At 39.7% G+C, this 144,179-nt stretch overlaps 1 protein-coding gene and 1 pseudogene across 5 annotated transcripts; both read left to right on the plus strand.

Moving 5' to 3' along the window:
* Positions 1 to 9,681: 9,681 nt before the first annotated feature.
* On the plus strand, positions 9,682 to 11,430 carry LOC127445676 (zinc finger BED domain-containing protein 4-like; annotated as a pseudogene).
* A 19,435-nt stretch (positions 11,431 to 30,865) lies between these two features.
* LOC127446054 (mRNA export factor-like) lies at positions 30,866 to 108,178 on the plus strand. 5 transcript variants are annotated; one of them, XM_051706680.1, is made up of 14 exons: positions 30,866 to 30,971; positions 31,237 to 31,338; positions 31,418 to 31,522; positions 46,830 to 46,964; positions 66,696 to 66,788; positions 74,858 to 74,944; positions 75,090 to 75,176; positions 77,592 to 77,663; positions 79,431 to 79,538; positions 104,820 to 104,926; positions 105,057 to 105,132; positions 105,337 to 105,531; positions 107,085 to 107,170; positions 107,798 to 108,178. In XM_051706680.1, coding segments are annotated over exons 2-14 (1,242 nt in total). In that variant the 5' UTR covers positions 30,866 to 30,971; positions 31,237 to 31,248; the 3' UTR covers positions 107,799 to 108,178. The 5 variants fall into 5 exon arrangements, with proteins under 5 accessions (XP_051562640.1, XP_051562642.1, XP_051562646.1 ...); XM_051706686.1 differs by having other exon boundaries at positions 30,957 to 30,971; positions 31,402 to 31,522; XM_051706682.1 differs by lacking the exons at positions 46,830 to 46,964; positions 107,798 to 108,178 and having other exon boundaries at positions 30,908 to 30,971; positions 107,085 to 107,174.
* The last annotated feature ends 36,001 nt before the right edge of the window (positions 108,179 to 144,179 follow it).

Raw genomic sequence — 144,179 nt, forward strand, 5'->3', positions numbered from 1 at the left:
CCCTGATCCAGTTAGATGTAAAAATTTTGGCTAATCGATTAAGTAAAGTTATGACATCACTTATACATATAGATCAGGTGGGGTTTATTCGGGGCCGTAGCTCTTCTGATAACATTAGGCGTCTCATCAATATCATGTGGTCAGTAGTGAATGATCAGTCTCCGGTCGCTGCCATCTCACTTGATGCCGAAAAGGCGTTTGATATGGTAGAATGGGATTATCTTTTTAAGGTTTTGGAAATATACAGGTTCGGGAGTACGTTTATTGGATGGATTAAGTTACTTTATAGACACCCAGTAGCGGTGGTACAAACAAATGGACAAATTTCAGATTATTTTTCTTTGGATAGGGGCACCCGGCAGGGTTGCCCTCTTTCCCCATTATTGTTCTGTCTTGCCCTGGAACCATTAGCAACCGCGATAAGAAAGGAGGATGATTTTCCAGGGGTGGTGGCGGGAGGTATGGTGTATAAACTCTTGCTTTATGCAGATGATATTCTATTATTTGTCTCTGACCCCAGTAGATCTATGCCTTGCCTCCACAGAATTATTAATTCCTTTTCTAAGTTTTCAGGATATAGAGTCAATTGGTCTAAATCCAAAGCTTTGGCTCTGACAGCGTACTGCCCAGAAACGGCTTTCCAGCCGGGTGCTTTCCAGTGGCCCAAACAGGACATTAAGTATTTGGGTATTTTATTTCCAGCAAATTTGTGTGATTTAGTTAGAGTTAATTTTGACCCCTTAATAAAACGGTTTTCGAGCAATGTGGGCAGGTGGGCTTCATTACATTTATCTATGATTGCGAAGGTTAATGTTATTAAAATGAATTGTATTCCAAAATTCAATTACTTACTGCAGTCTCTGCCTGTAGATGTCCCCCTCTCTTATTTCAAGCAATTTGATAGCATAGCAAAGTCTTTCATTTGGAATGGTAAGCGTCCCAAATTACGTTTCAATAAGTTACATAGGCCGATTGACAAAGGTGGGCTAGGCCTACCCAAGATTTTATTTTATTATTATGCATTCGGTCTCAGACGTCTGGCTCATTGGTCACTTCCACCTGAGAGAGCCCCTCCCTGGTTCTGTATAGAACAGGAAGTTCTTGCCCCTATTTCGCCACTGCAGAGCCTTTCTATCAAATTAATCGGAGAAGCTGAAGTACATCCCGTTATCTCGCACTTGAACTCGGTATGGACTAAAGTGTCCAGACTGTTTCATTCTGATATTTTTTAAAATGTTGCCTCGAGCATATGGCTGAACCCCAAACTATGCATCAACAAGTCCCCTTTTTGCTGGTCAGAGTGGATTGGGAGTAGGTTACTACACTCGGTGACCTGTATGAGAATGGAATGTTGAGATCCTTTCAAAAATTGGTTCAAAATTGGGATTCCTAGATCTCAGTTCTATAAGTATTTACAGCTGCGCCACCTGCTCTGTACTGTTTTTGGGAGTGGTTTACACCCTCCTAAAACGGCAGACACTCTGAGAGAGGTGATTACTGCTTTTGGAAAAGGTCATGAGGCATCGGTGTATTACGTGGGGGTTGTATATTGATTCTGTATATGTGTGTTTTGCTATGTATATATTTAATGGTACATTTCAAACATATGTTTGATGTTTGTGTGATAAGAATTCGCTGAGTTTCAGTTCATTTTTCTGACGTGTTTCAGAAAGATGCTCACGGAGACAGAGACGGCTGAAAGCGCACCCTGTTTATTTTCTTTATTTTACAAAAGCACAAGGTTTTGTTGTTATTGTGAGTGTACACAAATAAAAGTAGACCCTTTATAGTTTCTAATGATGTCTTACACTTATCTGTATGCCCAAAAATGACAGAGTATTTTAAGTTGTTTCCGCTGTTATGAGGAAAAAATCCAGCAGGACACGCGTCCTTCGACCCCAGAGGGTTAAAAAGATTACACTAAAAAAATTATCAATCAGTTAGAGCTTAAATCTAATTAGAGGTTCAACTTAAATTGGAGTCAGATTAAATTAATAACAGAGTCAATTGATAAAGTGCAAATTAATAAGTGTTTTTGGTTAAGAGCTCAGAAAAGACAGAACAACGCAGAAACCTTCAGGGGCCATTCTATTGGAATCCAACATCGGACCAATAGTTTTGTTTTTATACCCCTTTTTACAAAGTGGTGACCAACCTCCATGATCTCCAGCAAGCGAGTTACGTCTTTTCAGCATGACATTCAGTTCTGTTCCACACAGGAAATGAAGTTTGAGCTTCTATTTCTTTGTCTCCAGCTGCTGTAGTAAGTTCATACTTTTTGCCTATTAGAAGTGTTAAGGGAAAGCACAGACACACCCCATTTATACACATATATAGAAAGGGTCGGAATATCCACTGTTAGGCCAGAGACCGTAAAAATCCAGTGGGCTAAAGAAATTAGACATCAACATGGATCATCAGGGATATGCTAGCAGCAGTGTAGATAAGGAGGTAATGGAGGCTCTTGCCGTTCAATTCAAAGATCTCCTTTTTTGTTTACGCGACAAAGGATTAAACTCAAACTGGTGATAAGATCATCCAAAATGTTATTCTGGTATTCAAGGAAGGACTGCAATTGGAACTTTAATCCTAAAATAAATGAACACCGAGGAAAAATCGCTATTGTTTATTTACTTTGCTGCAATGAACTCACAACATTTCAAAAGAATGAGCGGGTAGCAACTGTAAACTAAAAACTAAAAAGTAGCGACCGAGATATAAACATTGCAAGTTGATGTGTTTGCATATGAAAAGCAAGGCTAGGATAAACAGGGTGATGTGATGAAAAAAAATAGTAACAAAAGAAATGTCACTAGTTTATAAATAAGTAAAGAGTACTATGTAAATTTGCAACTGTGCTAAACACTGTTGTTATCATAGAACACATGCGATGATAGTTGTTTGTGATACTGCATGTACACATAGGCTAATGCAGTTTATTTCTGAAAACACTTGACTGTTTCTACTGTAAGTGTTACAAGAAACACTTAGGTTAGAGGTTGTAAATGCTTCGGGCATTCCAGACTTTTCGTCTTGTGTAAATAACTGTAATCATATTTCTCTTGAAATTGTTCATCAGTTTCAGGCTGAATGTGTTGCTATGTTGGATATGTTTGTCTCTGATATGGCACACTGTAACGCACCAAATCATCTCTCGCTGAGAAGCACAGATTCAAATTAAATCTGATCAGGGGAACCATTCTGTGCTGTAGACAATGAAAGATGTGTGTGTAAAATGCTAAACATCAGGCAGAAATTTCACAACCCTGACAGACCACAGAGATCATAGATGATCAAACGTGTGAATAGTACCATTAAAAAATTCTAAGCAGATCGCACATCACCAAAAGTGGTGCACTGATTCTTTGATCACAGAGCTGTGTTGAGAACAATAAAAATAAAGCTATGGGCATCAGCTCATTTGAGCTAATGAGTGGAAGAGTGATTAAGATACCCATGAATTCAGAAAGTTCCCCAGCAGAACTCGGGCCTATAGTGCTCACAAAAGCAGACTGTGCAGGCTCAACTGCAAGAACAGCTTAAGGTGCTACACACTTCAAACTGCACTAAAATATCAGCAGTAATTAAGATCTCACCAAAGATGCTCAGTCTAATTTGATCTCTGAAACTAAATTTGCATTAGACATTGTAATAGTACATGTTTTTGTAAAGCAAAATGCATCTTCCCCCTGATGGCACAAACCATACAGTACGAGACTAAAGCTGTCTGTAACAGTTTGGCTTTGACCATCAGAGGAAAATAAAGAAAGTATCACATGTCTGAATGCAAATTATTTAAAAGGTTCAACATTAACTGTTTTCTCTCTGTGGTTGTTCCCATTTCAGGTTGCAATCTCGTGAGGGACAGATGCCAAAAGGTTTCTGATCCCCCTGCATCAAGCCAGGACAACGGATTGGCCATGTGGGAGATCGATGCGAAGGCAATCTAAAGGGGCCATTTAAACCTCATGGCACTACACAAACAAAAATGCTATATGGCTTCCCGGTTTAGCACCGGAACCAAATTGTGCAACAGGGCTCTACGCTAACTTTTTTCCCAAGGAGTACATACGCTCCTAAATGAAAAAATGTAGGAGCACACAAAGAAATTTAGGAGCACAGTGAAAAATTTAACACAGAGTTTATTAACAAACAATTTATTACATACATATTTATACTGTGTGTGTGAGTGTGTGCGTGTACTAAGGGACACACATCTGTTGAACAGCACATACCACCAAAATCACACATTGACCCATGCCTACTAGACGCAAAGGATATCAGTTGTCCAGATGCTTTTGTATGTTGGCCGTCTGGCACGCTTAGAGGTCAGCCAGTGGTCCACGGAGTGGGATCGAACTCCTCGACAGAAGGCCCCTCCAGTCTGATCCTCATCAGGTCTTCGGTGGTGGAGACCCCAAGGCAGCTCCTTGTCCAATTCTTAATCCGGTTCTGCGCAGAGATGCCTCACTCACACTGGGCGGCTGAAATTGGCAGCACCAGCATAAGCAACACCAACTCCAGTATGTTCTAGGGAAAAGATATATTTCAATTTCATTTAAAATCTTACCATTAACTTATCAAAACCAACCATAGAAGGATAACCTACATAACCACTCAGGACTGTTAGTCTACCTTGTAATCGTGCCTGTAGGGGTCCTTTGTCAACATGGTCTCCCACAGGCCACTGTAGGACTTGTCCTTGAAATTGTGGCTGACCAGGATTTTCAGCCCCTGCCACTCATCCTGGATTGCAGCCAAATATGCAAACATAACATTGTCTCATATGGCAATGCAGTGTCAAATAAATTCTTACCTCTCTAGAGGCTCCTTGAAATCAATCACTCCCCCATGGTGGCCCATGTTCACGGAGGCACCATCTGCCCCGAAGGAGATGCACTTCTTCATCCATGACCCCCCATCCTCCTCTGGGCAAACAGCATGAAATGTGGCCTTGGTGGCATCCAAAATACCTCAAATGACAACACAAAAAAACAATTATACAAAAGTATTTCTGACAAACTAAATTATCTCCATTATGAATAATGATTAAACTTTGCATGGGAATGCTCAAGGGTCTGTTGTCCAACCAGAAGATTGACTGGCTTCCCATCCTCCAACAAGCGTACATAGACAATCTTGCATTCGGTGTTGGATATATCAGTGTCTCCGTCTGTTAGAACGGCAAGTTATTTCGCGGCTTTCAGCTTCGCTGACAGGCTCTCTCTCATTATGTCAGCAATTTGACCGATCATCTCCACACATCTTACATCATTGTCGTATGTGGGACTAATGTCAACTCCGTTTTTGTGGTGGAGTCTGATAAGCGGCCCAAATTTGACGAAAGGTTCTTCTTCTTTCGCAATGAAGTATGCAATGTTTATCTTTATTTTCAGCTGCCTCCTCTTCTCCTCCTCAGACAGCAGCACTTGCCTCCTCAAGGCTGCTGACACCGTGCCTGATGGTTTCTCCTGTCTCAACAGGTACAGATCTCTGCACTGGATATGCCACCATGAGATGTTACATTTCGCTACGCTATCTCTTTTCAGATGTGGGTTTCCTGACACGAAGGACGAGCTGCCCGCCTGTTTCTGCCCTCTACAATATTTGCAGAACATGATGTTTTCGAACTCTAGCCATGGGAACATTTTGAGCCAATTCGCATTGAATCTATATGTTCTCCCTCCACCGGCTACAGTGGACGTTGAAGTGACAGCGGGGGTCACGGTAGCTTTGCTAACATTGCTCTCAGCATCCCTAACATTAGCTGCCTCCAGTAAACCTTGTGAAGAGGCTTCATTAGTCGAACCTTGCGAATTCCCCTCACCGGATTCCTCTTTCTCCTCGTCTCTTTTTCGCTTAAAATAAAATTTAATGGGCTTCATTTTTAGCGATGTCTGCACGTTAACTTATAGCCTATACCAATACTTTTTTCCAGTGATGTTCACCTTTCTCTCTCTGACTGGACTGCGTCATCACAGAAAACTCTGTTGTGGTTGGCGCATGCCGCTTGTGGAATGTGGGTCTTGTAATTTGTATACAATTAGCAGTGGGGGGGAAATAGATTACGGTAGGTTGTAATCTTTATCACTGTGCTCGTAAATAATTTTTCTGGTTTGCACATATCTATTTTTAGGGGCAAATGCGAGAGAAATACTCGCACTGTAGAGCCCTGTGCAACACCAATTGTTCTAGAACAGGTTCCACCCATCTACCAGACATGAACATACAGAGCACACACTTTCATCACTATACTCTCATGACATCTTGACCTGGTACAGACAGTAAAACTAGCCAGGCTCAACCACTACACATCATGGAACGAAATAATGGCCTAGATTCCGAAGGTACTAATCCACTGAAGATCTGGCCTACCTCTCACATACACATAGCCTCTCACATATACAACATTACAAAGCTGTTTCCATAATAATAAATGAAAAATCATAATTATGGCACACATGACATGCACTATTTACAACTTTCCAACAACTTATTTGAAACACTGTAATGTACATGGGACATGTGCATGGCTACAGTCACACATCGATTATTTAATTACTAATTGCAAGCAAACTTGCCACCCAAATTTCAACATTTCCACCTACATATAAAAAGAACCAAGTGATTGCTGTTGGCATGGTTGCAAACCAGAGGGACCCTGGTTTGCAACACATCGCTAATAACAATGCAAACGTAATAAGAAATGGATGATATGAAGTGCAGACACTTCTATCGATCCACAACACACATAAAATAGACATGTATCAACGATTGTGACTTAGCCAGCAAATCACATGCATTGGATAATTTTGAATTAGCACTGTGATTATTATATATGTCTATAACTGTGATTCTACAATCATAGAATTATTATTATTACTATATGCTTAATGATGGATACCACTGGTGAATATACTAGTTATACTGACTTTGTGGTACATTTCCTTTAATTTATTCAGACCAAGTATCCACTGTAATGAGGTATACTGGTGATGAATGATCTGATTGCCTTGGATTCTTTGTCACCTTTCCTTTAATCCATCCAGATCAAGCTTTTCCAAATTCCACTACTATACGCCCGATTGGCGTGGTAGTGAAAATTCAGATCATTCAAATGGGATCACCTTACTGGATACATGACCTTGAAGGGTACTGAGAACTTGTTTACCAGTCGTGCATGTTGTCATGAAACACATAACTATATGATTTGCACCTGTAACACACTACAACCTTTTTCTCCCAATGACACTAAGCTCATAAATGTTCAGTCATTGCATGGCCATTCTGATGCAGTCCAGGTGTCACATACTCAGTGGTGTGTCGTCAGTGAGATGAATTCCTTCACTTATGGAGGACTGACCTGTCCTGCCAATCACTCCTTTTGCTTGGAGGTAAAAGAGGACTTTTCTATGGGTCAGATCAACATCCAAGGGAGGATACCACTGGCTACGAGCACAGCACACAATCTGTGGCAGACACAATGGACTTGGCACAAAGAATCATCTTGTAGTTGGAATATCAACTCACCAGGCACAGATAGAGACAAACCTGGCCAACAAGACTGCACAAATCCTTTCCAGTTCATCTACACGCTCAGCACTGTATGCCTACACATGATGGGACTGGATATTTTGGGATGTGCAATTGGCAGTGCCCTCATCTTCACCTTCACACTGTTCCAGTGTTGCTACTTCAGATGCCTCATCAGATCCGTAAGGACATCAACCGATGTGGCACTGGCTCTTAGCCCGTTGCAACTGCACACACTTCAGCGACTGAGATAAAAAAGTAAGACACAATGACCCCACAGGGACTCTTCCGGAATTGTCCCCAGGGCCAAGTGGAGGAAACTGTAAGGCTGGCACCAGAATGTCTACACCCAAAAGGCTCTGTGAGAGCCAACGTCATAAAACTCTCACACAGAAGAGCATCTCCACCTGAGACAACACACCCTACTGATTAAGGACCATAAAACATAAATCTCACTCACATCTGCCCCCTCTCTCATCTCAGGTCACTTTCGGGTCACCAAAAACTAAGTTATGACTTATCCTGTTCTGTAATGTAAAAGGTTTTCTGATCATACATGTTTGGTATCATTCAAGAGGCCTCAGTGCAACTGGTAAAACGGTCTCATTCCCTTTCAGCAAAGTCAAATCACAAGTAAGATTTAAGAACTTAGTAAAATACTGTATTCTATCAGGGGCATGATGAAACAACCTACAGAGAGGAGGTGCACACTCTGACACGCTGGTGTCAGGAGCACAACCTCTCCCTCAATGTCAGCAAGACCAAAGAGCTTGTGGTGGACTTCAGGAGAAAAGACAGAGAACGCAGCCCCATCACCAACAATGGAGCACCGTTGGAGAGAGTCTGCATCTTCAAGTTCCTCTGTGTCCACATCACTGAGGAACTCACATGGTCCATCCACACTGAGGCCGTTGTGAAGAAGGCTCACAAGTGCCTCTTCTTCCTGAGACGCCTGAGTAAGTTTGGAATGAACCACCACATCCTCACACGGTTCTACACCAGCACTGTAGAGAGCATCCTGACTGGCTGCATCACTGCCTGGTAAGGCAACAGCACTGCCCTCAACTGCAAAGCCCTGCAAAGGGTGGTGCAAACTGCCAGACTCATCATCAGAGGTGAGCTTCCTTCCCTCCAGGACATATATACCAGGCGGTGTGTGAAAAAAGCTCGGAGGATCATCAAAGACTCCAGCCACCCGAGCCATTGGCTGCTCTCACTGCTACCATCAGGCAGGCAGTATCGCAGCATCTGGACCCGCACCAGCCGACTCCATGACAGCTTCTCCCCCAAGCAATCAGACTTTTGAACTCTTGATCTCTCACAATCAAAATACATCAGCACTGCACTTTATTAGTCTTACACTGGACTGTCATAAATTATATTTTTTCTTAACAACACACTGGCAACTGACTATCAGCCGACAGCCTGAATGTCAATACAGCACAATACAACCTACTGTATATTTTACAGTATATATACTATTTTTATTGTATATATACATTATTCTATTTTTAGTTTGTATGTGTGTTCTATATTGTGTGTATTGTATACTGTACATTGTATATTATTATTTGTATATTGTGTTGTGTGTAATTATGTGTATATTAGATATGTAAATTGTGTTGTGTAAATCTGATGTTTATTGTAAATTGGTATATGTCTCATCACTGTCATGACTGCTATGTTGCTCGGAACTGCACCCAAGACTTGCACCCACTGTTGCATTTGTGTATATGGTTGAGTGACAATAAAGGGATTTGATTTGATTTGATATACTTTGACTTAAGTTAATAAAGCAAAACAACCTGATACTTGCTAAAGTAACTATATGAGATCTATGAGTAACTATGTATTGTAGATAAAATACATGATATTACACATAAATATTTTTGTATTTAATTAATTAATGACTATGGATCATTATGATTTATTCATTAAATTAATTATAAATGTAATCTATAACCTGCTATTGGATTAAAGATGCACAGATTATTTATTTGATTGGAAAATCTAATTATACATGACAGTTATTATTTATTTATTTATTTATTTTTATTCTGTTAGACAGCTGGACAGAAAACAAATCCCCTATGGGAGAACTTTACAGAGCCAAAATTAGGGAATGCAAAGTGCAATATTTGCAGTGACATGGTGAGTGGGGGCTGCAACAGGGAAGAAAAAAAAAACCCCACCACAAACATGTGGAGGCACCTGAAGACTCGCTACCCAGCAGTGTATGAAGAGGCACAGAAGAAAAGAGATGCTGCTGCTAGCTCTGCCTCAGTGGGCAGAGTCCAGACAACACTCACACACATTTTTGACATTCAAAGAAAATGGCAAAACTCTGATCCCAAGTCAAAAGTTATTGACACTTTAATAACAGAAATGATTGCCACAGACAACCAGCCTTTTACAGTGGTTTCAGATGTTGGCTTCCAAAGGTTGATGGTTGTGGCTGAACCAAGGTATACCCTGAAGAACGAAAAGTACTACCGCACAGACATGCTTGACAGTGTGAACAATAAAGTAACAGATAAGATCAGAACATTGATTGCACATGAGAATGCTGGCCCACATTTGGCTTTCACCACAGACTGTTGGCCCGGGGATTCTGAGTCGCTCATGTGTCTCACGTGTCATTTTGTTGACAATAACTGGGAAAGGAAACAAGTTGTCTTAAATGTCAAGGCCATGTTTGGCTCCCATACCGGGGATTATATTAGTGAGATCATTCTTGACCTGATTGACAAGTGGCATATTACACAAGAAAGGGTAGTGCTTGTTCTCAGAGATGGTGGTGCAAATGTTGTTAAAGGCATGAGACTTGCAGAAATGCCAGACTTCAGCTGCAGTGCTCATACACTACAGCTTGTGGTGAATGATGGCATCAGCAGCCAGAGAGCAGTTGGGATATCATTGCTAAGTTGAGGACAGTTGCAACACACTTTAATCACTCTGTACAAGTAAAACAACTCTGAGGGCCATACAAGAACAGCTTGGCATTCAAAAGCATGGCATCATTCAAGCTGTGCCTACCCGCTGGAACTCCACTCTGCACATGTTGCAAAGGATGTTGGAGCAGAAGCATGCCCTGAATGTTTATGCAGGGAAACATGGGAAAATTTCAAGCCCAAGTGCAGATCAATGGGATATAATTTCAAATCTGGTAGAGACAATGGGCCCCTTTGAAGAAGTCACCCTTGAAATGAGCAAAGCAGAGGCATCTTCCTCTTGCATTATTCTCAGTATTGCTGTGCTAAAGATGTTTCTTCAATTAGATGGTTCACAACCAGAGGCAGACAATGTTGCAGAGTTTGGAAAAAAGATTTGCCAAAAATTGAAGACAAATGTTTGGTGTTGGCAATACTGCTGGATCCATGATATAAAAGCCATCTGTTTACAGCAGCAGACACACTGGATAAAGCCAAACAATGGTTAATGGAGGAAAGTGCCACATCCTCAGCACAAACAGAAGCCACTCCCATACACGAAGGAGCCCAAGGACCAGCAAGTCCTCCTAAACAAGTAAGGAGAGAGGCAGAGGAACACACTGGTCTTGTTGATCAAATTTATGCCAACATTCTTGGACCTCAAACTCCTGCTGAAGAGAAAGTGAACCTCTCAGAGGAGCTGAACCTTTACCTCAGGGAGCCACTAATTGACAGAAAGAGTGGTCTGTCGCTGGAATGGTGGAAACAGAATCAAACCCGGCTGAGCCTCCTTGCACCATTTGCAAGAAAATATCTTTGTCCTCCACCCTCTACTGTTCCAAGTGAGAGACTATTTAGTGAGGTTGGGGCAATTTATGATAAGAAGAGGAACAGGCTCACTGGAGAAAATGCAGAGAAACTTTGTTTGCTGCATTACAACTTGCCAGTGTTAAACTGGGACTACTAACTAATGAGACTGGTAATATGTGTGCACTATTTACAATGTTTGTTTTGTACAATAGTTGTTTTTGTAAACCCAAAAAAAAAAAAAAAAGTGTGTAACAAACACAAAGCTGCTTTAAAGTGCACTAAAACTAATTTATTGAATCATTACCTCATTACATTTGTTTACATTTTGTTTAATTATAGGTTTTTGTGTGTAAACCCAAAATATTGTAGACTGTGTAACAAACACAAAGCTGCTTTAAAGTGCACTACATCATTACATTTGTTTACATTTTGTTTGTTTAGGTATGTCAATATTTCATTTTTGTAGATGTTTAACAGACACATGGAGAAGCTGCACTAAAAACATATTTATTTTTTTTAATTTATTTTTGTTTGTACAAATTTCTTAAGTGAATATTTTTGAAGTTCTTCAAAGAATAATAATAATATCATGCATAATAAATGTTCATTTAGTTTCACCAATTTTCTGTGCGTCTCATTAAATTAAATTTGTGTTATATCGGCCTCATATTGGCCAAACGGCCACACTGCTCTCTAGATATCGGCATCGCCATTAAAAAAACCCATATCGGTTGACCACTAATATATATATATATATATATATATATATATATATATATATATAAAAGAGTCGCTTACTGTTAGCGTCTTTTTAAAGATGTTGTTCCGTAAGTGTTCCTTGTGCGAGAGGCACATCCCGCCGTCATATCAGCATGAGAGCTGCATTCTCTGTCTGGGCCACGTCCACGCAGAGTCAGCTCTCATGCAGACAGACTGCCCTCACTACGCTGCGCTCGTGAATCGCCCTTGTTCTGAGAGATGATTCAGCCTCCCGCGTCCTCCCACCCGCCTCTTCTGTGATACCCAAGGGATCACACAAGGAGGCACGGCGGGGCCGCAAGGTCAAGCAGGATGAATTTGAGGTGGACCTCGTGCTGGCACACGCCCCACGAGCCCCTCAATCTCCATGCAACGTGTCTATGCCAAAACATTATGTGTGTGACGAGCTCAGGCCCTCCACAGGAGTGCAGTCTCGTTCAGCAGTTCTGATGCTGGGGATGATGACGATGTCATATCTCTTGCTGCATCAGGCGAGTGGCCAGTGGATGATGCTACCGCCCCTTCCCCCAGCGAGGGCGAGGAGCGTGTACATGCCACTGACAAGGAGATGCTTCCCGTCCTTTCAAGGGTGGTCGAAGAGCTCGATATCGAGTGCTCTCCTCCAGAGGAACCTACACAATCTCACCTTGATGAATGGTTCCTGCAGTCTGGATGCCGTCAAGCGACCGTGTCTCGTAGATCTGCCCGTTCTTCCCTGAAATTCATAACAAACTGTCAAAATCCAGGTGCACACTCTACTCAGCTCGCCCACACAGCGATTACATCCTCTCTAATGTGGATCATGAGGAAGAAAACGGTTATTCCCAACTATCCCCTGTGGTGGAGGCTGTAGCGGCGCACCTCTGCCCAGCAAGTAGCAGGCCGTGGAAATCACATCCCATTCATCCTTCCAAGCCCTGTCAACTGACGTTCACACTCGCTGGAAGAGCATACTCAGCAGCAGGCCAAGCTGGTTCAGCACTCCAGGTGATGGCAAGGTTACAGTCCAGAGACATTCAAATAGCTCCGCAACGCTACAGACTTAGCGATGCATGCCACGAAAGTCACTGCACAGGCCATTGACAAGTCAATGGGCAACACAGTGCAAAGCGCACGCCGCCCCCCCCCCCACCCCTTTCAAGCAAAAGTGCTTCAGACGGGCACAGCCCATTGAAGCGTAATGCAGAGCTCACTGTTCCCTCCAGGTCTGCTCCGAAGAAGGCTCGATTGGAGACACACAACACTGTTCCCCATCTCCCCACTGTTGTTTGTCGGGAAAGGAAGGAAAGTCCTCTCTGTTTGAAGCGCTTGCTATCTTGTTTGCCAAAAATATACTTATGCTCCTCCCCTTTAAGTACGGGCTCCCCATCATTTTACACAACCGCCTGCATTCAGGTCATTGTAGTTTACCATAAAGTCACAAGCACTTTCATTTAAATAAACTCCCTTCCCCACTGGGTTTGCGAAGGGGTTAATTCATACCGTATGACTATAGTTCATATATTCATTCTGAGTGCTCCCCTCCTGGCCCAACATGAGGGACACTCAATTGCGGCATACTCATGTCAGTCGCCATCCTGCGGGACTGCGGCGTCATGTTTCTCTCTGGAAGGTTATGACGTGTAGTGCAGCGTGATAGGATTCTGGTCCCCATATGCATTAGCATGCAATGTCAAGTGTACTGAGTCATAAGGGAATGTCTCGGTTATGTACGTAACCTTGGTTCCCTAAGACGAAGGGAACGAGACTTTGCGAACGCTGGCCACACTACAAGACTCAGAGTTCTTTTGAGGTGCGAGTGATGCGCTCCTTGTCCCTCAGTCAGAAAATTCTGAGGAATGGTGTTTGCGCGCCTGCTTTTATAGTGGACAGTTTTGCGCCTAAAAGGGCGGGTTTCAAACACCATAGCCAATATTAGAATATTGGCGTTATTGTAGAGAGGTTTCAACTAGGTCATGTGGAAAGACATGCAATGTCTTGTTCCCTTCGTCTCAGGGAACCGATGTTACATACATAACCGAGACGTTTCTTTGCATTTCTTTACGTATCTGTATGCAGTGCATAATGCTGAAAACCTTGTAAGGTTATTATCCTCACACTTTAAAGAAGTGTGTGTTTTTTGTCAACTTAGGCAAATACATTTGAGACAGCAAGATGCTTTTTGAGTAACAAATTAAGATAATACTTATTCAAAATAACCACTTCAGAAAATGGTTAACCATTTTCTGTTCATTTCAATCACATTTTCCATTTCACAACATCTCAAGTATTCAATAAACAAATTCATCTCCATTGGGATTGGATCAGTCAATGTGAGCAAATTTTGAAAATGATTCATAACAAATCTATTCACCCCACGTAAGAAAAACAATGTTTTTTATGGGGGCATTCAGCCCCTGCAACAGGGGGGCTTTTACCCCAAATACTATCCTTTCAATATTGGACAGTTATTGAAAAACTTTTGACCAAAACCGCGAGTCAACTTGAACAAAATTGAAAATGATAAATAAGGATTTTGTCAAAAAAATTTATAATTTCAGGGATTCTCATAAACTACATAAATTTGCAACATTTTTACAAATTATTAAATTTGAGATCAAATTACCTTAAAATCAAACTTGACATTGATCACAATGATCTCATGGATCAGAAATATTTTGCAGTGTATAAACAGGCTTTAAATAAAATAGGCTACTGTGGTAGTTTTTGTTGCTGTTTAGTGTTTTGGAAGAAAATAAAATAAAAATGGCAACAATAAGTGCAACAAAACTTGAAAACAATACTGAACTTGAAAAACAAGAAAGCTGTGAGATGTGTCAATGTACATAGCAATTTTAATGTCTTTATTTAATGTATCAACTGTCTGTACCATGTTTTAGTGTGTCTTTTTTGTGTGTGTATGTTGTATTGTCTATATAGCAATAAAGAATCCTATCTTTGAAGAATGAGGTTGTGTCATTAGCAAATTGACACAACTTAAGCTCTTTTCCCAAAGCTGTAATGCCTTGAAAATGTAATTTCTTGATGTAAAGGGCCATTATTTGGGTTGTTAAAAAAAAAAAAAAGAGTCTATTTGACATAGGGTTGCCACCCATCCTGTAAAATATGGGATCGTCCCGTATTTAAAGATAAAATAATGCGTCCCATATCGAATCAATACGGGATGCGATTTGTCCCGTATTTAAGCTGGTCAGATGGCGTCACGGAGAAATCATTCCAGATCTCTAACTTAACATTGATATAAGTTGGAAAATGTGCCTATGGTTGGTAAAGGACGGTCCGAAAAGTCCACAAATGGTGCTAAAACTGTGGATTTTTTTCTATATAAATATTCAATAAGATCAAACAATGTATGAATACAAGTACAGGTGAAGGAATAAAAAAATGCGTATTTAAACAACCAAAATGTATACATAAATAAGATAAAGGAGACAAATAATCGAAAAGATTTTATATATATATATATATATATATATATATTATTTTTTTTTTTTTTTTTTTTTTTTTTCGATAACAATTTTTATTGATTCACATATATGTAACTCATAAGACAAAACATATATACATAGAATCAAACTTAACCCCAACTATTACCCCCTCCCAATCCCACCCTAACCCCAACAATATAACAGTGGTCCCAAATGACATAGACACACACATGCACAAAAAAATACAATAAATAAATAACAGATAAAACACAACAACAATAATCCCACATCCACAAATGACAAATACCCGCCCCATTTCTCCAAGAACACTTTATACCTCCCCGTTCCTCTGAATGTCACTTCCTCAAAGGCTGCCACCCTTCCCATCTCCGAGCGCCACTCCTGAAAAGAGTGCGCTCCAGCCAACCTCCAACCCCTCAAAATGATCTGCCTGGCGATCATGACACTGGTTAAGACCCAACTCTTTATGTGTCTTCCTTCAATGCCAATGACCCATCACCCAAGATACATAGTATGGGGCAGAATAATACCTGAATGCCTAACACATCGCACACCAGACTCTGCACCTTTAACCAAAACGTTTGTATTTCAACACCCCCCCCCCCAAAAGACATGGGTTATATCGCCGTCCTCTGATTGGCATCGCCAGCAGGTGGGTGTGTCTTTAAGACCAAGCCTATACAATTTAGAGGGGGTCCAATAGAACTGATGTAAAATCCTGAATTGTATAAGGCGCACCACCCTTGCATCTCTAGATGTAGTTTTTATGTTTTTTTTAAATCCTAGCCCATTCTCCCTCCTCCAATTGCAAGTTTAAATCTTTCTCCCATAATCTCTTGAGAGTGGTTGAGACTCCATCCCCCAGACTTTGAATTAGCAGGGAGTAATACACTGATGCCTCATGACCTTTTCCAAAAGCAGAAATCACCTCTCCTAGAGTATCTGCTGCTTTAGGGGGGTGTATGCTATTCCCAAAAACAGTACAGAGCAAGTGGCGTAGCTGAAGATACCTAAAAAACTGAGATCTGGGGATCCCAAAATATTGAACCAAATTTTCAAAGGATCTCATCACACCACTCTCATAAAGATCACAGAGTGTATTAACCCCCCTCGCAATCCACTGTGACCAACAAAAAGGGGACTTATTAATGCATAGTTTGGGGTTTAGCCATATGCTTGAGGCAACATTTAGATAAATATCTGAATTAAACACTCTGGACACTTTTGTCCATACTGAGTGCAAATGTGAAATAACAGGGTGTGATTTAACTTCTCTAATTAGATTGACAGAAAGGCTTTTCAATGGCAAAATTGGGGCAAGAATTTCTTGTTCAATGCAGAACCAGGGAGGGGCTCTCTCAGGTGGAAGAGACCAATAAGCCAAATGTCTGAGACCGAATACATAATATTAAAACAAAATCTTGGGTAGGCCTAGCCCACCTTTGTCAATCGGCCTATGCAGCTTACTAAAATGTAATCTGGGGCGCTTACCACTCCAAATAAAAGACTTCGCTATGCTCTCAAATTGCTTGAAATAAGAGAGGGGGACATCTACCGGGAGAGACTGTAGCAGGTAGTTTAAATTTGGAATACCGTTCATTTTAATAACATTAACCTTCCCAATCATCGATAAATGTAAAGAAGCCCACCTGCCCACATCGCTCAAAATCCTTTTTATTAAAGGGTCAAAATTAACTCTAACTAAATCAGACAAATTTGTTGGGAATAAAATACCCAAATACTTAATGCCCTGTTTGGGCCACTGGAAGGTGCCTGGCTGGAAGGCCGTTACTGGACAGTACGCTGTTAGAGCCAAAGCTTCGGATTTAGACCAGTTGACTTTGTATCCTTAGAATTTGAAAAAGTTATTAATAATTCTGTGGAGGCAAGGCATAGATTTAGTAGGGTCAGAGACGAATAATAAAATATAATCTGCATAAAGCAGAAGCTTATGCGCTACGCCACCCGCCACCACCCCTGGAAAATTATCCTCCTTTCTTATCGCAGCTGCTAATGTTTCCAGGGCAAGACAGAACAATAATGTGGAAAGAGGGCAACCTTGCCGGGTACCCCTATTCAGAGTAAAATAATCTGAAATTAATCCATTTGTTTGTACCACTGCTACAGGGTGTCTACAAAGTAACTTGATCCAACCAATAAACGTACTCCCAAACTCCCATTCTACCATATCAAATGCCTTTTCGGCATCAAGTGAGATGGCTGCGACCGGAGTCTGATCATTCGCAACTGACCCCGAATAAACCCCACCTGATCTATTTGTATAAGAGATGTCATAACTTTACATAATCGGTTAGCCAAAATTTTTACATCTAGATGGATTAGGGAAATTGGACGGTAACTCTTACACTCACTTGGATCTTTGTCTTTTTTAAGAATCAGACTGTTCCGGGCTTGTGTCATGGTTGGCGGAAGCTTTCCATTCTTTAATGATTACGAATAAACTTCTAACAAAGGTGGAGCCAGTTCTGTAGCATAAGACCTAAAAAATTCAGCAGAAAAGCCATCTGGCCCCGGAGCTTTGCCTGTAGGTAAGGCCTTAATTACCTCGTCAAGTTCCTCCAAAGTTATCTCAGAATCAAGAGTTTTTTGCTCAGTCGTCAATTTAGGGAGTTCTAATAGTTCCACAAAATTTCTAATATCATCATCAGTAGACGAAGATGTGGAACTATAGAGATCAAGATTCTTTAAAGGCATTATTAATATCAATGGCCGAGGTAAAAAATTCACCACCAGCAGATTTCACTGAAGGAATGGTAGAAAAAGACTCTCTCTGTTTTATATATCTAAACAAAAGCTTCCCTGCTTTGTCGCCTGACTCAAAATATGACTGTCTTGCCCTGAATAACCAAAACTCCATTTTCCGCGAGTGTGACACTGCTTCACAGGCAGAAGGGAAGGACAACACAGGGTTTCCAGGTTCAGGTGAGAGTTTTAATTGGCCACTTCAGTGCTTTACAATTTCACAAACTCATCAGCTTCACAGGCACATAGTTACTTAAGCACATCAGCTTCACAAACACAATAGATTAAGCACAACAGCTTCTGTAGCACCATGGTCTTCCTTGCGCCAGACTCTCTCACCCTGCTGCTGGTGGTGTGGCTGGTTATATGCTGTCCACCCCATGCTCACTGGAATTAGAGACAGGTGTACCGCCCACTTGATGGCGAGACACTCCTTTTCCACGGTGTTATACTTAGTCTCCCTCAGCGAGAGCTTGCGGCTAATGTACAGCACCGGGTGCTCCTCCCCCTCCACCACCTGCGAGAGTACAGCCCCCAGCCCTCTGTCTGAAGTGTCCATCTATAGCACAAAAGGGAGAGAGAAATCGGGTGAATGTAAAAGTGGTCCCCCGCAAAGTGCAGCTTTAACCTGCATAAATGCCTGTTGACACTGCTCCGTCCACTGGACCGGGTCTGGAGCTCCCTTTTTAGTGAGATCAGTCAGCGGGCTGGTGACATCTGAATAATTAGGCACGAACCTCCTATAATAGCCAGTCTGCCCCAAGAACTGTCTCACCCCCTTTTTGGTCTTGGGCCTCGGGCAGGTCGCAATCGCCGCAGTCTTGTCAATTTGGGGATGCACCTGCCCATGGCCAAAGTGGAACCCCAGATACCGTACCTCCACCCGCCCAATTGCGCACTTCTTCGGGTTTGCTGTGAGTCCCGCTCGTCGCAGCGATCTCAGAACCACCTTCAGATGCTGCATGTGCCGCTGCCAATCATTACTGTAAATGATGATGTCATCTAAATAGGCAGTGGCGTAAGCCGAATGCGGTCTGAGGATTCGGTCCATGAGACGCTGAAACGTGGCCGGGGCTCCAAACAAACCGAACGGAAGCATCACAAATTGGTGTAATCCAAACGGCGTGGAGAAGGCTGTTTTTTCACGGGAAATTGGTGTCAAGGGGATCTGCCAATAACCCTTTGTCAAATCCAGTGTTAAATAAAATCGAGCTGTGCCCAACCGATCGAGTAACTCATCATACGCGTCAAATTTAGACACTGCGTTGACTTTTCTGTAATCCACACAGAACCGTACAGACCCGTCGCTCTTAGGAACTAGAACAACCGGGCTGGACCAATCGCTGTGGGATTCCTCTATTACCCCCATATCGAGCATTGCATCCAATTCTTCCCGGACAATTTTCTTTTTGTGCTCAGGCAAACGGTAGGGACGGCTCCGTACCACCACCCACGGCTGTGACTCGATGTGGTGCTGGATGAGGTTCATATGACCCGGCAGAGGGGAAAACACGTCTGCAAACTCCTGTTGCAACTTGGCAACCTCTGCGAGCTGACACAGTGAGAGGTGGTCTCCGCAAATGACCGGGGTAGAATTATTTTGTTTTGTATTCACCTCCGGCCCGAGCTCCGCCCTCTCCGGAACTATCGTAGCCAACATCACAGCCTCCCTCCACAATTTCAGGAGGTTGAGGTGATATATTTGACGTGTGCCCCCTCTATCGGTTTGCTTTATCTCATAATCGAGATCCCGTCGTGTGACCTCAAAGGGTCCTTGCCACTTGGCGAGTAATTTAGAGCTCGATGTGGGGAGTAATACGAGTACCTTATCTCCCGGTGCAAATTCCCGCAGCCGGGTTCCCCTGTCGTAGAGTCAGCTCTGTCGTTCTTGAGCTTGGAGCAAATTCTCCTGTGGTAGTTGCCCCAAAGTGTGGAGTTTTGCTCTAAGATCAAGAACGTATTGAATTTCATTTTTACTTGTTTGAAGGTCCCTCCTCCCAAACTTCGCATTTGACATCAAGCACGCCGCGCGGGCGCTGCCCATACAGCAGCTCGAATGGTGAAAACCCCGTGGAGGCTTGCGGGACCTTTCGTACTGCAAATAACAGGGGATTGAGCCATTTGTCCCAATTTCTAGCATCCTCATGCACGAATTTACGAATCATATTTTTAAGGGTTTTATTAAATCGCTCCACAAGGCCATCTGTTTGTGGGTGGTAAACGCTGGTGCGGATTGATTTAATGCCCAATAATTCGTAAAGCTCACGTAGTGTCCGTGACATAAAGGTTGTGCCCTGATCAGTGAGGATTTCTTTCGGAATCCCCACCCGGGAGATTATTTTCAAGAGTGCCTCCGCAACACTGCATGCTGAGATGTTGCGTAGAGGCACCACTTCCGGATAACGCATTGCATAGTCCACTAGGACCAGTACAAAGCAGTGTCCGCGTGCTGACCGCTCTAATGGCCCAATGAGGTCCATTCCAATTCTCCAGTGCACGTAAGTGTCTTTTAATGTCTCCAGAGTCTGAGGATTTTTACTTCTTTGCCATGTTTACCTCAAAGAGCAAATATGTAACTGGGTGTATCGAAACTCACCAGGTTAAACATGTAAATAATTAAAAACTAGCAAAGTGCACAGAGCTAGTCGCTCACACGTCTGCTTCTCGCATGGTCACGTGACCCCCCCCAAAATAAATATATTTTTAACATATAACAGATGATTTTTTTCAGGGGTCAGGAAAGTTCTAATTTCAGCATATAAGAAAGGGAATACAATTTTTATTAATAACACATATTAACTGTGGAGGATGTCTATATTGTCCCTTATTTTAAAACTTCAAAAGTGGCAACCCTAATTTGACATATAATGGCTGCGTCCGAAACCAAAGGTAGCTGTTTTGTTGCCTAGCTGCAACAAATGGCTGTGTCTCGTTTGGAAGGCTGCATCATCCGTAGGTCGCATTTGTCGGCATTGACATCATCGAGGCTGTCTCGTTTCAGAAAAGCTTTTTTAAAAATATTTTATTATTGAACAATATCATGTACAAACAACATGGCAACTGTTATATATCATTACAATATAACAATGAGATCACGTACAAAAGAGCATTACAAAAAAATAAATAAAAAATAAATAAAAAAGGCTAGGGTTTGTTTTTCAAGTCATATTCTTCTATTATATCAAAAAGTTTTTTTGCATTTGTACTTTTCATCAACATAAGGGCATTTGTATAAGAAAGAAACATATTGTGAAATACAGAAAACCTGGGATTCACTTTCAAATATTTAGATGTATGTATATAAAATTTCCCAAGAATAAGGATATTATTAACCAGAAAATCGTCTTTGCTGCTGTTCATAACAAGTCCATAGACAATGTCCTTATGAGAGAAGACATCAAGAAGAGGAACCTTTGGGTAAAGCCACTCATGAATATCAAGCCATAAAGCATCTACATACAGTTGTTCTCAAAAATGTGCATACCTTGGCAGAAATTGTGAAATTTTGGCATTGATTTTGAAAATATGACTGATCATCTTTTATTTAAGGATAGTGATCATATGAAGCCATTTATTATCACATAGTTGTTTGGCTCCTTTTTAAATCATAATGGTAACAGAAATCACCCAAATGGCCCTGATCAAAAGTTTACATACCCTTGAATGTTTGGCCTTGTTACAGACACACAAGGTGACACACACAGGTTTAAATGGCAATTAAAGGTTCATTTCCCACACCTGTGGCTTTTTAAATTGCAATTAGTGTCTGTGTATAAATAGTCAATGAGTTTGTTAGCTCTCACGTGGATGCACTGAGCAGGCTAGATACTGAGCCATGGGGAGCAGAAAAGAACTGTCAAAAGACCTGCGTAACAAGGCAATGGAACTTTATAAAGATGGAAAAGGATACAAAAAGATATCCAAAGCCTTGAAAATGCCAGTCAGTACTGTTCAATCACTTATTAAGAAGTGGAAAATTCGGGGATCTCTTGATACCAAGCCAAGGTCAGGTAGACCAAGAAAGATTTCAGCCACAACTGCCAGAAGAATTGTTCGGGATACAAAGAAAAACCCACAGGTAACCTCAGGAGAAATACAGGCTACTCTGGAAAAAGACGGTGTGGTTGTTTCAAGGAGCACAAAAATGAGCTGCATGGTTGAGTTGCCAGAAAGAAGCCTTTACTGCGCCAGTGCCACAAAAAAGCCCTGTTACAATATGCCCGACAACACCTAGACACACCTCAGCTTCTGGCACACTGTAATTTGGAGTGATAAGACCAAAATAGAGCTTTATGGTCACAACCATAAGCGCTATGTTTGGAGAGGGGTCAACAAGGCCTATAGTGAAAAGAATACCATCCCCACTGTGAAGCATGGTGGTGGCTCACTGATGTTTTGGGGGGTGTGTGAGCTCAAAAGGCATGGGGAATCTTGTGAAAATTGATGGCAAGATGAATGCAGCATGTTATCAGAAAATACTGGCAGACAATTTGCATTCTTCTGCATGAAAGCTGCGCATGGGACACTCTTGGACTTTCCAGCATGACAATGACCCTAAGTACAAGGCCAAGTTGACCCTCCAGTGGTTACTGCAGAAAAAGGCGAAGGTTCTGGATTGGCCATCACAGTCTCCTGACCTTAATATCATCTCAAAAGACTTTGCATGACCTGGAAGCATTTTGCCAAGACGAATGGGCAGCTATACCACCTGCAAGAATTTGGGGCCTCATAGACAACTATTACAAAAGACTGCACACTGTCATTGATGCTAAAGGGGGCAATACACAGTATTAAGAACTAAGGGTATGCAGACTTTTGAACAGGGGTCATTTCATTTTTTTCTTTGTTTTATGATTGTGCCATTCTGTTATAACCTACAGTTGAATATGTATCCCATAAGAAATAAAAGAAATGTGTTTTGCCTGCTCACTCATGCTTTCTTTAAAAATGGTACATATATTACCAATTCTCCAAGGGTATGCAAACTTTTGAACACAACTGTACATACACTGGAAAAATAAATGATCAGTAGTTTCAATATTATAACAAAATACACAATTACTAGTTGCAATTCCAAATCTTAGTCGTACAAATTCACTGGAGGGATAAACATCGTTTGAAATTTTGAAATGAATTTCCTAAGCTTTGGGAGTTAATGGGAATTTTAAATAATTTGTTCATATCCTGTAAATTGTTTCTTTTGAGAAAAACTGTGAAATAAAGTTTCTATAAACTACAGTAGGGAATAAAATGTTATCAAACATATTTTTGATAGTTTTGTTGGGAAATTTAGTTTCTTTGAAATCACAACCTCCAATTAAAAGTGATGGGAGACTCAGGATGGTGGGATTAGAATTTGGAAGAAATCCTTTGATTAGACATATAATAGAGTTGAAATCCTAAAAGTTGGTATAGAATTAAATGTGTTCCAATTACAGGTTATATCATATTTAAGACAGAAATTCTCATATGATATAAAACATCCTCTGCTATTGACTAATTGAAGCACTGACCAGATACCTTTCTCCATCCAGTCCATTTGTTTCATATTGTGATATATCTATTATTCCATACTGGGGTCTTATGTGGCGTGAAATTAGGACTGTATAAAAGCTTCCAGTACAACAAGACTTGCTGGTGAAACTTGGATAGTTTGATAGGAAGATGTTGGGGAGTGAAATCACATCTAAGTTAAAATTCTATCCCTCCCAATTTTTAAAAAAACTTCTCTGGGAATATGAAACCAAAGGTTTTTGTTAATTAGAAAAGATTTTAACCAGTTAATTTTCAGGGTACCATTTATGAAATCAAAATCAATGGCTTGTAGACCTCCATCTTTAAAATATTTTGGTCAACTTTGCTCTTTTAATGCAATGAACTTTCTTTCAGAAGAAGAATCAGAATCAGCTTTATTGCCAAGTATGCTTACACATACAAGGAATTTGTCTTGGTGACAGGAGCTTCCAGTGCACAACAATACAAAAACAATACAAAAACAGCAGCAATAAAAAATAATTATACACATACGTACATACACACACACACACACACATACACATACGTAGTGCAAATCTAATAGAAATCTGTTATCTGTTATGTAAAGTGCAAATACAATCTGTTATGTACATTGCAAATGTGCATACATTTTTTTTTAAGAGGAATGAAATGGCAGAAGAAGTTGGATGTGTTGGATAAATATAAAAAAGACTAAACTGTGTATTGCACATAGTTATTGCTCAATGGGGGAGTTTAACTGTTCATGAGATGGATAGCCTGAGGGAAAAAACTGTTCCTGTGCCTGACGGTTCTGGTGCTCTGAGCTCTGAAGCATCGACTAGAAAGCAACAGTTCAAAAAGGTAATGGGCAGGGTGAGTGGGGTCCAGAGTGATTTTTCCAGCCTTTTCCTCACTCTGGAAGTGTATAGTTCTTGAAGGGGGGGGCAGGGGGCAACTAATAATTCTCTCAGCAGTCCGAACTGTCCTTTGTAGTCTTCTGATGTCTGATTTCATAGCTGAACCAAACCAAACCAGACAGTTATTGAAGTGCAGAGGACAGACTCAATGACAGCTGAGTAGAACTGTATCAGCAGCGCCTGTGGCAGGTTGAACTTCCTCAGCTGGCGAAGGAAGTACAACCTCTGCTGGGCCTTTATCACAGTGGAGTCAATGTGTGTCTCCCACTTCAGGTCCTGTGAGATAGTAGTGCCCAGGAACCTGAATGACTCCACTCCTGCCACAGTGCTGTTTAGAATGTTGAGGGGGGTCATTGTTGGGGTGTTCCTCCTAAAGTCCACAATCATCTCCACCGTTTTGAGCGTGTTCAGCTCAAGGTTGTTTTGACTGCACCAGACAGCCAGCTGTTCAACCTCCCTTCTGTATGCAGACTCATCGTCATCTCGGATGAGGCCGATGACAGTGGTGTCATCTGCAAACTTCAGGAGCTTGACAGAGGGGTCCTTGGTGATGCAGTAATTGGTGTAGAGGGAGAAGAGTAGTGGGGGAGTAATGATCCTTGCATATGTCCCTGGTCTGTCCAGATGTTGCAGGATATGATGCAATCCCATGTTGACTGCATCATCCACAGACCTGTTTGCTCGATAAGCAAATTGAAGGGGATCTAGAAAGGGTCCAGTGATGTTCTTCAGGTGGGCCAACACCAGTCTCTCAAATGATTTCATGACCACAGATGTCAGGGCGACAGGTCTGTAGTCATTAAGTCCTGTGATTTTTGGTTTCTTTGGGACAGGAATAATGATTGAGCGTTTGAAGCAGCATGGGACTTCACACTGCTCCAATGATCTATTGAAGATCTGTGTGAAGATGGGGGCCAGCTGGTTAGCACAGGATCGAAGACACGCTGGTGAGACGCCATCTGGTCTTTTGTTTTCGAAAGCGCGTCATTGTTTACAAGAGAAACTTGTGCCGTTCACAAACCAAAACAGTCCAAAACTATTTTAAAACAATATAAACATTTTTTTTAAAATAATTTCCAAATAATAATAATAATAAAAAAAAAAAAACGATGTAAACAATGACGCGCTTCCTGACTCCTCCTCCAAGTGACGCGTGACCTTACCAACGAGCTTACGTCATCCCTCTTATGAGCACACGTCACAGAGATGTACGGAAGCGAACGTTTGTAGTTAAAAAGTATATAAGTATTGTTTTGTTTCTAAAAATAATCAATCGTTAGCGATCAGAAGAACTTTATTTGTCGACTGGAGTCGTGTGGATTATTTTGGTGCACCCTAAATATGCATTTTGGACCGTCAAAAAATGGAGGACATTCACTTCAGAGTCATTCAGAGGAGGAAGCCTGAAATGAAATCCTAAAAGTCTTAAATTCTGTTTTGATGAAGAAAGAAACTCAGATACATCTTGGATGGCCTGAGGGTGAGTAAATTATTAGCAAATTTTCATTTTTGGGTGAACTATTCCTTTAAAGAAATTGAGAAATAAAATAAAACCATCATCGTCTATAACATGACTATAATCTAAAATATCAAGCACAAAACGAATATTATTGTGGATGGATCTTCCTTTCATAAAACCAGATTGAGAGTTGCTTATAGTATTATGTAGGAATTTTTTCAATCTGCTAGCATATATAATAGTTACAATTTTGTAATCGGTGTTTAATAAAGTAATGGGTCTAAAGTTATCTAAAATTTTTGGGTCCTTATCCGGTTTAAGGATTAAATTTATTTATTAAATTTATATTTCATAGTACGGAGGAATGTCATATTATCTGTTGTTTCTTTTAACATAAGAGAGAAAGGATCTGTTAATAAACCCCAGAAGTGCTTATAGAAATTGGCTGTAAGGCCATCGCTACCTGGAGATTTGTTTAAAATTAAGCTGTCTACAGCTTTATCCAGCTCATCAGAGGTAATATCAGCATCACATAACAACACACACTCCTCATCAATACGGGGAATTAAATCTTTAATTTGGCTGAAGAAGAATTCAGCATCATCCGAGGAAAAGGCTGAGGAATATAATTTTTTATAGAAAGAGACAGCTTCCAGACATCAAAGTTCCATCTGTAACTACATTGCCATAAATCAATAATGCTTTAATTGAAAGTCTCTCCTGCCTTCTTTTTTCTAGATGACAAAAATATGCGGTGCTTCTTTCCCCTTCCTCAATCCACTTTGCCCTGGATCTTATGAAGGCTCCTTCAGCTTTTTGAAGATATATATCATCCAGTTTAGATAGCAGAGTTTGTAGCTTCTGTTTATCATTATCAGTGAGTGATGTCCTGTTATAATAGTAGTTTATTTCTTTAATGATGTTAATTTCTGTTAATTTGTTGTTTCTGTTGATAGATTTTCCAAAATGAATAGAGAATTCTCTCATTTTAAATTTAAGGAATTCCCATTTAGCAATATAGGATGTTAGAGAATCATTATTCATAACATTAGAGATTATATTTTTAATACCCTCATGAAATGCTTGGCATTTTAATAAATTAGAATTTAATTTCCAATACCCTATATTATTGAAGCTAACACCAGAAGGTTTAAGAACCAACTTAATAACAGAGTGATCTGTGAGAGGAGCTGCTGACATACAACAGTCAGAAAAAAAGTTCATCACAAAGAAAAAGATTAACCAGAAATCTATTCTAGACTTTGCTGCATTTTTTGGTTTAAACCAAGAATATTGCTTGGAGTCTGGATATTTGGTGTGCCAGGGATCCAATAAGTTTTGCGTGCGGCAGAAATCAGACACGGTAGGGTTTAAAGAGCTATGATGACATTTGGGAGGGTATATATCAAGCCATTCATCATTTACCATGTTAAAATTGCCACCCATAATTACGTTAGCAGTAGGATAGAAGAGATTAAGGTCATCAATAACATCAGAAACATCTGAAATCAACTGTCTGTGTTGAACTAAATTATTAAATCCATAAACATTTATCAAGAAAATATATTGTTCATCAAATATCAAAAACAGAATGGCCAACCCTGCAAATTTAGATGAACCGTGATCAAAAAGAATTTTATCTCCCCATTGGTTTACCCAAAATTTTTCATCCTCAGGTTTTGAGTGCATTTCTTGTAACAAAATAAAATGGGCTTTTTCGCCCTTACAAAACAAAAATATTGACTTTCTCTTAATGTTGTCTCTTAAGCCCCTAGCGTTAAGTGAAATACAAGAAAAAAAATGATTCATAACGAAACACAAACTAGTAACCGCAAGAAGATTCTAATGAGTCCAACAGACTATATCAAATTAAGAAAGAAGCCTAAAAAGGCAACAAATATAGAAAGGAAGCCTGAAAAAAGGCAAAGTCCCGTCATTATACAATAATTGCATATATGCCATCCATTTTGATTTCTAACAAACAAAACAAACCAAAGACCTTTTCAATACTTAACCCAACAGGCCCTCTTCAGTATACCTTACTCCTAAGTGATTTTCTGTCCATTGATGTACCCAGCACCGCAGTACCTGTAGTACGCACTTTTTCCGGCTGCTCACGCTTGTTGTATCTTTGGCCACAATGCTGTCCGCATCTCTCTATCAGCCTTACAGAGATCTTCGAGGAAACCGATTCCAAGTTCTTTGCAGATGGTGAGATCTTTGGTCAACCGCCACAATGCTTCTCGGTGTATTCTCTGAGTGAACTGAATGATGACGTGCCTTGTTTTGCTTACTTCGTGTCTGCCCACACGGTGAACCGAATCCACGATGTTGTTGATGTTTGGGGACCATGATGGGGAGATTTTCATCAGCAAATCAGCTACCACCTCGCGTATATCTTCACCTTCCTTTTCTTTTAATCCAGGAATCCTAAGATTCCAGCGGCACTTGTACCATTCGAGTTCAAAGACACATTCCATTAGCTCTGCGTTGTCTTTCTTTAAAACCAACACTTCTCGATCCATAGTTTCTAACTGGGATTTGCAGTCTTTAATTTTTGCCGCATTGAACTTGACAGTCTTAGCTATGCTAGCTAGCATGACGGTGTTTTGCTGTAGCTGAGTGCCAAAATAATCCACTTTGTCAGTTAAAAGCTTTATAGCATCCAAGATGGCATTCATACCTTCTTTACTCTCTGACCCAGTGTCTTTTCTTTTAGTTGCTGGAGGGTTCTTCATTGGCGAGAAGGGATCTTTTCTTTTAGCCTTTTCGGTGGAATCTTCCATGCTTACAGCATAGTCGTGGCAATCAATTACCTCGTTACAGCGGGTTAGAGCAGAACTCTTCTTCGACGACATGGTGCGCTTGTTTTCTGGTTGTTTACTGTTTAAATACTAGAGGGCATATAGTCACATCAAATGGACCAAATAATGGCGAATGGATAACAAAACACAAATAAAAACTGGGACAAGCCAACCGAGCTCAGAACACGAGGTGCACCCGATCCGCCATCTGGCCGGTGCACCTCATATAAAGTATTATAGACTATAAGTACACCTGTTAAATCTATTTTATTTTTCTCTTTACATCATTATAACTCTCCTAAAATTTACCTCATACATTCCTTTCCAAAGGGACTTTGTTCCCTTGTCACTCAGAGCGCTCGCACTTGTTAAAGAGTGGCGTGCTGTCATAGCAACCATGATAGGTTCTGTTTCCGTTTGTCATACAAAGGCCATCTCATTTAAACGAGGCTTGTTTAAAGAAGGACGCTCAGTATACTGCAGCCTTCAAAGGACGCGTCCTAGCTAGCATGCAGCCTTCGAAACAAGACACAGCTATCGACTCAACAGACAGCGTTTGCGTACGAAGGCACCTCCAGAAACTGGTTTTGGGCAGGCTACTGCGGCAGTGTAACATCTCCTCGTTGCTAGGATACCAGTAACTGATTAACGCCATCTGCTGCCCACTAAAGAGCTGTGTCTCGTTTGGAAGGCTGCATGCTAGTCCTTCAAAGTCCTTTGAAGGCTGCAGTATACCGAGTGTCCTCGTTTAAATGAGTCGGCCTTCGTAGGACAAACGGAAACGGAACGTAACATGGTTGCTATGACAGCACGCCACTCTTTAACAAAGTCCCTCTGGAAGGGAATGTATGAGGTACATTTTAGGAGAGTTAAAATGATGTAAAGAGAAAAGAAAATAGATTTTAGTCGTACTTTTTGTCTAATACTTTATTTTAATTATATATTAATATAATTATACATATTGTATACTCTGCACTCATCTACTGAGGTACTTCAACTTGGGAATTAACATTCCTTGCGTTTGAACATCATATTTATGGGCAAATTGGCGTCATTTATTTTTTTATTTTTTTTATATTTCCGTTGAAGCAAATAATTGTGGGTTGTGAGTGCCCACGAAGGATACACCTCATGCATCCTCCGAATTCCCATGAAAGGAGGTTGCATTCGAAGTGTCCTACTCGCTTTTCTGAAACGACACATGCTCGATGACGTATGCGGCCGACAAATGCGACCTCCGGAGGACACAGCCTTCCAAACGAGACACAGCCAAGGTAACGCATCTGCTTCACTCATCCAACCGATCCAAAAAGGTCAAATAATCTAGAACAAAATCAAGAGAGTTTTGGCGATAACTAAGTGTACATTTCATAACTACAATACTCATTTATCGCTAGAAATTAAATAAAAAGTTGAAAAAACTTACATTATACACAAATTGGCTATCAACTGCCTCTTCCGCCGCCGTTTATTTCTTCAAAAATCGATCAGATGAAGGTATCTCATTAACTGGATGTGACACGATGTGATTCGGACGTGCCTTGATCCCTTCCTACCTCCGTATACAGCCTCCAGAGACAGCATTTTCCTGGTTTTGGACATTTATTTATTTTTTTATTGAAAAGAATAACAAATTTACAGACAAAATAGGCATTAACAAACAATGTTAACCATTTACAGTTCTCAAAGGGCAGACATGGTTACAAATTATAATACGTAACAGCAATACGTTTAAATTAAATATAAAGTAATGAGAAAAAAAAACATATTGAGAGATAAGTTTTTGCAAAGGGGTAGCAAAAAAAAAATAAAAATAAATTATGGGGTACTTAATTCGTTGAAAAAAATTGGCTACTGTAATAGCTTTTTCATTTGAAAGGGTACCAAGAGATGTGGGGTTTTGGGCATAGCCAACGGAACGGAAACCAGACGATGTCGTCATCAAAGCGCGTCGTCAAGAACTGAGCGACGGAAGTGCATTTACCTTAATGTGAGCAGCGTTGCTGGAGCGGGAACCAGTTTAATGGGAAAATCGAATACTTGCACAAGTAGTGAGTTTAGTTGGATATAATATTCGGTTGTCCAGGCTTCAGCTTTGAAGTACGGCTGTTGAAAACGGATTGCGGTGTCTCTTTGGCACGACTTAACCTTTCGCTCTTTATAATTTCATTAACTGATTAATGTTGGACGATTTTAAACTAGAGTATTTTTTATATGGCCATTAAATAAGTTTGCATAAATCGAAATGGGTAGAATGGTCGTTTGTAAAGCCATTTGTTGGTGTTGTGGTGATATGATTTATTCTTGTTTGTGTAGCACTTGACTGACATGAGTTTATTTGGGACGAACACGGGATTTGGGTCCGGGGGAGCAGGTGTATTTGGCAGCAACACCGCAGATAGTCATAACCCAATGAAGGTATTATGAACACTAATATAATATCAGCCCATATAAGCTTCTATGCGTTATAATCAATTTTAGATATCCTGCATAACAGGATGTTGAAGTAACATCACCACCCGACGACAGCATAAGTTGCTTGGCTTTCAGTCCTCCTACCATGCCAGGAAACTTTCTCATCGGAGGCTCATGGGCCAATGACGTAAGTCTCTCTCTTTCTCTATTCAAATTAGCTTTATTGGCATGACCATATACAATGTACAATGTTGCCAAGGCATTCATTAATAATAATAAAAAAAAAAAAATCAATTATTTTTAATAATAATAACAATAATAAGTATACAGGTAAGTGCACAAAATATAAAGAAAAGTAACTACAGAGAATGGTGAGTAACAGTAAATTAAACTGACACTTTCAGTATTTAGAGAGGGGTAACCCTCTCTCCCTCAGATCATGACTGGGAACACATACTCTGCTGCTAAATCTATACATTCTGCCTTCTCTCCTAGGACATACGAGCGTTTCTCCACATTACCCACTACAGTTCAGGCAGTATCTGTCCTATGACTTTAAAATATGTGAATCTGATGGCCTCATATTTACTGCACTCAGTGAGGAAGTATAGTTCATCCTCTATGACTCCTTGAGTGCAGTGTGAACACAGTCTGTTCACTCTGGGTCTCCAGTTCTGTCTGTGTCGACCCGTCTCTACGGCCAGACTGTGCTTACTCACACGATACTTCGTCAGAAGCTTCCTGTGATGGTAGTCTTTCATTTTGGTCAGATATGATGCCAGTTTATATTGTCTTAAATTTTTTATTGACTCCAAGACAGACAAAAATAGATTTAACCACAAAATTATGCATTTGGAATGCACAAATATAAAATAACATCATACCCACATATAAACAAACACACAAATAGAAATACAGAAGTACATAAAAAAAGACAAAGTTCAACATAGGAAAAAAAAAATGAAAAAAATAAAAAATTGTCTCCCTCCACTGCCCCACACTAGGACCTCTCCAAATGAGACAAATAACTGCCCCATTTTGTGCCATAAATCGATAGGTTCCCCAGCCGTCTGTAAGTCACCACCTCGAAAGCTGCCACTTTACCCAACTTGGTGCACCACTCATGAAATGAGGGTGCATCAGTTGACTTCCATCCTCTAAGGATTAGCTGTCTGCCAATCATCATGCTGGTTAGGACCCAGCTTTTCATATATTTATCTCCTATATTCAGGACCCCTCCATCACCCAAAATACCAAGTCTTGGGCAAAATGAAAACTGAGTGTCCAGTACGTCACACACAGAATGCTGGATCCTCAATCTTAATACAACCCCAAAAAACATCTCTTGAGAGAAGACTAAGCTCCATCCCCCAGACTCTGAATTAACAGGGAGTAATACACAGAAGCTTCATGACCTTTCCCATAAGTAGTAATCACCATTTCCAGAGTATCTGCTGTTTTAGGGAGGTGTACATCACTCCCAAAAACAATACAGAGCAGGTGGTGCAGCTGTAAATACCTAAAGAATTGAGATCTGGGAATTCTAAAATGTTGAACCAAATTTTCAAAGTATCTCAACACTCCACTCTCATATAGGTCACCGAGTGCAGTAACCCCCCTCCCAATCCACTCTGACCAACAGAAAGTGGACGTAGTAATATGTAATTTAGGGTTCAGCCATATGCTTGAGGTAACATTTAAATAAATGTCCGAATTAAACACTCTGGACACTTTAGTCCAAACCATGTGCAAATGCTAAATAACGGGGTGTGACTTCTCCGTTTAGTTTGATCGAAAGGCTTTGCAATGGCGAAATAGGGGCAAGAACTTCTTGTTCAATAAGAAACCAGGGAGGGGCCCTCTCAGGTGGAAGCGACCAATGAGCCAAATGTCTAAGACCGAACGCATAATAATAAAACAAAATCTTGGGTAGGCCTAGCCCACCCTTGTCAGTCGGCCTATGTAACTTACTGGAATGTAACCTGCGACGCTTTCCATTCCAAATAAAGGACTTCGCTCTGCTATCAAATTGTTTGAAATAAGAGAGGGGGACATCTACAGGGAGAGACTGTAGCAGGTAGTTGAATTTTGGAATACAATCCATTTTAATAACATTAACCTTCCCAATTATAGATAAATGTAATGAAGCCCACCTGCCCACATCGCTCGAAAACCTTTTAATTAAAGGGTCAAAATTAACTCTAACTAAATCACATAAATTTGCTGGGAATAAAATGCCCAAATACTTATTGCCCTGTTTGGGCCAATGAAAGGTGCCCGGTTGAAAAGCCGTTACTGGGCAGTACGCTGTCAGCACCAAAGCTTCGGATTTAGACCAATTAACTCTATATCCCAAAAATTTAGAAAAGGAATGGATAATTCTGTGGAGGCAAGGCATAGATCTAGTAGGGTCGGAGACGAATAATAAAATATAATCTTCGTTAAGCAGAAGCTTATGTGCCACACCTCCCACCATCACCCCTGGAAAATCATCCTCCTTTCTTATCGCGGCTGCAGGGCAAGACAGAACAATAATGGGAAAAGAGGGCAACCCTGCCGAGTACCCCTATCCAGAGTAAAATAATCTGAAATTAATCCATTAGTTTGTACCGCCGCTTACGGGTGTCTATAAAGTAACTTAATCCATCTAATAAAAGTATTCCCGAACCCATATATTTCCAAAATCTTAAAAAGATAATCCCATTCTACCATATCACATTCCTTTTTCGGGGTCAAGTGAGATGGCAGCGACCGGAGTCTGATCATTCGCCACTGACCACATGATATTGATGAAACGCTTAATGTTATCAGAAGAGCTGTGGCCCTGAATAAACCCCACCTGATCTATATGTATAAGAGATGTCATAACTTAATCGGTTAGCCAGAATTTTTGACAACATTTTTACTTCTAGCTGGATCAGGGAAATTAGATGGTAACTTTTACACTCGCTTGGCAATTTATATTGCCTTAATTTTTTGGAAGATTTGGGTGATATGATTTTCTTTCCGATTCTCAGGAAAGTGTCCTGATTTTAAGAGCAAATTGAATAATTTGAGATTGGCCTCATTCAGTTTGGGGCTGCCATGTTTCAACATCTCTTTGCAAATTCCATCTGAGCTGCAAGATCTTTTATTTTTGGGAGATTTGATTTTTTCCTTTAGTGATATTGAGGTGTTAAATGATTTAATTAACCCTTTATTGTGTATTCTAGTTGATGTAGTTAGGAGGTCATATTTTTTTGAGTGGAGTTTAGTTCACTTTGTGTATAACGGTTTCCAAAATGTTCTGTCCAGGTGTTTGGGTGACAGATGGGAATTTGTTGTTCTTTTTTGGACTTATTTAAATTGTTCCATAATTCCCAGAATACATTTTGATCAACTGCTTCCTCAATCTTGTTGAGCTTTGTTGTCATGTTCATCTCTTTTGCTTTTTAGCAGTGACTTGTGCTTTTTAAGAGTTTGTTTATAGGTGGCACGTGTATGTTGGTTTGAGGGGTCTCTGTGTTTTTTATTTGATAACAATCGTTGTTCTTTTATTGACATTTAACATTCTTTGTCAAACCAGTCAGTTTTAGCAGTTCTTTTTACTCCTGTTCATTTTTTTTTTTTTTCAATGATTTTCTGGCAATTGTGAAAAAGGTTTTATTTAATTGTTTTATGTTAAGTTATACTTTATTGTCCTTTTGCAAGGAAATTTGTCTTGGACTCGAAAGCCGCAGTGATACACAACAAATAACAACACAATACTAAACAGTGACAATTAATACAATCATAAAAGTAATAATAAAAATGTACAAAAAAATAAAATAAAAAAATCTTCAGATGTGGTGAAGAGAAACACATCTGTCATGTTCTCAACCTGAGTGCTATGGAGTTCTGCTTCATAGTGGGCTGGAGTATCTTTTCTCCAGAAGAATCTGGTTGGGAGGGGATACTGTTTAGACTTCTGATCTGAAGATGGTAGAAGACTGGCTGACTTGTTCAGACTAATGACAGTGGTCTGAGAAAGGTAGCTGTGGCATCACTGTGAAGTAATTTGTCTTGTTTTGGTCTAGATCTGTGATGGCGTAGTCCACTGTGCTGCTGCCTAGAGAGGAGCAGTAGGTAAATCGGCCAGAGTATCACCCTTTGTTCTCCCGTTCACTATATAGAGACCCATACTTTTACAGAGCTGCAGAATTTGCTTTCCTTTTTTGTTTATTTTGTTGTCATAGCTGAGACGTGGTTTAGTAGGACATTTGTTTTGATGTATATTTGTATTATTGATAATAAACTCATCACCAAATGAACTAATATAATCCAGTTCTTGCATTCAGATCCCCTATTATCAGGACTGAGCCTAGAGACTGAAAATGTAGAGAAGATCTCCTCACTATAATTGGGTGACTCATTGTGTGTGTGTGGGGGGGGTGTTTGGCGAAGTCCATTCTCCTGGTGCTGAGGTCGTTTGTCCCAGTATGCAGTATGATATGTGAGGGTGCGCCCAATTCACCTTCTCTCAGCAGCTTGAGAGAGAGGTGGGACATCAGAATTTCCTCTCATTTCTCCCTGGAAACAGTCATCTCTGGTTGAGGTGGTTGCCGTTAGAATCACAGAGGATGATGATGTTGTTTCTAGTGCCTGATATATCGGTCGGCCGATATTAGCCTTTCACGATATATCGGTATCGGCGTATATTTTACCGATATGTGCCGGTATGAAAACCTTTTTCAGAACATAATGCAGAAAACAATGCTTTAGAATTGGTGTCATAGCGTAGTTTGTCCAGCAGAGCGCGCTCCGACTCCATTGTTTACAGAGCTGACTCTTAGCTGATGGTGGCTCTGCAGACAGGGCAGAGTTCAGCTCTGTGTCGGTAAGTTGCTAACTAGTTTGTGAAATACATACTGGAAACTTAATAAATAATGACCCCATCATTTACCCTTTTCAATATAACTAATATAACATTAACCATGTCTCTGACAACCATGTCACTCATGTCTGTTTGCTGTTAGCCAGCTATAGTTTGCATTAAGTAATGTAGCAGATTGAAAGGTAAACATCAGAGCATCTTTTTGCAGCTCAGCAGACAACGGTGCGGTGGTGGATTGTGTCTGAGTGTTGATTTCATGCTATGTTGATACCAAGTTGGTGAGATGCAGTGCTGGAAAGTAAAATAAACAATGTCCGTCTTTTACTCTCCGTGACAACAAGCTTATAGCTAACTAGCTAATCACATAGCTACTTTCATTGTTGTCAGCTGAGTGGAAGCTAATGTGTAAACATGTATTCACCAAACTGTTTTGTTCAGGATTCACATTTTGGTACCCACTTCAACCGAACAATTCCAGTCATTGCATTTATAAATTGTAATATTTAAAAGTCTGGTTTTCCACCGTTGAAAGTTTCCCCTGAACTTGTATAGCAGAATACGGTGTAACACTGCTGCTTATCTGTTTATCTTGACTCGGCAGTATTAATATAGTAAGCATTTGGCTGATACTAAACAGTACTGATGTTTATTTAACTATTTGTTTTATTTATTTATTTTAATGGTCAGCATTTGAATGATGCTAAACAGTTCTGATGTTTATTTAGCTATTTATTTTATTTTTATTTTAATGGTCAGCATTTGACTGATACTAAACAGTTCTGATGTTTATTTAGCTTTTATTTGTATTCTTTATTTAAATGGTCAGCAACTGGCTTATACTAAACATACAGTACTGATGTTTATTAAGCTATTTATTGTATTTTTATTTATTCTTTTCTCAGTGTTCATTTCTAGAATTTGTTGACAATGTATAATAATAATGTAAAATATTCTTTGATAAAAATATTTAAGAAAGCAGCCTTCTGAGTACTTTTGCATAGTCATATCGGTGCAAATTCGGTGAAAAATCCACATAGAAAAGGTCTGTTTTCATTCCAGCTCAAAAATTAAATATATTGGCCACCCAATCGGTGAATTTCCCTCTTTAAAATCGGTATCGGTCTCAAATCCCATATCGGTCGGGCACTAGTTGTCTCTTCTCTTCTCTGTTGCAGCTGATATGTTGTTGTGGTCTGTGGATATCTCTGTCTGGTGCTGATGTCTTTTCTCTTGAAGTTCTGAGAAGCTTGAGAGACCTGAGAAACCTGTAGGGTTGCAGGGGATGGGATGGTGTGTGTTTGTGTCCTGGCTCACTGTTGCTGTTGTTCATGATGTGTTCATTGCATGTGAATAGCTGTTATCTCATCTCTTCCAGTTGTTTCTCCAGCATATTGCTGTGTTGATCTCTCTCTTGATCATCTCCTCTCTCACCCTCCTCAGCTCATCTTGCAGCTCCTGGTTGTTCAAACTGAGGTCAGTGTTTGTGGCTGTTATGTTGTAGGACTCTACATTACTCTTCAACTCAGGATCTTTCTTAAACTTCTGAACCTCCATTTTAAAGTCTCTGAAATTCTTCTGGAGTTCAAGGCTACAAGTTCATGGTCAGCTTTATCTCTTTTTCACCTCCTAGAGTGAGTTGTCTGCCTTTACTGATGCCACCTTTTCTGCTGCAGTTCATGGCAGCTATGAGAGTGCTGTGCCAGACTGATGACTGATCAGTGAAGAATAGCTGTTTACATCTCTGTTGGGTTCTGGGCCACTGTAATCAGACAGTAGTATGTCTGGGTTCTATCTCAGGATCATCTCTTAGATTTAACTTGTGCTGGATATATTATTTACAGCTCCTCTTCATTTTTGAAAAATGCTACTGCCTTAGGCAGGCATCAGTGATGATCTGGGGGTGCTTCAGCAAGGCTGGAATCGGGCAGATTCGTCTTTGTGAAGGACGCATGAATCAAGCCACGTGCAAGGTTATCCTGGAAGAAAACTTGCTTGCTTCTGCTCCGGCAGTGTTCCCCAACTCTGAGGAAGCCATCAAACAAAGCCGAGCTGCTTGAATTTTTGCGCCAGGAGTGGCATTAATCACCCAACAGCAATATGAAAGACTGGTAGAGAGCATGCGAAGACACATGAAATCTGTGATTGGAAATCAGAGTTATTCCATCAAATATTGATTTTTGAACTCTTCCCAAGTTAAAACATTAGTATTGTGTTGTTTTTAAATGAATATGAACTTGTTTTCTTTGCATTATTCGAGGTCTGAAAACACTGCATCTTTATGTTGACCAGTTGTCATTTTCTACAAATAAATGCTCTAAAATGACGATATTTTTTTTGGAATTTGGGAGAAATATTGTCAGTACTTTATAGAAATATTTTTTCATTTTACTCAAACACATACCTATAAATAAATCCAGAGAAACTGATAATTTTGTAGTGGTCTCTTCGTGCTTCAGCACAGCCATTAACCAGGAGAACAAAAAATAGCACTCCATGTCAAAAAGGTTGCAGACAGCTGCAGCAGTCCTAGATATTAATGATAATGGTGAAGTTTTTGATTCATCAGTGTCTTGTCATCTAGGAGACATTCAAAGCAGTGGTAAGAGGTAACATTATAGCCTAGGGCTTGAAGTTGTAATTTAGAGATTTATTTTATCAGGTCAAGTTTATATGATGCTGTGTAATTATAGCCTGATTTGGATTAAATAAAATGTGAGAGAATACAATGTTTTTTTTTATGCATTACCTCGAATGAGAAGATCTGGTATGAAAACAGTCTATTTTAAAACCGTGGTATATTGTAAAACCATTACATCCCGTCACTATCAACTAACTATGTTTGTTTGGAAATCAGTAAACAGGAATGTAGGTTGTCATCCGCTTATCTGTGCAGCGCGAGCAACCCAAAGCAGATGCATTTGCGTGCATCTCTGAAAGTAAAGTGCTGCCTTAATTTATCTGTGCCAGCAGCTCGTGATACACATTGTTAACTAGCGCAGTTTCTTCACACTTAAATTGTGTTAAGCCGTGCTCTCACTACTAGTTAGACTACCGTCAGACTACCTGAATCACTGTAATGTTCACATTAAACACCATGGTTTCTTGTCGTCGTCTTGTCTCATACGGCATTCATACAACTACACATCAGAATGCAGACAAGGTGCACAAACTACAAGATCTTTGACCAAGAAGCATCCCCGGCCTACAGCGTTTTAAAAATATTTTCTCAAACAAATCACGGGAGAAATAAGTGACCACGAGATTTTGCCAGAAATAAATGGTTATGATCAGCTCGCTGTCCAAAACTGATTTTGTCTGAAAAACAAAACGGAAACGAAAATAGAAAAAATGGCAGCAACAATGTTTGGAAAGATGTGGGTAGGCTTTCTTTGTCTGTTTTGGGGAAAAACAATTGGAGGTAAATAAAACAGCACAATGTCAAGTAGAGTGTGCAGACCATATTTTTATTTGTAAAAAAAAATTCTTTTATTACAGTAGTTAAACCATTTTTATTTGTATAGCGCTTTTCACAACACACATCGTTTAAAAGCAGCTTTACAGAAAATCAATTGTGTAGCAAGCTGAAGGCGACTGGCAAGGAACACAAAACTCCATAAGATGTTGGTTAATGGAGAAAAATATCCTTGGGAGAAACCAGGCTTACTGTGGGGGCCAGTTCCCCTCTGGCTAACCAGCATGAATATAATGCCAATATTAGTTATTTATGTGCATTCAATTTTATACAGAGTTATAGATAATGATAGATGTTTCTGGTTGTGGCAGACCTAACTAAAGCAGCCTAATTTTGAGTTGATGGATAAATTAGGTGTATGCCTGGCTAAATAGATGAGTCTTTAGTCTAGACTTAAATTGAGTTAGTGTGTCTGCATCCCGAACAGTGTTAGGGAGACTATTCCATAGTTTAGGAGCCAAATAGGAAAAGGATCTACCTCCTTTTGTGGATTTTGATATTCTAGGAACTATTAGTAAACCAGAAATTTGTGATCTGTATTGAACGTGTTGGAATATAGCATGTCAGAAGGTCACTTAAGTGCTGTGGAACTAGACCATTCAAAGGTTTTTGTATTTAGTTAACAGAATTTTAAAATTAATATGAAATTTAACAAGTAACCAATGTAACAACACTAAAATGGGGCTAATATGATCATATTTCTTGGTTCTAGTTAGCACTCTGGCAGCTGCATTTTGAACCAATTGAAGTATATTTATTGAACTTGCTGGACATCCTCCCATTAAAGCATTACAATAATCTAGTCTTGAGGTCATGAACGCATGAATTAGTTTTTCGGCATCAGCAACAGAGCATGTGTTGTAACTTTGCAGTATTTCTGAGGTGGAAGAATGCTGTTCTACAAACATTGGAAATGTGATTTTCAAAGGACAGATAACACCAAGTTCTTCGCTGTAAAAGACGACGTAACGGTACATCCATAGGGAGTCAAATTATATTTTAGCAGTTTATTTTGAGAGGTTTTTGGTCCAATAATTAGAACCTCTATTTTGTCGGAATTGAGAAGAAAATTTCTGGCCATCCAATCTTTGATTTCACTGATACACTCTGCTAATTTAGAGAATTGTGAATTTTTGTTGGGTTCAGAAGAAATATAAAGTGTGTATCGTCAGCATAACAGTGGAAACTTATTCCATGATTCCTGATAATATCTCCCAGGGGAAGCATGTATAAGGAGAAAAGCAGAGGCCCTAAAACTGATCCCAGTGGCACTCCATACTTTTGTTTGATTTGACAGTTCCTCTTTTACATACAAAATGGTAGCGGTCTGATAAATAGGACCTAAACCATGCTAATGCAAGTCCACTAATGCCAACATAATTCTCCAGCCTATTCAAGAGAATGTCGTGATCTATCATGTTGAAGGCAGCGTTAAATTCTAAAAGCACTAGAAGAGAAATGCAGCCGCGATCAAATGATAAGAGCAAGTCATTTGTAACTCTTAAGTGCAGTCTCTGTACTGTGATGGGGCCTAAATCCTGACTGAAATTGTTCATATATACAATTTCTCTGTAGAAATGAACATAGTTGGGAGGACACTACCTTTTCTAGTATTTTCGACATAGTGTATTTGAAATTTGTCTGTAATTAGCCAATTCTCCAGGATCAGGCTGTGGCTTCTTAAGCGGTTTGATAACTGCCATTTTAAAGTTTCTTGGGACATGTCCTAAGAATAGTGAGGCGTTAATAATATTAAGAGGTTCTGAGATTACAGGCAATACCTCTTTTTGTTATTAACAATTTGTATTGATTCCAGTCACAGATTAAATAAATATGACAGAAAATATGGAATCAAATTATACAAACTTAAAACCCTTCCCTCCGAACATTTCCCACCCCCCCCCCCACCCGACACAAACACGCACCTCAGTGGTCTGATAATAAATTAATGACACATAAACAATAAATCAACAAAGTATTTGGAAACAAAAACAAACAAAAAAATCAATAAGAATGTACACAAACATTTAACATTGTCTATCTCCCCCCTAGAGCCCTCCAAAAAGTCAAAATAACTGCCCCATTTTTTTTATTTTTTTATTAAATAAACCCATGTTGCCAGGACTTCTATATATCATCCCCTCAAATGCTGCCACCCTGCCAAACTACGTGCACCACTCCCGAAATGAGGGCGCTCCAGCCGACTTCCATCCCCTAAGGATGACTTGTCTTTTGATCATAACACCAGCCAGGACCCAATTCTGTATGTACTTTATGTAATCCCCTATATTAATAACTATCCCATCGCCTAGAATAAAAAATCTGGGGCAAAATGAAAGTTGAGTGCCTAATAGCTTACACGCAAAACTCTGAACCCTCGACCAAAATCTTGGATCTTAACACACAAAAAACATGGGTTGTGTCCCCGTCTTCTGATTGCCATCACCAGCAGATGGGTGTGTCTTTAAGACCAAGCCTATACAATCTAGAGGGGGTCCAATAGAATTGATGTAAAATCTTAAATTGCATCAGACGCACCCTTGCATCTCTAGATGTAGACTTGACGTTTTTAGAATCCTAGCCCACACTCCCTCCTCCAATACCAAGTTTAAATCTTTCTCCCATAATCTCTTGAGAGAAGTTGAAGCTCCGTTCCCCCAGACTCTGAATTAGCAGGGAGTAATACTGATGCCTCATGACCTTTTCCAAAAGCAGTAATCACCACTCCGAGTATCTGCCACTTTAGGGGGGTGTATGCTACTCCCAAGAATAGTACAGAGCAGTTACTGCGTGACGCAGTAAATTTTTTTTATTGACTCCAAGACAGACAAAAATAAATTTAACCACAAAATTATGCATTTGGAATGCACAAATATAAAATAACATCATACCCACATATAAACAAACACACAAATAGAAATACAGAAGTACATAAAAAAAGACAAAGTTCAACATAGGAAAAAAAAAATGAAAAAAATAAAAAATTGTCTCCCTCCACTGCCCCACATTAGGACCTCTCCAAATGAGACAAATAACTGCCCCATTTTGTGCCATAAATCGATAGGTTCCCCAGCCGTCTGTAAGTCACCACCTCGAAAGCTGCCACTTTACCCAACTTGGTGCACCACTCATGAAATGAGGGTGCATCAGTTGACTTCCATCCTCTAAGGATTAGCTGTCTGCCAATCATCATGCTGGTTAGGACCCAGCTTTTCATATATTTATCTCCTATATTCAGGACCCCTCCATCACCCAAAATACCAAGTCTTGGGCAAAATGAAAACTGAGTGTCCAGTACGTCACACACAAAATGCTGGATCCTCAATCTTAATACAACCCCAAAAAACATCTCTTGAGAGAAGACTAAGCTCCATCCCCCAGACTCTGAATTAACAGGGAGTAATACACAGAAGCTTCATGACCTTTCCCATAAGCAGTAATCACCATTTCCAGAGTATCTGCCGCTTTAGGGAGGTGTACATCACTCCCAAAAACAATACAGAGCAGGTGGTGCAGCTGTAAATACCTAAAGAATTGAGATCTGGGAATTCTAAAATGTTGAACCAAATTTTCAACACTCCACTCTCATATAGGTCACCAAGCGTATTAACCTCCCTCACAATCCACTCTGACCAACAGAAAGGGGACTTATTAATACATAATTTTGGGTTCAGCCATATGCTTGAGGTAACATTTAAATAAATGTCCGAATTAAACACTCTGGACACTTTTGTCCATACCGTGTGCAAATGCGAGATAACGGGGTGTAACTTAACTTCTCCGGTTAGTTTAATAGAAAGGCTTTGCAATGGCAAAATAGAGGCAAGAACTTCCTGTTCAATACAAAACCAGGGAGGGGCTCTCTCAATTGGAAGCGACCAATGAGCCAAATGTCTGAGACTGAATGCATAATAATAAAACAAAATCATGGGTAGGCCTAACCCACCTTTGTCAATCAGCCTATGTAACATATTGAAATGTAATCTGGGACGCTTACCATTCCAAATGAAGGACTTCGCTATGCTATCAAATTGTTTGAAATAAGAGAGGGGGACATCGACAGGGAGAGATTGTAGCAGGTAGTTGAATTTTGGAATACAATTCATTTTAATAACATTAACCTTCCCAATCATAGATAAATGTAATGAAGCCCACCTGCCCACATTGCTCAAACCTTGTTATTAAGGGGTCAAAATGAACTCTAACTAAATCACACAAATTTGCTGGGAATAAAATGCCCAAATACTTAATGCCCTGCTTGGGCCACTGGAAGGTGCCTGGCTGAAAAGCCATTACCGGGCAGTATGCTGTCAGAGCCAAAGATTCGGATTTAGACCAATTGACTCTGTATCCTGAGAACTTAGAAAAGGAATGAATAATTCTGTGGAGGCAAGGCATAGTAGTCGGATACGAATAATAAAATATCATCTGCGTAAAACAAAAGCTTATGCGCCATACCTCCCGCCACCACCCCTGGAAAATCATCTTCCTTTCTTATCACGGCTGCTAATGGTTCCAGGGCAACACAGAACAATAATGGGGAAAGAGGGCAACCCTGCCGGGTGCCCCTATCCAGAGTAAAATAATCTGAACTTAATCCATTAGTTTGTACCGCCGTTTACGTGTGTCTATAACTTAATCCATCCAATAAAAGTATTCCCGAACCCGTATATTTCCAGAATCTTAAAAAGATAATCCCATTCTACCATATCACATGCCTTTTCAGTGTCAAGTGAGATGGCAGCGAGCGGAGTCTGATCTTATGCCACTGACCACATGATATTGATGAAACGCTTAATGTTATCAGAAGAGCTGCGACCCTGAATAAACCCCACCTGATCTATATGTATAAGAGATGTCATAACTTAATCGGTTAGCCAGAATTTTTGACAATATTGTTACGTTTAGCTGGATCAGGGAAATTGGACGGTAACTCTTACACTCGCTTGGATCTTTGTTCTTTTTAAGAATCAGACTGATCCGGGCTTGTGTCATGGTTGGCGGAAGCTTTCCATTTTTTAATGATTCCATATAAACTTCTAACAAAAGTGGAGCCAGTTCTGTAGCATAAGATCTAAAAAGTCAGTGGCAAAGCCGTCTGGCCTCGGAGCCTTAATTACCTCACCAAGCTCCTCCGAGGTTATCTCAGAATCAAGAGAATTGTTTTGCTCAATCGTCAGTTTAGGGAGTTCTAATGGTTCCACAAAGTTTCTATCTTCATCAGTAGACGAAGACATGGAACTATAGATATCAAAATAGAATGCTTTTAAAGAATTCTTAATATCAATGGCCAAGGTAAATATTTCACCACCAGCAGATTTCACTGAGGGAATGGTAGAAAAAGACTCTCTCTGCTTTATCTAGCCAAAAGCTTCCCTGCTTTGTCCCCCAACTCAAAGTATGACTGTCTTGTCCTGAATAGCCAAAACTCCACCTTCCGCGACAAAATAGTATTTTATCTGTATTTCAATTGGGTCACTTCTCTGAGGCCATCAGACGACATTCAGCGCTTCAGCTCTGCCTTGGCACTTTTAATATTCCCTTCCAACTCCACGAGTCCTCGTGCTTTGGATTTTTTTGGTGAATTAGGCATATTGTATGTATGGTCCGACCCCTAAGAACCACCTTAAGTGTCTCCCAAGCCATGTCCACAGAGGATACTGAGGACCAGTTGGTCTCCATATAAACATTTATTTCAGCCTTTAACATTTGTTGGAATTCAGGATTTTGCAAAAGGTATACATTAAAGCACCAACTATATGATTTATTTTTCTCCGTATGTGGCAACACATCTAAACTCACTGTTTCCAATTTAGCAATCAACAACAGATGAAATGAGGGACTCTCATTCTATTCTTGAATAAATCTTATGGACTGATGAAAAAAAATTATAGTCCCTACCAGATGGGTTCAAAAGTCTCCAAATATCTGTAAGTCCAAGATTTTACACATCCTGTGAAGCGTCAATGTTGCTCTATGGGGCTTACACACTTTTGCTTCACTATGATCAAGGACTGAGTCCATCAAAAGTCTCCTCCCAATATTATATCATGAGGGGTGCCAGCGGCTTGCAACATCCCTTCAAGATCTATAAAAAAGCCCTGATCATCAGCCTTAGGTACGTAAATATTAGCCAAAATCAAAGTTTGCCCCTGAATCTCTGCTAAAACAATAATGACTCTTCCTAATTTATATTTAATCTGTTTGAGACATTTGAATTGTAGATGCTTATCATTGTAATGACTCCCCTGCTTTTACTTGAGCCAGCACTAAAGAAAACATGTCCACCCCATACCTTCCCAAACTTTTCAGCTTCCTGCAGGGAAAAATGCGTTTCTTAAAGAAACGCATCATATTTCTTACGTTTAAGAAAATAAATAACCTTCTTTTTATGGGGTGCCCCAACCCATTCACATTCCACATGGAGAGAGACAATCCACTCATTAACATTTGACATTTTGACATATTAGAAAAAATAGATTGTGTGTCAAAAATAAAATAATAAAGACTACCTTCCAACATTAGTGTAACAATCAAATCACAAACTTCCCCCTGAACCAAACAAACAGAAAAAAGGAAAACATGCGCATTAACCCCGCGCACGACAGCGCCAACTGGCATCCATCCCTCTAAACTCAAATAGTCCATGTACACCTACGAGAGCCCCCGCGACAACTTTGCCGTCGGATTGCTCAAGTCTGGTGTTTCTATACAAATTTTGTGAGACAGAATTACACAACAGAAGATAATCTATAAAACAAACTAGGCGGAATAAAAACAAAGAAAGTGTAGATTCATCCCAATAACTGTCCCGAAGGTGTGTTCCTCCACAAAACAAACTCCAGCCGCTAGCAGAACCAGCAAAATAAATAAATAAAATAAAACATTCAGTTTCCCCGGACAGTCAAACGAATGTTCAGTGAGCCGGCCCATTCGGCTGTTACATGAGTGCAACAAATGACCCAATCACTCCAATGCCTTCAAGAAATATTCCACAAAACAAACACCAACCAACAGGAGACATAAGCACAAAGAACATGCAGATTCATCCACAACACTGTCCCGAAGGACTGATACTACAGTAGTTATAACCTATACTATGTGTCAAAATGTCAAATTGATTGATTTATGACATGTGATATATGACCCCCCGTCACCCCTGATTGACAGGTATGTGTGACATGGGGTGGCATGTCCTTCCAGGCTGATGGGGTAGAAGATGGTCTGGACATGTTAAAGAACATGTTTGGACATGATCTTCCTGGGATGTATTGGCCATTCGTCGGATGTCAGCGATTGTTTATGGTGCGTTTATGTTAATGATGTCTTACCTCTCACCATTGTTCCTTCATGGTATGTTTTCACACCTACATCACTACCTACATCCTGAATTTGTTGTTTAAATAATGGTTTAAGATGCCGTAGTTAAAACACAGAAGACACTCTGCAACTTTCTGTTACAATGGCTGCTCCAATAACTCCTAAAACCCCTAGAAGAGTGTGTATTTCACAAACAAGAGAATGTTGAAATGAGAGCAACTGACTTTTGTGCCAAGGAAAAAAACAATGTTAGCTTGACAAAGCTTCTTCATGAAGATGTGGATTTTGTTAAACGTGATTTCTCATTGTCTGGTAATCGTGTAGAAAAATATGTGTTTGACAAAGTGATGCGAACTGTGAAACTCTATGCTGTGGATATTGGAGATGATTTTACATCACAGGGACCCCGCCTGATTTTCCCTGCCAAAGAGTGGTTTATATTTTACAATTACGTTTGGAGAGATTTGAATGACTGTGGCGACGAGCCATTGTACATCACTGATTGGGACGGCATGACTCCTTATATTTTTTGCTGCAACAACAAGACAAAGGTCCGTGAACGTGCATGGCCTATTCCCGAGTCTGAGCATCACATGTACTATGACATGAAACTTTAGTTCAGTGGAAAGATGTTCGTATGCTGGATGAAATTTTTACCTGTATTTACAAGATGTTTAGATGGTGTGACATATATGATTGCTACATTTCTGTAAAGACGATATTGTTTCACCCTGAGCTGGGCGTTACGAACCTCGAAGACTGCCTCTTAAGTCCACCCCCATATTACAGCCATTAAAAACACCTGCAGATCGATACATTTGCTACATACATTCACCATGTCTCAAGAATCTATGTCTGTCAGCTGCTACAGCAACACTCCTGAGACAGCACTGGCGATGCCTGATGACAATGCAACACCGCTGGAGCCCCACCCACAAACTTGTGACAACAGCTGGTTGGATAAATTTTGCAAAGATCTGGGGTATCACAACCTGACCTTCCTTACAACGCCATATGGCAACGCTGGAGCTGCGGCCTATGCTGGGATTGATGACACAGACAGTTATATCCGCTCTGACAGCTTCAAAATCATAAAAGCGACTGTCGTGGTCCTTCTGGAACATCTCATCAACAAAAAGCTAAAAGAACTCTGTTTGGGCTGCGAGGTGGACCATCCGAGTCAAGATTAGACATTCCTGCTTGTTTGAACCTGATGTCTGTTTCTTTGACATGTACTTTGAGGAACTGTCACATAATCTGGTTAAACCAGGACTTGGTGTGGTTTGAGGATTCAACCCACAGAGGATTCAGGGGATGGTGGACACTATTTTGCATGAACTGCGTGACGAAGTTTACATTGTGGAATAGCTTCGTGATGTCAGAGAGAAAGTTGTGGATGTCTGTTGCGAACAGATTGTCTATGACGCCGTGGACAGCTGGAAAGGCTCCGCACAAGTTGCCTGAGTGTGATACTGAAATGGGGAATGTGCAACGGGACAGGCAAAGTGTCTACTTAAACGTCATATTAGATGTGAGATGACCAACTTAATGTACAAGGTCATTAATGACTGTGTTGATGTACCTGTTGCTGTAAACAGATGTGGTGTTGATCCCAAATGTTTAACAAACCTCAAGAAGCAAATGTCTGTTGTAAGAGGCATGTCAAATGAGTGGACAGATATGATGCGTATGTGTATTAATGTGGGCGATCCAATTTGTGCAACTGTCAGAAAAATACTAGACCTGGTGACTGAATGTGGCAGTTGTATTAGAATTGCTGATATAATGTGTATGTGTACGTATGTGACTGATTTGTGTAATCATGTTGTCAAGAAATGACCAGACTGATGTTTGTGAAATTATTGAAACCCTAGTTGATTACATTCTTGAGAAAAACACTGTGTATAAAATTTCTACAGTACCTCGATGCTGTATGATGCCATTGTTGTCTTTTACTGAAATAAAAACCCATTTTTATTCTTTTATTGAGACTGAAGTGACAATATGTCTGAAGAAATGAAAAATATTTATTACACACCTTCTAACCTGGTTTCTTTAGGAGGTAAATTTTTTTAAAAGATGTTGTTTTAGGGGCCTGGGTAGCTCAGTGGTAAAAGACGCTGGCTACCACTCCTGGAGTTCGCTAGTTCAAATCCCAGGGCATGCTGAGTGACTCCAGCCAGGTCTCCTAAAGCAACCAAATTGGACCGGTTGGTAGGGAGGGTAGAGTCACATGGGGTAACCTCCTCGTGGTCGCTATAATGTGGTTCGTTCTCGGTGGGGTGCATGGTGAGTTGAGCATGGATGCCGCAGTGGATGGCGTGAAGCCTCCACATGCCGTATGTCTCCGTGGCAACGTGCTCAACAAGCTACGTGATAAGATGCGCAGGTTGGCGGTCTTAGACACTGAGGCAGCTGGGATTCGTCCTCCGCCACCTGGATTGAGGTGAATCACTACGCGACCACGAGGACTTAAAAGCGCATTGGGAATTGGGCATTCCAAATTGGGTGAAAAAGGGGAAAAATAACAACAAAAAAGATGTTTTAAAAGAAACGGGTGTTCGTTTAACCGATAAACAATTATCGGACTGGCTCGCCGGCGAGGATGCTTACACACTACACAGAACTGCCCCTCTGAAATACAAAAGGAATCAGGTTTTTGTCTATGGTATTGATATGCAGTTCCAGGCTGATCTAGTTGATATGACTGCATACGCCAAGGAAAATGACAATCATTTTCTGTTGACGTGCATAGATCTGTTTAGTAAATATGCATGGACGCGTGTGTTAAAAAAAACAAGAGCGGCGCCGAAGTTACTAAAGCTTTTGAATCTATACTGAAAGAGGGCTGTGTGCCACACAAATTACAGACAGACAAAGGAAAGGAGTTTTTTAATAAGCGTTTTCAAAGCATGACAAAGGACATCACCACACATTTTGCACCCGCCACAAAATTAAAAGCCTGTGTCGTTGAGCAGTTTAATAGAACCTTAAAAGGTAGGATGTGGAGGTATTTAACAGCTACAAACTCCAGATGCTACATTGATATACTTCAAGACATCACGGATGGATACAATGTCAGCTATCACAGAAGCATCAAGATGAGACCGGTTGATATGAACAAAGAAAATTAATCTGTGGTGTTTCATAATCTATATGGGTCTAGTGGGGGTCACGGTGTCAACCCAAAATTTAAATATAATGTTGGCAACATTGTTAGAATTTCTAAAGTAAGAGGCCCGTTCACAAAAGGGTATGAGGAAAACGTTAGTGTTGGTTCGCTGGCTCGGATGGCCTGCAAAATTCGCGTCTTGGATCGACCAGAAAGAATTGGTTGATGTACAGAAGCCATAACAACAAAAGACCTACATAGGTCGCACACATTCATGTAGAAACATTGGCTGATGGCTGAGGGGGGATTTTATGTCACGCTGCCCTGCAACGCCTCGTTATCTGTTTATCCGGAAAACCGCATATCTAGTTATACAACCAGGTTAGCGAGAGCTATAAAAGGAGAATGGCAAGTTGGATTGATCAAATTTGAATATCCTGTGTCATGGTACACATTTAACGAGGAAAATGCTGCGTTCATTCTCAACTATGGTGAAACAACGGTGACAGATAGTGAGAAACACATCACCAAATATCCTGTTGAAGGCAAAGAGAGAGAGAGATTTTCATCACCAGCGATCAAAAGATATCAAATGTACCTTACAGGTTAAAGACCGGATATTATGATGACATCATTTTTTTGATCAGGGAGATCAACGCAAACCTGCCATCGTGGATGAGTCTTGGTTATGACCATGTTAAAAACAAAGTGTTTCTGAAAGCCCCTCCGAAGACGTCACTGACATTTTATGGAAAGTTGGCTAATATTTTAGGATTAAAACAAGGGGTTGCCACAGAAACTGGTAACCAAACTCATGAAAATCATAGTGTTGGGTACACGCTTGTGACGTATGCGCCCTATAAAGCAGACATAAATGGGGGGGGTTCTACACCATGTATATCTACACGGATATTATAGAATATCAATCATTTGGTGATCATCGTGTTCTGCTACTAAGGTGTGTATATATATAGACGGTGAGAATAACAGGATTGTTAGTGTTTGATACGACAGACCGCATTACGTATCAGTTAATAAATCGTCCATCACCGAAATAACCATACAAGTAAAAGACGATCAAAATCAAGACATACGTTTCAGTTACGGGAAGGTGTGTACTAAGCTACACTTTAGACCTGTGAAACAGTTGTTTAAAAATGGCATATTTCAACAATCACAACGCCGACCCCATTCATTATGTGGCCTATTACCAGAATCAGGCCGGCAATGGACTCCCCGGCTATGCCGGTTATGTATGGAGCTGGTTTGGGGGGGATGTTTAGAGGACTCTTTAGAATGGCTATACCATTGCTAAAACGAGGATTTAGCATAGCCAAGCCACATCTTAAATCAGCTGCAAAAAACATACTAAGTGACGTTAGCAACACATTATCATGGTCTTTTAATAATAATAATCGAGATGGATCCAGGCTAATGATGATGGCTCACAAAAGAGCATCTAGGCCACCAGGGGTGCGGAGGAGTGGCCAAACGCAGAAGAAAACAAAACATACGCCTAAGAAAGCATCAGTTGTAAAAAGCAAGCGCAAGGAGACAACAAAACGTGCTACATCAAAAAGACCAAAGACCTCTGTTAAAACAATATTTTAGATCATGTCTTTACTACACAACATGTCAGAAGAGTGTTTAAAAGCCGAACTGGATCTGTTCACAGTGCCGTTGACTCAAACCGCTATTGAAAAAAAAAATACTTCTATATAAGTACCACCATTATCAGCGATATCGGACTCATCACCTTTGGAGTTTATCATGGGGACTGGAGAGGATTATGTAGACCTAAACAACGCATTGGTGTTTTTGCGTCTCAAAATCACACATGCTGACGGCACAGATATTGCAGATGGAGCCCCCATGAGTCTTATTATTTATGCAGGGGCAACAGTATTTTCACAAGTGGATATGTCATTTGGAGACTTATATCGCAGAGTTCTAGCATACATCCTTATCGTTGCATAATAGAATGTCTTACCAATTATGGTAAAGATGCCCTTGAAATGCTTTTCTCTGCAGGGCTCTTTTACAAAGACACGGCTGGACATATGGATGTGGCAGACCCCACTGGGGGTAATCACGGTCTGACAATGAAAGCGGCCTTTACCAATGGCAGTAATGTGGTTGAGCTACTTGCACCCGTTCACAGTGCTATTTTCTTTCAAGAAAAATTTATGCTTAATGGGGTGGACATTAAAATTCGCATGACAAGAGGTAAAGATGAATTCTGCTTGAGGAGCGACGCTGTAGCCTATAAACTAAACATCTTGTCAGCTTCGCTATTTGTGAAAAAAGTGTCTGTATCACCATCTGTGAGATTGGGCCATGCACAAGCACTGCTCTCAACAACTACCAAGTACCCCATCGACAGAGTGTGCCTGAAAAACTTCTCAATTCCTGCAGGCTCACATGTCTGCAATCAAGAAAACTTATTCTTAGGAACTCTATCAAAATCTATGGTTCTAGCGATGACAGATATTGATGCTATATGATCCTGATCCTATAATAAAAACCTATTTGCATTTAAAAATTATGACCTAGAATTTTTGGCCATTTATCTGGATTGAAAACAGAACCCAGCGAAGCCTCTGCATCCTGAATATGAAAGTGGTTCTGCAGTGCGGGAATTTTACCAGTTAGCGTTGGCTTCTGGAAAGAATCGTAAAAATCAGGCTCTATCTATTGATAGGGAGGACTTTCTGCACAGCTATACCCTCAACGCATTCAATCTCACACCAGATGAGGAGTGCAGTCAGCACATATCGCTTATCAAGTCTGGAAATATTAGACTAGAAGCTCGTTTTAGACAACCGCTACCCCGAATGATCAACTTAATTGTTTATGCCATATTCGACAGCATCATCGAAGTGTTAAATCGCCGACAGATCCTGGTTGATTACTATTAATATGTAAAAATGGACTGTCCAGCTTACGACTATCATGGATAAGATCTCATGCAACATCCATTTTCTCGGTGTACTCCCATGTGACTATCTACCAAAAGACCCTTTAAGAAAATTACCATCAATGGTTATAATCAACACATCCTTCAGGACTCCAAGGTGAACACTGGATAGCCATCTACATAAATGAGGATGGTGTGGGGTGTTTTTTCGACAGCTTTGGTAATAAACCAGATTACCCCCGTTTTCTGCCGACTATCAAAAACTTTCTAAACCACAATTCTAGTATGGTACAGCATTCATCAGTACAAGTCCAAGATTTTTCAGAGACTTGTGGTCAGCATTGTGTGTTCCTTCTCTACCACATGGCAAAGGGGTATGATTATGCTTATGTGTTGAAGCTGTATACCAATGATTTTATTAAAAATGACAAAAAGGTGTCAGCTTTTGTGAAAAAACTTAATCTCATTGTAATGAAAATCTTTTCAAGTGTGTTCAATGTGTTCAGACAGGTGAAATGTTTGTCTTGTTTAATATTTTCAATAAACTAAAGAACAGAAATGTCGTCTTTTGACTCTATTATATATACATCACATTCAGCAATACAGATAATAACAAGATCAAAACATGAGAACACAGAACATACAAAACTATGAGATTAAAAACTTAGCACTGACTCTGGTCAAGAGGGGGTGAATTGAATACATGTCCATCTGAATAATTTGGATGTGTTGATTGCGAACTCGGGTGCACTTTGTTTTTTTTTACTCTTCTTAGATGAGATGGTTATAGTGTCGATTTGGTTTTGAAAGAGATAATTGCGTGTTTGACATAATGACACCGTTGAGTATGGTATGTTTAAAGTAGCAAAAGCCTCCAGAAACTCGTTCCATCCAACAGGTCTCCATGCATCAGCAATCTTTTGTGGAGCCGTGATACCTTTAACTAAATCGAGCATGTGTGAACCAGGGATTGTTCTGTCTTTAAACACAAACTCGCCCGAATCAGCCCAAGAAATGACATCTTTAGTTTTAGACATTTTATCTAAAATGTAACAAACTTTTTTTACACTCCTCTGTGGAACATTCTTCAAAATGTCATCCACAACATTATCTAAAACATCCTGAACACTTACACTGGCCGTCACGGGTGGGTCTTTTTCAACGTGGTCAGGCTGTGGAAGGGTTAATGTTAATGTGTTGGTTTCCCTGTCCCCTTGTCTAGCAAGTGTTAAAAATCGCTGTAAAGTATTTGTGTACAGTTTTGCCTTTTCATAATTGTCCAAATCAGATCTGTGCAAAATACTTCTTATAGTCATGTCCAAATCATTCTCCACAACCTGTTGAATAGACTGGCGGGGGGGTACCACGCTTTAGTTTATCCAATTGATGCTGTGGAACTAAAAACATCTCTGCATACTCATCCCCAAAGTTATCTAGAAGTAACCAAGCTGGAGATAAAAGGGATTGCGACGCGTAACAGGGGAAGAAGAAATCCACCCTGTTGGTTTATCAGCCGTCTCTTTCTTTTAACCCCAATCTTCTTATCTGCAACAAATTTGATCTTGATTTTCCTCCTCCTCAGCTTCTGGTATTGTTGTGACGTGAGTGGTATATTGCCGTAGAGAACATTAAGAGCTACTTCACACAATGTCACAATGAGCTCATCTGTGGCAGACTCTAAAATAACCCGTCTCCCGTTTGGGTGTCGCTTTTAATAATATTTTTAAAAGAGGCATGTTTCTACAAAGTCTAGCTGATATTTTCACTGTTCAACAGTTTTTTTTTTTTTTTTTCCACTACCTTCTTTTCTGGAGGTATACTACAGGATGTGGTGAAAGTAAATCTGTCCTGAGCGGATAGTGTTTGGGTGTTTTTGTTTTATAATCAATCATCAGGTATCCGAAAAGTTTGTTGGTTGCATCTTGATAACATTCCGTAAAAAAAGTTTGGGTTCCCGGGATATATTTGCCTTCCTAGTACATTGACCTGATTGGTGTCTCTGGGATTTTTAAACAACATCAGATCATTTGTGTTTAAGCTGATGGTCCTGCTGGATTTACCCTGGCAAAATAAATTCTGTACAATATAAATGACACTAAGATTTCTGTGGTGAACATACTGTGTGAACACCTTCTCCACCTCATTGCTCCCACTGGCCTCTTTCATCAGGTCATCAAGGATCAGCAAATTCGTTTTGTTGACGGGGAACAAATCATCATCATCATTCAGAGTCTGTGTTAGCCCTTCAACAAATTTAATTTAGTACATTTTCAACAATTCGTCATACAATGGTTGCCAACAATCATAAATATACACAATATTTTCATATATCAACCGTACAGCATTTTGCAACAACATTTTTACAAAATATGACTTTCCTGAGTTTGAAGGGCCGCTTATCACACATGAAAATGGATGCTGTAAACTGAAATCAAAACCATCTGTGTCTCGCACACCCCTGTCCAAAAAGATTGTCAGAATCCATATGGGAGCATGGTGAAATCAAGGAGCAGCACACGTTTGTTGTACAACACCTTAAACTTTTTAACCACCAACCTGTTGTGTAGTGTGAAGTGTTTTTTATTTCTCTTAGTAGTGTCTGTGTATGCCAGTTTATGCTGACTATTATCTTCCCCCACAACATAGTGATCGACAAGTCCAATCAGAGTGTCTAACCTATTGATTTGAGTTTACATCGAGAGTGATACCCTTGGTTTTCATGCAGACCTTACCCTTAGCAGTGCGGTAGCCTTATGTTTTAGTGCCCCCTGAACAAAACTCTACAATGTGATCCCCATCCCCAACCTCATCAGTCAGATTACCGAGGTAAGGCCCCAATGGAGGCTCCCAGGTGACATCTCTAGAAGTAAAGATGACTCTGTCTGTGTCACTGTACAACAGCCTATCCCCCAACTTATCCATTAGTTCATACAGCTCTAGACGCACGTGCAGTTGTAAACGCACCAAGAAAGACATTGTCACAGGTCTGACCGCCTTTCCTGTCCACGTAACACCATTGAATAATTGTAACAGTGTCTGACACGAAACGAGAAGTGTTTAATGTCATAACCATTGCCAAAAATGTGTAATTACCATTACAAAAACTGTTCAGGGTCTGAAAGTAGTTCTGTACACGGCAAATTTTTGCGTATGGAGAACCGACCCCAAAGTGAGTTCAGCAGAAGTTTATTAATAGACCGGCGTGCAGGGTTAAGACTTACCTTGTCAAGATTAAGCTTAATCCCCTCTTTCTCAAAGTAATCGTCGATTGTAAGATTATTTGTCTGCATCTGTCACAATGTGCAAGGGGCCTCTTGTTTGTACTTTAAAAATGTTTTAACAATCACAAAACTTTCTGATCGTTGTGGGAAATGCCATACCTCGTCCACCTTCATTACATCATAACCCTTCTCCACAGCCTTTAACAGTTCGATACTGACCCAGCAGCCTGAAATAGCCCTTTCCACATCAGTGTGTCGATAGTCTGATTCTGCTGTTCCGCACATGTACGGCAGAGCGGAAACATAAGCTAGCCATCAGTCCTATAGGGAAGGACAGGGTGAAGCAGTTTTCATGGGGGCAGTACTGTGGCTTTGACAAATCCATAATAATTTTCAAGAGGTTCAAAATTCTTAAATTATTTGGGGATGTCCTATGGGGTAGCATTTCTTGGCCTGACAAAATGGGTACAAACTTAAGTCGACATCGTACTGTTCATCATGGTACTTCATGCAAGCCTCCCTGAGCAAAACGACATCATTCTTGCCATACATAGCAAATTCTTTTTTTAAATAAACACTTTACCTGATACTGTAACATACCACTCATCAAACAGAGCCCTCTCTTTGTCAGACATTGTCTCATAGCCGTAGAAACGCCTGTCCGGGTTGGTCCTATGTAATTCTCATTTTCTAATCTGTTGAAATTGTACAGAAAATAACCTTTCTCTGTGCAGGTTAGATTTAATGCATAACTGTCAATAAAGCGCTGCTTGAATGTGTTGTCATACATTAAAATTATCCGACATCCTTGCATTGTGATTTTAAGTGCGAGCCCTGCTTTTGTGAAATATTCCAAAAGTATAAAATTTATCAAAATCAGAAGCATTGTGGGCAGTCCAATTCTGATAACGTGGATGTCTAAACCTTTTAACAAGTCGTTCTATACAGTCTGGACCAGCGGCTGTGAACTCCTCCTCTTTAAATGTAATGGTGCAAACAGAGTTTGCAACGTGTTTACCATTTATGTATTGCGTCTCACAATAATAGAATATGTACTTGTCACTAGGTGCCTCGAGCTTTACTGGTTGTATAAAGCATTGATGTACACTGTCATTAATCAATTCCTCGCCACAATGGATACACCGTTCGGCTGCACACTTGCGTGGTTTGGGGTTGGTGGCACTGACATGATAACGTCTATTACATTTTTGGCAGTATTTTGTAACGGCACACTGTGCAAACTTTTGACCTAATGGCGGTTGCTTATGCGCGCCATAACAATAGTCAGATTTGCAGTACCCCAAACAGTTGCAGCATTCCTTTGTTTTGACAGGGTACTTATAACAATCAGGACCTTTGCAGATATCACAGACGTATTTGCAACGATGATCTCTACGGTTAGTAAAACCCTGGTAGCAGTAGTCACACACATATGGAGTGCCTGTGAACGCATTCAACTTCTTAATCATAAAATAGTGGCCATTGTGCAGGGACAAGAACACTGTCTTGTGATGATGTGCGTCATTGGATGTATACTTCAACACACCAGTGCATGACCTATGGAAGACCACTATTTTAATGTGTAACATCTGTTCAAACCGTGTGATATCATTAACTCCTATCTTATGCTGTTCTGAATAACCCGCCATCTTCTGCATTGCTGCTGCTATAGGTTCTAGATCTGTGTGTGGTTTGAGGGTTTCGAAAATGTGCTAAACAGATTGCAAAACACAGATTATTTGAAGTGTTGATAGGGCAGAACAGATTCATCCTGTTTCTGGTGGTCACTTCGTTATGGGCAAGATCACGTATCTTTTGATACGCACCACCTTGTTTACTCCTTGCTATAGTCACATTTAGATCCAAGCTATCATCAACCCGCACATCAGTTACTTTGCATTATCTTTTCAATCTGATTTGTGAAGACATCCACACTGTAATCGTTGCTAGGTGACAAGACAGTGTTAACACCAGTGGTTAGACTAGGACCTCTCAATATTTTGTTAATTAACCCATCATCCCCAGCCAACAGTCTGGAAAACGACACTATTTCGGACAAAATATCAAGCAAAAATATAGTTTAGGCTGCTAAATCTGTGGCAGATATCACACGCAGATTTATATGCCAACGTATCTACAAACTATTGAATCTGAGTCTCGGGACCACAGTATAACCACAAATATCACCACCCTCTCTAACAAGCGTGTCAATATCAGTGGGGGTTAATCCCATATTTGGTACTGTAGGATCAGTTGAATGATACGGATGGTTATCTGTACCCTCGCCCACCTGTCTACCCTCGCCCACCAGTCTAATGCTGAATTTGGATCTGGTTCTGGTTGATCGTCTGACATTGATCTCACAATGTTTAATAATTCTAGCAATGTACCAGTTGTAGACTCGGATCTATTCATCTCCTCCATTGTCTGAATTTAATAGAGCAATGTTTCTGTGTTGTTGCACTGTTCAAGGGGGATCTCACTGTCGTCGCATCGTCTAAACCTAGCTGCTGGCCCCTGATCACAACCATCTGACTCCTGACAACCTATTACAACCAAACTAAAACGACATACAATAAATGTTGAAAAAAATAAAATAAAAATGGTATAAAAAATACACATGCGAAATGTTTTTAAGCATGAGTATGACCTGCTTTAATAAGTCCGTTGTCAGGTTTTGTTTAATCCAGACATCTTGTTGTTGTAATGTGGCCGTCATAGACTGCTTATCATCCTGCTGCTTCTCAGAGGCATCCAAGCGCTCCTTATCGATGTTAAAATGTCTTTCAACGGCATTAATACGTCCCTCAATGGTGTTAAAACGTCCCTCAGTACTCTTGAAACGTTGATTTGAAGGCAGAGCCTCGGGGTCGGAGTCTGCCACAGACACCACGCGTTCGTTAGATTGATCACCCCATTGTGTTTCTTTAGGTACCTGGGAAAATGCACAGGTGTCCCATGATTCTATCAGTCCATCACCCCAGCTCAGAACATCATTTATATCGGGTCCACGGTCCATGGTCATCCACAACCAACTCTGTGGAAAAGAGTTAGGGAGGATGTATGAATTAGGAAAAAGATAAAATAATGTTTTTAACATATTTATGCAGGCTTTGAGAAGTCATTGATATTGTTATAATATTTAAGACTTATTATTATTATTTTTCTACTTCTTTTGAGACTAAAAATTTCCAACAATTTCTTTCTGTTTGAGGTAACTAAATCCTCAGCTTCACTATTAGTATAGAAACGTTGCACTGACAGGTAGGGCTAATTCACACACACACACACACACACACTGTCGCTCTCTCACCATTGCATTCAAATAAATGTAATCGTAATGGACTACTTTATCTGCATCTGCTTTAGAGCGAACAGAAATCAAGCCAACATCAATGTTTGTTCACAAACTTTAGCATCTAGTTATCTACACACACACACACACCAACTGATGCTCCAAGCGAACGTCTTGACCGTTTCCGTTCTGATGTCGGTGGTATGAAATCAAGATCTCTCACACGGCCATCAACTGGAGCATGCACCTGGGCGACCGTAACCACTTTGCGTTCGAGTCTTTTCAGCTTTGTTGCAACGCCACGGCCGCTAGCCATGATTTTTCGCTTCCAGATGCGCCGATTTTGTTTACAAGGTTTGATAAATCTTCTGGAAAAAAAACAAAAAAAACACATAAGAACGTTTTAAACAAATCCAACAAATCATGTAAATAATACTGCATTACAAACACTTACTGAGTGGGGGGTCTCGTGGAGACGCGCGCTCTGATGTTGAACTGTGCTCCGGATTCGGACCTGCTGGTAAAAATTTAAAATATGATCATTCTACACATTCATTACACACTATACGTAGACATGAAATGTATATAATTAGGTATACGCACCACTCGCATGGTTCAGGAATTGAATTTCCTCAATGTCGGAAAAGTTTTCATCATCCACAGCACCTGGAGTGTTAGAGATCCTGTTTAAGCATTGCATCAGAGCCGTGTATAATAATACAAGATAATAAAACACACTTACTGTTAAGATAGACAGCCATCTTCTCGAAGTATGCTTACGTTTCAAAGTAACAAAACTTGCCGGAAAAATGTAATTTGAGAACGAAGATTCACTTATTCCACACAGACGCTAACACAACTGTATGGTTTGACACTGACCGTTGTGACTGACTCCGTTTTTAAACATCACATGTACGCATTGGGGGGATAAACTGTGAAAAGCAGGGCTCACACTTAAAATCATTAACATAAACACACCATAAACAATCGCTGACATCTGATGACTGGCCAGTACATCCCAGAAAGATCGTGTCCAAACATGTTCTTTAACATGTCCGGACTATCTTCTACCCCATCAGCCTGGAAGGACATGCCACCACATGTTAGACACGCTTGTCAATCAGGGGTGACGGGGGGGTCATAAATCACTTCATAAATCCATCAATTTGACATTTTGACACACAGTATAGGTTATAACTACTAACTACACACAACAAACTCCAGCTGCTAGGCAGAACCAGCACAAAAAGAAACAAAGGTGCTCCGTTTCCTCGGACGGTCAAGTGAATGTTCATGTTCAGTCCACTTGACTGCAATGTGAGTACCAAAAAATAACTTAGTTCGTTGACTTTATGAAGGACGTAGCTTGCTGGGGACATGTAAATATTTTACAGCCATCCTTAGCATCTATTATCAATTTGGCCAGGAACATCAGTGCAAAAGCGACCTTCCGTTGATGTAAGAGTTTCTTGCATTCCTTGAATCGATCACATTTCTCTCTTGTCAAATTCGCAAAGTCTGGGAACAAGAAAATGCTGTGGTTCTTCCAAGAAAGCCTTCCTTTACTCCTTGCCTCATGTAACACGAGATCTTTATAAGATGATCTCAGAAATTTGGCCAGAATTGGTCAGGGCCTGTCTCCCTCAGCGGTTTGCCGAGCCGGAACCCTCACCTGTTATGTCGAGCAGACTTGGAAAGAACCAATCCAGGAATTTCACCATATCCTGACCTTCTTCATCCTCAGGTATTCCAACAATTCAGACCTTATTCCGGCAGTTATGATTCTCCAAATCCTCCAGCTTCTCCCAGATGTGCTCCAAATCCACCTTGGTCGCTAGCAGATTAGCAGCTAATTCCCTCTCTGATGACTCCAGATAATCAATCTGTTTCTCGACATCCCCAACTCTTGTAACCACCTCAGTGAATTTCATCTCCATGGCAGTGATCGATCGACATATTACAGCAAGATCCTCCAAATCAGCAACGACCTTCGTCAGCATTGCCGAGAAGTTCAACAATTCTCACCGAATTTCCCACATTTCTCTGGCCAAATCGACTCCCTGGCTCGAGGCCTCCGGAGGGGTGTCAACTTGAGCACATAAGTGTCTTTTAATGTCTTCAGAGCCCGTGGATTTTGAATTCTTTGACACATTGTCTTCCTAGAATAGTTAAGCATCAGGGTGTATCGAATCTCACCAGTCTATGACATAAGTATTAAAACTACCAAATGCACAGAGCTCACCGTTCACACGTCCGAACCTCGCATGGTGTCACATGACTCTAGGCAATACCACTTTTAAGAGCTTAGTTGGTATTGAATCTAATATACATGTTGTGGCTTTTGATTTTTTGATAAGTTTTGTTTACTCTTCATGACCTATGATTGCAAAGGATTGAAGTTGCTCATGAGGAAAATTATGAGACACTGTTTTCTGAGGTGCTTTGACATTTGATTGCATAGTTCCAATTTTATTTCTGATTATTTCAATTTTATCAGTAAAGAAATTCATGAAGTCATTACTATTGTGCTGCGATGGAATATCTGGTTCAGTCAATGTTTTTTTGCTAACCAATTTAGCCACAGTACTGAATAAACACCTAGGATTGTTGTGGTTATTTTCTGTGAGTTTGCTAAAATATGCCGACCTGGCAGCTTTTAGTGCCTTTAGCTACAGACACTATCCTTTCATTCACCACAAAATACCTCTAATTTTGTATTCTTCCACTTGCGCTCCATTTTCCAAGCTGCTGTCTTGAGAGCATGATTGTGATCATTGTACCATGGTGCGGGTCTTTTTTTCTCATTTCCTTTAATCGAAGGGGGGCGACACTATCGAGTGCTAGAGAAGAATATTTATATTTTCTGTTATTACTTCAAGTTCTTCTAGACATTTTGGCTTACTGAGTATGTGAGACTATTCTGGAAGATTATTAGTGAAGCTATCCTTTTTTTTTTTTTATTATCCCCTTTTCTCCCAATTTGGAATGCCCAATTCCCACTACTTAGTAGGTCCTCATAGTGGCGCGGTTACCTCAATCCAGGTGGTGGAGGACAAGTCTCAGTTGCCTCTGCTTCTGAGACTGCCAATCTGCGCGTTTTATCACGTGGCTCGTTGTGCATGACACTGCAGAGACTCCGCATGTGGAGGCTCATGCTACTCTCCGTGATCCACACACAACTTACCATGCACCCCACTGAGAGCGAGAACCACTAATCGCGACCACGAGGAGGTTACCCCATGTGACTTTACCCCATGTGACTTTACCTCCCTAGCAACTGGGCCAATTTGGTTGCTTAGGAGACCTAGCTGGAGTCACTCAGCACACACTGAATTCAAACTTGCGACTCCAGGGGTGGTAGTCAGCGTCAATACTCGCTGAGCTACTCAGGCCCCCCAGTGAAGCTATCTTTAGTGGTCGAAGAATAGTTCTACCTGAATGATAGCATGGTGTAGATTGAGTGACATAGCTGATCACAGCAAACAAGAGATGAGGTAATGATCTGAGATGTCATCGCTCTGCGGTAGAATTTCTATAGAATCAACATCAACTCCATGTGACATAATTAAATCTAATGTATGATTATGGTGATGAGTTGGTCCAGTCACATTTTGTCTGACTCCAAGAGAGTTGAGAATATCGATAAATGCTAATCCCAATGTGTCATTTTCATTGTCTGTGTGAATGAAGTCGCCAACAATTAACGCTTTATCTACAATAACTACTAGATCTGATACAAAATCACCAAGGAAATCTGAGTATGGCCCGGATGATCTGTATATGGTAGCAAGGGCAAAAGATGACAGATTTTTTTATTATATCTGACGGTGTCACATTAAGCATTATTAGTTCAAAAGATTTAAACTTATATCCTGTCCTCTGAGTAACACCAAAAACACCTCCTCTTCGACCCTTAGACCTGTAAGCTGAGGGAGTAGATTCAGTTAAACTAACATTCATCCAGTTTAAGCTAGGTTTCAGTCAAATAGAGTGCATCCAAACTATGATCTGTGATTTAATTTACAATTAGTGTTTTGGTAGAAAGAGATCTAATGTTTAGTATCCCTACGTTTATATGATGTTTATCTTAAAAAAAAAAATAAAATTTACAAATTTTTTCTAAATGATTTAGTGAGGGGTTTGGTAGTTCAGGGAACAGACACAGTCTCTATATGATATCTAGGTGATACAGTCTCTGTGTTTGTGACCTTTGTGATGTCTCAAGGCAGCTAGCAGACGTTCGGATTAACCAGTTTGTCTGCTTCCTGACCCTGGGCCCCAATTAGTCAAATACTATCACTATTAAGACTGAGCCAAATTACTAGAGAGGAGACTGGCACCTTCCCTGGAGGGATGGAGTCCTTCTCTATTTAGCAGGTTAGGTCTACCCCAAAAACTCTTCCAATTTTCTTTAAATTCTGTGCTATTCTCCGGACATCACTCAGACATCCAGCCGTTCAGTGACACTAGTCTATTATAAATCTATTCACCATGACGAGCAGGGAGGTTGACCAGAGCATATTACAGTGTCTGACACATTATAGTGTTCGGATGCATGTCGCTAACTCATTAACCTTCTCCGTCAGCCTGATTAATTCCTTACATTTATCACATGTGAATCCCTCACTGCTGATGGAAGAAGCTATAGTAAACGTGGCATGCAATGCAGGTAGAAATAATGTGATTGGATGCCATGACTTACCATAGTTGTTTGTTGTTGTTATGGTTGTTCTTGAGTGGTGAGGGTTTGAGATCGATGTGGCTCCTGATCAGCAGATATTTGAGATTGATGCAATAATCCGTGTAAAACACAGTGGAGAAAACGAATGCACACAGTCGAGATGCGAGATGTAGACAAGCAAGAAAAGAAAAAGAGAGAAAACGGGTGCACTCGGTAAAAAACACGCAGTTGGAACAGCAGAAAAGCGGAAAAACCCAAAGCAAATGTTAAATGGCAAAGGATAAAACGATGAACACATAAGAAGCAATGCTATGCAGGCTATCAAGCTACAAACACTCGTGCAGCGTGCCGGCAGCAACCGGAACAGGAAGTCAGCCGGAACTGTTGACTTTTGGTTAACAATAAAACATAATTATGATCAAATTTATATCCCAGCATCTGTGACTGCTCAAAACTGGCTCAGATCACGACGCTGATCTGGTCATACTTAATGAGCATCAACGTCCGTAGTGAGCACCGATTTGGCGGCAATCCGACGTTTGTCGCAGACCTCCGAAATTGTCTGAGACAACAAAATCCGACCAAAAATCGTGTGGTTATGCTTCCCATAATCACTTCCCATCGTGTGATTATGCTTCCCATTATATCTACATAAAACACACTTTGTGATTATGAGAAAGGATTACATCAAGAGGTAGATTGGCATGGAGCAAGAGACTTCATAAAAATAAAAAATAAAATATAATATACACCTAGTTGAAGTCAGAAGTTTACATGCATATTAAGCCAAATTAATTTAAACTCAGTTTTTCAGAATTCCTGACATTTAATCATAGAAAACATTCCCTGTCTTAGGTCAGTTAGTGTCACTATTTTAAGAAGTGAAATGTCAGAATAAGAATGATATATTTCAGCTTTTATTTCTTTCATCAATTTCCCAGTGGGTCAGAAGTTTACATCACTTTGTTGGTATTTGGTAGCATTGCCTTTAAATTGTTAAACTTGGGTCAAACGTTTTGGGTAGCCTTCCACAAGCTTCTCACAATAAATTTTGGCCCATTCCTCCAGACAGAACTGGTGTAATTGAGTCAGGTTTGTAGGCCTCCTTGTTCGCACCTTTTTCAGTTCTGCCCACACATTTTCTATCGAACTGAGGCCAGGGCTTTGTGATGGCCACTTCAATACCTTGACTTTGTTGTCCTTAAGCCATTTTGCCAAAACTTTGGAGGTATGCTTGGGGTTGTCCATTTGGTAAACCCATTTGTAACCGGGCTTTAACTTCCTGGCTGATGTTGCTTCAATATATCCACATCATTTTCCTTCCTCATGATGCTATCTATTTTGTGAAATGCACCAGTCCCTCCTGCAGCAAAGCACCCCCACAACATGATGCTGCACCCCCATGCTTCATGGTTGGGATGGTGTTCTTCGGCTTGCAAGACTCACCCTTTTTCCTACAAGCATAACGATGGTCATTATGGCCAAACAGTTAGATATTTGTTTCATCAGATCAGAGGACATTTCTCCAAAAAGTAAGATCTTTGTCCCCATGTGCACTTGCAAACTGTAGTCTGGCTTTTTAATGGCAGTTTTGGAGCAGTGGTTTCTTCCTTGCTGAGCAGCCTTTCAGGTTATGTCGATATATGGCTCGTTTTACTGTGGATATAGATACTTGTTTACCTGTTTCTTCCAGCATCTTCACAAGGTCCTTTGCTGTTGTTCTGGGATTGATTTACACTTTTTGCACCAAACTACGTTCCTCTCTAGGAGACAGAATGCGTCTCCTTTCTGAGTGGTATGATGGCTGCGTGGTCCCATGGTGATTATACTTGTGTACTATTGTTTGTACAGATGAATGTGGTACTTTCAGGCATTTGGAAATTGCTCCCAAGGATGAACCAGACTTGTGGAGTTCCACAATTTTTTTTTTTCTGAGGTCTTGGCTGATTTCTGTTGATTTTCCCATGATGTCAAGCAAAGAGGCACTGAGTTTGAAGGTAGGGCTTAAAATACATCCACAGGTACACCTCCAATTGACTCCAGTTAGCCAATCAGAAGCTAACTGGCTAATTGCCTAAAGGCTTGACATAATTTTCTGGAATTTTCCAAGCTTCTTAAAGGCACAGTTAACTTGGTGTATGTAAACTTCTGACCAACTGGAACTGTGATATAGTCAATTAAAAGTGAAACAATTTGTCTGTAAACAATTGTTGGAAAAATTACTTGTCATGCACAAAGTAGATGTCCTAAACAACTTGGCAAAACTATAGTTTGCTAATATGAAATCTGTGGAGTGGTTAAAAAATGAGTTTTAATGACTTCAACCTAAGTGTATGTAAACTTCTGACTTCAACTGTATGTATATACTGTATGTATATATACTGTATATATTGCTATCTCACTGTTGCTTGTGAACCAGTGGTTGTGCCATAGGTTGCTAACCCCTGCTTTAACAGATATATGTAAAGTATTGTTTTCATCTGAACACAGGTGCGGTGCTGGGAGGTTCAAGATAATGGTCAAACTGTCCCTAAAGCCCAGCAGATGCACACAGGCCCAGTGCTGGATGTGTGCTGGAGTGACGTAAGTAGTGTTGTCAGACACACTGTGTAAAAAAAAAAAAAAAAAAAAAGATCGCTCCCTGGTGTGTGAGGCTCTGCAGGGAATCTTTTTTTATTTTTTTATTAGTGTAAATATTTTTAATAATGTAATTACTGTAATAAATGATAAAAATCAGATAAGTGTTTCTGACCTTCTTGAATTGATTAGACAATGACCTTTAAATGGCTTTAAAGCAACAAAAAACAGTGCCACCACAATGATGCAATTTTAGACATGCCACCAACTTTCACAGCACTCATTCTCCATTATCACATCCAGTCTAAACAGTGAAAAAGTAGAATGTTACTATGATAGTGCACCATGTATATGCCACATGTATATTGTGCTTTGTCTGTAGAGAAAAGGCACTACTTTACACATGCATTCAATGCAACACTTGCAATGTTTTGGAATCCATTGTTTCTGTAACTGTAATCTAGGCCAGTGTTTCTCAACTAGGGGGTCTCTGCAAACTTCCAATGGGTCAACAAGATGACTTCAAATTGTTTAAAATATGTTGTATTTTAATATGATAGGTACATTTAAATGCTGAAATTAGTTAAAATCATGAAGCAGGCAAACAACATAGATTCAAAAAAATATATAGAATCTCAAAATTAATTTAGTATTTTAATATGTTGATACTCCTAGATTCTGAGGCTTTGAAAATTTGACTAACAATGGGTTGGGTTTAAAAAAAAAAAAAAAAAAAACTTATAACAGTTAACAGTAAATACACTTATTAATTTTACTCAATTACTTGATATGTGCCTACAAATGGCTTTATTTTAATTAGGGCTGTCAATCTATTAATTTTTAATTGAATCTATTACATGATATGCTGATTAATTAATAAAATAATTATCACAGTTCAGGTTCTCCTGGGTCTTCAGTGGTGTCTGGCATATATGGTCATTCACACATGCAAAGTTGTTATATTTTACATAATTGCAATTAATATTTCAAGCCATTATGTTGTTGCATATCTTGTTTAGATTGTATATACTGCAAGTTATTTTTGATCATCTGGAACATTTGGAATTTAACTTCAAAGTGCTATGACGAAAATAATCTAATTAGGCCTAGTTATAATATTCTGATTGTACATGAATACAGCACCTTACTGATGTGGGATTGTGCTTTTAGTGACAATGTTTGTTCTTACTCAACAGATATTCATTCTTTTAATTCAGCTGTTTATGATTTAGTCATCTCTATGAATATCTGAAACAAACATGATCAGTTTGTTTCCTCTTATCGAAACTCATTAGAACAGAACATTACACATAAGGCCAACTTTGTCCATAATTCTTGCAGGTCCATACTTTAAAGTCCTTTATTCTACATTCTGCAAATAAAATAATCAAATAAAAGCCTCGGAGATCATTAAATATGAAATTTCTGTCACAGTTTGTGATACATTTTAGTTAAGGTGATGTGTAGTTTAAACAGCCTTGTAATTGATGCTGATGCATCGCACAGTGTAACCATTTTCCTCAGTGCTCTTTTGAAAGCAGAGACTGTCTAGCCATTTGTAGTAAAAAAAAAAAAAAATAATAATAATAATAAAAACGTTTGTAGCTTTATAGTAAAACAACAACTCAGTAGAATTTAGATGGCTTGTGTAAATATGGTGATCCACTCTGGAGTGCGTATATCGTGGAGAAGCCTGATTGACGCGCGTGTACCTGCATGCTCCAGAGAGTGATTCTGCGATGCCTCTCGCAACGCTAGAAGCAAGGGCCCGTATTCACAAAGATTTTTATCTCACCATTAGGAGATCTCCAAAGAGTTCCTAGATGATTTTGTTTAAAACATATTAACAAAACTGCTAAGAACAAGTTTTACTAAGGAAATCTTAATGTAAGAGTAAGGCGGAGATTAACTCATTGCTATGATGTCACGTTTTATGAGCGCGCTCTTTTAAATCACCCAAATTGATTGGTAGGCAGGGAAGCACAATTTGTCAGCAAATTCCTCATAGACGGACCATCTATCATCTTGAGCATGCGTATGGAAAAAAATTATGAGACCACTGCAAAATTATCAATTTCTCTGGATTTACTATTTAAAGGTATGTGTTTGAGTAAAATGAACATTTTTGAAAAACCAATCCCCAGAGTTGGGGAACATTGTCAGAGCAGAAGGAAGCAAGTTTTCTTCCAGGATAACCTTGTATGTGGCTTGATTCATGCATCCTTCACAAAGATGACTCTGCCCAGTTCCAGCCTTGCTGAAGCACCCCCAGATCATCACTGATGCCTGCCTAAGGCAGTAGCATTTTTCAAAAATGAAGAGGAGCTGTAAATAATATATCCAGAAGAAGTTAAATCAAACAAAGATAAGAAGATGAAAGAGATGATTCTGAGAGAGAACCCAGAGATACTACGTCTGATTACAGTGGACCAGAACCCAACAGAGTCCAGTGTAACCTGCTATTCTTCACTGACCAGTCATCACCCTGGCACAGCACTCTCATAACTGCCATGAAATGCAGCAGAAAAGGTGGCATCAGTAAAGGCAGACAACTTACTCTAGAAGGTGATAAAGAGATAAAGCTGACTGTGAACTTGTATTACAATAATACAGTCATGGTCCAGGGGTCAGAACCCAAGAAAGATCCTGAGGTGAAGAGCAGTGTAGAGTCCTACAACACAACAGCCACAAACATTGACCTCCACTCGAGCACCCCTGTAGCAGAGAGACACCCTGTTTCTCCTGCATCTCCAAAGATCAAGGCCTTGAGAGACAATATTGCTGAGCTGGAGCAGGACTACTTCCTGTTTAAAGAGGAAAATACCAACAGCCTTTGCCAGGTCCAAAACCAGGCACATCATCATACACCAACTTCAACAGCTCTGCTATCAGACAGCTGGAGGAGAACAACCAGGAGCTGCGAGATGAGCTGAGGAGGGTGAGAGAGGAGCTGATCAAGAGAGATCAACACAGCAGTATACTGGAGAAACAACTGGAAGAGGTGAGACAACAACTACACACAAGCAATGAACACATCACATCCACAGAACAACAGCAACAGTGAGCCAGGACACAAACATTCAAAACCTCTACTCCTGAACACATCGCAAACACAACAAAACACCAGCAGTGTGTCAACCCACAAACACACACCATCCCATCCCCTGCAACCCTACAGGTTTCTCAGGTCTCTCAAGTCTCTAACCTATTGTGTCACAACTTTGGAGATATGCTTGGGGTCTTTGTCCATTTGGAAGACCCATTTGTGACCGAGCTTTATCTTCCTGGCTGATGTCTTGAGATGTTGCTTCAATATATCCATATAATTTTCCTTCCTCGTGATGCCATCTATTTTGTGAAGTACACTAGTCCCTCCTGCAGCAAAGCACCCCCACAACATGATGCTGCCACCCCCATGCTTCACGGTTGGGATAGTGTTCTTCGGCTTCCAAGCCTCACCCTTTTTCCAACAAACATAGCGATGGTCATTATGGCCAAGCAGTTCAGTTTTTGTTTCATCAGACCAGAGGACATTTCTCCAAAAAGTAAGATTTGTTTTGTCCCCATGTGCACTTCCAAACATTCATCTCTAGGAGACAGAATGCATCTCCTTCCTGAGCGGTATGATGGCTGCGTGGTCCCATGGTGTTTATACTTGCGTTCTATTGTTTGTACAGATGAACGTGGTACCTTCAGGTGTTTGGAAATTGCTCCCAAGGATGAACCAGAATTGTGGATATCCACAACTTTTTTTCTGAGGTCTTTGCTGATTTCTGTTGATTTTCCCATGATGTCAAACAAAGAGCCACTGAGTTTGAAGGTAGGCCTTAAAATACATCCAGAGGCACACCTCCAATTGACTCCAATTAGCCTATCAGAAGCTAACTGGCTAATTGCCTAAATGCTTGACATAATTTTCTGGAATTTTCCAAGCTTCTTAAAGGCACAGTTAACTTGGTGTATGTAAACTTCTGACCAACTGGAACTGTGATATAGTCAACTAAAAGTGAAACAATCTGTCTGTAAACAATTGTTGGAAAAATTACTTGTGTCATGCACAAAGTAGATGTCCTAAATGACTTAACAAAACTATAGTTTGCTAATATAAAATCTGTGGAGTGGTTAAAAAAAAAAGAGTTTTAATGACTTCAACCTAAGTGTATGTAAACTTCTGACTTCAACTGTGTGTGTGTGTGTGTGTGTGTGTGTGTGTGTATATATATATATATATATATATATATATATATATATATATATATATATATATATATATACACTGACGGCCAAAAGTTTGGAATAATGTACAGATTTTGCTGTTTCGGAAGGAAATTGGTACTTTAATTCACCAAAGCGGCATTCATCTGATCACAAAGTATAGTCAGGAGATTAATGATGTAAAAAAAACAGCACCATCACTATTTGAAAAAAGTCATATTTGATCAAATCTAGACAGGCCCCATTTCCAGCAGCCATCACTCCAACACTTTATCCTTGAGTAATGATGCTAAATTGCTAATTTGGTACTAGAAAATCACTTGCCATGATATCAGAATGAGCTTTATTGCCAAGTATGCTTACACATACAAGGAATTTGTCTTGGTGACAGGAGCTTCCAGTACACAACAATACAAAACAGCGACAAGACTATAAGAGTATAAAAAAGTATATATAGAATACACAATAGACTATATATATATATATATACACACACACACACACACACACACACACACACAGTAGGAGCGCTCCACATCGAGGCGGCCATCATGATAACTATATATCAAACAGTTGAAAGATATTTGGTTCGTTAAATCAAGCTTAACATTGTCTTTTGTGTTTGTTTTTGAGTTGCCACAGTATGCAATAGATTGGCATGTCTTAAGGTCAATATTAGGTCAAAAATGGCAAAAAAGAAACTGCTTTCTCTAGAAACTCATCAATCATTGTTTTGAGGAATGAAGGCTATACAGTGCTTGAAATTGCCAAATAAACTGAAGATTTCATACAAAGGTGTACACTACAGTCTTCAAAGACAAAGGACAACTGGCTCTAACAAGGACAGAAAGAGATGTGGAAGGCCCAGAGGTACAACTCAACAAGAGGATAAGTACATCAGTGACTAGTTTGAGAAATAGATGCCTCACATGTCCTCATTGAACACACAGCTTCATTGAATTCTAACCGCTCAACACCAGTTTCCTGTATAACAGTAAAGAGAAGACTCAGGGGTGCAGGCCTTATGGAAGAATTGCAAAGGAAAAAGCCACTTTTGAACAGAAAACAAAAAGAAAAGGTTAGAGTGGGCAAAGAAACAGACATTGGACAACAGATAATTGGATGTTATGGATCTTAACCCCATTGAGTTTTGTGGGATTAGCTAGATTGTAAGGTGCATGAGAAGTGCCCGACAAGACAGTCACATCTATGGCAAGTGCTACAGGAAGCGTGGGGTGAAATGTCACCTGAGTATCTGGACAAACTGACAGCTATAATGCCAAGGATCTGCAAAGCTGTCATTGCTGCACATGGAGGATTTTTTGATGAGAACTCTTTGGAGTGGTTTAAGAAGTTCTGAAAAATGTTTCAAATTGTAATTGTAATTTTTCACGTTATTAATGTCCTGACTATACATTGTGATCAGTTGAATGCCACTTTGGTGAATAAAAGTACCAATTTCTTTCCATAATAGCAAAATCTGTACATTATTCCAAACTTTTGGCTGTGTCTGTGTATATGTCTGTGTATATGTCTGTGTATATGTGTGTGTGTGTAATATATATATATATATATATATATATATAAACAAACTCAGCAAAAAAAGAAATGTCCATTTTTCAGGACACTATTTTAAAGTTAATTTTGTAAAAATCCAAATGACTTTACAGATCTTTATTGTAAAGGGTTAAAACAATGTTTTCCATGCTTGTTCAATGAACCATAAACAATTAATGAACATGCACCTGTGGAACGGTTGTTAAGACACTAACAGCTTACAGATGGTAGGCAATTAAGGTCACAGTTATAAAAACTTAAGACACTAAAGAGACCTTTCTACTGACTCTGAAAAACACCAAAAGAAGGATGCCCAGGGTCCCTGCTCATCTGTGTGAACATGCCTTAGGCATGCTGCATGGAGGCATGAGGACTGCAGATGTGGCCAGGGCAATAAATTGCAATGTCCATACTGCGAGACGCAGGACAGCTGATCGTCCTCGCAGTGGCAGACCACGTGTAACAACACCTGCACAGGATCGGTACATCCGAATATCACACCTGCGGGACAGGTACAGGATGGCAACAACAACTGCCCAAGTTACACCAGGAACTCACAATCCCTCCATCAGTGCTCAGACTGTCCGCAATAGGCTGAGAGAGGCTGGACTAAGGGCTTGTAGGCCTGTTGTAAGGCAGGTCCTTACCAGACGTCACCAGCAACAACGTCGCCTATGGGCACAAACCCACCTTCGCTGGACCGGACTGGCAAAAATTGCTCTTCACTGACGTGTCGTGGTTTTGTCTCACCAGGGGTGATGGTTGGACTCGCGTTTATCATTGAAGGAATGACTGTTACACCAGGGCCTGTACTCTGGAGCGGGATCGATTTGGAAGTGGAGGGTCTGTCATGGTCTGGGGTGGTGTATCACAGCATCATTGGACTGAGCTTGTTGTCATTGCAGGCAATCTCAACGCTGTGCGTTACAGGGAAGACATCCTCCTCCCTCATGTGGTACCCTTCCTGCAGGCTCAGCATGACAATGTCACCAGTCGTTACTGTCAATGTCATACTGATCGTTCTGTGTGTGATTTCCTGCAAAACAGGAATGTCAGTGTTCTGCCATGGCCAGCGAAGAGCCCGGATCTCAATCCCATTAAGCACGTCTGGGACCTGTTGGATCGGAAGGTGAGGGCTAGGGCCATTTCCCCCCAAGAAATGTCGTGGAACTTGCAAATGCCTTGGTGGAAGAGTGGGATAACACCTCACAGCAAGAACTGGCAAATCTGGTGCAGTCCATGAGGAGGAGATGCACTGCAGTACTTAATGCAGCTGGTGGCCACACCAGATACTGACTGTTACTTTTGATTTTGACCCCCCCCCCTTTGTTCAGGAACACATTATTCCATTTCTGTTTGTCACATGTCTGTGAAACTTGTTCAGTTTATGTCTTAGTTGTTGAATCTTTTTCTGTTCATACAGATATTTACACATGTTAAGTTTGCTGAAAATAAAAGTAGTTGAAAGTGGGAGGACGTTTCTATTTTTTTGCTGAGTTTGTGTGTGTGTGTATATATATATATATATATATATATGTGTGAGAGAGAGAGAGAGAGAGACTTTTCAGTTGATGAACACTTCTTTATCCTGTGTTGGTGAGTGAAACAAATGTGCGTAGCTTCCCATCTACTGTATCAGCTACACCATGTGGCCCCGCACTGGCTGTGAATGATACCTTTTTTTCTCTGCAGTGAGCATGCATGCACAGGAAAACATACAGTATGAATTGTCCGGTGTGTGGTCTGGAAAGGGCATATATAGTTTGATAGATGATTCTGCTGATGGATGACAGATTCTCAATTCATTCCCGCAAATTACTTGTTTGTTGTGGATCAAACTTTAAAAACTGCGTCAGTGAACACGGAATAGAAATTAAACTCTTTTGTGAATATTCCAGTGCTGTAACGATCCTAAAGTCTCTAAAAAATGGAAAATTAATATGTCTCTAGGATGAAGAAGTGGCACCACGGTGATGTGCACCTAAAGGCATCAACTTATAAGACCTTGCGAAAACCTGAAATAAATTAATGAAATAATAGCAAGTCATGAGTATAGTGAAGTATTAGATCCATTGTTACTGGTTTTCACAGTGATCCTAGCAGCCCTTGCAGGAACATCAGACCCACATTGAAGGGGAGCCACCTAGTTTAATAGTTCTAAATTCCTTGACAAGTATAAGGACCATAGGTGCTTCTATTCCATGAGAAATATTCATGTTAATATTATAGAGATCTGCTTGTCATTTACCTGTTAAAATCATGATACATTGTCTTGTGTTGTTGTGGTGTTTTTTTAAAAACAGGATGGCAGTAAAGTCTTTACAGCCTCATGTGACAAAACTGCTAAGATGTGGGATCTGAACAGCAATCAGGCCACCCAGATAGCCCAAGTAAGCTGTTAATTATTACACTGACATGCTTTCATTATAGCATACCAATTAATTTATTGGATTAGATTCAAAACTCATTGTATTTAGTACCATTTGTATTGGTTTACAATATTATTTTTTCTATTTTTTCTATTTCTTCTGCCAGCATGATGGCCCAATCAGGACAATTCACTGGATAAAAGCCCCAAACTACAGCTGTATAATGACTGGCAGCTGGGACAAAACACTGAAGGTACTGAAACACCTTAACTACCCAAAAAGGAATAGTTCACCCAAAAATCAATATTGTCATGTTGTTCCAAACACAAATGACTAACTTCTGTGGAACATAAGAGGAATTTTAAATGATGTCCCATTTGCTGATTTCCAAACAATGGCAGTTGATAGTGACTCACTTTAAAACTTAAAAAATGGTTCCCTTTTCCATATATAAAAAGTCTTAAAATATCTTGAATTCAAAATTTAAGATTAGATTTATGGCGTCTTAAATGGTAAAAAAAAAAAAAAAAAGTCATTTGAAGAGGTCTTAAATGTTAAGTCTTGATGGCTATTTTATACACCGATCAGCCACAACATTAAAACCACCTGCCCAATATCATGTAGGTCCCCCTTGTGCCACCAAAACAGTTCTGACCTGTCGAAGCATGGACTAAACAAGACCTCTGAAGGTGTCTTGTGGTATCCGGCACCAAGACATTAGCAGCAGATTCTTTAAGTCCTGTAAATTGCGAGGTGGGGCCTCCATGGATTAGATTTGTTGGTCCAGCACATCCCATAGATGCTCAATCGGATTGAGATCTGGGGAATTTGGAAGCCAAGTCAACACCTTAAACACTTTGTCATGTTCCTCAAAGCATTACTGAAAATTTTTTGCAGTGTGGCAGGGCGCATTATCCTGCTGAAAAAGGCCACTGCCATCAGGGAATACCTTTGCCATGAAGGGGTGTACGGGGTATGAAACAATTTTTAGGTAGGTGGTACGTGTCAAAGTAGCATCCACATGAATGCGAGGACCCAAGGTTACCCAGCACAACATTGCCCAGAGCATCACACTGCCTCTGCCGGCCTGCCTTCTTCCCATAGTGCATCCTGCTGCCATCTCTTCCCCAGGTAAATGACTCGCACGCACCTGGCCGTCCACATGATCTAAAAGAAAATGTGATTCATCAGTCCAGGCCACCTTCTTCCATTGCTCCATGGTCCAGTTCTGACGCTCACGTGCCCATTGTAGGCACTTCCGGCAGTGGACTGGGGTCAGCATGGGCACTCTGACTGGTCTGCGGCTACGCAGCCCCATACGCAGCAAGCTGCGATGCAATGTGTTTTATGACACCTTTCTATCATGGCCAGCATTAAGTTTTTCAGAAATTTGTGCTACAGTAGCTCTTCTGTGGGATCGGACCAGACGGGCTAGCCTTCGCTCCTTACGTGCATGAATGTGCCTTGGGCGCCCATGACCCTGTCGCTGGTTCACCGGTTGTCCTTTCTTGGACTACTTTTGGTAGGTACTAACCACTGCATACTGGGAACACCCCACAAGACCTGCCATTTTGGAGATGCTCTGATCCAGTTGTCTAGCCATCACAATTTGGCCCTAGTCAAAGTCGCCAGATCCTTACGCTTGCCCATTTTTTTCTGCTTCCAACACATGAAATTCAAGAACTGACTGTTCATTTGCTGCTTAATATATTCCACCCCTTGACAGGTGCCATTGTAACCAGATAATCAATGTTATTCACTTCACCTGTCAGTGGTTTTAATGTTGTGGCTGATCAGTCTTCTGCTTTAGTGTGTCAATAGAAAATGTACATTTAAGATTTCCAAACATTCCTTTTGCAAATAAATTTGCTTCCACAGAGCCCGATCTCAACATCGAGTCGGTCTCGGATTACATGGAGACCGAAGCAGTTGAGACAGCCTAAATACAGTGCACAAGTGAACCTAGGAGAATTGGTGCTGTTTTAAGTGCAATAGGTGGTCACACGAAGTATTGATTTGATTTTTTTTATTTTTATTATGATTACTGCACTTTGTATAATGTTAATTGATAAATGAAAACTGTTCATGGCATTATTTTTGATAGAATCCTCACTATACAACATTCTTCGCAACTGCCAAAAACGTTTGCACAGTACTATACTACTACTACTACTACTACTACTACTAATAATAATAATAATAATTATTATTATAATTATAATAAAAAATGGCCTATTGTGATTATTTAACTATTAGGCTAAATATAGTGTCATAAGTAGTACATATGACTTGTGAGTCACATTCCAAGTCTTCTTAGGTATACAGTAGATGAGAGTTGGTGAGAAACAAACTGAAGTTTTAGTTATTTTACAGTGAAAGTCTTCACACCCGCCATAGTTTCGCATACATTCATGATCACGCACAGGAGAGCTCTAGATTTTCACTATAAAATAATTCGCATCGGTTTGTTTCTCACCAAAACCAGTCGTATACCTTGGAACATGACGCACAAGTCACATGGACTACTTTTACCAGGCATTTAGCTTAAAATTTGTCACTATCCATTGCCATTGTTTGTATTTATCTGGGTTTGGAACAACATTATTTTACTTAATTTACAGAGTCTAGATTAACACCATGGTCTCTTCCCATTGCTTTGTTTTGACAGTTTTGGGATACGCGTTCCCCAAATCCAATGATGTCTCTGCAGATGCCAGAGAGGTGTTACTGTGCAGATGTGGTAAAGGAGGAGTTTGATTGAGGGTTCACTGTCCCCATCTTTTGCAAAGTGGAATTGACAGTTGTTTAGGGAAGCACCGATACAATTTTTTCTCTCAGTATTGGCCAATTCCTATCCGATACCAGTGTTATTTTCTTAATCAGTTTAGAATATCTTTACCTCACTGTGTGGAACAGATTGGGGATACTCTTTTATATGTAAAGAAACAAAACCATCTACACTATTTTATTATAAAATAGAGAAAACAAAAACCGATTACATAAAAATGTAAATTAAGAGAAACTTTATTTTTAAATGGTCTACTGGATAATGCAACAGCAAAATTTAAAGTAATTAAAGTGAAGGCTTCAGTAGAAAAGAAGCCAGTTCTCTCTGCAAATTCTTTCAACTTGTATCAAGACTTCATAGTTATTTTTTGGGGAAATTAAGTCAACTTAAATATTATTGTAATTTAATATAAAATAATAATAATAATAAAAATAATTTAAGCAAACCGAATATTGAGCATGTACATCTTAAATTAAATTCATGTGGAGTGCTCACATATTGCAAGCCACTCTGAGACCTGAAAATAGCAGCATCATCCCACGCTGGCTCTGTGTGTGTGAGACGCAGCAGAGCACCGCTCATTTACTGAAGTGCACTGCACTTGCAGACTAAGTATTTCTTTATTAAATGCAGCCTTTTGAGATTCGAAAAGCTATTGTTTTGTCTTTTTTTGTCTATTGTAAGATACTTTCAATAAAATGTATGAGTCATATGGACTACTTTTAATGGTGCTTTTATGGTTACACAGTCGATACACAGTCCGGTTTTTAAAAAATCATTATCGTAGTCGATACCGATCCATTTGTCGGATCGGTGCATCCCTACAATTTTGTAGGTAGTGGAGAGTGGTTAAATTTTTTATATATATATATATATATATATATATAAGCTAAACATTGTCTTTTGTGTTTGTTTTTGAGTTGCCACATTATGCAATAGAGTGGCATGTCTTAAGGTCAATATTAGGTCAGAAATGGCAAAAAAAAAAAATTGCCAAAAAACTGAAGATTTCATACAAAGGTGTACACTACAGTCTTCAGAGACAAAGGACAACTGGCTCTAACAAGGACAGAAAGAGATGTGGAAGGCCAGATGTACAACTAAACGAGGATAAGTATATCAGAGTCTCTAGTTTGAGAAGTAGACATCTCACATGTCCTCAGCTGACAGCTTTATTGAATTCTACACACTCAACACCAGTTTCATGTATAACAGTAAAGAGAAGACTCAGGGGTGCAGCCTTATGGGAAGAATTGCAAAGAAAAAGCCACTTTTGAAACAGAAAAACAAAAAGAAAAGGTTAGAGTGGGCAAAGAAACACAGACACTGGACAACAGTTAATTGGAAAAGTGTTATGGATCTTAAACCCACTGAGATTTTGTGGGATCAGCTAGACTGTAAGGTGCGTGAGAAGTGCCCGACAAGACAACCACATCTATTGCAAGTGCTACAGGAAGTGTGGGGTGAAATGTCACCTGAATATCTGGACAAACTGACAGCTTTGGAGTAGTTTAAGGAGTTCTGAAATTTGTTTTTCATTATAATAGTAATTTTTCATGTTATTAATGTCCTGACTATACATTGTGATCAGTTGAATGCCACTTTGGTGAATAAAAGTACCGATTTCTTTCCATAAGAGCAAAATCTGTACATTATTCCAAACTTTGGCAACCAGTATATATACTGTATATATAATTTTTATTTTTAATTATTTTATAGGTATATCCTATGGCTGTAGTGGCCACTGCAGAACGAGGCCTTATTGTTTACCAGCTGGAAAATCAGCCCTCAGAGTTTCGACGTATAGATTCACCTCTGAAGCATCAGGTCAGTGTTGGTTTATTTCTTAACACTTCTTCTTTGAACTAGGGTTGTGTAAAACTACCAGTTTTTTTATAATCAACTTGTTGTTCGATTGTTTGTATGTCTGTTGTCCTTAGTGTTAAGGATAATGTATAATATAGGCTCCTTCATGTTCATGTGACACCGATCAGACGTCTATATAGTGGGAAATATGGATGCTAAGCACAGCAGTTCAACATGGTAACTAACAGATATTCAACAAAAATATAGGCTAAATAATTATAACATCGTACTGCACAAAACTCTCAAAAGTAAGAGAAGTAAGAAATAAGAAAGGCTCCTGTACAGAGCGGCACAAAACCATTTGTGCACATCGTGAACTCAGAATGACGCACTTCAACGTAACCCGAGCACTCTGTGTGATCCTCGCTGCGCAGTTAAAAGTGCAGAACTGCTAGGTAATATTGCGGGTAGACATATAGTTTATGATATCAATCAGTTTAAACCTTTTTTACTGCAACAATTTAATTAAGCAGTCAGCAGTGTCAGACAGAATCAGCCAACGACTTCTAAATATGAAAACATCACTCATAGCAGATAATTTAACGCCCGACAGTAATCATCTTGTAATGTGTAGATGCAGCGCATTGATGGCTTTAACAGCAGCAGTGCATAAATGGACTAAACCTAAAGCATTAAAGAGACTAAACTTCTTGTAGAGTGTTTTACTGTGCTGACTATTATTCAATTTTAAGCACAGCAGGCTATAATCACACAAAAATGCTCTCCAAGAAGTTGTCTCAATTGATCAGAGAATTGCATCTCCCATTAAAACCACCACTACTAAAAATATTGATGTTAATAGTCAACCACACTAACTGACTAGTCAGTTGTTGGACGAAAACTTGAATCGCGTAAACGGTTCAAGCTTAATTACACATGCATAGAGTATGGAAAATCATGTGATAAGGGTAAGTGAAATAGGCCAAAAATTTTATAGTGATTTATTTATTTATTTTTTATTATTTTTTGACGATAACAGTATACAGTATATGATGATATGGCCTGCACATTTTTATGGACGTGTAGGAATGCATTCAAGAACTTCTGAAAAAAGTATGAAAGTTCCTTTTTGGAATGATAAAACCATGTCCAAAGTAGCCTAATGTTAGACCTGTCAAGTGCTTTGCAATGAAAAATAAACTATCAGTAAATATTAAAAATAATATTTGATCTGTTTTATCTACTCTTATTACGATCCGATCACATGTGGTAATGTGAGACACATCGCTGTTTACACCTGGTTGCTTAAATGCGTCTCCTGTGACCACTTGTGTTCTGATTTGGAGGGGAGGGTCTCTGTTTCATGACAACATACATCAATCACTATGTCATTGTGGTGCTGCATGATTTTAAAGTGCAACAAAGTCAAAAAAGATGAAGAAAGCACAAAAAAACAGTGATCTGTTTCTCACAGATGCAGTTGAAATTTAACCAAAGCACAAATGCAACATGTCAAGCAGAATTGTTATTTTAGTGTTTTACCTGTATTAAAGGAGCTTCAGGTGTCCATGCTTCTCATCTGACTTGATATCAGACACGCTAAAGAAGTGATCTGTGAAGTGATTGTGTATGTACCTGTTTTATTATTATTTTTCAATCGGACGGTTATTTCCTTTTAAAGCCGCCCATAACCTGCAAAGTTTAAACTCTTGTTTTAGCGCAGTGGTTGATTGACAGGTGTGGGGTGCCACGTTACTGCTGCAAGGACACATACAGGACAGATTAGCATTTACTAGAGGTCTGCACGGCATACCTAAAATACATAAAATCATTTATGCAGAGCTACGCGACCGCTAGAAGCCTGCAGTCGGCTAAGGAACGTCGCCTTGTTGTACCAACCCAAAGAGGCACCAAAACACTTTCCCGGACATTCAGCTTCATCATAACACGTTGGTGGAACGACCTTCCCAACTCCAACCGTGAAGCTGACTCACTCTGTCTTCAGAAAACGACTAAAAACACATCTTTTCCATGAGCACTTAACCAGTCAATAAAAATAAAAAAATTCCTGTTGCACTTTATTCTGTTTTGAATACTATTCTGATGCTAGTGAAACTTTGTAATACGGCACTTTTCATACCACTATCTCCTTAAGATGATTCTCTTATGTTTTCCTCTTTTGTAAGTCGCTTTGGATAAAAGCGTCTTCCAAATGAATAAATGTGAATGTAAAATGTAAATGCACGGGCCTTAAAATGAAACCCGAGACCGTGTGTCCCTTCCTGGCCCGAATGATACCATCAGATTTTTGAGCCCGAACCCAAAATCACTCAGTCTTTATCATTTCTTTAATAGGCAACATCCGTAACAGTATTGTAATTGTAAACACACAGTTTTAACAAGGCACAGCAGCCCCACAGTAGCCTACACTAGAGCAGAGGGGGAAAAAACTTTTCCTTAGCACTGAAACGTTGCTTATTGCAGAACAATATGGATTAATGTTAAACAGTGTAATGGTCACCTCTTTGCAGCCTGAACTTGAACATTGAATCTTAGTGACACATGCGTTTTTGAAACTTGAAACTCTTTTTAACTAGGCACGGTGTCTTAAAATGTGTCTGTCCTGCATTAGATGCTGAAGAAGAAGCGAAACGCGATACAACAGTCAAAGACATTTGTCTAGCATGTGTTTACAAAAGAAAACAATCGTAAAACAGGGCAGATGTGTGAACGGTCACTAACTCATCCTTTCACACGTGTCTGAGTGAGAGCGGGTGTGCGAAACGAGTTCAGTGGGCCTGTTTATTTTACAAACCCAAACCCTACCTGAAGTCCTACTTCGAAAAATTACCCGACCCGAAACCCGACACGAAACCCGACACCCGACAGGTTCTCGGGTCCCGTCAGGCCTGGGTCAGGTTGCAGACCTGTAGCGTTTACACCTCAAATGCGTTTTTGACCACATTCATATGTGGTTTTTGTGATCAAATCACTAAACATTTTAGACCCCATACAGACCTGTATTTAGGGCTGACATCTTGTGATCGGATTACCCGAAACACATCTTAGTACCAGGTGGAAACAGGGTCTGTGCGCTTGCTTTGATTCTGAAGCAAACCGCTCCATCATGTATTTGTTTTGGATTTAGCCTTCCATTAGGTACTGGAAACCTTTTTGGCAACTAAATAGCCTATTAGATATAAATGCACTGTTGAGGCGTTAGATAATTATTCCTGAGGTAATTTACGCGATCACTTCTCTCTTCGTGTTTGCAGACGTACGGATGCCCGTAGGAATGCTTGACTGTGTCAGCAACAGTAACTAACGGCAGCGTGGCTTCTAGCGGAGGGTCAGTTTCACACCACGTTTTATTAACACGCTCCTAATTTTCTCTCAGAATGTGATTACAGCAAGAGTTTTCTCTCTCTCTCTCCCAGCATGTGCTGTGTGCACATGCGTCAGAAAGAGTGCTCTCATCCAAGAATGTGACAAAACAGCACATTTTAATGCAAAAATAAATTCATTTTGCATTTGACTTGATGTTCTGTTTTCATCTTTCTCCATGTTTGTTCGTCTCTCACTATCAGTCTCACATGCATTCATGTGGAGCAAAGTGCATACAGATATTTACATACCGCAATATAGAAAATTCTCTACCGGTTGACATTATACCATTGCAATAAATATCGTCATACCGCCCATATTTAATTTTAAACAACATGTAGAATGCGGCAGACAAACACAGACACTATGACACATAGAAATTAGGGGTGTAACAATGCACTCACGATTTTGGTTTAATACACAATACTGAATTCATGGTTCAATACACAATTCTGAATTCAATGGTTCAAAACATGATACTGAATTCACGGTTCAATACATGATGCTGAATTCACGATTCAATACTATCTCAATACTTTAAAGCCAGAATCAAAAAAAGCTAAGATTGGCCCTTTTTTTATTTTTTTATTTTTATTATTATTTCTTCTAAGACATGCAAAAGAGTTATATTCCTTACTTGTAAAACTTAACAAAAAAAGTTTGTTAAAAAGGTACAAATATATGTATTGCATCAGGGATGGACCAGGACATATAGTGCATTCAGAAAGTATTCAGACCCCTTCATTTTTTTCACATTTTGTTATGTTGCAGCCTTGCTAAAATGCTTTAATTAAAGATTTTTTTTTTTTTTAATTTTTTTCACCCAATTTGGAATGCCTAATTCCTAGTGCGCTTTTTTTTTAAAAAATTTTATTTTTTAAAGTCCTCGTGGTCGCGTAGTGATTCACCTCAAGCCGGATGGCGGAGGATGAATCTCAGTTGCCTCTGCGTCTGAGACCATCAACCTACGCATCTTATCACGTGGCTTGAGCGCGTTGCCACGGAGACGTAGCGCGTGTGTAGGCTTCACACCATCCACCGCGGCATCCACGCTCAACTTCACCATGCGCCCCACCGAGAACGAACCACATTATAGTGACCATAAGGAGGTTACCCCATGTGACTTTAACCTCCCTAGCAACCGGGCCAATTTGGTTGCTTAGGAGGCCTGGCTGGAGTCACTCAGCACGCCCTGGGATTTGAACTAGCTAACTCCAGGGGTGGTAGCCAGCGTCTTTTACCACTGAGCTACCCAGGCCCCTACAAAAACCAGATTTTTGATAACATTGCAAATTTATTAAAAAGAAAAAACAGAAAAATCACATTGACATAAGTATTCAGACCCTTAACTCGGTACATAGTTGAAGCAACTTTGGCAGGGATTACAGCCTCAAGTCTTTTTGGGTATAATGCGGCAAGCTTTGCACACCTGGATTTGGGGATTTTCTGCCATTCGTCTCTGCAGATCCTCTCTGTCAGATTGGATGGGGACCATCGGTGGACAGCCATTTTCAGGTCTCTCCTGAGATGTTCGATTGGGTTCAAATCTGGGCTCTGGCTGGGCCACTTAAGGACATTCACAAAGTTGACCTTAAGCCACTTTTGCATTGTCTTGGCTGTGTGCTTAGGGTCATTGTCTTGTTGGAAGGTGAACCTTCGGCCCAGTCTGAGGTCCTGAGTGCTCTGGATAAGGTTTTTATTAAGGATATCTTTGTATTTTGCTGCGTTCGCTTTCCTTCAACCCTGATCAGTCCCCCAGTCTCTGCCACTGAAAAACACCCCCACAGCATGATGCTACCACCACCATGCTTCACTGTTGGGATGGTGTTGCGCAGGTGATGAGCGGTGCCTGGTTTCGTGCAGACACGACGCTTGGAATTGAGGCCAGACAGTTCAATCTTCGTTTCATCAGACCAGAGAATCTTGTTTCTCACAGTCTGCGAGTCCTTTAGGTGCATTTTATGTGTCTTGCACTGAGGAGGGGCTTCCATCTGGCCACTCTGCCATAAAGCCCAGATCGGTGGAGTGTTGCAGTGATGGTTGTCCTTCTGCAAGTTTCTCCCATCTCCACAAATGATCTCTAGAGCTCAACCAGAGTGACCATAGGGTTCTTGGTCACCACTCTTACCAAGGCCCTTCTCCACCGATTGCTCAGTTTGGCCGTGGCGGCCAGCTCTAGGAAGAGTCCTGGTTGTTCCAAACTTCCATTTAAGAATTATGGAGGCCTCTGTGCTCTTGGGAAACTTCAATGCAGCTGAATTTTTTTGTAGCCTTCCCCAGATCTGTGCCTCGACACAATCCTGTCTCTGAGCTCTGCAGGCAGTTCCTTTGACCTTATGGCTTGGTTTTTGCTCTATGCATTTTCAACTGTGAGACCTTATATAGACAGGTGTGTGCCTTTTGCAGATCGTGTCCAATCAATTGAATGTGTCACCTGTGGACTCCAGTCAAAGTGTAGAAACATCTCAAAGATGATCCAGAGAAATGGGATGCACCTGAGCTAAATTTCAAGTGTCATAGCAAAGGGTCTGAATACTTGTGATATTTTAGTTTTTTCTTTTTAATAAATTTGCAGTTAGTCATGTTTTTTGCTTTGTCAGGAAAAATACAGGCTTCTCTGGAAAAAGACGGTGTGGTTGTTTCAAGGAGCACAATACGACGATACTTGAACAAAAATGAGCTGCATGGTTGAGTTGCCAGAAAGAAGCCAATGCCACAAAAAAGCCAGTTTACAATATGCCCGACAACACCTTGACACGCCTCACAGCTTCTGGCACACTGTAATTTGGAGTGACGAAACCAAAATAGAGCTTTATGGTCACAACCATAAGCGTTATGTTTGGAGAGGGGTCAACAAGTATTGTGCTCCTTGAAACAACCACACCATCTTTTTCCAGAGCAGCCTGTATTTCTCCTGAGGTTACCTGTGGGTTTTTCTTTGTATCCCGAACAATTCTTCTGGCAGTTGTGGCTGAAATCTTTCTTGGTCTACCTGACCTTGGCTTGGTATCAAGAGATCCCCGAATTTTCCACTTCTTAAGTGATTGAACAGTACTGACTGGCATTTTCAAGGCTTTGGATATCTTTTTATATCCTTTTCCATCTTTATAAAGTTCCATTACCTTGTTATGCAGGTCTTTTGACAGTTCTTTTCTGTTCCCCATGGCTCAGTATCTAGCCTGCTCAGTGCATCCACATGAGAGCTAACAAACGCATTGACTATTTATACACAGACAATAATTGCAATTTAAAAAGCCACAGGTGTGGGAAATTAACCTTAAATTGCCATTTAAACCTGTGTGTGTCACCTTGTGTGTCTGTAACAAGGCCAAATATTCAAGGGTATGTAAACTTTTGATCAGGGCCATTTGGGTGATTTCTGTTATTATGATTTAGAAAGGAGCCAAACAACTATGTGATAATAAATGGCTTCATATTATCACTATCCTTAAAACTTGCATGATCAGTCATATTTCCAAAATCAATGCCAAAATTTCACAATTTCTGCCAGGGTATGCAATCTATTGAGCACAACTGTACATACATATACATACATACATACATACATACATACACATACGTAGTGCAAATCTAAATACAAATCGGTTATATACAGAAGAGGTAGAATGTGCTGGATAATATAAAAAGTCTAAGCTGTGTATTGCACATTAATTATTTCTCAAAGGGGCAGTTTTAACTGTTCATGAGATGGATAGCCTGGGTGGAAAATTTTTTTCCTGTGCCTGACGGTTCTGGTACTCAGAGCTCTGAAGCGTCGGCCACTTCAAAAAGGTAGTGGGCTGGGTGAGTGGGGTCCAGAGTGATGATTTTTTTTTTTTCAGCTTTTTTCCTCACTCTGGAAGTGTATAGTTCTTGAAGGGAGGGCAGGGGACAACCAATAATCCTCTCAGCAGTCCGAACTGTCCTTTGTAGTCTTCTGATATCTGATTTCATAGCTGAACCAAACCAGACAGTTACTGAAGTGCAGAGGACAGACTCGGTGACTTCTGAGTAGAACTGTATCAGCATCGCCTGTGGCAGGTTGAACTTGCTCAACTGGCGAAGGAAGTACAACCTCTGCTGGGCCTTTTTCACAGTTGAGTCAAAGTGGGTCTCCCACTTCAGGTCCTTTGAGATGGTAGTGCCCAGGAACCTGAATGACTCCACTGCTGCCACAGTGCTGTTTAAAATGGTGAGGGGGGTCAGTGTTCGGGGGTCCTCCTAAAGTCCACAATCATCTCCACCGTTTTGAGCGTGTTCAGCTCAAGGTTGTTTTGACTGCACCAGACAGCTAGCTGTTTCACCTCCCTTATGTATGCAGACTCATCGTCATCTCGGATGAGGCCGATGACAGTGGTGTCATCTGCAAACTTCAGGAGCTTGACAGAGGGGTCCTTGGTGATGCAGTCGTTGGTGTAGAGGGAGAAGAGTAGTGGGGAGAGCACACATCCCTGGGGGGAACCAGTGCTGATTGTACAGGTGCTGGAAGTGAATTTCCCCTGTCTCACAAGCTGCTGCCTGTCTTTCAGAAAGCTGGTAATCCACTGACGGATAGACGTGGGAACAGAGAGTTGGTTTAATTTAGTCTGAAGAATAGCTGGGATGATGGTGTTGAAAGCCAAACTGAAGTCCACAAAAAGGATCCTTGCATATGTCCCTGGTCTGTCCAGATGTTGCAGGATATGATGCAATCTCATGTTGACTGCATCCTCCACAGACCTGTTTGCTCTAAGCAAATTGAAGGGGATCTAGAAAGGGTCCAGTGATGTCCTTCAGGTGGGCCAACACCTGTCTCTCAAATGATTTCATGACCACAGAATTCAGGGTGACAGGTCTGTAGTCATTAAGTCCTGTGATTTGTGGTTTCTTTGGATGGGGATGATAGTGGAATGTTTGAAGCAGCATGGGAATTCACACTGCTCCAGTGATCTATTGAAGATCTGTGTGAAGATGGGGGCCAGCTGGTTAGCACAGGATCTAAGACATGCAGGTGAAATGCCATCTGGAACCTGTGCTTTCCTTATCCTTTGTTTTCGAAAGACACAACACACATCATCTTCACAGATCTTAAGTGCAGGTTGAGTAGCGGGAGGAGGGGGGTTGCAGGAGGTGTTGGTGTTTGTGTGAATTGAAGGTCAGAGCGGGTGTGGGGTGTGAGATTTGGCCTTTCAAATCTACAGTAGAACACATTCAGGTCGTCAGCCAGTTGTTTGTCCACCACAGGGTTGGGGGCAGGAGTCCTGTAATTCGTAAGTTGTATCATGCCACTCCACACTGATGCAGGGTCGTTAGCTGAGAACTTGTTTTTCAGCTTCTCAGAGTATATTCTTTTAGCCACTCTGATTCCCTTATTCAGTGTGTTCCTGGCCTGATTGTACAAGACTTTATCCCCAGCTCTGTAAGCATCCTGTTTGGCCTGATGAAGCTTCCTGAGTTCTGCTGTAAACCATGGTTTGTCATTGTTAAATGTTAAATAAGTCCTAGTAGGAATGCACATATCCTCACAGAAACTGATATGATGTTACAGTATCTGTGAGCTCATCCAGATTGGTGTCTGCAGAACAAAAACACTCCAGTCAGTGCAGTCAAAGCAGGCTTGTAGTTCCAGCTCTGCTTCATTGGTCCATCGCTTTACAGTCCTTACTACAGGCTTAGCAGATTTTAATTTCTGTCTGTAGGTTGGAAAAGATGAACCAGACAGTGATCAGATAGTCCCAAAGCTGCTCTAGGGACAGAGCGATATGCATCCTTTATTGTTGTGTAGCAGTGATCCAGTATATTTCTGTCTCTGGTTGGGCATGTAATGTGCTGTTTTTATTTGGGCAGTTCACGTGTGAGGTTTGCTTTGTTAAAATCCCCAAGAATAATAATAACTGAGTCCAGGTATTGTTGTTCCATGTCTGTGATTTGATCAGCCAACTGTTGCAGCGCGGCATTCAAACACGAGTTTGGCGCGATGTAAACACTCACCAGAATAAACGAGGGAAACTCCCACGGCGAGTAGAAAGGTTTACAGTTAATAAAGAGCGCTTCCAAATTAGGACAGCACATCTTTAACGTTGTTACATCTGTACACCAACTTTCATTGATGTAAAAGCATGTTCCACCACCTCTCGTTTTCCCCATTAACTCCGCGATGTGATCCGCTCTGAACAGCTGAAAGCCCGGCAGATGTAACGCGCTGTCCGGAATGGCTTCACTCAGCCAGGTTTCTGTGAAGAACAAGGCAGCAGAGGTTGAAAAGTCCTTGTTTGTGTGGGTGAGATGTATGTCGTCTGTTTTGTTAGGGAGAGAGCGGAGATTCGCAAGATGAATGCTCAGCAGCGCTGTTCAAAATCCACGCCGACGGAGCCTGACCAGCGCGCCTGCTCATCTCCCTTGCCTGCGTCTCCCAAACAACACAGCCGCGCCTCCAACTAAAATGTCCAGCAAAACATCTGAATATTGAAAATCCGGTAAAAGATTGACTGGTATATGCTGTTGAATGTTCAGCAGTTCGTCTCTGGTAAAACTGACTGGAAAAAGATTACTAAACACAGGACAAACAAAAACAACAAAAGAATAGGAGCGCTCCACACCGAGGCAGCCATCCGTGGCGCCATCATGATAATCAATAATTTGGTCTGCTGTTTGGTATTATGCCTGCATAGTATTTGGTCTTTATACTTTTATATATTTAATGGAATACTTGCACTGAGCCTCATGACGTACTTCCGCTTTGAAATAGTGCGGCCCGCTAGTTTCCAGTTAAATGTATTTAAATGCGCCGTAGTTGCCTAGTTCCCGAAACAGCACTTAAAATGAGTGTTCGAAAGAGTATTTTAAAGTACATCTTTTCAGAGATAGGACATGAAATATGTTGAACATTACCGTATACAGCTTCAAGTTTCAGTGGAAGAACAGTTTTCAGAGCTTTAATTCACCCTGAGCCGATCTGAAAATGGCTGGTAAAGTAGATACTCTACTCCAATCCAAGCACATTTCACAGTTTCTCCACACACGGAGGCCTGTAGCAGACATTTATCCATAAATCAGCTCGAAACACAAATTACAAAAGGTTGAATGAGTCAAAGGGTGTCAGCACAAGTGGCGCTCTTTGAATTGAACAACTACGTACTTCAGACACTGCTATGATCTATGTGTAAGGGAGGAGAAAGATGCGATGAATGCATGCATCAACCTGTTTTTAATAATGTATGTTTTAATCCTTATTTTGTGTTTTAATTAAAAAGTACTGTATATCAATAAATGTTGAAATGCAAATCCATAAGAGCTGCTAAAGATAATGAGTTATAATGTTTGAAATAGATTAAATATATGTAGTGTGGTTAAATTTACAATATTTTAACGCAGTTATTTATTTAATTTGATAATACAATGGCTTCATCAGAGTGTTTTTTTAAAGCATGTTCATAACAGTTAATGTATTTATTTCTGATTAACGTATTTTTTGATCCATATAAATAACAAAGAAAAACATCCCTGTGGTCACAAATGATTATAGACACACACACACACACACACACACACACATACACAAAAAAACATACAAATAAATAATAATAATCACACAGATTTAAAACTAAACTTCTCTCTCCACTGCCCCTCCATAAGAGCTCTCCAAAAACTTAAAATAGTTACCCTATTTCCCAACAAACAAATGTAAGTTACCCAGTCTTCTAAATGACACTTCCTCAAAAGCCGCCACCCTTCCAATCTCCGTGCACCACTCCTGAAATGGGGGTGCTCCAGCCGAACTCCATCCCCTTAAAATAATTTGTTTGGCGATCAATACACTGGTCAGAACCCAAATTTTTATGTGTTTATTCCCCACATCCATGACCGCCCCATCGCCCAGAACACAACGAAATCCGAGTGCCCAATACATCACACATTCTTGGATCTTAACACCACAAAAAACATGGGTTTTGTCTCCATCTTCTGATTGGCATCACCAACAGGTGGATGTGTCTTTAGATTGTATAGGCTTGGTCTTAGAGGTGGTCTAAATAGAATCGATGTAAAATCTTGAATTGCATAAGGCGCACCCTTGCATCTCTAGATGCAGACTTGAAATTTTTTAGAACCTAGCTCACACTCCTTTCTCCAACACCAAGTTTAAATCTTTCCCCCATAATCTCTTGACAGAAGTTAAAGCTCTGTCCCCCATATTCTGAATTAGCAGGGAGTAATACACTGATGCCTCATGACCTTTTCCAAAAGCAGTAATCACCACTCCCAGAGTATCTACTGCTTTAGGGGGGTGTATGCTACTCCCAAAAATAGTACAGAGCAGGTGGCGTAGCTGTAAATACCTAAAGAACTGAGATCTGGGAATCCCAAAATGTTGAACCTAATTTTCAAAGGATCTTAACACTCCACTCTCATATAGGTCACCAAGTGTATTAACTTCCCACACAATCCACTCTGACCAGCAGAAAGGGGACTTATTAATACATAATTTGGGGTTCAGCCATATGCTCGAGGAAACATTTAAATAAATGTCCGAATTAAACACTCTGGACACTTTTGTCCATACCGAGTGCAAATGCGAGATAACGGGGTGTAACTTTTCCGATAAGTTTGATAGGATTTGCAGTGGCGAAATAGGGGCAAGAACTTCCTGTTCAATACAAAACCAGGGAGGAGCTCTCTCTGGTGGAAGTGACCAATGAGCCAAATGTCTGAGACCAAATGCATAATAATAAAACAAAGTCTTGGGTAGGCCTAGCCCACCTTTGTCAATCAGCCTATGCAACTTACTGAAATGTAATCTGGTACGTTTACCATTCCAAATGAAGGACTTCACTACGCTATCAAATTGCTTGAAATAAGAAAGGGGGACATCTACAGGAAGAGTTTGTAGCAGGTAGTTGAATTTCGGAATACAATTCATTTTAATATATTTAACCTTCCCAATCATAGAAAAATGTAATGAAGACCACCTGCCCACATCACTCAAACCTTTTTATTAAAGGGTCAAAATGAAGTAACTAAATCACACAAATTTGCAGGGAAAAAAATGCCCAAATACCTAATACTGTTTGGGCCACTGGAAGGCGCCCGGCTGAAAAGCCGTTACTGGGAAGTACGCTGTCAGACCCAAAGCTTCGGATTTAGAACAACTGACTCTGCATCCTGATAACTTAGAAAAGGAATTAATAATTCTGTGGAGGCAAGGCATAGATCTAGTAGGGTCGGAGACGAATAATAAAATATCATCTGCGTAAAGCAAAAGCTTATGCGCCATACCTCCCGCCACCACCCCTGGAAAATCATCCTCCTTTCTTATCGCGGCTGCTAATGGTTCCAGGGCAAGTCGGAACAATAATGGGGAAAGAGGGCAACCCTGCCCGGGTGTCCCATCCAGATTTAAATAATCTGAAATTAATCTATTTGTTTGTACCGCCGCTACCATGTGTCTATAAAGTAACTTAATCCATCCAATAAAAGTATTCCCGATCCCGTATATTTCCAAAATCTTAAAAAGATAATCCCATTCTACCATATCAGACGCCTTCTCGGCATCAAGTGAGATGGCAGTGAGCAGAGTCTGATCATTCACCACTGACCACATGATATTGATGAAACGCCTAATGTTATCAGAAGAGCTCTGGCCCCGAATAAACCCCACCTGATCTATATGTATAAGAGATATCATAACTTTATTTAATCGGTTAATTGGTTTTTGACAATATTTTAACGTCTAGCTGGATCAGGGAAATTGGACGGTAACTCTTACACTCATTTGGAACTTTGTCCTTTTTAAGAATCAGACTGATCCGGGCTTATGTCATAATTGGCGGAAGCTGTCTATTCTTTAATGATTCCGTATAAACTTCTAACAAATGTGGAGTCAGTTCTGTAGCATAAGATCTAAAAACAATTCAGCGGCAAAGCCGTCTGGCCCTGGAGCCTTTTCTATAGGCAAGGCCTTAATTACCTCGCCAAGCTCCTCCAAGGTTATCTCAGAATCAAGAGAATTATTTTGCTCAGTTGTCAGTTTATGGAGTTCTAATGGTTCCACAAAGTTTCTAATATCTTCATCAGTAGACGAAGATGTGGAACTATAGAGATCAAGATAGAAATCTTTAAAAGCTTTAATATCAATGGCCGAGGTAAATATTTCACCACTAGCGGATTTCACTGAGGGAATGGTAGAAAAAGACTCAATCTGCTTTATATATCTAGCCAAAAGCTTCCCTGCTTTGTCCCCCAACTCAAAGTATGACTGTCTTGCCCTGAATAACCAAAACTCCACCTTCCGTGACAAATATGTATTACATCTGTATTTCAATTGGGTCAATTCTCTAAGGCCATCAGACGACATTCGGCGCTTCAGCTCTACCTCGGCACTTTTAATATTCCCTTCCAACTTCACGAGTTCTCGTGCTTTGGATTTTTTGGTGAATGAGGCATACTGTATGATCTGGCCCCTTAAGAACCGCCTTAAGTGCCTCCCAAGCCACACCCACAGAAGATACTGTGGACCAGTTGGTCTCCATATAAACATTGATTTCAGCCTTTTTTTTTTTTTCTGTCCCCTTTTCTCCCCAATTTGGAATTCCCTCATGGTGGCATAGTGACTCGCCTCAGTCTAGGTGGCGGAGGACGAATCTCAGTTGCCTCCGCGTTTGAGACCCTTAATCCGCGCATCTTATCACGTGCCTTGAGCGCGTTACCAGGCCAATTGGTTGCTTAGCCTGACTGGAGTCACTCATATTTCAGCCTTTATCGTTTGTTGAAATTCAGGATTTTGCAAAAGGGATACATTAAAGCACCAACTATATGATTTCCTCTTCTCCAAATGTGGCAACACCTCTAAACTCACCAGGGCGTGATCTGAGACTAAGATGTTTCCAATTGAGCAATCAACAACAGATGAAATGAGGGACTTGGATATAAAAAAAAAAATCTATTCTAGAATAAATCTTATGTACTGATGGAAAAAATTTATAGTCCCTACCAGATGGGTTCAAAAGTCTCCAAATATCTGTAAGACCAAGATATTTACACATCCTGTGAAGCGTCAATTTTGCTCTAGGGGGCATACACACATGCTTCACTATGATCAAGGACTGAGTCCATCAAAAGATTAAAGTCTCTGACCAATATTATATCACGAGGGGTGCCAGCGGCTTGCAACATCCCTTCAAGATCTATAAAAAAGCCCTGATCATCAGTGTTGGGTGCATCAATATTAGCCAAAATAAGACTTTGCCCCTGAATTTCTGCTAAAACTATAATGACTCTTCATAATTTATCTTTAATCTGTTTGAGACATTTGAATTGTAGATGCTTAGTGTAATTACTCCCCTGCTCTTACTTAAGCCAGCACTAAAGAAAACATGTCCACCCCATATCTTCCCAAATTTTTCAGCTTCCTGCAGGGAAAGATGCGTTTCTTGAAGAAACACTACATCATATTTCTTACCCTTAAGAGAAATAACCTTCCTTCCTTTTTATGGTGTGCCCCAACCCATTCACATTCCACATGGAAATAAACAGTCCACTCATTAACATTTGACATTTTGACATAAAAGAGAGAAATAGATTGTGTGTCAAAAATAAAACCACATTCAAACCACAATAGTGCAACAATCAAACCATAAACTTCCCCCCTGAACCAAACAAACAGAAAATAGAAAAACATGCACATTAACCCCACGCACGACAGCGCCAACTGGCGTCCATCCCTCTAAACTCAAACAGCCCCCGCGACAACTTTGCTGTCGGATTGCTCAAGTATGGTGTTTCTATAAAAATTTCGTGAGACAGAATTACACAAAAGATAAGCTATAAAACAAACTCCAGCCAATAGGCGGAACCAGCACAAAAAAAAAATAGGCACTCAGTTTCCTCGGACAGTCAAACGAATGTTCAGTGAGCCGGCCCATTCGGCTGCTGCATGAGTGCAACAAATGACCTAATCACTCCAATGACTTGCAAGAAATACTCCACAAAACAAACTCGGCACAAAAAAAAAAAAAAAAAAAGGCGCTCAGTTTCCTCAGACAGTCAAGTGAATGTTCAGTGAGTCTGTCCACTTGGCTGCAATGTGAATGATAACTTAAATAACTTACTCCATTGACTTTATGAAGGACATCGCTTGCTGGGGACATGTGAATGTTTTACGGCCATCCTTAGCATCTGTTCTTAATTTTGCCAGGAACATCAGTGCAAAAGCGAACCTTCCGTTGATGTAAGAGTTTCTTGCATGCCTTGACTCGATCACGATTTTGTAGGGCTTTACTGGTTGTTTAGATCAGTGTTACTATCAGAAATAATATTTTATATTAATATTAATATTAATATTATTTCTGTAGTTATTAATCAATATTTAAATTAATTGGATCTAACTCATTAAAACCTCATATGGGGCTCCAGTAAATGCAGTGTGCTACGTTTAGGAGCAAGTTTGGTTATTAGCAATAATTAATAATTATCAAAGATAATTATTAATTATTAAAATCAATAGAACATTGATGAGAATCAATGTTAGCTTTTTTTTTAATCCTTTAAATCAACAATTATCAAAGATAATCATTAATTGTTAACATCGATGAAACATTAATTAAAATTAACACTAGCTTATTGATCATTCAAATTCAACAATCATCAAAGATAATTATCAATGATCAAAAATCAATAGAATATTAAGGATTAACATTGACGGGGCACCACCCTGAAATCAGGGACTAATAACCAAATAGTAAAACAGTCTCAATATTAGATTGTTTTCTTAGGAAAATCGACATCCGAAGAATATCGATTTTCCAGAAAAAACAATGAATGAAGGTTTGAATCCGAGCACTGACATCCTGTCAGCATGACACAGGTGTATGCAAAACAAACCAAAACACTTCTCTTTGTAATATAAACAAAGTTTATTTATGCAGTAATATCAATTTATATTTAATACAATGCAGTCAATAAACTTCTGACTTACAACTACAAACTAAACAGTGATATGATTAGATATGGAAATCAAAATAATCCTATAACACATAAAGTGTGTGTGTGTGTGTGTAAGGAGGAACACGCACAAAATAGCTGACGTGACTCTCGTGGAGAGTATGTCACGCGAGACTTCCGGCCAGGGAATATGACCGCGAATTGGGGCGGAGATGGCGTCTACCAGTTACCGCGTATATCCGCTTGTACGATAGCTTAGGGACAATGCTGGGCTTTAGCATTTAAGCTATCTACGAGCCAAAATGTGTGCCAGAATGTTTGTGAGGGGTCGCGTGCCTGCGTGTGTGTGTAATTGGTACGAGAGAGAGAGAGAAGTGACGGCCCTAAAGCTGATTTCATGATCGTGGGAGAGAAAGCAGCTGTTTAGTTCATCGCTCAGAGACGCGGTGGACGGCTCGTAAACAGTCCCGCGTTATTTGACTCTTTAATGGATGAACTCGGTTGCGGTCTCACCCGCGATGGCGAAATTGCACAACAATCCAATTTGGTTGGACCACAGTACAGCAAAACAAAATCGTGATAATTAATACCCTGAGTATTAATAATTAGCGGACATGGCGATTCGTAAACTGTACAAGCAAAAACCTTGAAACACAAGAATAACACACTATAATATTCTATCTCTGCCCAGACGTAAACCCCTTACTTGAATCGCATGAGGACACAGGTAGAATGTGTTTTCCTCTGTCCTTTAACTCTGACCTGGTTCCTTGAGGCTCGCTCTGTCGGCGGGCGGTACGGCTGTTGATTCTCGGCGGGTTGGCAGAGAACTCAGAAATGTCGACTTGATTGAAGATGGAAGAGAAATCTTTAATCTCTTCACTTCTGTAGGCAAACGGATGAAGATGCGAATTGCTCGGCAGTCTCCTTCGGATCCGTTAGAGTGTTCGGTTGAACACGGAGTAATCTCAACTCGTCCAGCGAGATGGAGATTGTATGGCTACAGTTTCAAGTCGGACGTTACTTCCTTGTGCCACGAGGTTGCACCTGAGAGCAGCAAAAAAACTACGTCTATATTCGGTGAACAAAGTCGCTGGAAGTAACTCACGAAACATTTCAAAGGTATTTCAACTCCTGATGATGTCATGTTTGAGGGACGTTCTGTTGTGTGCCTCATCCAGTAGGAGTTGAGAGTTCGATCCTTTAGTGAGCAAGGCTTCATGGATTTGTAGTCTGTTTTGGACTCCCTTTATTTGATTTTGGCGTGATTTTTATCAGTATAATTTACGACTTGGAAGGTGGGGGCTTGAGTTAGGTTTTTACGACTGTATTAGGCCTGCCTTTCTCTTCTATCTGAATACATGAGGCCCAACAATTCTCTCTTGTCGAATTCGCAAAGTCTTGGAACAAGAAAATGCTGTGGTTCTTCCAAGAAAGCCTTCCTTTATTCCTCACCTCGCATAACATGACATCTTTATCGGATGATCTCAGAAATTTGGCCAGAATTCTCCCTCAGCGGATTGCCGAGCCAGAACCCAGTGAGCTTGCTCGATTTCCAGTTTATGGCTTGCTATGTCGAGCAGATTTGGAAGGAGCCCATCTAGGAATTTCACCATATCCTAAACTCCTTCGCCCTCATGAATTCTGACGAAAAGGACATTATTCCGCTGGCTTCGGTTCTCCATGTCCTCCAACTTCTCCCAGAGATGCTCCAAATCCACCTTGGTTGCTAGCGGATTAACAGATAATTCCCTATCCGATGACTCCAGATAATCGATCCGTTTCTCGACATCCCCCACTCTTGTAACCACCGCAGTGAATTTCATCTCCATGGCAGTGATCGATCGACGTATTACAGCAAGATCCTCCAAGTCAGCAACGACCTTCGTCAGCATTGCCGACATGTTCAACATTTCTCACCAAATTTCCTGAAACTCTCCAACCAAATTGACTCCCAGGCTCAAGGCCTCCGCGTGGGTGTCAGCTTGAGTAGATCCCGAGGGTTTTGAATTCTTTGACATAATGTCCTCCTAGAAAAGTTATGGAACAGAGTGTATCGAATCTCACCGGTTTATGACATTAATAATGTTAACTAGCAAAGTGCGCAGAGCTCGCCATTCACACTTCTGAACCTCGCATGGCGTCAAGTGACTCCCCAGTTGATGCACATTATTAAACACATTCAAACACGATGCACAGAAACACTCAAAAACAAGTGCAAACTTGCTGCATTTATTTAATACTTAGACATGCAAACTTGATATTCACGCATATGAAACACTTGTTCAAAAGACAAATTCCAATATTTTATATAATAATTTATTTAAAGACAGCTTACCTGAAAAAGATTCCGCCATCCTCACCAAGCTTCTTGAAATGGTATTCTCAATCGTTCTTGGGTATCACGTGGTTTGAAGTAAAATGTAAAAATTTAAGGATTGCTTAAATTTAACTGACAGTTGACACATCTCGTAATTATACATTCATTGTTTGCATCACTCTGAGTTCATGATATTACTTAAAATGCATTAATGTGTGCACCACAATTTAAGTAAAACTAAAAATATCAAAAATATGGCATTTTTTTGAGAAAAAGCTATTTAATTTAATACGTTGTTTAGCCAACAAATAATTTTTTTCAGTATACTTCTCTCAATTTCCAAACATGAACCAGTTTAGAAGAACAGATTCCATTGTGTCTTGTCCACTTTTACTGGTACTTTGAACTGGTGTGTAGTTATTTTTTTATTTATTTTTTTGTGTTTGACATGTTTACTTTTATTATATGTGCCTTACTGAATGTAATTGTTCTTTGGAAAAAGAGGGATGAGTCAATTATTTTCTGTGATCAACTTTCACACATGCTGTCGATAGAGTTTAACTTGTATTAAACCCAGAACATTTATGGATTTATTTGAAGTCTCAAGACAGTTTATGGTGGCAATGCCTGCTGAGTGTTGTTTTCACTACTTAAAAATTTGAACAAAATATTCAAATCTTTGATTTGCAAATTGTTCATCATCTTGACTCTTTACACATTCACACTTTGTCCCATAATTAATATATAGCAAAGTGCCCAAAAGCTCTCTTGTTTTTGTCTCCACTCACATTGTAATGTTAAGCCATCTCTGCTTTTTTTTTTTCGTTTGTTTAAAATGTTTTTAGTTTTTTTAGTTAACCTTTTAAATATATTTTCATTGCTTTCACCATACATTTTAAGAATTGCACACTATTCTCTCTCCACCTCGCTCCAAAAATGTGTGCTTGACACATTACGTACCTTTGTTTTTCTATTATTTTATAGGTTTTAATTTATTGATGGAAATGCACAGATAGGGTTATAACTAAATATTGTTACAGCAGATATCCTAAAGGCATTTACATAATGCACACATAATAACCACATGCTGACTTGTATCAGAATATTCTTGTGAATGTAAACAGTCTCTTTTGTGCCCTCTGTTGTTCAAAATTTTTGTTGGTCAAAATGTAGCAAATTTTTGTTGGTCAACTCTACACGCACATTTTGCCTTTTCCTGATTACATAGGATAAGTCTCCTCTCTAATAATGAAGCAAAGGTTAAAGGCTGGATCACACTATACAACTTTTAAAATCTGAACATATTTCAAAATACTAGGCATTATAAACTTACTTTGAAAATCGCTACAGACAGAAACTGGGCATCACACAGCAAACAGCTGGGGATCGCACTACTTGACTTTCAAGGTCCGGTCACAAACACATGCAGAATCCACACCCTCCCATTCACGCAGACGCATGACTGATGTAAACAAACATGGCTCTACGGGAGCTGGCTGCTGCTACTCTGCTCGGAGACACGGGCAAAGTGTATTTCTGTTTTGCTCTCTCCACATCCATTTACTGACTGAGCACCTGTGGACGGGCCATGTTGATGTAAAAGTTGATGTCTTGCTGTGGAGGCAGTGCATTTATAAGCCACTGTTTGATGTAACAAAATTAGTTTTTACAGCTTGGTTTTAATAAATGCTCTCTTTGCATTTTTGTAGTTTTTGAGTTCAGAAACATATTGTTTTATTAGGGCTTTTGATTTAATGCATTTATTTAGTGCTGTGAATTAGATACTGTAATAAAACACATCTCCCAGTCAGCAGGAAGCATTAAGTGCAACTCCAGCTGTACAGGCAATGCGCAGCTGTGCAGGCAACAAACCACACTTACTGACAGCAGACAGCAAAAGATGAGGGCACATTTTTGCATTCAAACACAGCTGGACAGAGCGCAGCTCCAAATGCAAGGGTCTCAAGATGTGTTTTTCTAAGTACGTTTAACTCGACAAAGTGTCATAAAAAAGCTGTGTTTATGACACGATGCAACCAAAGTGAGATGCTCCAAAAGTGTCCATCTGATGCATGTGTACATAGGTGTGTCTTTGAAAAGCCCTTAGAATAAGTCTACCTTGGATTGACTAATTCAATTGCCAAATGGATTGCTGTGGATCGTAGGAAAATGATAGGCTTATGTTCAATAATATTGAAATATTGCGTTCTTAAGCCACTTTTTGTATTGTCTAATCTGTGCTTTACTTGTCTGACAGCATAAAGTGTATTAATGTATTTGTCTTTTAATTATCTGTAGTATTATATTTATTATATACAGTACTGTGCAAAAGTTTTTTGGTTGTGAAAAATGTTGTATAGTGAGGATGTTTTAAAAAAGAATGGCAAGAATAATTAACTTGATACAAAGTCCCTTACGAAAATCGAGGGTACACAGCAAATTTGCGGCAAATTGTCCATTGTTGCCAAAGGTTTGCCGGAGGTTCACCACTACCGGCGAAGAGATGCAAACTTCTGGCAAACATTTGTGGTGAATCAAATGCTCATTTGCATGTGAAAATAATGAGCTGCAAGTTGGCGGCTAGTTTAGATTTTTTTGTAAGGGGTGCAGTTAACATACACTAAATCAATATTTAGGCTACTTGCTACAGTTCTATGTATTGGGAAAGTCACGAGTACTCTGAAGTGACAGCAATGATTGATCGTGAAAACGATGATTGATAATGATCGTGCGTGATAAGTTTTTACTCAGTTCAAAATTTAGTGATAACTGTACATGTGTCAAATAGGGGCCTTCATTTAATAATGGATTATGTCATGATTTTTGCCAGTTCGGCGGTGAATCATCACAGCAACAAGCTTTAACACAGAGCACAGTGACTTGGTCCAGGGCAGTGACAGCACTCAATACTCTGCAGAATCACTCACACACCGCTGAGTTCCTCCTTTCAAAGAGCTAGACGGAGTGCAGCTAAATGGAACAGAACAGATTCCGAACACATGCTTGACTACTGCTTGATTACAGAAGTAAAATTGCGTGCTTTGCTACAGCAGCGGAGGCAAAGTGATTCTGCGCCTGACAAGAATGGAGAATTTTTTTTTGTGTGCAGTTAATTTGCTTTATTTGATTAATTAAAATCACTTGATTTGGTGCTTTTAGCTTATTCTTTAAAATACATTCCTGGAAAACTTGCTTGTGGACCTTTTTTTTGCCCCCCATGTGTTTGCATCCCTGATTGCAAAAGAATGTGTTGATAAATAGGTTTATAGCACATTTTCAACATGTTTAGTGTTGTTTAGTGTGAAAGTTATAACCTGCAAACAGTTTGTGTAAAATTGCCGTGCTCTGATCGATTGGCCACCGAACGGTATCGGCCGCTATTCACTTCCTGTGACTCGATCGAGGGTCTCATAGTATGGCCGATCACATAAAACGATCACTCATGGCTTAAAAGACGTGCAGCTCCTTTAACAGGGTTCCCACGCGTCCTGGAGAATCTGGAATACCTTGAATTGTAAAAATTTTGGAAAAGTCATGGAAAATGAGAAAAAGACCTAAATGTCCTGGAAAATAAATATTTGTCCTAGAAAGAACATTCTAATAAAACTGCTTCGCCTTTTTGGCTAACATGGTTTTTGTTACATGTACAAAAACATGGTAACGATTGGGACTCTAAGTGTGAAATACACATTCGTATAGTTTTGTCTCTGCCGGCAGCTGCACATTGTGAAAGGTCAATGGTTGACCATCATGAAATAAGCCCTGTACCATACATTCTCTGCTTTGCTCCGACAAAATAATTCAAGTACTGATATAGTGAAAAATGTTTTTTTCATTCTAACATTACTGTTATTAACTAGAAAAACATTTCAGTTGTGAACTTTAGACAATGGTCAGACTGCTGATTTTTTTCTAAAATTAGTTCACAACCTTTGGTGGTAGTGTGATGATGCGGTCTTTACGCCTTGGGATGTGAATAAATTTTCCATTTATAAATGAACAATCCAACTCCGCTTATACCACATGTAGGGCCCTATGATTTCCGTGATGTGGAAAAGTGATATGTCCTAGTGTGATTTTTAAACTGCAAAAGGCTGCAGTTTAATTAATTTAAAATGAAATACAATTAATGTGTGATTAATTCAGAAAAAATAACCATTCAATAACCAATAACCTGTTTAAGACTTCAGCATCACTATCATGTCATCACAAGTGCATGGGGGGACCATGGGCAAGGGTCACATTAGGCATATTTGAGATGCCAAACGCCTCACCTTGAAAGTAGACGAGAGTAGGCTGGTGGAGTCGGGATGAGTGTAATAAGAGCTGTCAAGTCAGACAGTTCTAACTTCTCGTAGTGGATCATCCGCTACAAGATCAAAGGCGGATATTGCATGATTCATGTTCATATGCTTTGTTGTTAATAAAGTGGATGCAATTTAAATTCTGTTGCTTTTAAATTCAAATAAATATGATGAACAAGACACTCAGTGTACCTGTTATTTAATTTCCATCCATTTTTAGTTTAATAGAGACACACATTTTAGATATTTCAAAAATATGATACCAATCACATATCCCATACAGAGATTGCACTGTTAGAGTGTTGGGAATATTCACATATCATTTATACACAACATGATATTAGAGATAAAAAAAATCAAACATTTTAGAAGAGAACGAAACATCACGGTTGTTTAAGCCAATGAGCATTAAGCTGTGTCGTCAGCAAGTCGTTTCCCATCGTGCTTGTAGTTCGAGCATCTCGGAAAAAGCAACTGCACCACCTGCCTGCTACAACTGTGGCCACCTCGTTCTCGTGGGACATCTTTTGACATTAGTTGTCATGATGTCACAGGAAATTGGACAAATTTCTAACCGGCATGCACCTGCCGGTAATAACGGTGATCAGTTCTGCACAGAACTTGCTCATCTCAAACGAGCCTAGTATTTGATAAGCCAATCGTAAGACTTTGTGTTTTTTGCCTATCTATCATTTTGCATGTTCTCATAGTATAGTAGTTTAAACAGCTCATTTAGGTTTAATGCCATATTCAGATTCATAACAGTTGTCAATCAAGGGTGCCGTTTTGCTACTGTTGTTTTTAACAACCCTGCGAAGACGCGCTGCTCTTCTGCTCATGATGGTCAATGGTACAACAGCATCTTTGCAGGCTGGGGTATTGGGAAGAGGGGGTATGTCTAATTCAACAGCTTAGTCTTGGAAGTTCCAGACAGGCATGAGAGGTATGGCAAATATGAAAACCTTGTGTCCAGCACATGGCGTTTCACACAGGACATGGCAAAGTGAAAGGACTTTATTATCATCCGCGCTGGTGGCCTCTCAGTCCTTTGCCGGGCATAGGTATCATAATTGTAACACTGGGATTAAAACTGATGAGGTATTACGTTTAAGGTCACTAAGTTTAATTACACCAATGGGTTATGAATATTCAGTGTAGCTGTGTACGAAGCACCACCCACACAGAGGTCACTGTGAAACCATGCAATTTTCCATTTGTCAGCGCGGCGAAGTTCACCAAACTTGAGTGGAAATTCTTCGGAAGAGTACCGTCCGAAATTCACGATCGTGCGGATTCCACTGAGATGACTGTATTTCGCCCATGCAATTTCAGTGCAAAGGTACTCTGCTGTTCAAAAGTTGGGGGTCACTGGACTGAAATGTTTGTCATGATCTTAAAAACCTTTTGATCTAAAGGCGTTTGCATAAATGTTTGAAATTAGTTTTGAAGACAAAAATATAATTGTGCCAAATTATTAATTTAATTACAAAACTAAAATTGTATTTAAATTTTTATTTTTTTTAAACGGTTGACTTGGACCGAATAATAAAGAAAAGCATTTTCTCAGAAAATTATGCAAATTCTAGGCAAAGGGTGGCTACTTTAAAGATGCTAAAATATAACACAGTTGTGTTTTTTTGGTCACAACATAATTCCCATAGTTCTATTTGTGTTATTCCATAGTTTTAATGACTTTACTATTATTCTAAAATGTGATAAAATAATAATAATAAAGAATGAGTGACTCCAAACTTTTGAATGGCAGTGTATGTTTGACCGCACCTTAAGCGGACACAGGGCTGCTCTGTGTCACTGCATGTCATTAACACTGTGTGTATGAACCGACAACGACAAATAACATTTGCCATTACACTATCGTTAAATTAAAGTGAAACCAGAGCACTTTGCTTTAACTAAAATCCTAAACTAACTAAACTAAAATAATTTATATTTTCGCTGGATTTTTGCACAAACCTCCGCAGACAGTGCGTGCATCACAGTGCTTTAAGCATGGTTCAGAAGCGGTTAATCTTCACATGTTTTCAGAGTCTGCGGTGCAGCTCAGTAAGACGGTTGTAGTTCAATTGAACATTGTAGATGCGAAAGCAATAGGGAAAAGTGTTTTCAGGTATATAGTTCCTCTTTAAAGGTCTTCCAGAAAATCCCTCTTCGGAAGTACCCAAACTACATGTCGGAAAGGGGCTTATGTAGTTGCCCTGCATGAACTTCTGCTCAATCATGATTCTTTGTTTGTCTGATGGTCCATTTCACCTCTTTTTAACTAGGTTTTTTTTTTTTTTTTTTTTTTTTTTGGTCCTCTGCAGATACTATTGCAAACACTCTTGGTGTGTTTTAACTCATGTTTCTTCTCTTTAACAGCACCGCTGTGTGGCTATCTTTAAGGACAAGCAGAATAAACCTACTGGTTTTGCACTTGGCAGCATCGAGGGACGAGTTGCCATTCACTACATAAACCCACCTAACCCGTGAGTCTCTGTCTGATCACTTTATCCGATCGACAGTTAGTTTGTCTGTTTTTTGTTCATTTTTTTTACATTTAGAGTTATGTCTAATGAAGTAACATGAAATAAATATGCAATTGTTTTTTTAACCCAGAGCCAAGGACAATTTCACCTTTAAGTGCCACAGGTCCAATGGAACCAACACTGCCACACCCCAAGACATTTATGCTGTGAGTATTCTTGTAACTGTGCAGAAATGTTCATATTTTTTAAATGCAATTTGATTGCTTGGACATTTAGTCTAGTCTAAGTTGGGCCAGTGTTTCAGTGTCAAAGAGGGGGGAACAAACTCTGTGCATATTCTACCTGTTCTCCAATAAGCAGAATTTAAAGTCTTTCTGTTTGTTTCACAGAATTTGTTCTCTCTGTTTTAGGTAAATGCTATCTCCTTTCACCCTGTCCATGGCACTCTGGCGACAGTAGGATCTGATGGGCGCTTCAGTTTCTGGGATAAAGATGCTCGCACTAAGTTAAAGACCTCTGAACAATTGGATCAACCAATAACAGCATGTTGCTTCAATAACAATGGGAACATTTTTGCCTATGCCTCCAGCTATGACTGGTCTAAGGTACAGACTTGAATATATTTAACATTGAGAATTTTGAACAGTATAATAAAATAGCAACCTTTTGCTGATCACCAAGTTCAGAGAATTGTCATTGGATGTATGATGGACTCTGAGGTTCCTCTAGAAAAAATCTGTATCAGATTGTTCCTACTCCCCTTGCTACATTTGAGATTGTCTTGATACAGCCAGTATTTACAGTTTCAGTAATATAAAATGACAGTTCGTAACAAATAACGAAAGTGCAACTCCCTTTCATTCTTCCACAAAAAATGGATTGTTAGCCGAGATGCATAATATTCCAGTCTCCCAGTCCCTGCTGCTGAAAAACATCCCCACAGCATGATGCTACCACCACCATGCTTCACCGTTTGGATGGTATTGCGCAGGTGATGAGCGGTGCCTGGTTTTCTCCAGACGTGATGCTTGGAATTGAGGCCAAACAGTTCAATCTTCATTTCATCAGACTAGAGAATCTTGTTTCTCACAGTCTGAAAGTCCTTTAGGTGTTTTTTATGTGTCTTGCACTGAGGAGAGGCTTCTGTCTGGCCACTCTGCCATAAGCCCAGATCGGTGGAGTGTTGCAATGATGGTTGTCCTTCTGCAAGTTTCTCCCATCTCCACAAATGATCTCTGGAGCTCAACCAGAGTGATCATCAGGTTCTTGGTCACCTCTCTTACCAAGGCCCTTCTCCCCCGATTGCTCAGTTTGGCCGTGGCGGCCAGCTCTAGGAAGAGTCCTGGTTGTTCCAAACTTCTTCCATTTAAGAGTTATGGAGGCCACTGTGCTCTTGGGAACCTTCAATGCAGCCCAAAAAAATGTGTAGCCTTCCCCAGATCTGTGCCTCGACACAATCCTGTCTCCTGAGCTCTGCAGGCAGTTCCTTTGACCTCATGGCTTGGTTTTTGATCTGATATGCATTATCAACTGTGAGACCTTATGTAGACAGGTGTGTGCCTTTCCAAATCATGTCCAATCGATTGAATTTGCCACATGTGGACTCCAGTCAAAGTTTAGAAACGTCTCAAAGATGATCCAGAGAAATGGGTTGCACCTGAGCTAAATTTCAAGTGTCATAGCAAAGGGTCTGAATACTTATGTCAGTGTGATATTTTAGTTTTTTCTTTTTAATAAATTTGCAAAGTTATCAAAAATCAGTTTTTTGCTTCGTCATTATGGGGTATGGAGTGTAGATTGATGTGAAAAAAATTATTTAAAGCATTTTAGACTAAGGCTGCAACAAAACAAAATGTGAAAAAAATGAAGGGGTCTGAATACTTTCTGATTGCACTGTAATTCAATACAAGCACAAACACATTAACAGTCACATGATTAATTCAAATTTTGAAGTATGAAAAGGTTCTTGCATTTGTGTTGTGTGTCACTGCCTTGGAGTATTAAACTTTTTAATGATTTGGTTTTGTCTTTGGTAGTTACAAGAGTTGACTAAAGTTCATGAAGTTCATCCCTAGTGGAATTGTATTTGTGTCATTCTAGTGAACTCTGTGACAGTATGGTTAGTCTATGCTCGCTTTTATCTCTTCTCTGGCAACAGGGACATGAATACTACAATCCCCAGAAAAAGAATTACATCTTCTTGAGGAATGCGGCTGAGGAGCTGAAGCCACGGAATAAGAAATGGTGAGAGCAGACTATCCATTACGATGGAGATGGTGTCTTTCACCGGGCAAGGGCAGGTGTGCTGCCTTACTTGCCCCGACTTTTGTTCTTTTGCAATTGTGATTCTTTGGTATCTCATAATACAGGGAGGCTGGTTGTTTTTGCTCTTAGATAGCTTGCAGGGATTTTAATCTAAGAGAGGACAAATTTACATTTCTAAAATGATGTATAGAAAGGAGACTCTGCTTCAGTCCATAAGTAAATGTTTAGATTAGGAGTGCACTGGACTATGTATGCATTGATTATAATCATGAATCACCTGTTTACTTGTGAAAAGCCACCATGTTATGAATAGTCAGCTTTCAATAAGTCAATCTTTGCCAGGAATTAATGTATCCATTTGCAGTGCTTTTAGTAGGTATGCTTCCATTCCGTTTCATCATTCAATCTATTAGATAAATCTCCAATACAGGAAACTTCAAAGCTTTGGTATAAGCTCACAAATTTCAGAGAATAAAGAATTCATAAATGTTAACCATCATGCATCTCTTATGTGTACATATGTTCATGAAAAAAAACAAAAAATAAATTTGATTTGGGGGAAAAAAGATTACTGAATTGACTGACGCCTGACCCTCCTGTCTTTAGATCTGTCAAGCTTCATCACATCTTGGAAGACCTGCATTAGTGTGTAAATATGGAAGACCCCCATTCGGCTAACACCTGGACCAATGGCGTAGCAATGAATATTTTTTATGGACCAATTAGAAGGGGCCAACTGCTAATAAGCAATGATGATGTGAGCAGTGGCTTTTCAGACGACTGAGGAAACTATGCTTTGGTATTCTTGATGTAATTTAATGTAAATTTTTCTTCATGAAGTTATTCATTATTTGCAGTTGTTGTTTTGTTTTTTGTTTTTATATCGCCTTCCAAACAAAATGGATTTTCACCTCGATGTTACTTTCTCTGCTTGGTGTGGAATCAGATTGCTTGTGTAAACAATAATAAATCTTTTCAGAGCTTTCACTGCATGTTGACATTTCTCGTCTTATTCTCCTGAAGGCAGAAACATTTTTTTTTTTTTTGTAATATAAACACACTGCTCTTAGAACCTAATTTTCATGAAGAAGAAATATTTTATCTTAATTCATAAGAAAAATTAAGTCTTACTGATATATGGAAGAACATGACAGACAGGCAACATAAATGAACACCTAGGGCCATGGCATGGTTCCCTTTCAAACCCACCTTCGCTGGACCAGACAGGACTGGCAAAGACAGTGCTCTTCACTGACGAGTCGTGGTTTTGTCTCACCAGGGGTGATGGTCGGACTCGTGTTTGTCGTCGAAGGAATGAGCATTACACCGATGCCTGTATTCTGGAGCGGGAACGATTTGGAGTTGGAAGGTCCATCGTGGTCTGTGGCGGTGTGTGTCAGCATCATCGGACTGAGCTTGTTGTCATTGCAGCCAATCTCAATGCTGTTCATTACAGGGAAGACATCCTCCTCCCTAATGTGATACCCTTCCTGCAGGCTCATCCTGACATGACCCTCCAGCATGTGCCACCAGCCATACTGCTCGTTCTGTGTGTGATTTCCTGCAAGACAGGAATGTCAGTGTTCTGCCATGGCCAGCGAAGAGCCCGAATCTCGAGCATGTCTGGGACCTGTTGGATCGGAGGGTGAGGGCTAGGGCCATTCCCCTCAGAAATGTCTGGGAACTTGCAAGTGCCATGGTGGAAGAGTGGGGTAACATCTCATAGCAAGAACTGACAAATCTGGTGCAGTCCATGAGGAGAAGATGCACTGCAGTACTTAATGCAGCTGGTGGCCACACTAGATACTGACTGTTACTTTTGATTTTGACTCCCCTATTTCCCATCAAATGAATCCCAGATCCCCAGCCTTCTACACGACACCTCCTCGAAAGCTGCCACCCTCCCCATCTCCGCGCACCACTCCCGAAATGAGAGAGCTCCAGCTGACTTCCATCCCCTTAAAACAATCTGCCTGCCTGTCATAACACTGGTCAAGACCCAATTTTTTATGTATTTATCTCCTATATCGATGACTGCCCCATCGCCCAAAACACAGAGTCTGGGGCAAACGAAACCCGAGGGCCCAACACTTCACACACACAACTCTGAACCTTTAACCAAAATTCCTGGATCTCGGCACACCACCAAAAAACATGTGCCATGTCTCCATCCACCGATTGGCATCGCCAGCAGGTGGGTGTGTCTTTAAGACCAAGCTTATACAGTCTAGAGGGGGTCCAATAGAATCTATGTAAAATCTTGAATTGCATAAGGTGCACCCTTGCATCTCTAGATAAAAACTTGATGTTTTTTAGAATCCTAGCCCACACTCTCTCCTCCAATATCAAGTTTAAATCTTTCTTCCATAATCTTTGATAGAAGTTAAAGCTCTGTCCCCCAAACTCTGAATTAGCAGGGAGTAATACAATGATGCCTCATGACCTTTTCCAAAGCAGTAATCACCACTCCCAGAGTATCTGCTGCTTTAGGGGGGTGTATACTTATCCCCAAAATAGTAATGAGCAGCTGGCGCAGCTGTAAATACCTAAAGAAAGAACTAATATCTGGGAATCCCATAATGTTGAATCAAATTTTCAAAGGATCTCAACACTCCACTCTCATATAGGTTACTGAATGTATTAACCTCCCTCACAATCCACTAACCAGCAGAAAGGGGACTTATTAATACGTAATTTTGGGTTCAGCCATATGCTCAAAGCAACATTCTGAATTAAACACTCTGGACACTTATGTCCATACCGAGTGCAAATGCGAGATAACGGTGTAACTTCTCTGGTTAGTTTGATAGAAAGGCTTTGCGATGGTGAAATAGGTGCAAGAACTTCCTGTTCAATACATAAGCAGGGAGGGGCTCTCTCAGGTGGAAGTGACCAATGAGCCAATTGTCTGAGACCGAATGCATAATAATAAAGCAAAATCTTGGGTAGGCCTACCCCACCTTTGTCAATCGGCCTATGTAACTGATTGAAATGTAATCTGGGGCGCTTACCATTCCAAATGAAGGACTTCGCTATGCTATCAAATTGCTTGAAATAAAAGAGGGGGACATCTACATGGAGAGATTGTAGCAGAATTTTGGAATACAATTCATTTTAATAACTTCCCAATCATAGATAAATTTAATGAAGCCCACCTGCCCACATCGACGATAACTCTTACACTCCCTTGGATCTTTGTCCTTTTTAAGAATCAGACTGATCCGGGCTTGTGTCATGGATGGAGGAAGCTTTCCAGTCTTTAATGATTCCATATAAACTTCTAACAAAAGTGGAGCCAGTTCTGTAGCATAAGATCTAAAAAATTCAGCTGCAAAGCCGTCTGGCCCCAGAGCCTTGCCTGTGGGCAAGGCCTTAACCTTGGAGGAGCTTGGCAAGGTAATTATCTCAGAATCAAAAAAATTTATTTGCTCAGTCATCAGTTTAGGGAGTTCTAATGGTTCCACAAAATTTCTAATGTCTTCATCAGTAGATGAAGATGTGGAACTATAGAGATCAAGATAGAATTCTTTAAAAACATTATGTACACTACCGTTCAAAAGTTTGGTGTCACTTGCCTGAAATGTTTCTCATGATCTTAAAAACCTTTTGATCTGAAGGTGGATGCTTAAATGTTTGAAATTAATTTTGTAGACAAAAATATAATTGTGCCAACATATAAATGTATTTAATTACAAAACTAAATTGTATTTAAAAAAAAAAAAAAAAAGATTTTTAAATGGATGACTTGGGCCGAATAATTAAGCAGCCACTAAGTGCCCAGCATATAGATGGGAACTCCTTCAATACTGTTTAAATAGCATCCCAGGGTGATACCTCAAGAAGTTGGTTGAGAAAATGCCAAGAGTACATTTCTGCAAAATCTAGGCAAAGTGTGGCCACTTTGAAGATGCTAAAATATAACATAGTTTTTATTTATTTGGATTTTTTTTAGTCACAACATAATTCCCATATTTCCATTTCTATTATCCCATAGTTTTAATGACTTTACGAAGTGAAACAAAAAATAATAATAGTAATAATGTAGGGCTTTACTGGTTGTTTAGATCAGTGTTACTATCAGAAATAATAATTATTTCTTTAGTTATTAATTAATATTCAAATTAATTAATTGAATCTAACTCATTAAAACCTCATATGGGGCTCCAGTAAATGTAGTGTGCTACGTTTAGGAGCGGGTTTGGTTATTAGCAATAATTATTAATTATTAAAATCAATAGAACATTGATGAGAATCAATGTTAGCTTTTTTAATCCTTTAAATCAACAATTATCAAAGATAATCATTAATTGTTAACATTGATGAAACATTAATTAAAATTAACACTAGCTTATTGATCATTCAAATTCAACAATCATCAACGATAATTATCAATTATCAAAACTCAACAGAATATTAATAAGGATTAACATTGATGGGGCACCACCCTGGAATCAGGGACTAATAATCAGATAGTAAAAAAGTCTCAATATTAGATTGTTTTCTTAGGAAAATCGACATCTGAAGAATATCGATTTTCGGGAAAAAACAATGAAGGCTTGAATCAGAGCACTGACATCCCATCAGCATGACACAGGCGTATGCAAAACAAACCAAAACACTTCTCTTTGTAATATAAACAAAGTTTATTTATGCAGTAATATCAATTAATACAATGCAGTCAATAAACTTCCGACTTACAACTACAAACTAAACAGTGATATGATTAGATATGGAAATAAAAATAATCCTATAACACATAAGGTGTGTGTGTGACAGTGTGTGTGTGTAAGGAGGGACACGCACAAAATGGCGGACGTGACTCTCGTGGAGAGTATATCACGCGAGACTTCTGGCCAGGGAATATGACCGCGAATGGCATCTACCAGTTACCGCGTGTATCCGCTTGTACGACAGGTTAGGGACAAAGCTGGGCTTTAGCATTAAGCTATCTAGGAGCCAAAAATGTGTGCCAGAATGTTTGTGAGGGGTCGCGTGCGTGTGTGTGCACGTGTGTGTGTGTGTGTGTGGTTAGTACGAGAGAGAGAGAGAAGTGTGACGGCCCTAAAGCCGATTTCGCGATCGTGGGAGAGAAAGCAGCTGTTAGTTCATCGCTCAGAGATGCGGTGGACGGCTCGTAAACAGTCCCACGTTCGTTGACTCTTTAATGGATGAACTTAGTTTACCTGTCTCACCCGCGATGGCGAAATTGCACAACAGTCCAATTTGGTTGGACCACAATACAGCAAAACAAATTCGTGATAATACCCTGAGTATTAATAATGAGCGGACATGGCGGTCCGTAAACTGTACAAGCAAAAACCTTGAAACACAAGAATAACACACTATAATATTCTATCTCTGCCCAGACGTAAACCTCTTACTTGAATTGCATGAGGACACAGGTAGAATGTGTTTTCCTCCGTCCTTTAACTCCGACCCGGTTCCTTGAGGCTCGGGTAATGACGGGAGGCTGTTTCCTGTTCGGCGGGCAGTACGGCTGTTGATTCTCGGCGGGCTGGCAGAGAACTCAGAAATGTCGACTTGATTGAAGATGGAAGAGAAATCTTTAATCTCTTCACTTCTGCAGGCAAACGGATGAAAATGCGGATTGCTCAGCGGTCTCCTTCGGATCCGTTAGAGTGTTCGGTTGAACACAGAGTAATCTCAACTCATCCAGCGAGATGGAGATTGTATGGCCACAGTTTCAAGTCGGACGTTACTTCCTTGTGCCACGAGGTTGCACATGAGAGCAGCGATGAGCTGCGTCTACACAATGCAACCAAAGTTGCTGGAAGCAAATCCCGGAAGCATTTCAGAGGTATTTCAACACCTGATGATGTCATGGTTTGAGGTGCGTTCTGTTGTGTGCCTCATCCAATAGGAGTTGAGAGTTTGATCCTTTAGTGAGCAAGGCTTCATGGGATTTGTAGTCTGTTTTGGACTCCCTTTGTTTGATTTTGGCGCGATTTTTATCAGTATAATTTACGACTTGGTATGTGGGGGCTTGAGTTAGGTTTTTATGACTGCGTTAGGCCTGCCTTTGTCTTCTATCTGAATACATGAGGCCCAACAATAACAATAAAGAATGAGTAAGTGACCCTAAACTTTTGAACGGTAATGTATATCAATGGCTGAGGTAAAAATGTTACCACCAGCAGAGGGAATGTTAGAAAAAGACTCTGCTTTATATATCTAGCCAGAGTTTTCCTGCTTTGTCCCCCGGCTCAAAGTATGACTGTCTTTCCCTGAATAGCCAAAACACTACCTTCCGCGACAATAGTATTATATCTGTATTTCAATCGGGTCAATTCTCTGAGGCCATCAGAAGACATTCAGCACTTCAGCTGTGCCTCGGCACTTTTAATATTCCCTTGCAACTCCACGAGTTCTCGTGCTTTGGATTTTTTGATGAATGAGGAATACTGTATGATCCGAACCCTAAGAACTGCCATAAGTGCCTCCCAAGCCACGCCCACAGAGGATACTGAGGAACAGTTGGTTTCCAAATAAACACTGATTTCGGCCTTTTAACATTTTGTTGAAATTCAGGATTTTGCGAAAGGGATACATTAAAGCGCCAACTATATAATTTATTTTTCTCCGTATGTGGCATCATCTCCAAACTCACCTGGGCGTGATCTGAGACTAAGATGTTTCCAATTGAGCAATCTGCAACAGATGAAATGAGGGACTTAGATATCAAAAATAGATCTATTCAAGAAAAAATCTTATGGACTGATGAAAAAAATGTATAGTCCCTGCCAGATGGGTTCAAAAGTCGCCAAATATCTGCAAGACCAAGATTTTTACACATCCTGTGAAGTGTCACTGTTGCTCTAGGGGGCTTACACACTTTTGCATCACTATGATCAAGGACTGAGTCCATCAAAAGATTAAAGTCTCCTCCCAATATTATATCATGAGGGGTGCCAACGGCTTGCAACATCTCTTCAAGATCTATAAAAAAGCCCTGATCATCAGCGTTAGGTGCGTAAATATTAGCCAAAATCAACCTTTGCCCCTGAATTTCTGCTATAACTATAATGACTCTTCCTAATTTATCTTTAATCTGTTTGAGACATTTGAATTGTAGATGCTTGCTTATCAGTGTAATGACTCCCCTGCTCTTACTTGAGCCAACACTAAAGAAAACATGTTCTGGGGGGCCTGGGTAGCTCAGTGATTAAAGACGCTGACTACCACCCCTGGAGCTCATGAGTTCGAATCCCAGGGCATGCTGAGTGACTCCATCCAGGTCTCCTAAGCAACCAAATTGGCCCGGTTGCTAGGGAGGGTAGAGTCACATGGGGTAACCTCCTCAAGGTCGCTATAATGTGGCTCGCTGTCAGTGGGGCGTGTGGCGAGTTTTGCGTGGATACCGCGGTGGATGGCGTGAAGCCTCCACACGCACTATGTCTCCGCGGTAACGAGCTCAACAAGCCACATGATAAAATGCATGGGGAAAACGTGCGCATTAATCCCGCACACGACAGTCCATGTACGCCTGCGAGAGCCCCCGCGACAACTTTGCCGTAGGATTGCTCAAGTTCGTTGCTTCTATAAAAATGTTGTGAGAGAATTACACAACAGAAAATAATCTATAAAACAAACTCCAGCCAGTAGGAGGCATAAGCACAAAGAATGTGCAGATTCATCCACAAACTGTCCCGAAGGAGTGTTATTCCACAAAACAAACTCCAGCTGCTAGGCGGAACTAGCACAAAAAGAAACAAAAAGGTGCTCAGTTTCCTCGGAGAGTCAAGTGAATTTTCAGTGAGTCAGGCTCACTTGGCTGCATCGAGAGTACCACAAAATGACTTACTTATTCCATTGACTTTATGAAGGACATGACTTGCTGTGGGCATGTAAATATTTTGTGGCCATCCTTAGTATTTATTCTCAATTTGGCCAGGAACATCAGTGCAAAAGCGACCTTCCATTTATGTAAGAGTTTTTTGCATTCCTTGAATCGATCACATTTCTCTCTTGTCGAATTCGCAAAGTCTGGGAACAAGAAAATGCTGTGGTTCTTCCAAGAAAGCCTTCCTTTACTCCTCGCGTAACGAGATCTTTTTTGGATGATCTCAGAAGTCCCTCCGGATCTCCGAGCCGGAACTCTCTGAGCTTGCTCGATTTCCAGCCTATGGCCTGTTATATCGAGCAAACTCGGGAAGAGCCCATCTAGGAATTTCACCATATCTTGGCCGCCTTCATTCTCAGGAATTCCAGGAATTCGGACATTATTTCACCAGTTACAATTCTCCAAATCTTCTGACTTTTCCCAGGCATGCTCCAAATCTGCCTTGGTTGCTAGCGGGTTAGCAGCTAATTCTCTCTCCGATGACTCCAGATAATCGGTCCGTTTCTCGACTGACTCTTGTAACCATCTCAGTGAATTTCGTCTCCATGGCAGTGATCGATCGACGTATAACAGCAAGATCCTCCAAGTCAGCAACGACCTTCGTCAGCATTGCCGACACATCAATTGACGCCGAATTTCCTTCACTTCACCATCCAAACTGACTCCCAGGCTTTCGGCCTGCTGCTCAGGTGCTTCAGCTTGAGCACATGTGTCTTTTAATGTCTCTAGAGCCCAAGGATTTTGAATTCTTTTGACATATCGTCTTCCTAGAACAGTTAAGAATCTGGGTGTATCGAATCTCACTGGTTTATGACAGTATTAAAACTATTAAAGTGCACAGAGCTCGCGGTTCACATGTCCGAACCTCACGTGGCGCCGTGCGACTCTCTTCCTTAGCTTAACATTTTTATAAAGATGGTGTTTTGCAAATGTTTCCATAAGCACATGAAAACATCACTCTTTCTCTCGGCTCGCTTCCATTTTAAAAGCAGAAGCCGCTCCTCCTGCTATATTCCTGCAGCTCCAGAGTCCAGGATATAGAGCGTAGAGATTTCTGAGGATTTGTCACCATCTCAACCCTTGCGTGCCTCCTGTCCTCCGTATCAAGTAGCTCTGCCTGCTTAGTACAAGCGCTGTTTATTGCCTAGGCTGAGTCAACACTGACACAGCACATGCTGAGATTGATTGTGTTCTTTGTGAGCAGATGACAACCAAAACGCTTTGCTCTTAGCTTACTTTCTGTAAAGCTGATGCTGGTCTCCACTCCTCCCTACACTAGCGAGGGCAGGATAAAGAGCACAGAGACTTTGAGGATGATTCATCGCCGGCTTGAGCTTTGCATCTTTCCTCTTCTCCATCTCAATTTGATTTGCCTGTTCAATGCACCCGGGGCAATTTGCAGCTCGCTCCAGCACGTTGCGATCAATCACATTAGTGATGGTAATGTCAGAGACATTTTGGCGCTGGGCTTTCATTAAGTAAGACATGTATGCAGTTGAGGTGCTAATTTCCTCTGCAGGCAGGAAAATAAACAGAGTTACGTTTTTAGCCTGAGTCTCAGAAAAAAAAAAAGAAAAGGAAAAAAGATTACCCTCTGGTCCGCTACGCAGACATGTGGTGCGGTGTTCTGGGGATCTTCCAGGGATCTTTGCGACAGTCGTCTGGCCTGTGTGGCACAAAAATTGCCTAGAACTGCTTGCAGTCCTCCTGGCTCTGAAAGCTTTTTGCACAGACTTCCAGGGCAGGCTCCGATGGGTTTGGATGCCCTATCTCAGTGGTTCCCAACCTAGGGTCCAGGGGGGCATGGAACCTTATATGCTTTGAGGTGGTCAAAGATACATAAAATGAGCTATACTATTAAGACAGCATGTCAGCATCCTTGTCTTACTCAAGATATAAGCAAAATCTCAATATAAACTTTAAAAACCAGAGAATCTTTGCACAACTGCATAAGGATGAAACACACCAAGGCTTGTAAGTTTATTTTTCTTGGATCATAAAAATGCATGGAATTTCTGCAACTTCATAACGCACAGCAAAAACCTCTAAAAACTGCAAACTTGTTGGAGACCTTCAGGTCTTGTCGGTCAAGGACCCTTGTTTAAGTTTGGACCGGGCTAGTCAAAAGCTGTTCTCAAGCGCAGGGAGGCTTATGTGCTCTACCCCCTTGGGGCTCAGGTTGGAACCCTGCAAGCTTTCTGTCCTCCTCCCTTTGAGTCATATAAGGCTAAGAGTTTGCACAAGCTTTGCCCTGTGAGGAACACCTTTACCAGATTCTATAACTTGGATTTCCCTCCCTCTCTTTCCAGATTTTTGCTGCAAAGGAGGGTTGATTAATCAATGTTTCACTACCCTGCGGGGCTAGTGCCATTACTAATGTTTCCAGACTGGTCTTTGAAAGTGTCTGCAAAGTATTTAAAAATAAATTTAAATGTTTTAATTTTCACAGTGAAAATGCATCATCGATGTCAAAATAAAAACTAAAATGCAATTGATGATTTGACATTACATTTTCACTTCAATCTTGAGGCAAGACTGACAATATTGAAATGAAATGGCAAATGTGAAAAAGAGAGTAAATAAAAGTCATTAAAAGGTATACCTGGGGGATGCCGACTTTCATTTTGCCACTCCGTCACTACATGTTTTTTTATTTTATTATATTCAGTTCATGGTTCATGAAGTTACATCACAAAAAGACACTGTTAACAACAATGTATAACTCTGTTTGCTTTCACATAAAGGGCTTACACCGATAAGCCACAACATTAAACCCACCTGCCTAATATTGTGTAGGTCCCCCTTGTGCCGCCAAAACAGTGCCAACCAGCATCTCAGAATAGCATTCTGAGATTATATTCTTCTCACCACAATTGTACAGAGCGGTTATCTGAGTTACCATAGACTTGTCAGTTCGAACCAGTCTGGCCATTCTCTGTTGACCTCTCTCATCAAGGTGGCATTTCTGTCCACATTTCTGTGGATGTTTTTTGTTTTTGGCACCATTCGGAGTAGATTCTAGACACTGTTGTGTGTGAAAATCCCAGGAGATCACCAGTTACAGAAATACTCAAACCAGCCCATTTGGCACCAACAATTATGCCACGGTCCAAATCACTGAGATCACATTTTTTCCCCATTCTGATGGATGATGTGAACATTAATTGAAGCTCCTGACCCGTATCTGCATGATTTTATGCATTGCAATGCTGCCACACGATTGGCGGATTAGATAATCGCATGGATGATTGTTGGTGCCAGACAGGCTTGGTCTGGGTCTTAGGGGGTCTGATATCGGTCTGGGTCTTGGAGGGTCTGGTCTTGACTACACATCTGGTTTTATTATACAAAATATTTTCCAGGACAAACAACTATTTTCCAGGACATTTAGGTATTTTTATCATTTTCCATGACTTTTCCAAAACTGCACTGCAAAATTCCAGGTTTTCCAGGATGCGTGGGAATCCTGATCTCTGTTTGTTATTTTATAACTACATTTACCTCAGTGTTGGTTGATGTTTTGAGACCTGTGACAGGATGGAAATAGTAAGCAAGAGTAGATTTACTGTTGTGAATAAGACGAGTTAGAGCAGACCTGGGAAACATGCGGCTCGTGGCTAATTTATCCTAAATAAAAAAAAACATTTTCTTCCATTGGATATTTCAGTTATCTTGCATTGGGACCTAAGGTGCCTCCACAGTCCTTTAACATGCTCAGGGTTGCCCTAGAGGAGATGCAACTTATTTATACTTGCACAAATTGGAAATATTCTGCCTAATGTTATACTTATTTTGTGCAATCTGGCAACCATGCACGCAAGTGCGCTCTTTCTAGCTCTCGCTTTCTTCTTTGAACAAACTTAGCAAAAGAACCAGGCAGTACATTTTAATGAACCAAGATGATGAATTTATATTTGAAGAACCTTTTCTTTAAAGTTTTCAAATGCTAATTTTACCACTGCAGGCTCTGAAATTTTCCAGACAGCTATATAGAAAAAAACAGTTCAGTTTTACAAGATGCCTTTGTAACCCAAATGCCTAGCTATATAAATAATACAACTAAAGTGAATTGAATTGGTTCGTGGACAGTCTAGAATATGTAACTCCTAAGCCACAGGTGCCCAAATAAGGGCCCGTGGACCAAAGTTGGCCCGTGATGACCTTTGATTTGGCCTCCCTTGCCATATATGACAAGAGGACTTTATATATATATATATATATATATATATATATATATATATATATATATATATATAACTGATGCAGCTCTTCGTTTTTAATTAATCTTTTTGATTTAACATTTATTTTACTTTTGCATTACAAAACTTTAGTTTATTTGAAAAGTAGAGAGTATAAGTGATTTAATTTTTTTAAATGTATATGCTTACTTCAATGACCTTTAAATAAATGCTGTCTGAAAGTTCGCTCCATTGGCCATCACAGATGCCACCCCAAAATCTTCACTATGATTAGCCATCACTAAAGTTGGAGGTGGGCATTCAATGCCGCCAGACTGAACCTAGTTGGTTTAAAAAGGAGCGGGAACTGAAGCAGTGTCAAGAAATGGCAGGTAATTAGGTGGATTCGTGGAACAGTGCGTACAGTCATCCGAAATTAAATATGGCTTGAACGCACACTATACGTTGTGCAGCATTTCATATCCGCGTAAACGCGACCACTAAAGAACCCCATGGAGCGGGGTTGATAAAGTTAGGTGAGGGAGCATTTCGATATAAACAACGGTTCCATTCCCTCCAAACACAGCACAACATTACGACAAGCATTATAAGTGAACAGACCAGTACTCTCAAAAATCCCTTTTCTGCCCTGCCAGCTAGACAAAAAACGGAGTAAACGATATTATGTTGTAAACGAATTCTTCATATTTCTTCATCTTATTCTGACTAAACCCCGTTTTGGGGTGTTTATAACATATGTGTGCATCATACTGCAATTCGTTTGTCAAACGCGAGGATATCTCATTTACGTGCAACTATCTGCCTAAAAACAGATAGCTGCAAGTTTTTTCGGCAGGTTCTTAATCGTAATCATATTTTGGAGTCAACGAATCAATTTTTTTAATTTGCAGAAATGTGCTTAGTGGATTTTATTTCCTTTCATAATGTAATGCAGAAAAGAAGCAAAAGTACAATTCAAGTTTTTGATATTACAACAGGAAAACAGTTTTAATGTCAAATGAAAGTAGGCAAAATGCATTAACTACGCAAAAACATTTTACAGCATTGTGTAATTAAATAATCCTATTACATTTGGCAGTCCCAGTATATGGTAATACTGAGTGAAAACCAGGACAATATGTCTATGATAAGAAATATCTTTAATATCTTCTTTGTCACAAAACAAAACAATATCTTACTTGATAGTATTATGTCATGCCATTGAATCTTCATCTCTCCAAAACTGCACAGAACTACCGTGTGTTTACTGCGAGTAGATGCGCTGTTCTTAAAGAGACAGTAACCATGTTTTAAGAGACGCTTACATTTAGTCGTTTAGCAGACATTTTATCCAAAGTGACTCAAAAATAAGAGAGACACAACATATATACAAATTATATTGAAATCAATTATGTGCACTTGATGATTTTAATTTTAGAGTTCTGTGTGTTTTGATCGTATTAATGAGACAAGTTTTGTATATTTATTTTGGTTAATTAATTGTTATATTAATCAAGTAATAATTATAAAAAATCTTTAGAATAATCGGCAAATTAGTCGTTAAATTAATCGACTAATCAGAAAAAGAATTGTTAGATTAATCGATAAAAAAATAATCGTTAGGTGCAGCCCTACTGTCCAAACATCCAAAACAAGCTGATTTCAAATTTAATTAAATTTAATACATATACAACTGTTATTCTTTTATATATATATATATATATATATATATATATATATTTTTTTTTTTTTTTTAAGTTGTACACAAAAATCGAGCAACCCAACAATATCGTTTTAGTTTTGTCGCATTGCTCACTTGCGGGTTGTTTACCTATGATAAATAAAACGCGGCAACATTTAATGAATTGAAAATAATTCAAAATTGCTCACCTTTGTTCTACAGCTTCTTTTCAAGTGTCAGGTGATGTTTCTGTAGTACTAATTTTCGTGTGCCATCGCAAACTGAGATAAAATATACTGTAAAGCAAATATCTGGACGTCAGACTATTCAAAACATGCGCATAAGTATTGGTTGTCATTACTGATATGACTGTACTGTAGACTCACTGTGTTTCTGATTGGCCATTGCCGTTTCATTGCTCAACGCACACGTCTGTGATTGTTTAGAAACTCGACCGCTGCAAAAACCCGTTCTAAATAGAAACCATTAACGCAACGGGAGTAAACTTAAATTGAATGCTGTAATCATCAGTTTTCACGATTACATAATCGTGAGAGCCGTAATCGCGATTAGTTTTTCGATTAATTGTGCAGCCCTACACCACAGTATGATAAATTGCAAATCACCTTGCTGCCCCGTCATCTCTCTCCCCCTTCTCCCCTTCAGCAGCTCAGGACCAATACAAAGACACAAGATTTATATGTAAAAAATATAACAAATACCATGAAAACAAAGAATGCAACTGTATGTGTTTGATATCATTTAAGAGGTCTCTGTGCCACTGGTATAATGGTCTCTTTCCCATGTTGATAAAACAAATGGTAACAAAGTCCTAAGGTCTTTGCCAAATACTGCATAATTCTGGAGGTCTATCCCCCTCCTTGACCTACAATTGAAATGATCTCCTGTATGTTAACAAGGTTAAATCCCAGGAAGTCAAGAACCCATTCACCCCCAAATTCTCATTGTTCAAAGGATAATACCATTTGGTACACAATGTTTTCTGTTTGGTACTTAAGGAGAGATGGCAGAGAAGCTCGGGGAGTTTGTAGTCAGATATCCCACATAATTGCTGTGTGTAGTTTTCTCTACCAGGTATGCAATTCTTATTTCTTATGTTTTGATAAATGTTTAAATTTGAATTATTGTCTAATTGGAATTGGTGAATGTTTTATTTTACCTGGTAAATAAATTGTTACATTTGAGTTTATTCTGATTTATTCTGAAATTATTGTCTGTTATTATTACCAGATGTTGTGGTAAGTAGATTATGTTAAGTCCATGTTTCTGCAAATCTACGACCAGGTTAGTAGCGGACTAAAGCTCAGTTCTGAGTGGAGCATGGGGCACACCGACTGAGACTTTAGAGCTCTGACTAACAAATTGGCATTAGTTCGAGTGTACAGGCTCGTTATGGAATTTCCGTTTAGGACAACATGAAGTTGTCGACCAAGCTTAAATAGGGTGAATTCTAAACCTCTGGTTATTGTAATATTTTCTAGCTAAGTGTACATAGGAAACTATGGCATGATTATATAAAGCTATTTTTACTTAGGTATTGTTCATCTATCTTTGTAAATTTAGTGGTCATGACCTCTGGGTAGAAATAACGTTACTCTAAGTGTTTACTATCTAAGGGGACTATACAAAATACTTTTAGATAAAAGGGAAAGCATGAGCAGCCATCTAATTAGTATTTAGTCAATTACTGTTTAATGACCAATACTGGCGTATTTGTGACTGTGAGATCCATGTACACGACCGGTGCGAGACTCTAAGTGACAGGAATCCGAATGAACGAGTAAAATATAAAATAGAGTTAAATACGATGATCAAATGTTAAACCAAATGTAATAATAATTAAGATTGGAACATTAATATATTCCTTGGAAACTTTTATAATTGGAGACAGATAAAATAAATGGGTGTAGGAAACGGTATGTGTGAGCTTGGAATTAAATTAAACTGTCCTTATTCTACATTATTATGTAAGGAAATTTATAATGGAATTAGTTGCGTTCGACAACCATTATCAGAAAGATAAATGACAAAAAACTAGATTATTTGTCTGAATAATATTATCCACCATTAAAATCGTAATACAACGTCTCGTTGTATCTGCTCACAATTTCTATTGTAAGGAATTAGCTTTAATAAGTGAATTATGATTAATTCACTTATTGGTGTAATATTATTCCCATGGCTTATTGAAAATAATATCACACAAATTTAGGTATAGCTTTGAAGCTAAATCTTTTAAAAACAGGGATGAGATTATTTATCAAAATATACCACAGTCAAATTATCTTTGAATACAAACAAATTTTATTGCTATTCTAAACATAAAACTAATCTAACACATACAACATGAAACAGGTTGGTGAGTAGTGACAGAATGTGAAATAAATGATCAATACAGAGAAAATGAACTTTATGGAGTCTGTAGACAAAGTTTTGAGAACCATTTATCCTTCTTTGAGTCAAAATCGATTTGCAATTGGATTACACAAAGTATTTAACTAATACATCAGCACTTTGAGCAAAAGTCTGGAGATGTACTTGCATGTCATTGCGTTTCCTTGTGTTGTTTGGTTCTTTGGCGTTTGAAGAAAGTTCGTTCCGTCGATGTCTTGGACTCTGTTATGAACGTGGATAGTTATTGTCTGGATGAATGATGTGGGCTTTGAAGCGAGGCCTTCCGCAAGAAAGACTCGTGACTCCCGTTGGGTGTGTGAACCGTAGAGCAGAGAGTGAGAGGCTTCCTTGGGACTTTGTGTCCCGAGTTTTCCTTGGACTCTACATGGCACGGAGGATCTGGAAGAAGCAAGAGAGCTGAAGAGAAGGGACCAAGAGACCATTGTAAGAGAGGATTCCAAGAGCATTCCTATGAGACAGTTCTAAGAGAGCGTTCTTCCGTGGTAGGGAAGTTTTGAACTGAAATTGGCCGCACCCCAAAGGTGTCCTGAGCCAATCAGAAGTGGCTTTTCAGAGTCACATGGTTGACTGGTCTGTCCTTTTCTTGTAATTATCATTTTTATTAAATCATACAATAACAATGAAATGTACAACATATATATATAAAATTAACATTTAAACCCCACAGCCCCCCCCCCCCAAAAAAAACAACCCTGTGGTCAAACATAAGAAAATATCTAGAAATAAAAAAACAAATCATCACACACACATACATATATATATAAAAAAAAAATATATATATATATATATATATATATATATATATATATATATATATATATATATATATATATATATGCATACACATATATATACAAACAAATACATATACAAATATATACACATAAATACATACATACACACACACACACATAATAATCATACTAACTATAATACACTACTCTCCCACCCGAGAGCCCTCCAAAAACTCCAAATACCTGCCCCATTTCCGAATAAACTTATCCAAGCCACCCTGTCTTCCTGATGACACCTCCTCATAAGCTGCCACCCTCCCCACCTCTGTGCACCACTCCGGATATGGGGGCGCACCGGCTGACCTCCAACCCCTCAAAATAACCTGCCTGGCGATCATCACACATGTCAGAACCCAGTTCTCTATATGGCCATCCCCCACATCGATGACCGCCCCATCGCCCAGAACACAAAGTCTGGGGCAAAACAAAACCTGAGTGCCCACCACGTCGCACACAAAATTCTGAACCTTCAACCAGAATTTCTGGATCTCGACACACCACTAAAAAACATGGGCCATGTCTCCATACTCCGATTGGCATCTCCAGCAGGTGGATGTGTCTTTACAGTTTAGAGGGGGTCCACTAAAATCTGTGCAACATTTTGAATTGTATAAGACACACCCTTGTATCACTAGATGCAGACTTAACGTTTTTAAGAATCTTAGCCCACACTCCTTCCTCCAATGCTAAGTTGAAATCTTTCTCCCATACTCTCTTGAGAGAAGTTAAGGCTCCGTCCCCCATACTCTGAATTAACAGGGAGTAGTACACTGATGCCTCATGACCTTTTCCAAAAGCCGCAATCACCTATCCCAAAGCATCTGCCTCCTTAGGGGGATGTGTGCTACTCCCAAAAATAGTACAAAGCAGGTGGCGCAGTTGTAAATACCTATAAAACTGAGGTCTGGGGATCCCAAAATGTTGGACTAAGTTTTCAAAAGATCTCAACACACCACTTTCATATAGGTCATCGAGTGTAGCAACCCCCCTCACAATCCACTCCGGCCAGCAGAAAGGAGACTTGCCAATACACAGTCTTGGGTTCTGCCATGTGCTCGAGGCAACATTTAAATAAGTGTCCAATTTAAACAATCTGGACCCTTTAGTCCATACCGAGTGTAAATGTGAAATAACAGGGTGTAACTTAACTTTTCCGATTAGTTTGATAGAGATGCTTTGTAATGGCGAAACAGGGGCAAGAACTGCCTGTTCAATAACAAACCAGGGAGGGGCTCTCTCAGGTGGAAGTGACCAATGAGCCAAATGTCTGAGACTGAATGCATAGTAATAAAACAAAATCTTGGGTAGGCCTAGCCCTCCTTTGTCTATCGGCCTATGTAACTTATTAAAATGCAATCTGGGACGTTTACCATTCCAAATGAAGGACTTCGCTATGTTATCAAATTCCTTGAAATAAGAGAGGGGGACATCTACAGGGAGATATTGTAGCAGGTAGTTAAATTTTGGAATACAATTCATTTTAATAACATTAACCTTCCCAATCATCGATAAATGTAATGAAGCCCATCTGCTCACATCGCTTGAAAACCTTTTAATTAAAGGGTCAAAATTAACACTAACTAAATCAGACAAATTTGCTGGGAATAAAATCCCCAAATACTTAATGCCCCATTTGGGCCATTGGAAGGCGCCCGGCTGAAAAGCCGTTATTGGGCAGTACGCTGTCAGAGCCAAAGCTTCGGATTTAGCCCAATTGACTTTGTATCCTGAGAACTTGGAAAAGGAATTAATAATTCTGTGGAGGCAAGGCATAGATCTAGTAGGTTCAGAGACAAATAATAAAATATCATCTACGTAAAGCAGAAGCTTATGCGGCACACCTCCCACCACCACCCCTGGAAAATCATCCTCTTTTCTTATCGCAGCTGCTAATGGTTCCAGGGCAAGACAGAACAATAATGGGGAAAGAGGGCAGCCCTGCCGAGTGCCCCTATCCAAAGCAAAATAATCTGAAATTAATCCATTTGTTTGTACTGCTGCTACAGGGTGTCTATAAAGTAACTTAACCCATCCAATAAAAGTATTTCTGAACCCATACATTTCCAAAAACTTAAAAAGATAATCCCATTCTACCATATCAAACGCCTTTTCGGCGTCAAGTGAGATGGCAGCGACTGGAGACTGATCATTTGCCACTGACCACGTAATATTGATGAGACGCCTGATGTTATCAGAAGAGCTACGGCCCCGAATAAACTCCACCTGATCTATATGTATATCTATATCTATATATGTCATAACTTTACTTAATCGATTAGCCAGAATTTTTGACAATATTTTTACATCTAGTTGGATCAGGGAGATTGGACGGTAACTTTTACACTCACTTGGATCTTTGTCTTTTTTAAGAATCAGACTGATCCGGGCTTGTGTCATGGTTGGTGGAAGCTTTCCATTCTTTAATGATTCAGTATAAACTTCTAACAAAAGTGGAGCCAGTTCTGTAGCATAAGATCTGAAAAATTCAGCGTCAAAACCATCTGGCCCCGGAGCCTTGCCAGTAGGTAGGGACTTAATTACCTCATCAAGCTCCTCAAAGGTTATCTCAGAATCAAGAGAGTTTTTTTGCTCAATCGTCAGTTTAGGAAGTTCTAATGGTTCCACAAAGTTTCTAATATCTTCATCAGTAGACGAAGACGTGGAACTATAAAGATATAGAACTCTTTAAAGGCATTATTAATATCAATGGCTGAAGTAAAAATTTCACAACCAGCAGATTTCACTGAGGGAATGATAGAAAGAGACTCTCTCTGCTTTATTTATCTAGCCAAAAGCTTCCCTGCTCAAAGTATAACTGTCTTGCCCTGAATAACCTAAACTCCACTTTCCGTGACAAAATAGTATTATATCTATATTTCAATTGGGTCAATTCTCTGAGGCCATCAGCTGACATACGGCGCTTCAGCTCTGCCTCGGCACTTTTAATATTTTCTTCCAACTCCACAAGTTCTCGTGCTTTGGATTTTTTGATGAATGAGGCATACTGTATGATACGACCCCTAAGAACCGCCTTAAGTGCCTCCCAAGCCATGCCCACAGAGGATACTGAGGACCAGTTGGTCTCCATATAAACATTGATTTCAGTCTTTAACATTTGTTGGAAATCAGGATTTTGCAAAAAGGACACATTAAGGCGCCAACTATATGATTTCTTTTTCTCTATATGTGGCAACACCTCTAAACTCACCAGGGCGTGATCTGAGGCTAAAATGTTTCCAATTGAGCAATCCACAACAGATGGAATGAGGGATTTGGATATATAAAAAAAAAAATCTATTCTAGAATAAATCTTATGGACTGATGAAAAAAATATATAGTCTCTACCAGATGGGTTCAAAAGTCTCCAAATATCCGTAAGACCAAGATTTTTACACATCCTGTGTAGTGTCAATGTTGCTCTAGGGGGCTTACACACTTTTGCTTCACTATGATCAAGGACTGAGTCCATCAAAAGATTAAAGTCTCCTCCCAATATTATATCATGAGGGGTGCCAGTGGCTTGCAACATCCCTTCAAGATCTATAAAAAAAAAGCCTTGATCATCAGCGTTAGGTGCGTAAATATTAGCCAAAATCAACCTTTGCCCTTTAATTTCAACTAACACAATAATGACTCTCCCTAATTTCTTTAGTCTGTTTGAGACATTTGAATTGTAGATGTTTATTTACCAATATAATGACTCCCTTGTTCTTACTTGAGCCAGCACTAAAAGAAATATGTCCACCCCATATCTTCCCAGATTTTTCAGCTTCCTGTGGGGAGAGATGTGTTTCTTGAAGAAACACTATATCATATTTCTTACGCTTAAGAAAAGAACTAACCTTCCTTCTTTTTATGGGGTGCCCCAACCCATTCACATTCCATGTGGAGAGAGATTGTACACTCATATTAACAACTGGCATATTGATATAATAAAAAAAATAAATTGTGTGTCAACACAAAATTATACAGACCACATTCCCCATTAGTGAAACAATCAACCCCCGAACATCCCCCCGAACAAAACAAACAGAAGAAAGAAAAACGTGCACATTAACCCCGCGCACGACAGCACCAACCGGCGACAATCCCTTAAAACTCAAAAGGTCCATGAACGCCCACGAGCCTCCACAACAACTTTGCCATCGGATTGCTCAATTTTGCCTCACAAATTACATAACAGAAAATATTTTGTAAAATAAACCCAGCAAATAGGAAGAATGAACACAAAGAATGTACAGATTAATTCACAGAACTGTCTCAATGGTGTGATCATCCACAAAACAAATTCCAGCCAATATAAAACCATTCAGATTCCTTGGACAGACAAATGAATGTTCAGTGAGGCTGTTATGAGTTCAGCGGATGACGTAATCATTCCAATGTCTCGTAAACAAACTACAAACAACAGCCAGCAGGAGGAATAAGCACGAAGAACGAACAGATTAATCCACAGCTGTTCCAAAGGAGTGTTATTCAATAGAACAAGCTCTTTCAAAATTCACCAGATTATAACATGAAAATAATCGAAAATTCAGCAAAGTGCGCAGAGCTCGTCGCTCACACGTCTGTTCCTTGCATGGCGTCACGTGACCCCTTTGCTTACAAAACTTGAAATTTTGTGCAATTTCTAACAATTTGTTTAAAAATGAAGATACTTTGTGCCAAATGGCTTTTAAGGAGTCAAAATAAATAAGTAATCAAAAATTAAATAATCAAGAAAAAAATTAAACAGTCTTTTTCCAGTAGTGTGAACTTATATACTTAAAATATGATTAGAATTTGTGTAGATGCATCAGTGGTACTATCAGACAACACTTAACGCATACTCAAAATAGTACCAATACAGTGCATCCGGAAAGTATTCACAGCGCTTCACTTTTTCCACATTTTGTTATGTTACAGCCTTATTCCAAAATTGATTAAATTCATTATTTTCCTCAAAATACTACAAACAATACCCCATAATGACAACGTGAAAGAAGTTTGTTTGAAATCTTTGCAAATTTATTAAAAATGAAAAACGAAAAAAAATCACATGTACATAAGTATTCACAGCCTTTGCCATGACACTCAAAATTGAGCTCAGGTGCATCCGGTTTCCACTGATCATCCTTGAGATGTTTCTACAACTTGATTGGAGGCCATCTGTGGTAAATTCAGTTGATTGGACATGATTTGGAAAGGCACACACCTGTCTATATAAGGTCCCACAGTTAACAGTGCATGTCAGAGCACAAACCAAGCCATGAAGTCCAAGGAATTGTCTGTAGACCTCCGAGACAGGATTGTATCGAGGCACAGATCTGGGGAAGAGTACAGAAAAATTTCTACAGCATTGAAGGTCTCAGTGAGCACAGTGGCCTCCATCATCCATAAATGGAAGAAGTTTGGAACCACCAGAACTCTTCCTAGAGCTGGCCGCCCGGCCAAATTGAGTGATCGGGGGAGAAGGGCCTTAGTCAGGGAGGTGACCAAGAACCCAATGGTCACTCTGACAGAGCTCCAGCGTTTCTCTGTGGAAAGAGGAGAACCTTCCAGAAGAACATCCATCTCTGCACTTCACCAATCAGGCCTGTATGGTAGAGTGGCCAGATGGAAGCCACTCCTCAGTAAAAGGCACATGATAGCCCGCCTGGAGTTTGCCAAAAGGCACCTGAAGGACTCTCAGGCCATGAGAAACAAAATTCTCTGGTCTGATGAAACAAAGATTGAACTCTTTGGCCTGAATGGCAAGCGTCATATCTGGAGAAAACCAGGCACCGCTCATCACCTGGCCGATACCATCCCTACAGTGAAGCATGGTGGTGGCAGCATCATGCTGTGGGGATGTTTTTCAGCGGCAGGACTGGGAGACTAGTCAGGATCGAGGGAAAGATGAATGCAGCAATGTACAGAGACATCCTTGATGAAAACCTGCTCCAGAGTGCTCTGGACCTCAGAATGGGACAAAGATTCATCTTCCAACAGGACAACGACCCTAAGCACACAGCCAAGATAACAAAGGAGTGGTTACGGGACAACTTTGTGAATGTCCTTGAGTGGCCCAGCCAGAGCCCAGACTTGAACTCGATTGAACATCTCTGGAGAGATCAGAAAATGGCTGGGCACCGATGCTCCCCATCCAACCTGATGGAGCTTGAGAGGTCCTGCAAAGAAGAATGGGAGAAACAGCCGAAAAATAGGTGTGTCAAACTTGTAGCATCATACTCAAAAAGACTTGAGGCTGTAATATGTGCCAAAGGTGCTTCAACAAAGTATTGAGCAAAGGCTGTGAATACTTATGTACATGTGATTTATTTTTTATTTATTTTTTATTTTTTTATTTTTTTGTAATAAATTAACAAAGATTTCAAACAAACTTCTTTCACGTTGTCATTATGGAGTATTGTTTGTAGAATTTTGAGGAAAATAATGAATTTAATAAATTTTAAAATAAGGCTGTAACATAACAAAATGTGGAAAAAGTGAAGCGCTGTGAATACTTTCCGGATGCACTGTAATCCTCTCAGAAGTCCAAACTGTCCTTTGTAGTCTTCTGATGTCTGATTTCATAGCTGAACCAAACTAGCCAGTTATTGAAGTGCAGAGGACAGACTCAATGACTGCTGAGTAGAACTGTATCAGCAGCACCTGTGGCAGGTTGAACTTCCTCAGCTGGCAAAGGAAGTACAACCTCTGCTGGGCCTTTTTCACAATGGAGTCAATGTGTGTCTCCCACTTCAGGTCCTGTGAGATGGTAGTGCCCAGGAACCTGAATGACTCCACTGCTGCCACAGTGCTGTTTAGAATGGTGAGGGGGGTCAGTGTTGGGGTGTTCCTCATGAAGTCCACAATCATCTCCACCATTTTGAGCATGTTCAGCTCAAGGTTGTTTTGACTGCACCAGACAGCCAGCTGTTCAACCTCCCTTCTGTATGCAGACTTATCGTCATTTCGGATGAGGCCGATGACAGTGGTGTCGTCTGCAAACTTCAGGAGCTTGACAGAGGGGTCCTTGGCGATGCAGTCATTGGTGTAGAGGGAGAAGAGTATTGGGGAGAACACACATCCCTGGGGGGCACCAGTGCTGATTGTACAGGTGCTGGAAGTGAGTTACCCCTGTCTCTCAAGCTGCTGCCTGTCCGTCAGAAAGCTGGTAATCCACTGACATAAAGACATGGGAACAGAGAGTTGGTGTAGTTTAGTCTGGAGAATAGCTGGAATGATGGTGTTGAAAGCTGAACTGAAGTCCACAAAAAGAATCCTTCCATATGTCCCTGGTCTGTCCAGATGTTGCAGGATATGATGCAATCCCATGTTGACTGCATCATCCACAGACCTGTTAATTGAAGGGAATCTAGAAAGGGTCCAGTGATGTTCTTCAGGTGGACCAACACCAGTCTCTCAAATGATTTCATGACCACAGACATCAGGGCGACAGGTCTGTAGTCATTAAGTCATTAAGTGATTTTTGGTTTCTTTGGGACAGGAATAATGATTGAGCATTTGAAGCAGCATGGGACTTCACACTGCTCCAGTGATCTATTGAAGATCTGTGTGAAGATGGGGGCCAGCTGGTTAGCACAGGATTGAAGACATGTTGGTGAGACGCCATCTGGGCCTGAAGCTTTCCTCGTCTTTTGTTTCCGAAAGATGCGGCTCACATCATCTTCACAGATCTTAAGTGCAGGTTGAGTAGCAGGAGGCGGGAGGAGGGGGGGTTGCAGGAGGTGTTGGTGTTTGTGTGAAGTGAAGGTCAGAGTGGGTGTGGGGTGTGAGATTGGGCCTTTCAAAACTGCAGTAGAACACATTCAGGTCGTCAGCCAGTTGTTGGTCCACCACAGGGTTGGGGGTAGGAGTCCTGTAATTTGTGATTTGTTTCATGCCACTCCACACAGATGCAGGTTTGTTAGCTGAAAACTTATTTTTCAGCTTCTCAGAGTATCTTCTCTTAGCCACTCTGATTTCCATGTTCAGTGTGTTCCTGGCCTGATTGTACAAGACTTTATCACCACCCCTGTAAGCATCCTCTTTGGCCTGATGAAGCTGCCTGAGTTCTGCTGTAAACCATGGTTTGTCGTTGTTGAACTTTAAATAAGTCCTAGTAGGAATGCACATATCCTCACAGAAACTGATATATGATGTAACAGTATCTGTGAGCTCATCCAGGTCTGTGGATGCTGCCTCAAAAACACTCCAATCCGTGCAACTGAAGCAGATTTGTAGTTCCCGCTCTGCTTCACTGGTCCATCTCTTTACAGTCCTTACTACTGGCTTGGTTGATTTTAATTTCTGCCTGTAGGTTGGAAGAAGATGAACCAGACAGTGATCAGAGAGTCCCAAAGCTGCTCTAGGGACAGAGTGATATGCATCCTTTATTGTTGTGTAGCAGTGATCCAGTATGTTGCTGTCTCTGGTGGGGCATGTAATGTGCTGTTTGTATTTGGGCAGTTCACATGTGAGATTTGCTTTGTTAAAATCCCCAAGAATAATAATAACTGAGTTTGGGTATTGTTGTTCCATGTCTGTGATTTGATCAGCCAGCTGTTGCAGCGCCACATTCAAACATGCGTTTGGCGTGATATATACACTCACCATAAAAGAGGAAAACTCCCGCAGGAGTAGAACAGCTTACAGTTAATAAAGAGCGCTTCCAAATTAGGACAACACATCTTCTTTAACGTTGTTACATCTGTACACCAACTTTCATTGATGTAAAAGCATGTTCCACCGCCTCTCGTTTTCCCTGTTAACTCCGCGATGTGATCCGCTCTGAACAGCTGAAAGCCCGGCAGATGTAATGTGCTGTCCAGAATGGCTTCACTCAGCCAGGTTTCTGTGAAGCACAAGGCAGCAGAGGTTGAAAGGTCCTTGTTTGTTTGGGTGAGGAGATGTAGTTCGTCCGTTTTGTTAGGAAGAGAGCGGAGATTCGCAAGATGAATGCTCGGCAGCGCTGTTCGAAAGCCATGCCGACAGAGCTTGACCAGTGCGCCTGCTCGTCTCCCTCGCCTGCGTCTCATTGCGCGTTTAAACAACACAGCCACACCTCCGACTAAAATGTCCAGCAAAACGTCTGAATATTCAAAAACCGGGAAAAGACTGTCTGGTATAAGCTGTTGAATGTTCAGTTCGTCTCTGGTAAAACTGACTGGAAAAAGATTACTAAACACAGGACAAACAAACAAAAACAACAAAACAATAGGAGCGCTCCACACAGAGGTGGCCATTTTTATACAGATATTTGTATCCTTATAAATATATTAAACTCAATGACCGTTTGACCTAGAGACATGAAACTAACTGTAAAACACTCAGAATATTATTCTTTATATAGCACAAGACTTGTTTTTGGGAGTAAATGTTCAGTACTTTTTATACAGATTCAATTATCCCTGTAAATCTATTAAACTCAATGACCGTTTGACCTAGAGACATGAAACCAACTGTAAAACATTCAGAATATTATTCTTCATATAGCACAAGACTTGTTTTTGGGAGTAAATGTTCAGTAGATTCAATTGTCCTTATAAATCTATTACAATCCTTCATATGGCAAAACAAACAATTGCTCAATTTCCACATATTCCTGAGGCCTTTTGCATAAATCCCTCAAAAAAAAATAAAAATAAAATAAAAATAAAAAAAATTCAAAGCTCCGGACAGAAATGGCTCAGAGTTTGCTCTCTTCCTTAGGTAATGTGATGATAAAATGTATAATTTTTTTTTCACACAACAGCAATAAAATATGCCCCAAAATATTAAATTTGTACTGTTTTCTTTTTAGATTCGAAAGAGGAATACTGTGCTGTTTGTGGACTACAAGAACTTCCTCAAAGCAGGGGGAGAGGAGCAGCAGTCATTGACTGGGTACATTTCAGGGTGTTAATGTGACAGTGTCTAAAGCTCAGGACTGGTATCCATAAGGTTGCTAGTTCAAAGTTGCATAACGAGTGAGCTATGAGCCATCACCATTCTGGTCTTGAGCTAGACAAATAACCTATGGTTGCTGCAGCAGGACTGTTCCTCCAGTAAATGTACATTAACTGGTGTTAGATAAAAGCATCTGATTTTGATTACTTGAAAAATAACTACTAAACGTAAATGTTAATGAGCTCTTGGCATCACTGTTGTTAAGGAGTAAAAAAAATTTGTGATACTGTTTTGATAATTTCAAGTACAATTGTAGTTTTGGAATTCTTAGACTTTTAGTTTACCTGTGTGCTATATTCTCTCTTTGCATGTATTAACTATTGTCCCTTGTTTTTCTATGTGTTTTGTTTATTTCAGATTCAATGTGAAAGTTGTGAACACTGGTTTCATGACTGTTGCCTGAAATCATATAGTGTCCCAGACAAACAATCTACATGGTATTGTGTCCTGTGTATTACAATAGTAAATAAAACATAGAACAGGACAAGAGGGAAAAAATAGAGAAAAAGAGCAAATTATTTTTAATTATTAAAGGACATTTATTTTTTTCTACTAAAGTATATTTATTGGAGTTTTGGTTTATTATTATGTTTTTTATGAATTGTTTGCTATTTAACAAAAAAAATATATATATTTTTAAACTTATATTGTACTTTCAGATGTTCAGTCATTATTTTCTTATTTATTTTGCACAACTACTGAAAACAATAACTGTGATGTCTCTGCCAGCCCTCTTCACTATCTTAAACCTTCTTGTAATAATAATGCTTTGCCATTGGTTTTGAGTCCTCTAGGTCAAACAGTCATTGAGTTTAATAGATTTATAGGGATAATTGAATCTATATAAAAAGTACTGAACATTTACTCCCAAAAACAAGTCTTGTGCTATATAAAGAATAATATTCTGAGTGTTTTGCAGTTGGTTTCATGTCTCTAGGTCAAACGGTCATTGAGTTTAATGGAATTAGAATATTTCAAACATTTACACTACTATATTTATTTGAAAACATATAGAATGTAAATTCCACAAACAAAGCCTTGTGTCATAAGGGGATATTTTTTAACAACATTTCATATTTGTTGTGATGTCATAATGTCAAGTGGTTAAAGTGTTTAATTGATTTATAGGGCTAATAAAATTGATATGAAAAAAATTGTCCTTTTTAAAATTCAGCCATTTCCTGCAAAATTCAGCCTATTCATGCATTTCCAAGTTGGTTTGGCTTGAAAATGTGAATCATTATTAATATACCATAAAAGTAGTCCATATAACACAAAGCTGTTGTGTGGCCCCAGAAAGCTAAGAATATAATGCATGAGTCATACGGACTACTGTTATGTCTTTATACTGAACCTTTAATAGTGCTTTATAGTATTTGTCCTTTTTGAAGCTCGACAGCTGCTCACTATAAACAGATATTCTATGGAATAGAGTTGCTTAAAATATCTATTTTTATGTACCAAGAAAAAGCAACAGCATTTGGGTTTTGAACAACATAAGGGAGAGTAAATGAGTGAGTATAAAAGTATATTTTTCATTTTCAGGTGAACTCCTTTAACTGGTGGCTCATCCTCAAAATAAAATGGTCTCTTTTAAAAGAAGACTCTTAGGGAGATGCTGTACAAAGTCAGAATTAATTAAAAACACAAAAATTATTTAGAAAATCTTTAATTGATTTTAAATTTTTACCTAATAATATTTGTATAAAAAATATATGACTGTCCTTGCCACAACTAAAAACTTAATTGAAGTCATAAGTCACAGGTCTTACCATGTTCTAGTTTTAATCGGAGTGTGAAAACGCTCTTCGTTGTGTTATAGATTATTTTCTAAGACAATATCAAATGAATTTTCTAAAAAGGTACTTCAGAAACTTATCAGATAACCACATTCATTCAGTTCCTTTACAATGTACACACATTCGCTCTGTCTAAAGCCTGATATGCTGAAAACGGCTCTGTTAATGTTTTCACATTCAAAATTATAAATGATATACGAACAGTGGCGAATTCTCAGGGCCAGCAAATCCTCCTCTGCTGGCTTAACATGCCGAATAAATAAATATTTTTCATCCTTTCATTCTCAATCACCTTTTTGCCAATGTATTTTTAATCGCTTTCCACTCTTAATTAATCTACAAACAAACAGAGAAAAATGAAAAGTTTATCCAGTCAGAAATTATTCCTTGATGCTTACAAGCAAAGTGTAACAAATGTTTCACAATTCGCATGCCCGAAGCAGCGCATGAGTCTGGGCTCCACCCTGTCAGGCCTTCAGAGAATCCTTCAACAGTGCAAATGAAAGGGCATCTAAAGTCAGATTGTCAGATTCATCATCCAATCAGATTCGTTTATTTGTTCTTGGTGGGTGTGATCTTTAGGATATGTCCCGGTCGAGGCCTTCTAGCTGGCATTGAGTGACGCAATCACGCTTTAAGTGATGTACGTAATTCAAGAGCGAAAAGCGTAAGATCAAGCTGTCTGTCGAGTCTGCTGTTATCGACATTGAGAAAGAAATCCTTATGAATTTACAAACACGAGATGTTCTGCATGATCATGCGATTGCTTAATTTATTAAACAGGAAAGGAGGACTGATTTTCATTTCAAGCAAATTGGTAAGTGCTTTTTGCATTGTTATAGCAACATTAGGAGTTTTCTAAATGTAAATGAGGCTGTTTGAGCATTAAGTGTCGGATCAAGTTTTGAAAAGTAGTGCTGCGTTCCATTCAACTTGGAAAGTCGGATTTTACAACTTCCGATTTGGAAAAGTGCAATGGAATGCATCTTTAAGTCAGAATTACAACTTGTAGGCTCATACAGAAATTCTCAACTCCGATTTCGCAGTTGCATGATGTCACACAAACATGTCGACACTCAGGGAGATATACAAAGTACGTGATAAACATTCACTTTATTAAGTAATATCGATAAATGATTTCCACATTACATGATATTAAAGCTTGTTTAACAAACGCCTGCAGAAACGCCTGTGTAAAACTTTTATAATCTCTTTTGAAAATCGTACACCTGTAGCACAAATGCTAGCGCTGCAGCATTGGGTTGCTAGGAGACATCTCTAATGAGAGTCAAGTAGTGATGGGTCCTTCATGAACGAATCTTCTATGTGACTGAGAAGAACGAGTAGTCTCGGCCGTTTACACGACAACGTTTTTAACTAAAAACGGAAAACTTTTTATGCGTTTTGGCTGTTCGTTTACACGACAACGGCGTTTTGGGACATGAAAACGCAAACTTTTGAAAACGGGTTTCAAAGTGCAAGTTTTTGAAAATGATGCCGTTATAGTCTCCGTATAAACGTACAAAAACGCGAATTTGTGAAAACGATGACGTCATGCGCACGCGTATTACGTGTTATATAAAGTGATGGATTGATGGGCATCAATCTGAGATGTATAATTATCAATATGAATACTGGTGTCTGTGCAAATAACAATAATCAACAGTTTATTAATTTGGAGTGTTTTGTGTGGAATGTGAACATTGTACAGTAGGCAGAACCTGCAATTTGAAAATCTTGAAATGTATGGATTCAGATGGGAAAAATGTATTTGTATTTTAAATGTTATTTATTAATTTTATTTGATATACCTTTACCCTGCCATTCATTCACCCACCGTTTATGTATATAGCCTATAGACAGAGATGTGATGCCATGTACAGTATTCAATGATATGCTTAAAAAATGAAAACATGAGGCAGTGAAAAGGCATGTTAGATCCAGTGTACAGAAGACCTCTCTCTCCGTCAGAAGATATCCATATATCAGAGTTCTGTTTGATATCCAAAACCAGTCAGCATCAACAGCTTGTTATGTTAACTTACTCTCCTACCAGCCCAAGAGTCAGCAGGGGGAATACAGAAGAAGGCAGGAGATGAAGTGATGGTAAAAATGAGCAGAGTATATTGAATAATCTTGAGAGTTCAGTCTATAGGCATGCGCGCGAGTACTGCAAAACAATGAGCGAGACATTCAAAACTACAATGGTGGACTACAAGACTATGCTGCTCAAGATTTTGAGTTCATTGACGCTTCTCCAGCAAAGTGTAGATTTACTGCATTACTACTACGACCAGCGATCTTCATTGTTTGTATTCACCGCTCTGTGGAAGAATGCTTATGTGCGCAGGCGTGTAGCGTTTCTTTACAAAGTGACATCACCAACTACTGGCCTGGCATGCATAATACAGCGTTTTTAGTCGTTTTTGCGGATCCGTGTGAACGGGGATCGTTTTGACCACGTTGTCGTCTGTACACTAAACTTTTCAGAAATGCAAAGGAAAAACTTTCTCATTTTTAGTACATCGTTGTTGTGTAAACGTACCCTGATTCGTTCATTTTGTGTTGGCCGTGCATGTGCATTGCGCAACTGTTTGTTACGTTGTTGGGCCTCATGTATTCAGATAGAAGACAAAGGCAGGCCTAACACAGTCGTAAAAACCTAACTCAAGCCCCACACACCAAGTCGTAAATCTTACTGATAAAAATCGCATCAAAATCAAACAAAGGGACTCCAAAACAGACTACAAATCCCATGAAGCCTTGCTCACTAAAGGATCGAACTCTCAACTCCTATTGGATGAGGCACTCAACAGAACGTCCCTCAAACCATGACATCATCAGGAGTAGAAATACCTCTGAAATGCTTCCGGGATTTGCTTCCAGCAACTTTGTTCGCAGTGTATAGATGCAGCTCATCACTGCTCTCAGGTGCAACCTCGTGGCACAAGGAAGTAACGTCCGACTTGAAACTGTGGCCATACAATCTCCATCTTGCTGGACGAGTTGAGATTACTCTGTGTTCAACCGAACACTCTAACGGATCCGAAGGAGACCGCTGAGCAATCCGCATCTTCATCCGTTTGCCTGCAGAAGTGAAGAGATTAAAGATTTCTCTTCCATCTTCAATCAAGTCGACATTTCTGAGTTCTCCACCAGCACGCTGAGAATCAACAGCCGTGCCCGCCAAAAGAGCGAGGAAACGGCCTCCCGTCATCACACGAGCCTCAAGGAACCGGGTCGGAATTAAAGGACGGATGAACACACATTCTACATCCTCATGCGATTCAAGTAAGAGGTTTACGTCTGGGCAGACATGGAATATTATAGTGTGTTATTCTTGTGTTTCAAGGTTTTTGCTTGTACAGTTTACGGACCGCCATGTCCGCTCATTATTAATACTCAGGGTATTAATTATCATGAGTTTTGCTGTATTGTGGTCCAACCAAATTGTACTATTGTGCATTTTCGCCATCGCGGGTGAGACCGGCAAGCTGTTTTGATCCATTAAGAGTCAAAGAACGCGGGACTGTTTACGAGCTGTCCACCGCATCTCTGAGCGATAAACTAACAGCTGCTTTCTCTCCCACGATCGCGAAATCGGCTTTAGGGCCGTCACTTAATTCTCTCTCTCTCTCTCTCGTACTAACCACACACACATGCACGCGACCCCTCACAAACATTCTGGCACACATTTTTGGCTCGTAGATGGCTTCATGCTAAAGCCCAGCTTTGTCCCTAAGCTATCGTACAAGCGGATACACGCGGTAACTGGTAGAAGCCATTGACTGGTTTCTCTCCGCCCCCCATTCGCGGTCATATTCCCTGGCCGGAAGTCGCACGTGACATACTCTCCATGAGAGTCACATCCACCATTTTGTGCGCATCCCTCACGCACACACGCACACACTCTCTCACACACACACACCTTATGTGTTATAGGATTATTTTTATTTCCATATCTAATCATATCACTGTTTAGTTTGTAGTTGTAAGTCGGAAGTTTATTGACTGCATTGTATTAATTATTAATTAATATTACTGCATAAATAAACTTTGTTTATATTACAAAGAGAAGTGTTTTGGTTTGTTTTGCATACGCCTGTGTCATGCTGACGGGATGTCAGTGCTCGGATTCAAGCCTTCATTCATTGTTTTTTTCCCCCGAAAATCGATATTCTTTGGATGTCGATTTTCCTAAGAAAACAATCTAATATTGAGATTGTTATACTATCTGGTTATTAGTCCCTGATTCCAGGGTGGTGCCCCATCAATGTTAATCCTTAATAATATTCTATTGATTTTTGATAATTGATAGTTATCTTTGATGATTGTTGAATTTGAATGATCAATAAGCTAGTGTTAATATTAATTAATGTTTCATCGATGTTAACAATTAACGATTATCTTTGATAATTGTTGATTTAAAGGATTAAAAAGCTAACATTGATTCTCATCAATGTTCTATTGATTTTAATCATTAATAATTGTCTTCTGTCTTCTAATTGCTAATAACCAAACCCGCTCCTAAGCATAGCACACTACATTTACTGGAGCCCCATATGAGGTTTTAATGAGTTAGATTAAATTAATTTAAATATTTAAAAAAAGTAACACTGATCTAAACAACCAGTAAAGCCCTACAACGTGAAAACAGCTTCTGTACAGGAAACAGAAATTATTTAAAAAAATAATAATTTTATTGCTTGAGTGAAAATACAAAGAAGCCACAGTAAATGTAAAATTAATACATTCCATCAAAACTAAATAGCAGCACAAACAAAAATTAAGCATAATAAACAGAGGTAAATAGCCAAGGATTAACAGAAATAATAATAATAAATAAAATATAAGACCATTGTACAAAGAATATTGTACAAGGGGGTTAATCATTAAAGTATATCTCCAGAAGTTTACGCAATTTAAGGGCTTTTTTATTATGCATACATTAAGGATTTGAGGAAGATCGCCAATTCTTTCTGGAAATGCAATAGGATGGGAGGATTCTTTAAAAATCTAGATTTATGTATAAAGTAATTGGCCAAAATTACAATATTATTAACCAAAAATTCAACATCACCATTGAGAAAAAAGACCCCATATTTTATAGATTTAAAGTCAAAGTCAGGTATTACATATTTCAAATTTAACTAAATGTAAAGGTCATCCCAGAATTGTTTTAATTAAATTGAGTAAATTAAATGTTCCAATGACTCTATGTCTGCTTCACAGAAGGTGCACTGATTGCAGTCCATATTAAATCTATGTCTGAGGAACTCGCTACAAGCATAGATGTCATTAATCATTTTTAACTGAACCCCTTTAGCCTTCGGTAGAAGAGGGAAAGAAAGAAACCTTGTTCTAATGTGAACCACTTTGTCCTTACAAAAATCAAAAACAAAGGGTCTCTTTCTGACATGTAAAGGGAAAGTCTGTGCATTTACAAATGTTCTTAATACCTTATTACAACTCTCCTCGATAAAATTGAAACCAGAAATGATTAAAGTACCCAGTCTTGGTATCACAGGTGAATAACACAATGCACCTTTAACCAATTGAGCCAAGCCCGCAGGAATAGATTTGAACAAAGATATATACAATCTCGGAGTACACGTGATATTGTGCTTTCCACAAAAATCATCATAACTGAGATAATTCCCTTCCCTATCCATAATGTGTACAATAGACCAGACACCTTTATCCATCCAATCACGAAAAAAAACAGATTTTCTATTAATGAGGATACACCTATTATTCCACAAACGGCAACTCTGTGGGGAAAAATTGTTTTTGTATAACATCTTCCAATATAATAATACCTGACTATGAAAAGACGATCATTTGCATTTAAATTTTGTAGCCTCAAAGTCACACCTCAAAAGGAAATCAAGGCCCCCCAAAAATTAAAAAAATGTTAGAAGAAAAACAAGACCAAACCGATTGATCATTTCTAAGGAAAGTTTGGAGCCACTTCAATTTGAGAATCCCATTCATGACATCGAAATCAATTATATTCAACCCACCCTCACTGATTGGCTTCACTAAATCTCCCTTTCTTACATATTGGTGTTTGTTTTTCCAAATAAAGTTATACTGAAGTTGGTGAATATCTTTTATCCACCTGTCAGAGATACTTAGAGTATGCTGGTTAAATTAGCCTAGAAAGAGCTTCGGTTTTCTGTATGAGAATTCTACCAAAAATAGAAATATCCCTTTGTAACCACAAGTTAAATTTCTTGTGACTTTTTTTCACATTGTCGACCAGATTCAGTTTTTCTCTAATTTTAGTGTCTTTTGTAATAACAATTCCCAAATATTTTACTTCATTTTTTAACAGAATATTGAACAAATGAGACTCTGTATGATCATGAATTGTGATCGGCTCACACTTTTTTAAATTCAGTCGTAAGCCTGAAGCTTTTGAAAAATGAGACACCAAATTAATGGCCACTGGAATCTGCTCTGCATTACTAAGAAACAAAGTAGTATCGTCTGCCAATTGACTTATTAATACCTGACTACCTAAAACATTCAAGGGCTTGATCTCTTCACTATTTTTAACATAAATTGCTAACAGTTCAGCTACTAAGATAAATAAATATGGACTTGTCAGATCCCCGTCTAATACCCCTATTAATGTTAAAACGCTTAGTAGTCCCAGATGGAAGTAAAACTGAACTATTTATGTCTTCATACAACATCTCTATTATATTAATACATGTTTCCAAAACCAAAAAGCTCCAGTGCATGTCAAATAAATGCATGTTCTACGGTGTCAAAAGCCTTGTAGAAATCAAGAAACAAAACAAAACCATCATCCTTAATCAGATGTCTATAATCAGTTAAATCCAAAATAAGTCTAATATTGTTGTGAATCAACTTGCCTTTAATAAAACCAGATTGAGTTTCTCTTATAACTTAAGCTAAATTTTAATTTGTTTGCAAACACAGACAAGAGAATTCTATAATCATCATTAAGTAGGGTAATCAGTCTGAGGTTATCAATAATTCTCTTGTCTTTACCTGACTTTGGTATAATAATAATCAACCCCTGTTTCATGGTTGGAAGTAGAGATTTAAATTCCAAACATTCCTTTAAAGCTTCAAACAGCAGACCCTTTTTATCTTCCCAAAATAATTTATAAAAATTTGTGGTCAAACCATCCTGACCTGGAGATTTTCCTAAAGCCATATCTTTAATAGCAGAATCAAGTTCCTCCATTCTTAGGTCTACTTCACAACTTTCTCTAAATTCCGTATCAATCTATGGGATAACATCTTTTATCTTTTCAAGAAATGTATTACTATTTTTTTCCGAATAAGATGACGAATAAATATCACTATAAAATGTATATATTTCCTCAGATATTAATTTGGGGTCTGTGATTACCTCATCATTAATAATTAAACTATGAACTGCATTGTTTTCCTGTTTCCTCTTTTCTAAATGACAAAAATAAGCCGTATTCTTCTCCCCTTCTTCTGTCAATTTTGCACGAGATCTTACAAAAGCTCTCTGTGCTTTCATTGAATACAAATGATCTAGTTTAGCTTGAAGATACTTTAATTTATCATCTTCTGGAGACATTTCCTGTGTATTACAGCAAGCATTAATTTCTTGAATTAAGTTTAATTCCATCTGCTTCTGTTTCTACTCTTTCGTTTAGCAGACTCAATTGAAAGTACCCTTGCTTTGAATTTAAAGTACTCCCACTTCCTCCCATTAGACATTAAGGTGATGTCACCCTTAATCTCAATAATCAAATGTCTTATTTCCTTGCAATAATCGCTATCCCTTAAAAGGTCTGCATTAAACTTCTAACAGTCTTTTCTAGGGTTATTTCTTATTGCTGGAGTCAAGATTAATGAAATAAGACAGTGGTCTCTCAGTGGTGCACCGGAAATTGAAACCTCCGTGAGATCTTCAGAGTATCTGTCAGTAATAAGCCAAAAATCTATCCGTGACTTAGGATCCATTAGGCCTGACCCACGAAAACTGACTAAGATTAGGATACTTCACACTCCAAATATCTTTAAGGGAATTTGTCCTGCAGAACTCCTGAATAATGTTATTAAAATGGTGACTAGTATAACTAGAAGGAGATCTATCCAGCCATTCATCAGGTGCCAAGATAAAATCACCTCCAATTAGTACAAAAGTTGTATGAAATTTTGTTTTAAAAAGTGTGATAACATCAGCAATATTTGAAAATAAAATCTTGTTTCGTCCATTACTATTATAACCATAAACATGAACTTAAATAAGAAAAATACCTTAAATATTAACCACCACAGCAAGCCAATGCCCATTAAGATCACACTGAAAA

Source organism: Myxocyprinus asiaticus, chromosome 9 (genome assembly GCF_019703515.2).
Source record: "Myxocyprinus asiaticus isolate MX2 ecotype Aquarium Trade chromosome 9, UBuf_Myxa_2, whole genome shotgun sequence".
NCBI classification, from domain to species: Eukaryota; Metazoa; Chordata; class Actinopteri; order Cypriniformes; family Catostomidae; genus Myxocyprinus; species Myxocyprinus asiaticus.

Bases quoted from the DNA above. Each gene is read 5' to 3' on its own strand.
- LOC127446054 (XM_051706680.1), top strand. From the start codon at position 31,249: ATGAGTTTATTTGGGACGAACACGGGATTTGGGTCCGGGGGAGCAGGT. The intron at 31,523-46,829 runs GTAAGTCTCTCT...CCTGATTGACAG, and splicing joins GAGGCTCATGGGCCAATGAC to GTATGTGTGACATGGGGTGG. The intron at 105,133-105,336 runs GTGAGTATTCTT...TCTCTGTTTTAG, and splicing joins CACCCCAAGACATTTATGCT to GTAAATGCTATCTCCTTTCA.